The 120,016-nt window shown below is 36.8% G+C and overlaps 12 protein-coding genes, 2 long non-coding RNA genes and 1 pseudogene across 28 annotated transcripts; 6 read left to right on the top strand and 9 right to left on the bottom strand.

Moving 5' to 3' along the window:
• Nucleotides 1-2,734: 2,734 nt before the first annotated feature.
• Nucleotides 2,735-10,187, bottom strand: LOC137730193 (tonoplast dicarboxylate transporter-like; annotated as a pseudogene). Its single transcript, XR_015951909.1, has 5 exons — nt 9,855-10,187; nt 4,330-4,807; nt 3,835-3,878; nt 3,658-3,753; nt 2,735-3,548 (listed from the first exon to the last, which is right to left on the bottom strand). The product of XR_015951909.1 is annotated as a tonoplast dicarboxylate transporter-like (transcript).
• A 2,082-nt stretch (nt 10,188-12,269) lies between these two features.
• Nucleotides 12,270-19,442, bottom strand: LOC137730012 (putative LRR receptor-like serine/threonine-protein kinase At1g53440). 3 transcript variants are annotated; one of them, XM_088678498.1, is made up of 26 exons: nt 19,218-19,442; nt 18,931-19,072; nt 18,730-18,801; nt 18,447-18,518; nt 18,212-18,283; nt 18,030-18,101; nt 17,851-17,922; nt 17,631-17,702; nt 17,427-17,498; nt 17,257-17,331; nt 17,084-17,155; nt 16,724-16,801; nt 16,563-16,637; nt 15,794-15,859; nt 15,582-15,650; nt 15,405-15,464; nt 15,152-15,199; nt 15,021-15,073; nt 14,567-14,934; nt 14,279-14,477; nt 14,059-14,187; nt 13,778-13,908; nt 13,482-13,692; nt 13,130-13,361; nt 12,894-13,044; nt 12,270-12,776 (listed from the first exon to the last, which is right to left on the bottom strand). In XM_088678498.1, the coding sequence occupies exons 1-26, from the start codon at nt 19,348-19,350 to the stop codon at nt 12,489-12,491; spliced, it is 3,084 nt and encodes a 1,027-aa protein (XP_088534624.1). In that variant the 5' UTR covers nt 19,351-19,442; the 3' UTR covers nt 12,270-12,488. The 3 variants fall into 3 exon arrangements, with proteins under 3 accessions (XP_088534624.1, XP_088534625.1, XP_088534626.1); XM_088678499.1 differs by having other exon boundaries at nt 16,563-16,634; XM_088678500.1 differs by lacking the exons at nt 18,730-18,801; nt 18,931-19,072 and having other exon boundaries at nt 19,218-19,384.
• Nucleotides 19,443-35,862: 16,420 nt separating this feature from the next.
• LOC137730190 (disease resistance RPP13-like protein 4) lies at nt 35,863-43,400 on the top strand. 3 transcript variants are annotated; one of them, XM_068469249.2, is made up of 5 exons: nt 35,863-36,030; nt 36,221-36,273; nt 37,037-37,119; nt 40,276-42,071; nt 42,358-43,400. In XM_068469249.2, the coding sequence occupies exons 4-5, from the start codon at nt 40,280-40,282 to the stop codon at nt 43,167-43,169; spliced, it is 2,604 nt and encodes an 867-aa protein (XP_068325350.2). In that variant the 5' UTR covers nt 35,863-36,030; nt 36,221-36,273; nt 37,037-37,119; nt 40,276-40,279; the 3' UTR covers nt 43,170-43,400. The 3 variants fall into 3 exon arrangements, with proteins under 3 accessions (XP_068325350.2, XP_088533348.1, XP_068325351.2); XM_068469250.2 differs by having other exon boundaries at nt 35,894-36,030; nt 36,218-36,273; XM_088677222.1 differs by lacking the exon at nt 36,221-36,273 and having other exon boundaries at nt 35,892-36,030.
• Nucleotides 43,401-43,480: 80 nt separating this feature from the next.
• Nucleotides 43,481-47,952, bottom strand: LOC137730192 (tonoplast dicarboxylate transporter-like). Of its 3 annotated transcripts, none has more exons than XM_088677225.1 (6): nt 47,366-47,952; nt 45,133-45,610; nt 44,602-44,645; nt 44,425-44,520; nt 43,802-44,315; nt 43,481-43,684 (listed from the first exon to the last, which is right to left on the bottom strand). In XM_088677225.1, the coding sequence occupies exons 1-6, from the start codon at nt 47,786-47,788 to the stop codon at nt 43,647-43,649; spliced, it is 1,593 nt and encodes a 530-aa protein (XP_088533351.1). In that variant the 5' UTR covers nt 47,789-47,952; the 3' UTR covers nt 43,481-43,646. The 3 variants fall into 3 exon arrangements, with proteins under 3 accessions (XP_088533351.1, XP_088533350.1, XP_088533349.1); XM_088677224.1 differs by having other exon boundaries at nt 46,246-47,943; XM_088677223.1 differs by having other exon boundaries at nt 45,133-45,625; nt 47,366-47,941.
• A 2,437-nt stretch (nt 47,953-50,389) lies between these two features.
• On the bottom strand, nt 50,390-53,586 carry LOC148693947 (uncharacterized). The gene is made up of 3 exons (XR_015951914.1): nt 53,498-53,586; nt 51,161-52,416; nt 50,390-50,914 (listed from the first exon to the last, which is right to left on the bottom strand). It is a non-coding gene; the product is annotated as an uncharacterized LOC148693947 (long non-coding RNA).
• An 836-nt stretch (nt 53,587-54,422) lies between these two features.
• On the bottom strand, nt 54,423-60,338 carry LOC137730286 (tonoplast dicarboxylate transporter-like). Its single transcript, XM_068469345.2, has 6 exons — nt 59,802-60,338; nt 56,045-56,522; nt 55,544-55,587; nt 55,367-55,462; nt 54,744-55,257; nt 54,423-54,626 (listed from the first exon to the last, which is right to left on the bottom strand). Exons 1-6 carry the CDS (start codon nt 60,222-60,224, stop codon nt 54,589-54,591), a joined length of 1,593 nt encoding a protein of 530 aa, XP_068325446.2. The 5' UTR covers nt 60,225-60,338; the 3' UTR covers nt 54,423-54,588.
• Nucleotides 60,339-68,357: 8,019 nt separating this feature from the next.
• LOC137729658 (F-box protein CPR1) lies at nt 68,358-72,523 on the top strand. Of its 6 annotated transcripts, none has more exons than XM_068468658.2 (3): nt 68,358-69,781; nt 69,969-70,045; nt 71,882-72,523. In XM_068468658.2, exons 1-2 carry the CDS (start codon nt 68,592-68,594, stop codon nt 70,006-70,008), a joined length of 1,230 nt encoding a protein of 409 aa, XP_068324759.2. In that variant the 5' UTR covers nt 68,358-68,591; the 3' UTR covers nt 70,009-70,045; nt 71,882-72,523. The 6 variants fall into 6 exon arrangements, with proteins under 6 accessions (XP_068324759.2, XP_088534527.1, XP_068324757.2 ...); XM_088678401.1 differs by lacking the exon at nt 71,882-72,523 and adding an exon at nt 70,674-70,781 and having other exon boundaries at nt 68,369-69,781; XM_068468656.2 differs by lacking the exon at nt 71,882-72,523 and adding an exon at nt 70,187-70,612 and having other exon boundaries at nt 68,430-69,781.
• An 816-nt stretch (nt 72,524-73,339) lies between these two features.
• Nucleotides 73,340-78,762, top strand: LOC137729098 (E3 ubiquitin-protein ligase UPL5). Of its 2 annotated transcripts, none has more exons than XM_068467925.2 (3): nt 73,340-75,578; nt 76,319-76,911; nt 78,128-78,762. In XM_068467925.2, exons 1-3 carry the CDS (start codon nt 73,670-73,672, stop codon nt 78,389-78,391), a joined length of 2,766 nt encoding a protein of 921 aa, XP_068324026.2. In that variant the 5' UTR covers nt 73,340-73,669; the 3' UTR covers nt 78,392-78,762. The 2 variants fall into 2 exon arrangements, with proteins under 2 accessions (XP_068324026.2, XP_088533346.1); XM_088677220.1 differs by having other exon boundaries at nt 73,391-75,578; nt 76,328-76,911.
• Nucleotides 78,763-80,431: 1,669 nt separating this feature from the next.
• Nucleotides 80,432-81,724, bottom strand: LOC137728006 (uncharacterized). Its single transcript, XM_068466882.2, has 2 exons — nt 81,566-81,724; nt 80,432-81,208 (listed from the first exon to the last, which is right to left on the bottom strand). Exons 1-2 carry the CDS (start codon nt 81,578-81,580, stop codon nt 80,723-80,725), a joined length of 501 nt encoding a protein of 166 aa, XP_068322983.2. The 5' UTR covers nt 81,581-81,724; the 3' UTR covers nt 80,432-80,722.
• A 5,643-nt stretch (nt 81,725-87,367) lies between these two features.
• LOC137727955 (uncharacterized) lies at nt 87,368-99,052 on the bottom strand. Of its 2 annotated transcripts, XM_088678653.1 has the most exons (9): nt 96,992-97,010; nt 90,205-90,378; nt 89,985-90,078; nt 89,195-89,314; nt 89,047-89,095; nt 88,742-88,841; nt 88,567-88,628; nt 88,370-88,428; nt 87,368-87,778 (listed from the first exon to the last, which is right to left on the bottom strand). In XM_088678653.1, exons 2-9 carry the CDS (start codon nt 90,354-90,356, stop codon nt 87,674-87,676), a joined length of 741 nt encoding a protein of 246 aa, XP_088534779.1. In that variant the 5' UTR covers nt 90,357-90,378; nt 96,992-97,010; the 3' UTR covers nt 87,368-87,673. The 2 variants fall into 2 exon arrangements, with proteins under 2 accessions (XP_088534779.1, XP_088534780.1); XM_088678654.1 differs by lacking the exons at nt 90,205-90,378; nt 96,992-97,010 and adding an exon at nt 98,877-99,052.
• A 3,544-nt stretch (nt 99,053-102,596) lies between these two features.
• Nucleotides 102,597-103,519, top strand: LOC148693946 (cyclin-dependent protein kinase PHO85-like). Its single transcript, XM_088678137.1, has 2 exons — nt 102,597-103,326; nt 103,434-103,519. Exons 1-2 carry the CDS (start codon nt 102,597-102,599, stop codon nt 103,517-103,519), a joined length of 816 nt encoding a protein of 271 aa, XP_088534263.1.
• A 401-nt stretch (nt 103,520-103,920) lies between these two features.
• LOC148693945 (uncharacterized) lies at nt 103,921-105,450 on the top strand. Its single transcript, XR_015951967.1, has 2 exons — nt 103,921-104,080; nt 105,019-105,450. It is a non-coding gene; the product is annotated as an uncharacterized LOC148693945 (long non-coding RNA).
• A 1,083-nt stretch (nt 105,451-106,533) lies between these two features.
• On the bottom strand, nt 106,534-108,090 carry LOC137728641 (uncharacterized). Its single transcript, XM_068467371.2, has one exon. The coding sequence runs from the start codon at nt 108,088-108,090 to the stop codon at nt 106,534-106,536; it is 1,557 nt and encodes a 518-aa protein (XP_068323472.2).
• A 4,695-nt stretch (nt 108,091-112,785) lies between these two features.
• LOC137728640 (uncharacterized) lies at nt 112,786-114,408 on the top strand. Its single transcript, XM_068467370.2, has 5 exons — nt 112,786-113,204; nt 113,327-113,438; nt 113,564-113,645; nt 113,964-114,015; nt 114,101-114,408. The coding sequence occupies exons 1-5, from the start codon at nt 112,833-112,835 to the stop codon at nt 114,245-114,247; spliced, it is 765 nt and encodes a 254-aa protein (XP_068323471.2). The 5' UTR covers nt 112,786-112,832; the 3' UTR covers nt 114,248-114,408.
• Nucleotides 114,409-114,697: 289 nt separating this feature from the next.
• On the bottom strand, nt 114,698-117,843 carry LOC137729375 (uncharacterized). Its single transcript, XM_068468318.2, has 6 exons — nt 117,127-117,843; nt 116,203-116,317; nt 115,894-116,065; nt 115,602-115,813; nt 115,228-115,372; nt 114,698-115,082 (listed from the first exon to the last, which is right to left on the bottom strand). The coding sequence occupies exons 1-5, from the start codon at nt 117,669-117,671 to the stop codon at nt 115,247-115,249; spliced, it is 1,170 nt and encodes a 389-aa protein (XP_068324419.2). The 5' UTR covers nt 117,672-117,843; the 3' UTR covers nt 114,698-115,082; nt 115,228-115,246.
• Nucleotides 117,844-120,016: the final 2,173 nt, after the last annotated feature.

Genomic DNA, 120,016 nt, shown 5'->3' with positions numbered 1-120,016 from the left:
TTACCCATTTATTTTATATATGTAAAATTAACACAAATCATGTTCTCGATCCAATAATACTTAGCACCCAATAAATTAGCAAGGAATTCATCGGTCCTTCTCTCAATAACACTGCTACAGGAATGATGATTCTCATCATCAAGGAATTCGTCAAATTAATTTAAATTCCTTGCGGGTAACCGTGAAATTGACAGAAATACTTTAACAGAAATGTCTTCTAAACAATTTTTGTAACCCAATAATACTTAGCAAATATTATATTTACCTTCATTGGTAACAGTTAAAAATATCGTCCATAAACTATTATTTCAATTATTGTAATGGTATAAGGACTTAAATAATTAAAATACGGAAATATATGATGAATGTACCTATAACGGTGTTTAATTGTCAAAAAATATAAAATTATGACAATTTTTTTTTTCAAGTTGTTAAAAAACATGTGGACGGGTGAAAAATGAGTAATGGTAAAAAAAATAAAAAATAAAAAAGATAAACGGGTTAAAAAGGGTAAATGGGTAAATGGGTATTAAACGGTTATGGTTAAATAGGTATGCGATTATGGGTATGGTTAACCGTTTATAAACGGTTATGGGTATGGGTATAACCGTTTAGGCAATTACCCAACAGGTAAACGGTTATGCAGGTATGAGCATAAACGATTATGGGTAAATAACCGCGGTTACCCACCCGCCATAACCATTGCCCATCCCTAATTGTGGGTATTGTATGAATGAAAATTTTAAGTCAAAGAAATGCATTATTATTGTTGATGCATAAAATCAGGTTGATCATTGGATCAACTTAGATCCAACTGTAAAAGCAAATAAACATATAAGAACACAATAGTATATTGTGGTTCACCTCGAGATGGAGTTACGTCCACATTAATGTAGTATCCGGTTTTCAATATGCAAGATTAAGTTACATTATACAAGAAGACTTGTTATCTTAGAGAGCGCAAGACATTGATTCGAGAGACTCCTCTAAATGAGGGTGAGGGATACCTTTTATAGTTCTGGGATGTTCCTCTCCTTTTATGGTACTTAAATGAAACTCATAAATTTTTTCTGCATTATATAAAAGATAACGAATATAGTAGAAAGGAAACACATGCATGTTAAAAGCTTCGTAAGACTCCTAATCAAATTACAAATTCATCATAAAGAAGGTTATATTAAATTCAATAATTCATAGTATTTCTCAAAGTTTTGCTTTTGCTTCTTTTTATACATAGAACTGGATAAAAGACAACTTAAATGCCAGCGCAAAAATAGAAAGAGTCATGCCGTCCAAAATTGAATTCTTCTAAGATTCATTGCTTGATTTTGCATGCTCGGTCGATATGAACGTTCTGAAGTATCTTGTAATAAAGCCGGTTATATTTGTTTAATGATGACATAATATATTTACTTTATCGTGACAAGATAAATTATTTGATCACACAAAACTAAAACTAAGATGCGTTAAATAGTTTTTTTCTTCAATTAGTTCTATATGTCTAAATGATAATTTTTCATTTTTATTGTAAAACATGTGATTATGGACCTAAACAAATGAATTTTTTTATTTTTTCAATACAAGCTATTGAAAAAAAGGATTCAAACTTGATAATTTGGGTGAGAGAAAGTATAAACTCTTGTGAACTCTTAAGTTTAAAATGAGAAGATAAAAGAGAAAAATTTCGACTTTTGTTGCTATCTTATTAGATTAAGAATGTGATTGTGTAAATCTTAACATATCTAGGATATTTTTATGGGATTTTACGATATCTCTTAGACTAGATATTATCCTATTAGAGTTGTTATCCTATTAGGATAAAAAATTAACATTCCCCACTGTTATAAATAAAGGCACAATGGAGTAGAATAGAAAGCACCTCACAATTACACATCAATCTCTTCTCTCTCTATGCCGCACCCCCTCTCTCTCTCTAGCCTCCATAATTGTTCAGCAAATTATGCCTACAACACGTTATCAGCACGCTCTTGACTCTACGCTAAAGAGAGTTTGATATTCAATCAGGGGATTATTACGTTTTAATCATTCTTTGATGATTAATTTATTATTTTATTGAATTGATCTACATGCTATTAATTCAATTTAATTTTTCTGTGTTGAACGTGATACAACGCATTGGAGATGCAATTCCAGTTTTCCGAGATGAATCTTTTACAAATTCAAAGGGTTTTGTTGTTTTCTGCCAATCAGGTACGCTTAAAATAAAGTAAGATATTTGAAACGACCATGAAGCATGAAAACATTCTTCATGATGCATGAACCCCCTACATTTATATTTACCTTCCGATATATATACATGTTTCATGCATTACGCAATTTTTGTTATGTGGAATTTGTGAGGAAAATTATGCCTGCACTCCGCTACATGGAGATTAGCCATTGTTCAAAGTTCAAAAATCTTCCCCGCGAGGTTGAAGAGCAAGGAGTTTGGAGAAAGCAAAATTGATCATGAATAGTGATCAATAACAGCCCAGAAAATCACCATCTCCATGGAAGCCTCTGATCCTTGATTTATCTTGGTTACTCTAGCATTAAACTTTGTGTGCGATATATATTGTGGTGTGCTGTTAAAACTTAAATTTTCTTGGGATGTAATGTGAGTTTATTAGAGATGATGCAATGGTGTGATCTTGTATAATAAGCAAAAATATATATGCATTAGTTGTACATAATCACACATATTTATAAGGTTGATCATCACGGACATCATATATGAAATGCAAATTTAAAATCATGCTTTGAATTCATATAGGTATCTCACAATCACAGATAGACTCATAGTTGATTGGGATCATAAGACTATCGCTAACGAAACATGTTCTGCTTTTTGTTATGCCCTAAGATTTTGTGAGACATTGTAACATTATTGAACTTTCAATCCTAAATACATAAGCTCCTGCAATAACCAAAACTCAATAGTTACTTATGAACTACAACATCACGTAGAACTAGTGAAGATGAAAATTGATCAAAATTTAAGTGAGCTAAATAATGAAGAGAAAAGGAATGTTATCAAGAGTGGGCATCAAAAGGGACAACACAGCAATCCCAACAATCTTCAATGGCAAGCCACTCTTGATCATATCTTGGATCTCAATGTGGCCAGTGGCGAATCCTACGGTATTTGAAGGAGTTGCCGTAGGAAGCAAGAAAGCCAATTGTTCCCCAATGCCACCCGGAATCATCAGAAGGAGAGGATGCACATGCATACGTTTGGCAATTTGAATTAGGAGAGGAATAATAAGCGTGGTTGTTGCGTTGTTTGATATGATCAACTCAGTGATGGAACTACTTATGAGACACACAGCAGGTGCAATGGCAACATATGGGACTGCCTCCAAAAAATCTAGGGTTTCAGATAATATATTAGCAAGGCCACTGGATCAAACTCCGTCAGTTATGGCTAAACCAGCACCTAGTAACAATATGATATTCCAGGGTAGCTTCTTGCATTTTTCCCAGTCCATCAACTTCTCACCCTTTTGCTTTTTGCTTGGAATTTTGAACAAAAAAGTTGCAATCATAACCTACAAACATTTCAAGTCACACTTGAAAATTTGATCCAACGAAAGGTTTGTTTATAAGGCTATTTCGTGTTTAAAGTTAGAACACATAAGAAGAAATGTCAACACTCACACTGACAGTTCCATTTCCGGCATGCCCGTTGAAGAGGACTCCCCAGCCCGGAATATCCTCCGTTATGCTTCTTGTCATCCACAAAACAATCAGCATCTGCAGAAAATGCTAGTCATAATAACTGGAGGACACATCCATACTCAAAAACTATGCGAAAGTGAGTACTTGGGGACGCACCGAAAACAAAGCCAGTACCATCTTCTCAGCAAAAGCCATTGGACCTGTCGGTTGCCGCATCAACAATTGTAAGTTGATTTGGAAATACAATTACACAGAAGGTGTTCTCTAGTGCCTAAGATTGGATACTGAACATTGGGCCAAAAGCAAAAAAGAACATGACCAATACGGTGATACCATGTGTTAACTATTTTATTATGGCATTTGGGGTATCCACAACAATTGCTATAAAAAAGAGTGGTTCTTTCGAAATTGCTTTTGTAAGAAACACTTTTTCTCATCAACGTTTTAATATCAGTATTTTCATTATAAACAAGTTGATTTTTTATTAAAAGTCATACTCCCTCAAAGACACATTTGAACTTTTTTTGCCTAATTTATTTAGAAGCAGTTTTAGTCGTCAAAAAATTCACACACGACAATGCGTGATTGATAGGATACACCACAATTCAATGCTAATTGCATGTAAGTTGCTCTAAGTTTGAGAGATCCTACCTAGCAATTCGAGCTCCTCCTTCAAATGGGCTTTGTCTAAATAAACAGAGAGAGCCTGGCCTGAACTCCTTGAGCAATACAAGCAGCAAAGCAAACCCCACAAAGCCAAGAACATCAACAATGCCGAAGGGAAGGCGAAACAGAACCAGGTGCTGAAGGTGATCGGAGCTGCTTGCGGGAAATAGATCTTCCACATTCCAACCAATATGAGATTGACATCGGTCCCCGTCAGAGTGCTCATCCCTCCTATGGTTATGGAGTACAACACCCCCAGAATCACGGCTTTGCAAAAGTTGCTCACAACCAGGGACTAGTCGGGACCCGTCGAAAACCGCCGGAGAATGCCGGTGGCTACGGGCATCATCATCACCGCAGTTGCCACGTTGTGCATCCACATGCTAATGAATGTTGCGGTCCCACATATTCCCAGCAGCAGCAATGGCGGATTCAAGGGATCTCCATAGAACACCAGGGTTATCTGTGTTCGGGAAAAAAAAAGGTAAAAAAAGGGTTAACTCGTAATACTAAGTAAATCAACTTATCCAATTTGTAAATGTGTAACAATAAAAAATAAATGTCATTAAGCTTATTCCAATGTCTTATCTCTTCACCCACTTTGAAATAATACTTTTATTGACAAATTTGTCCTTGTATAAAATCACTTTACTTAAAAACGAATCAATCATATATTGCCACAACCCCCTTCACCTGCACAATTAGGATAAATTATTGAGTAATGCTAAAGAGACTAAATTAACAAACTAAATGATGTGTCACCAATATAAATGAGCACGTCTATCAACGTTTAGGTAATAAATCAATCATAAACTTACATGTCATTTAGTTTTCAAATTTTAGTCTATAAATTTAGTCTCCCTAGCATATTATTCTAAATTATTGGAAAATGATCCTCGCCGGATGCTTTTCTTGGGTATCCCATGATCGTGACCATTTATCGTATATCGTGCGGTCAATTTTCGTTAAGTACTATTTTATATTTAATTTTAAATTTTAAATTTTAAATTTCAAAATAATTTCTAACTGCATGATGTATGATGAATGATCATGATCACGGAATTTCCAAGAAAAAGATCCGGCAAGGATCATTTTCCTAAATTATTAAAGAGAGGCGGTAATACAGTATTACCACATACATAACCTCCACCCAAAATTTAACACATATACAATTATTATATAGCTGAACTTAAAGCTTATTTTAACATTAAAAAAATGAAATGTAAGAAAAAAGATAAAACTTGAAGAACCTCATAACCACCACCCTCCCCGATAAGGATAGGCAACGGTTATGGCGGGTGGGTAATCGCGGTTATTTACCCATAACTGTTAATGTTCATACCCGCATAACTGTTTACCCGTTGGGTAATTGCATAAACGGTTATACATATACCCATAACCGTTTATAAACGGTTAACCATACTCATAACCGTGTACCTTGTTGACCACAACTGTTTACCCGTTTTTGAACTTGTTTATCCTTTTTTTACCCATTTACCCATTTTTCACCCGTCTACATGTGTTTTTTTAACAACTTGAAAATTACAAAATAACAATTTGTCATAATTTTCGTTTTCTAACAATTAAACACCGTTATAAGTACATTTTAGCATGCATTTCCTTATTGTAATTATTTAAGCCATCATACAATTCCAATAATTGAAATAATAGTTTACGAACGATATTTTTCTGATACACCCAAACAAATCTCTAATTATAATCCATATGATTACAAAGTAAATTTTCTAAAAACAAGAAGTAGTTAGTATCTTGAATACTAAATGATTCAAAGCTCAAAAATATTCCGAAACTAAATATTTTCGAACACTAATGCTTTCATAAAAGGTTAATTAATTATGTGGCTTTGTGCTTAGGTGTAATGTGTCCTTTAATTTACGTGACTTTATGGAGCAACTGCATGGGAAATGTGCATGCTGCTCCAAAAACAATGTGTATATTGATATCAAAATGGGATCTGCTTGCACGATGTCGTCACGTCATGGGTACATAATCTTCTTGCTATGATTTTGTTATCAGTCAAACTTTATGATGTAATTTAAAAATATTGAATCGCATGAGTGTTCACACACAAAAGTATTCATCCTTTATTAAATTAAATGGAGGGAGAGATGAGCAGTGACGGGACGTTTGAGAGTTTGAGTTTCACGGAGAGATTGAAAATTTAGAATTTTTAATTTTTTTTTTTAATTTTACATATATTAAATTAAATGGATAAACGAATACCTATTATAACCACGGATAATTCCCATAATCGATGGATACCCGTTACAACTAGGGTAATATCCATAACTGTCCATTTAAATTTCATGATTAAACAGTTATACCCATAACCGTTTGTTTGTCTAAACGGTTACCCATAATCATAACCGTGAATTTTAAATAGGCGGGTAACCGCGGTTACCCAAATCCATGGATAATTTGCCCATCCCTACTCCCTGACCTCAGCCTCCACAACTTCACCCCTTTTTAATTTCCTACCTCATTGCTTCAACCCCAAACACTCATCCTTCCTCCTCCCCTCTCTTTCTCCTTTCCCTCTCTCTTATGCACTGGCTTTCTCACTGATCGTCTCACTCGCCATGGCTGAGACCTTCGCCAAACACGTCGAGGCTGTGCTCGAACGGAAAGCCCATCTTGTCCATTGACCTCCTCTGCGATTCTTCGACGACTCAATCAAATGGGAACTTGAGAACCATCTCCCGATTCCACAAATGCGTCGTTGAGGCCGACCGAGGATTTTGGGTGAGGAGGGGCGCTAGGTGTGTTTTGGGGAGGGGGCTGAGAATTTGGGTGTGTTGATAGTGACAGTTCTGGGAATTTTTTGGGAAAGGGGCTGCTATGATTTTTGGAGTTGGAGTTGTTGGGTATATTTGTTTAAAGCTAGGAAAATTGGAAGAAGAAATACATAGGGTTATTTTGGGAATAATTGTGGGTGGGAAAAGAGTTTATGTGTGTTTTGTTTTTTTATGCTGGTTGTAAATATAAGGTGGGCAGAGAAATAAGACACTGAGGTGGGCATAACATCATTCTACAAAATAAATACATTAATCAATATTTAAGTAGTAATTCAATAGAGATTTTTTCAGTATGCCGCAAACACCGCCCGTCAGATCAAGTGTAATAATACAATTTGTTGGAAATTTGAAAAAAGAAACTCTAATAAATTTTATTATGACATTTAGTATACCAACCTGTATTTCCGGCACATTGAAAAATTTATCTCAATCATCAATAACCATGCCTTATAGTTTCCAAAATTTAGTTTAAATAGATGGTCTATATAGCATTACCATAAATCATTCATGTACATGAAGTCTAAATTTCGATTCTCCTTCACTAATATCGCTTGAATCCAAAAAATAAATTATTTTGAAAATCCTAAGCATATAGTATGAGCTAGGATTCGGGCACAATACAGCTCACACCCTAGTAGGATTCGGAAACTAAAGCATCCAAATCTCAAGTTGTGACACGTATTAATATTATCAAAAATGCATTTATGTTTGCTTTGTTGGCAACAATATATTGTGTGAAGGATATTTCACATGAATGAGGTAATATGAGAAAACTGCAACGAAAAGAGGACTCACATTCAAGGCGAATCTTTTGGGTACGTTATAATGCTCAACGGCGAGAGCCAAAATAAAGCTTCCAAGAACAAGGGCAATAACATCGTTCATGTAATAGTGGGCAACATCATCTGCAGAGCCAAAATAAAGCTTATTGTGTATGGATTTTGTGAACAAGTAGGGATGGGCAAAATACTCATGGATTTAGGTAACCGCAGTTACCTGCTCATTTAAAGTTAACGGTTACGGTTATAGGTAACCGTTTAGACAAATAAACGATTATGGGTATAACCGTTTATCCATGAAATTTAAATTGACAGTTATAGGTATTACCCGTTATTATAACGGGTATCCACCGATTACGGGTATTATCCACGGTTATAATGGACATCTATTTACACATTCAATTTAATATATGTAAAATTTAAAAAAAAAATTAAAAACCCTAAATTTTCAATTTCTCCGCCAAACTCAGAATCTCAAACGCCCCATCCCAGCTCATCTTTCCCTCCATTTAATTTAATAAAGGATGAATACTTTTGCATGTGAACACTCATGCGATTCAATATTTTTAAATTACAGCATAAAGTTTGATCAATAACAAAATCACAGCAAGAAGATTATGTAACCATGACGTGACCACATCGTGCAAGCAGATCCCATTTTGATACCAGTATACATATTTCCCATTCAGTTGCTCCATAAAGTCACGTAAATTAAGGGACACATTACACCTAAGCACAAAGCCACATAATTAATTAACCTCTCCTGAAAGCATTAATGTTCGAAAGTGTCTATTTCGAAATATTTTGGAGATTTAAATCATCTAGTATTCAAGATAATGACTACTTTTTGCTTTTAGAAACTTTATTTTGTAATCATATGAATTATAATTAAAGACTTGCTTGGGTGTAGTGTAGCAGAAAAATATCGTTCGTAAACTATTATTTCATTTATTAGAATTGTACGAGAACTTAAATGATTAAAATAGAGAAATGCATACTAAAATGTACTTACAACGGTGTTTAATTGTTACAAAACAAAAATTATGACAAATTGTTCTTTTGTAATTTTCAAGTTGTTAAAAAAACCATGTAGATGGGTGAAAAAAGGGTAAATGAGTAAAAAAATGATAAATGGGTTCAAAAAAGGGTAAACGGGTAAATGATTATGGTTAAATTGGTACACGGTTATGGGTATGGTTAAGCGTTTAAAAACTGTTATAAGTATAGATATAACCGTTTATGTCGTTTAAAAACTGTTATAAGTATAGATATAACCGTTTATGCAATTACCCAACGAGTAACCGGTATGTGAGTATGAACATAAACGGTTATGATTATGGGAAAATAACCGCGGTTTAATACCTGCTATAACTTTGTCCATCCCTAGTCAGAGCTACGTAAAAACAAAAGGGAGCTGAAGTCCATTCTCTACGGCAAGTGAGTCTGAACGCGTTTCAGAAGCTTGTGCCCAAGTTCACCCATGAGTTTTTTAAAGAGAACACACTTCCACTTCTTATTACATGTCTTCCGAAATTGAATACTGACTCACATAATAGCATATATAACAACATTGCAGCAAATTGCCAATTAATCGAAATTTTGATACCCAAAACAATCACAACATGGATACTTTCAAACAGAAGAAATTCACAAACTAATTTTAACTATTTCAGAATTCACAATCGTCAATTTTTAATGAAATCCGAATGAATAAATTCCTTAACCTGGTTGCTAAAAAAAGAACTTTGATCATCAACCAATCCCAAATATACTTTGGTCATAAAAAAAACACAGGAAGAATCCCAAATTCCAAAGTTTTCACAGAATAAATATAGAAACAAGGGAGAACCGGATCAAAATTTCAATCAGATCGTATTGAATTGGATCGATTTTTGAAGGGATGGAAAATAGATACCTTTTCCTCGCGTTTGCTTTCGCGAGAATCGGGAGAGCGCTGGGCATAGACGAGTAAATCCCGGGTCTGACGAACGATGTCGGCGGGGGTTCGGGGCTTGGACTTGAATAATCCCTTCATCTTGTTGCTGTTGGGGCTTTGGCTGCGATGGGGTCGTTTATCCTGATGCTGCTGCGGCGGTGGCTGAGGAGAGAGCCTCGGCGCCGTCAGAAGGCTGGAGGAGGCTCTCCGCTGCTCTCCACCTTGGTTGGACGTACAGATTCCAATTGTTGTTTGACTGTCGTGGACTCCTAATTGTGTTCCCTAATTTACTCCAACCCAATTTAGCCTTCACCTTTTCACCCGATGAATCCATGAATTCTATTTATTACTGGAAATACATGGTTAAAATTATATAATAATTATTTTTTATACATAAAATAATTAAAATTATCTTATTTAATGAATTGTTGGTATTAAATATTTAATTTTATTTTTTTTCATTTAAAAAAAATCTTTTTTTTTATTTTTAACTTTCAATTTTATTTTTTTATTTTGTTTTCAGAAAATATCTTGGAAGTTGAGTAATCCTTATCCCGCTGACCGTTGATGGTTGCTCTCCGAAATCTGGATAAAATAGATTGGTGATAAATTTTTATGTACAAGTAGTTAAATTTTTTTATTCAAGATCCAGCCACTAATAGTATGACACTTGTTGTATGGGATTGTGGTTTCGGCATACTGAAAAATTTCTTGATTTGGAGCATGTGCACAAAAAAGGAGAAAAATATAATTTACCAAGGGTGCATTTTGCTCACGAAGTGGTGGTAATGCTCACCAGAGCCTACTTATTACCATTAAATGCATTTAAATTTTGAGATTTGTTTTTATTCACTATACAAATCTCGAAATTTAAACTTATACAATGCTGATGGATAGGATAGTGAGCAATATCATCATCACTTGAGAGTGGTGAACAAAAATATTCTCATTTATCAAAGGGCATATCAGCAATTAAGTGGGCCTTACTCATGCCAGTTAGAGTATTAACATATTTCTTAACAGATTTGATGGAAAATACAAAAGTGAAGCTAAAATCAAATTTCAAAGTACAAAGTTGCAAATTGTGAACTTAAGGAACGTTTCACATTCTCAGGTCCTCATAACTTCGTGTTGAAATCCACTCACTCATTTAACGATCAATATGTTTTAGTGAAGTCTAACCATTATCTCCTACCGTCAATGAATGATTGTACTTGCAATGTGTAAGTATGGTAGCTATTCTCCACTTTTAGGTTGCTAATATCATTTTGTGCTATAATAAGCATGCATATTATTATGGCTAACGATTTTATTTAAGTATCTTAAGTGGATCGTCTGGTGTAATTGAGAATATAAAGTTTTGGGAAGAAACTTGTAACTCATTGAAATTTAAAGTTTATTTATTTATGGCTTTTTAGCCAAAATCGTCACTGAGATTTGCATAACTCTCCTTAAGATTTGAAATCAATACAAGTGATCCTTGAGATGGTCCACCATCAATCATTCTTCTATGAATAGTTATGTTAAGTAAAGATTAAAATAACGAAAGTACCCTCAATTTAATAAACAATAGGTCAAAATGATTTGACAAAAGAGGGTATTTTGGTTATTTTATCCTTATTTAATGAAGATTTTTTCACGGAATGACCAAAATGATTGATGGTGGACAAATTCAGGGACCAATTCTATTGATTTCAAATCTCAATGACCAAAATGAGGAGTTATGTCATTGTCCATATTAACACATGGCGTCCAGTCATTCTTTTAATTTTTTTTAGTTTTTTAATTTTTAATCTTCATGTGGGCCCATATTAACACATGGCGTCCAATCATTATCCACGTGGTTGCCACATCACCACTTAACAGCTGATTTAACAGCAATCTTAACAGATGTATGAGATTGTCCCAAAATTATGATTTCAAGTATCACTATGGGATGAAAAAAACTTCATATACCAAATGTTGAAAACAAAAAAACAGTAGTAAACTGAGATTAACCCTATAATGAAATATAATGTATCCCTTCATGTTTCTGATACACTAAAGAATTTATCATAATTAACAAGGTATGAAGTGAATGAGTCATTCGCAAGGAAAAGGTGAATTATAATTGACTTAAAAAATGGGAAAATTTCAAACAAAAACCAAAACCTCAATGGTTACATGAATACCTTTTAAATAACGGAAACTCCGAGTTTTCTTTTTCACGAATAAGGACTCTGTGCAAATGAACACGTACAAGATTGTAATTATATTTTTGTTGCTTTCGATTTATAACAGAAGATTGTTTATTCTTGTACGAGTAGGGAATCTGTGCAAAAGATGAAATTTGTACATTATGCACAAAACTGACTAGTTAAAGATTTAAACGGGAGAAGAAAAATTAGTCAGAAGTTGTGAATGGAATAACGCTGCACATGTAACAAATTTCCAAGTTTTGATATGACATTCTGCTGGAAGAAAGGGTTCACAAAGTTCAAAAGGATGCGAAGTACAGAAACCGCGAAAAAGATTAAAGCACACCAGTAACAGTAGCAATTCAAGAACGTCTAATGCTATTCACATAAAACTTTTGAATAATCTAGAAATACTTTTCCGATGATCATGTACGCCTTAGGTTGAATAAGACGAAGTTGATGCTACTGAAGTCGACTTCCCCGAGGTGGTGGAACTAGCAACATTGACATCGCCAGTGGGCTTGGCAAGTGGACAAACCTCGTCAATGCTTATTTCGCCAACAAGAACACCCACAACTTGAGACATTGTAGGTCTGACACTAGTACCTAGGGCGGTGCACTCCAGTGCTAATTTCAAGATGATGGCGGCTTTTCTTTGATCATACTTTCGCAAACTCTTATCAACCAAGCTCTCCAAATCTCCGACTTTATTTGCTTTATAAGCCTGCGCATATGCAGGATCGATAGTTAGCATCAAGCTTGAAACGTAATCATACGTAAAAATGCATGATCAAATATAGAGAAGAAAGCACAAAAGCACAACCCGGTCATTCTTGCTTACCCTATTTACAAGAAATTCAAGTTCCTTCTTTGATGAGCTGGCTACGTTTCTTTCCCCACTGACAATTTCAAGTACGACCACCCCAAAGCTGAAAACATCTACTGTGTCTGGTAAATCTTCCCTTTGCAAATACTCTGGCGCCGTGTAGCCTCTGTAGGTAGTATAAGAAATTATCATGTAGTTTTACAAACTTAAATTTGCCTAGTAAAAAACCGGTGAATTACTAGTTTACTTACTTCTTTGTTTCTCTTGCGATGACCCTAACTTTTTCTTCTTCGGTATAAAGCTTTGCAAATCCGAAGTCTGATATCTTAGCCTCAAAATTCTTATTAAGAAGAATATTAGTGGATTTTATATTCGTATGAACAATCTTTACTCTGTCAAGGTCATGTAGATATTTCAAACCCTGTGCTATTCCCAAGCAAATGTTAAACCTTGTTTCCCAATCAAGCTTCACTCCGTTGGGGACTGCAGTTGCATACACTTCAATACGTTATATGTTGTATTCGTCTTCCATGATAGTTTTAAAAACAAAATACGTATCAAAACATCACATTACAAGTAAACAAGAAGTAGAAAACACGTTACCAAATAAGATGTCGGCAAGGGATTGCTTTTCCATATATTCGTAAACAAGAAATTGGAGGTCTTTTTCAATATGAACATCCAACAGTTGAAGGATATTGTTGTGTTGCAATGACTCTATGATGTGAATTTCCTTTTTCAATTCATCGATTTTTTCCTTGAAATGACGGGAATCTAGTCTCTTCACCGCCACTGTGTGACCTGGCAGTTCTGCCTTCATCCCCGAAGAGGTTATAGAATTAAAAATAAATAAATAAATAAATACAAAAATTATAGAATGCATAAGTACAGAAGTTCACCTTAAAAACTGTCCTAGAACCGCTGATTTTTTTTCTTTCACTGAAATTTTCAGTAGCATTTATTAATTCTTTGACGGTGACAAATTTATCTTGAAGCTTGCCATCTATTTCTTCACGACCTATTTTGATTTCTGTTCAGAAAAAAAAAATGCATCAGGAATATATATCCATCAGACAACTTTAATTTTTTTCCTTTTGGTGTATCAAAGGGGGCACATTCACGTACAGCAGTGCAGAGTGCAGTATATAATTGTAGCTTAGCATGCAACTTATAGACTTACTGGGCTCCTTTTTGATTGACAGCCAGCCCATCCTCCAAGCAAAAGCCAATAAGAGCAGCAGAGCAGCAATGACGGATGCAATCGTAATCAATGCAAGACGTATATATGTATCGGGACTAATTTCGAACTCTGTTTTTGGCGGGAAGAGAGTAATAATACATGAGTGTTAATTTGAACAAAATAAATTAAAAAGGAATCAATTCACGAAATAAAATATTACCAGGATTCACAGAAATAGCTGATATTAAAGGTCCATTAAAAGTAGGTGGGTCACTCTCTGTCCCCTTTCCAGACCAGTACAAGTGGATCTCTAACAGGCCACTATCATGTACAACCTCAGCTGAATGACTTACAGTTATTGGTTTTTCTCCACTTCCCTCCTTGTCTCTAATGTCGAAATCATTTAATGTCCTGTTTCTCTGCAACAAAATTTACTTAAAATGAGATGATACAATAAATAAAAGTAGAATGATGTATTGTTACCGTGACCAGTAAAAAGTACGGTTACCTGAATATATACATCAAATGAGCGTCTTTTTAGATTAGTATAGTCTGCATCATCGATGTATATAATTTCATGAAAATGAAGCGTAACATTATATCTACCTTTCCGTAGACAAAAAGCATAATATTTCAGAGATAGTGGAGACAAACGAGCTTTTTCATACAATGGTGCCTCAGTAATGGAAACTCCACGTGTTGTGCTCTTGATGTAATCACTAGCATTATCTTTTTTTACACCATAGTCTCCGGAAAGGCTGTAAGCCCAGTTTTTCTTTGGACTTGTGTAAAAGAGGGATGTGTCATTATCTTGATCATATATATTCCCACCAACAGTTGTCTCTTCACCCCCACAATTAATAAACAAGGAATGGTCTGCAAGAAAAATTAACGTGTATCATAATATATCCTGCAGCATTTAGTTTGCGTTCACGATGCCGATTTCAGAAGAATAAACTTACACTTTGGTTTGTTTCGAGGACAGTACGTGTTCTTCATTTCAAACGGATCCATCCTAAAAGTAGTTACCAATAAGTTATACAAGGTTCTGATGATTGAGTCTCTTACTAACACAAAGGGATAAAAAACATACATATATGGTAAAGAGGTTGAGGAGTTGCGGCAGCAGGCAAACAAGTTCCTGGAAAAAAAAAAAACAAGAAAAGAAAAAACAGTTAACGTCATGAAACAAAAAAATTCATAATTGATAATGTCTCAAACTTCAGCGATGTGCTACAATAATTGTGGTGAGGTTTAAATAAAAGCCCTTAATGCAATTATTAGTAGAAGTGGAACCATTCAATTTTTTCTACGGAAACATTCAAGAAGAAAGAACATATCCTCACAGTTGTAGGTTGCTTGGTACTGCAGAGTCTACTGCTGAAAAATTGTTAAACGAAAGATCCCTAAAAAATAACATAGCATGTATAAATCTCGTTTATTAATTTGTACATATGAGCAAAAAATTAAAGCTGTTACAAATGAAAGTTCTTCCAACTTCAATTCAGAATATGAAGACATACATCCTAGTTTGGAAGGCCCGAAATATCCAACGTGGGATTGTCCCGTTAAGCATATTTCCAGAAAAAGACCTGAACATAATTAAGCGCATATATATATATATATATATATATATATATATATATATATATATATTATATTAACGCATGTAATTAACAAGACTTAGATCTGTAGTTAATCTAAATTCTTCCAGTTAAGAATGTTATTCCTTTACATGTAAATCATATCTGATTTCATATAATGAGGGAGGCCACCGGTTAAATTATTGAAGCTCAAGTCTCTGCAAGACAAAACACAGAGGATTAAATTAACAGTTAAAGGAGTTTTGATCTACAATGATATTAAGAACATACTCAATTCTAGTTCCGTGTAATTGGCTATATATTATGAAATAAAAAAATACAATATAAAAAGATAAATCAGACGATGCTTAATTAATTATCCAATGACATGGTTGAGGGTTTGTTGAAGAGTGCTTCGAGAATAGCTAAAAGTACTTTATAATAATTAAATCCAATTATGACCACATTTGTCACAAAAAGTAATAAATGTTTTTGGGTTCTAAAAGTGTGTTTTGGAAAAATATGCTTTTTAGAAAAGAGGAAGATTCTCTATCCTTCTATTCTCATACATTTCCATCACCTCCTTTTATACATTATTTTTTGTCTTATTATCTTTATAAAAAAATCAATATAAAATGTTGACATGGCTTAATCATAACCGTTCAAATAGAAAGGTATGGAAAGATAGAGAAATTAAGAGGGTAGAGAATCCTCCTATTTTCAGAAAACGCCTGTAATTGATTTTGCAAAACACATCATTTTAAATTTTAATAATAAAAAAATTGAATCGTTTTAAATAAAAACATTTCTAGCATAAGCACTTATGATTATAAAATAAACCCTAAAACTGATTCAATTTTCTTCCAGCCAAATTAACAGGACAACTCCAAAAGCAAAATTACAAAAGTGAAGTGAAATTACAGGTAGCTTAGAGATGTCATTTCTTCACTAATGTATTTGGGGATTGTGCCGGTGATTGAGCAGTTCCTCAGTCTTCTGTAGAAAACCAACGTGAAGAATAAAAAGTGAAGCCTTTTGGGCACAAACCGGGCTAGAAGCAATTATTACAACAAACTGCTTACAGAGAAATGAAATTAGCACTGTTGGCGATCTTTTGTGGTAATTTGAAGCTAGGATTTGGTGCCACGTCGCTTATCCTCCTGTAGAGGAATAAATATATATACATTTTCAACCTCTAATGAATATATATATATATATATAATGTTAGAGAAATTAAATTTGTAGACAAAATTTTGTAAATAAAATAACTTGGAAACTCATGATTGAATATTACATCAACATTGATAAACGTGCTCATTTCTACTGGTAGCATATCATTTAGTTTGTAAATTTCATCTACAAATATAACCTCCCTAGCATTACCTACACACACATATATTATAGAACCAGCAAAGCGAAAGAAAGGGGAAGATGTCTTGTACAGAGACTGAAGGTTTGGCAAACTGAATATTTCTTCCCTCACCGGTCCTTCGAAATAGTTTCCCATGAGCGACCTGCATGCCGTGTAAAAAAATTGTCTTTTTAAGAAACCTTAATAGTAAGAGGGAGAGAATAATATTGCTACCTGCTGAGTGTAAAGCTGAAAATTACTTACAGGTGATAGATATTAGTCCAGTTGGCTATGGCTTCAACTGGAAAGGGACCAGAAATGTAATTCCCGACTATTGAACTGTACGCATTCACCAGTCACCATCATATCCTCTTAATTATTTAATTAATGTGTGGCAAACCTCAAATTAATCATTGATAGGAGTGAACACTTACAAGTCTTCCAGGCTTGTGAGCTGGCCATAACTTTTTGGAAATTTCTCACTCAAATAATTGCCACGCACAGCGCTGCAACAATGAAAGAGACACTCCTATGTTAATTACTTTTGCATATTAACTCGATTATTATTTCTATTTTATTTAGTTTTTAAGGGATGAGTTTCTTTTTTTTTTTTTGTTTTTTTTTTCATTTAAACTTACAATAATGTGAGTGATGTCAAGTTTCCGAGGCTTTCTGGAAGAGGACCAGAGAGCTGATTCTCAGACAGATCCCTATGGGAAAAAATGACAAAAGACTTCTTAGAATTAATGTTTTAGAAGATTCATTATGTATATATATTTATTTATTATCTAAACATGCATGCAAATAAAATCACAAGTCTATAAGTATAATTAAATGTGGTGTAAGCAAAGTACAAACATATATGAAAGACTCGAAAGATATCCAAAATCCTCAGGAATTGAGCCTGATAGCATATTAAACTGCATATCCCTGCAAAAGCCGGTGAAAGTAAACCATGCATGAAATGAATTAATCCATCAAAATTAAAATATGAGGTGGAGGAGATTAATAAAAGAATATATAATTTATGTACTCACATTTCAATAAGATTTGTCAATGAACCAAAATTTCGTGGTATACCTCCGCTAAGCAAGTTGTACTGCAGATATCTATATATATAGAGCGTGAAAATGACTTGATAAGAACTTTAACAAAAGAAATTAATGGAAATTAATCAAGATGACTCTCCACAATTAAATTGGCGACATCAAGCCCTTACAGTTTTTGAAGAGAAACCAAGTTCCCTAAGCTTGCTGGTATTAGACCACTGAGTTGATTGAACGATAAATCCCTTGACACAGAGAACCCCAATTTAGGATTCTAATTTTCACAAGTACACACTAAAGCATCTAGTTGATTGACTAACAATGAATTTTCAAGTAAAACTATCCATATATTCATAATCATGCAAATTCTAGTGCGTGCGTGTAACCATCTGGTATATATTTACTTACAGGTATTCGAGATCCATCAAATTCCCCAATGTATCAGGTATGCTGCCATGAAGTTTGTTGTTGGCTAGAGAGCTTTTGATATGATATTTAAAAAGAAGGCAAAAAAAAAAACAAAATTTAATTAGGTTGAACTTATAATTTCTTTACACACTTGCTTAGTGAATATTTTTGTGAACGTTAGTTCTTTTTACACCCCAAAGTTGTCACTGGAGTCTGCATTATAATATAAACAACTGAAGTTACATTAAAGATTGGTGGGCACAGAAAGAGTCAGATTACGTACAGGGACTTTAGATTGCTAAGATAACCCACAGTTTCATGAATAGTTCCAGTTAAACCAAGGTTGTTTATTTCACTGCCACACAAAATGAGTGCACAAAAAAAAAAAAAAAAAGGGTTAATACCATTCTATATATAATTTAAACAATATTTTGATTATTTATTTGACCTAATGCGTATTTGTGAAATATTGTTTCATACATACATTTTAGAGATGCGGCATAGATTCTCGTCACTGCAATTGCAATTGATTGTAAAAGCATAAAATGTTCCATCGCATGATTTGTTTGTAATGGTTGGTTGTTGTTTGAATTCTAAGTCCTTTATAATGGCTTGAAGAACAGACACTGCCAATATTTCGGTAAGTAATTAATAAATACAATGATCAGGCCTCTTAGCTGAAATTAATTAATTAAACATGTGTTTGAAGGCGATATAATTAGAAAGTTGGCTGATGATTAAAACAGATGCAGTGAAATTGGTAATGAATACCTTCATCTGGTGGCAGTGGAGCTACGTAGGCTCTACAGTAGAATTTGGATTGAGGCCAGCGTCCAAGTTGCCAAACTAGAATATTGTAAAAAACAAGCTTAGTAAGCTGCAGTCTTAGAGAAGGCCTACTCATTTCTCTTGCTAGGTCGTGACTCGTTGTAGAAGATAATTTGCTCCAGCAATGTCGATTGCCTATATATATTACGAAACCACCTGTGGAAATGAGACCCATGTATCGTATAAAGGTGGTCAACAACGCAATCGGTAATGTGGTCATCAATATAAAATATGTATTTGCGAACAATTTTATTACAAAAATGATATTCTTATCATATTTTTCATACTATAATTATATCATTTTTCTAATATAGATGAGATTCACATGTGTTGTGGACTCTATCCTTATTAAAAAAATGATAAAAATGTAATAAGTATAGTCATACTCATTTCACTATTTGATATCTCTTTAATAAAGAAGATACTCATTTCATTATTTTTAAAAGTATTTTTGCTTACCGCCGCTATCTTTGATGATGCTCCCCTCTCTCTTATAACTTACCATGTGTCCCACCAACTAATGGTTAAATTTAAGGATAAAGGTTGTCTGCCCTCCCACTTCCGATGTCCTTCCGTGCCCTTCTATTTGTGTGATCACGGTTAAGCCATGTTAACATTTTATATTACTATTCACTTTTGTTTTATTATTTCTATAAAAAAAATAATATAAAATATTAATATGGTTTAACCGTGACCACACAAAATAGGAAGGCACGAGAGGGCACGGAAGTGAGAGGACAGACAATCCTTGTCCTAAATTTAATATTAAAATACTTTTGAAAAGAGTTAAAAGTAAATAAATTACGCATAATAAAAATTTCCAACAGAACCAACCCAGAAACACCCCGTCCTCCTCTTCCTCTCTTTTCGACCCAACAGCCACCACCACCACCAACCCGAAAACGGCAACAAACACCCAGGCCCCGAGGCCACCACCCTCCATTCCTCCATCTTTTACTTCAAATCGTCCGGGCCATGGATGCCGAGTCCACCTCCGAACCCTCCATTCCTTAATTACGGTGATACTGATGTCATTTTTCTGGTGTTCCCAATTGGGTTTCTCGAATATTTCTTTTCTTTTGATGATATTAAGCATTCGAAGAAATGGGTTTATTTGTGATGATTTTATTCATGTTTTCGGTACTTGACTTATTTACTTATAATTTATAAATTACAGGGCTGGGTTTGTGATTGTCTGTGTTATATAATATGTATTTGGTCTGTTGGCTAATTAGTTATGTATGGAACGCGGTAATCGCACAATTTTTGGCACGGCATCGTTTCGTCTTCCCGGAGTCTCTCCGTACGGTCCACCCAATGTCTACTGTAGACGCGCTCCAATACCTCGAATCTGCTCTCCAATTCCTCATACTCGCCATTGCCTTCCACTCCAGCTTTGGGGGTTTTCATCTCATCTCGTATATGCTGCTTCCGGTCAGAGACAACTATATGTTGTCACCCTACAAAGGCCTGTTATCACTTTAGAATGGTGTTTACACCACCTGACCTTTTTGGTTACAGCTTGGTTCTGGGCATTCGCTTGCGTTTGTTTTCGTCTGAGGATCGGATTTGTGGCGTTCAGGATGGGTTTGGTTCTTCTTGATCTGCAGGTTGGGCTTCTTTTCACCAGCTTTGAAGCATGTTTTTGTATTGCTCTATAAGAGCTAAAATTTATAATATAATCTTAAAATTTTATTTATGAACACCATAAAATTATAAATAAAAAAATAGACATTAAATATATATTACTGGCATTAAATAGAGTCTAGGAATTAAAATCAATTTTTAATCTTAAATAAGACATTTTTCTAAACTTCATCTTATTTAAAAATTAAAATCTAGTTTTCTTAAAAAAAAGAAAGGAGACGAGAAAATTAGAAGTATTGAGTGTTAGGGGAAGAGAGAATTAAATTACAGTTAATGATAACGGAGAGTGAATCAAAATCATAAATAAAAAAGAGTTAATTGTGAATTAATTAAAACACAATCTCTTATTTCTCAAATTCTTTGATAGGTGGGTAAGTGAGATAATATTAATGGCATTGGTAGTGGACTATACTGGCCTGAAAGTTTATCACAGCTGTCAATTATGGATTAGTTAAGAATAGATGAGACCCTAAACCAAGAAGTGAAGGATTACATTTATGTAACCAACAACATCTTAATCATTTTTAAACATTTTGCCCTTATCCCTCTTGGACCAACTAAACCTTTATTCCTCTCATCATCATCTATTTGCCCTGTTGCAGTTCATCAATTATTTATAAATTTGTCCTGAATGTTTTAGTCTGAGCCAGCAAGCATGTATAACTATTGGGTCCTGTATTTCTGTAGGAGAAGTAATGAGAAAAATATCCCTGATTATTTGATCGGAAATCTTGTTTCATGCATTATCTGGCATTTTGCTTTGGCATCAATTTTCAAGAGTTAAGCTTTAAAGCTCCAAACAACCGACTTTGTTTAAAGTTGTCATCCTTTACACATGTCTATGAACGATTGGATTTTTTTTTAGTGGTGTACATGAAAATTTGATTGGAAATCTTATTTCATGCATTATCTGGCATTTTTCTTTTGGCATCAATGTTCGAGAGTTGAGCTTTCTTCAAAAGGCTCGACATATTGTCTAAAAGTTAAAGCTCCAAACAATTGGCTTTGTTTAAAGTTCTCGTCCTTTACACATGTCTATGAACAATTGGAATCTTTTTGAGTGGCGTACATGCAAATTTGATTGGAAATCTTAGTGGCGTATGTGCAAATTTGATTGGAAATTTTAGTGGCGTACATGAAAATTTGATTGGAAATCTTGTTTCATGCATTATCTGGCATTTTTCTTTTGGCATCAATGTTCGAGAGTTGAGCTTTCTTCAAAAGGCTCGACCTATTGTCTAAAAGTTAAAGCTCCAAACAATCGGCTTTGTTTAAAGTTGTCGTCCTTTACACATGTCTATGAACAATTGGAATTTTTTTGAGTGGTGTACATGCAAATTTGATTGGAATCTTGCTTGAAATAATTTGGTCATATCTATGAACAATTATCAGGACATATCTAGGAACAATTATTTGGTCATATCTATGAACAATTATTTTCCTATCTACCACTTTTTGATTCATTGCACAAGACTCGTGTTTCATGCATAATCTGTCATTTTGCTTTTGGCATCAAAGTTTTCCACAATATAGACTTTGTTTAAAGCTTAATCATATGAACGAAAACCATGATTACTAAAAGACAATAACAATAACAGAGTACTTAGTGCCAGCATTAAGGGGGAGTATCTTGTGCAATTGCACAGAGCCTCCACATCTAAAGGTCCCCATTAATCAACTATGAGATTTGATTATTTTGTTTCTTGTTTGCCGAGGGAGAGTAGAGAGATATGTAGAGAGATCAAGGCTTTAATATCATTTGTTGCAGAAAATTAAAGACTTGCTTTTATTTGTCTCTTACTATAACTGTTGTTTTGCAATTTGGATAAGTGTTTATAGTTTCTACTTTAATTTATGCATCATTTTGTTTTGTTTTTTGGTTTCTTTTATACCCTAATGATTTTGTTGATTTATCACATAATTTTAATTTTTTTTAGATTAGGATCTAGAAAGACACGTTTTTGTTGTTGATTATTCATCATTTTGTTTTGTTTCATGGTTTTTTTTTTTTACATGTTCACTAATGATTTTGTTGATTGATCACATGATATATTAAGGCTTTAATTTCATATGTTGCGGGAAATTAAACTATCCTTAATTTAGGTCTTACCATAATTGCTGTTTTGCAATTTGATTAGGTGTTTCTAGTTTCTACTTAATTTATTCATCATTATTTTTGGTTTCATGGTTTCTTTTTCATGTGTGCTAATGGTTTTGTGATCACATTTTTTTTTTTTTTTTTTGGGTATAAGGGTTGAGATTCAGGACACATTTTTTACACACATTTAGACATTTATTTTGTAGAGTCTACTTCGTAATGTATTTTAAAAATCTAAATCTTCTATATTTTAGTACATGATTCATTGATCATCATTGCAAAAAATTAGACAAATCCAAAACCATTAATACATTCATTTATAGGGAAGATAATGGCCAAATACAATTCTACAAAGAAACATTAAATTTAATTCAACGACATATGGTTTGGGATTGGGTGATTTTTGGTTGATATGATCTTAAGATGAACGGTTGTGATTGCTAAAATACATTATGGAATGAGGTCCTGCAAAAATGTGTGTCAAAATGTGTATCAAAAGTGCATGTCTCCAGATCCTAACCTTTCTTTTAATTATGATACTAATAGATGATAATTTTTTTACTATTTTAGTATACTTTAGTGAGATTATGTAAATAGGACTCATGCATAGTACCGGAATGAAAAGGCGTTTATAATTTTTGTACATGGCTTCTGAAATCTTATAGACGGAGATGAAGATCAGCAACAAATTTGAGTCCTGTCTACCACTTTTAGATTCATTGCACAAAACTCGTGTTTCATGCATAATCTGTCATTTTTCTTTCGGCATCAACAGTAAAGCTTTGCAAAATGCTCCACTTGCTGTCTAAAAAGTTAAGCTTTAATCATAAAGAAAAATGCCCCGAACGGTCAAAAAGCAACTTTTGAAGCAAATCTTCTATATATAAAGCAGGAGGTCAGTTTTGATGTCACTGACTTCCACAAAAATATTAGGATAAAATTTCTCCTTAACCAAAAAAATTCAAAAGTAGCTGAATATAATATATCAAATAATATATGGGTAATTTGTTGGTCATCATAAAATATAATATAAATAAAAGTTAGATGAGAGAAAAGAATAAAAAAATGGAAGGATGAGTGAAAGTTGATGGTACCCATGTGAAGGGGAAAGAAAAATATAAGAACAAATAAGAAAAATCATGAATATTGTGTTCAAAATATTTTAAGAGGCGTATAGTGTAGATGATAAATTAGTAAAGTTTTTTTTTTTTTAATTAGTACCTCATAATGCGCTAGTAATAATATGATTCAATCAGTTGTTTATTGAATATTATTTTCTTTACAAAAAGGTTTTTTGCACGCGGATAATAATGTGATTAAATTAATTGTCAAATGATTTTTTTTTAACAAACGATATTATCTACATTAGGGGAAGGGGTGGGCTTAGCCTCACAACGGGCTAGTAATAATGTGATTCAGTCAATTGTTTATTAAATATTATTTTCTCTATTCTTAATGTAAATTCTATAGAAACCGATTTTATTATGTAAATTTAGCTGCTTTAATTGGTTTATGAGGGGTTTCTTCTAGCATAATATAAAATTATTCATTTATTTCAAATATTTGACGTTTCTTTTGTTAATTTACGCATATAAATACATTTAAAACGTATAAGTCGCGCGTAGCACGCCGTGATTCAAAAAATATCTTCTACACACGTGTGAGCACGTGCATGAATTCTAGTGTATATATAAAGGCGGAGGCTAGTTTTGGTGTCACGGCTTCGACAAAAACATTAGGACAAAATTGCCCCTCAACCAAAAAAATCCAAAAGTAGCCCAATATAATATATCAAATAATGCAAGGGTAATTTGGTCATCATAAAATATAATATAAATATAAGTGGGAAGAGAGAAAAGAATAAAAAAAATGGAAGGATGAGTGAAAGTTGATGGTGCCCACATGAAGGGGAAAGAAAAATATAATTAAAAAAATAAGGAAAATCATGAATATTATGTTCAAAACATCTTAAGAGGAGCGCAATGCCGTTGATAAATTAGTAAAGTTTTTTTTATTATTTTATTATTTTTTTTAATAGTACCTCACAATGGGCTAGCAATAATGTGCTTTAATCAGTTGTTTATTAAATATTATTTTCTTTATAAAAAAGGTCTTTCGCACACGGATAAGAATGTGATTAAATTAATTGTCAAATGATTGTGTTTTTTTTTAACTTAAATTAATTGTCAAATGATTGTGTTTTTTTTTAACTTACAATATTATCTATACTAGGGGATGGACTTAGCCTCACAATAGGCTAACAATAATGTGATTCAATCAATTGTTTATTAAATATTATTTTCTTTATTCTTAATGTAAATTCTATAGAAACCGATTTTATTATGTGAATTCAGCTGCTTTAATTGGTTTTTGAGAGTTTCTTCTAGCATGATCTAAAATTATTCATTTACTTCAAATATTTAACTTCCTTTTTGTCAAAAAACGTATATAAATACATTTAAAATGTGTAAGTCGCACGTAACACGCCGTGATTCAAAAAATGTTTTCTGCACGCACGTGAGCGCTTGCATGAAGTCTAGTAATCCAGAAAACAGAGGATAAAGAAGAGTTTGGGTTTAGTTGATCTGTTGGTGTTTGCAATCATCTGTTGATGGTTGGAAATTAATCAATTGTTGGTGTACAAGTTTCCTGAAGAATTAAAGAGAAATTGTGAATAAGGAATATAGTTTTTCTATTTACACTCCTCGTCCCATTTAAGTTGACCCCATAAATATGTTCAGCCTCTAAATATCAATATCACCTTTCAATAAACAATTTAAAAACTGAAAAGAAAAAAAAAGTTTAAAAACACCCACCACGCATCCGCCACCACTTATCTTCTTCTCTTCTACCACCACATCCCAAACCAGTTTCGTGTTGTTTTCTCCTTCGCAATCCCAATATGCTAGACGCACTTATGGGTGCAGATATAAACCCTAAGTAATTGTCCTACTGCCACTCACCAATTTATTTTTGTGCCATTGAGCAATTTGATATTATGATTTGGAAAGTTTGGATTTGCTTAGAAAAGATAATGGATCTAATCAGTTTTAATTTATATGATATATAATTTATTTGTTTTTGTTTAAATCACAATTTCATTTTGGGAGGAACATTTTGTCTTCAGGTTTTCTAGGTACTGGGTAGTACAGAGAGAAGAGTGGTGATGGTGGAGTCTTGGAGAGGCAACGTAGGTAGACCAAAGATGGAGTAAACAAGGTGCTGCTGGTTTATGACTCAAAGTTGCAAAGGAGAGAAGATGACTGAAAAAAAGGGAAACATTTAATGAATTCGTCGTTATGATTAAACAAAGTTGGTTAAATATTTTTGGTTAAGAACACAGTTTGAGAGACTATTTTCATTAAGGCTTATTATACTAACACTTCACATATTGATGAATACACATTATATACTTAATATACTCAATATTTATTTTTCAATTAAAATTTATCTTATTACATCTCATATTTTTTCTTATAATACCCTCACATGACACTCTCAAAATAAACTTCACATTTTTTACGTGCACTTCACATTTTTGACATAAACTCAACACTCTTTACATCTTAAGTGCAAATACACAAAATCATCCAAAGCACTTTCAATGTGAAGTTGAAGACCAGTGTGATGCCGGAATTTCTCTTATTTCTCCCAACCACACATGAAGGACAACTCCACTTTGAACATGCGAGATTTAGTTCAACAAATCCTAAACGACGTATTGATGCGGGTGGAATAGGAGAGAGAGTCGGTCCACGTTATTTGCATGTGTTTCTGTTCATATATCAGTAAAGAGCTGGTTGCACTATTTGGACAGGTTTCTGTTGAGTTTACATGATTCAAGAAAGCAAAAAGGATTATAGGGAAAAAATTAAACTCAAGGATTATGCCTGGAATTATTTTATGGCGAATCATTCTATGCTATAAATAATCACATTCTTTTGCTTCTTCGAATCCTCGTCATCACATACTTAAGGGATAATAATTATCCGTTCAATCATTCATGTTTTAAATAATAACTAGAAACAAAGTTGGATATCATTCAAGCCTTAAAGTTGGATATCTGTCGGAAGCGGCAGCAATAGGCATAACGCAGTCTCCTACTTCATTTGAGAGATGTCATTCGTAACGCGATTATAGGCTTGCTCATGTTATTGAAATCACCTAAAACAATGAAATATATAAAGTTTTACTTCATGTGAAACTTCTGAAACGTGAATCCCAGATTTCATTCTTAAATTTTTTTTCTCCATTAACGTGTTTGTAGTTTTATTGGTTAGGGTTTTGTTTCACAATGAAGTGGGATAATGGTTTTAAGAGTTGAAGAAGATAAATAATTTTGTGATACACGTTAAAAGTGACTGGGGTGTATTCAAGATTGTGGGGATGCATTTGTTTCACCGGACTTTCTCGAACTGAACTAACTTTAGAGACTAAGCTAGACTGGCTTCGTTTAGACTAAGCAAGACAAAGATAGTGAAATGTATGGTATGGCGCCAGACGACATGAAAAAGTATTAATTTTTAGGGTAAATTATATAAAACTACCTCAATTATTGGGTCTTTAACAGTTTCATAACTCGTCTTTAAAAAGTTTCAATGTCATACCTTATCTTCGAATTTGTTGCAATGTCATATCTTCTGTCAGTTGTTTATCAATTATTTTGTTAAATGCTAACGTAGCTTGAGACGGGACCCATTTTCTATTAAAAATTTAATTAAATATTAAAAAAATTAAAATACAATTATTTAAATATTTTTATGAAAAGAAGGTGGGACCCACCCACTTTCTTCCCTCCTACTCGTCTCCCCCTCGCACCCTTCCTCCCTTCACTCCAGAACCACACCGCCGCGCGCCCTCTCTTCCTCCATCTCCTCCTCCCTCCCATGGCACTCCTCCTCCTCCTCTTCCTCCTCCTCCTGCTTTACTAACCTCCCCACACCTCTCCCCATTTCTCTCTCGGTCTCTCCCCCTTCTCTTCCAGTCTTCTCTGTTCTCTTCGAATCTCCACACTCAGAGTAAAGAATGGAAGAGCGAGAGGCCAATGCGGACGCGACTAGGTGCGGGTTTGAGGCCCACGCAAGAAAAACACAGACGGCCGAGACAGCGTTAGCGTTCCTCATTTTCCTTCTCTTGTGGCTATAAGGCGGTAGACGGCGTTGATGTTGACGAGCGATTTGTTCTGTTGACAACCCAGAACGGCGACTGCTCGGGAATGTCGGATGCGATTTGATTCTTCATGGGTTTGGAGGTGATGAAATTTTGGTTTTGGATTTGATTTTTGGGGGTGGGATAATGATATTTGATTTTGGATTGGGTTTGATTTTTTGTTTGAGGTCTGATGGGATTGGTGCCGTCGAATAGCTGATGAATGAGAAGGAGATATGAAGAAGGTGGGGGGCAGTGGGGGAGATCGAGAGAGAAAGGGGGAAATGTGTGAGGGAAGACAGGTGGGGGTGTGGGGGAAAACGGGTGAGAGGGAAGAAGGTGGGTGGGTCCCACCTTCTTTTTATAAAAATATTTAAATAATTGTATTAAATTTTTTTTTAATATTTAATTAATTTTTTAATAGAGGAATTGGTGATAAACTAATATCTATATATGTTTTATATCAAATTCGCTTGTCTTTTCTTAGTTAGTTCTTTATATTTTTGAGCTATTTACCTTGTTTTTGTGTTTTGTTGTATTTGTCAAGCAAAGAAAAGAAAAATAGCACAAGTGGGATTTTAAGTAACAAATTCGTCAAAACTGCCTGTGCAGATCAGCTGACTTTGGAAGCAAGTTGTGGACAGCTCAGATTGAATTAGAGAATGAGCCTTATACTCTTGGAAAGCTATGGATGTCTATTTTCTGGAGCATTTCGCGGATTGTTAATATCATTTTCTAGAAGAAGTTATGGCCGTTTTAACACTAAAAGGTTTCCAAGAGGCTGAGCAGTTTGTAACTGACAAGAAAGCATTGAAAGCAATAAATCCAATAACTCTAGCAGCCAAAATTGATGCAGCCAAGAATAAGCCAGCTGACACCTATTCAAATATCAGAGGAAATGGAAAATTAAATGGGAGTAATGGGCATAAAGGCTACCTAAAGAGTTACAATTGTTTTACCATTTCCTCTCACTTATTGTCATCACTAAATAGCTGTTAGTGGGGTGAGTTATGAAAAAAAAATTGGGGTAGCAAGCAAGAAGAAAAGGGAGAAAAAAAAAGAAAGAAAAAAAGAAGGCTGTGTTGGGGAAGGAATGAAAGGAATGAGGAAATCTTGACATTCTCTTCTTTCGGTTTTATCTTCTCAAACTCATGTCTTTCTTTTTGTTTTATTTAAGGATTATGTGTAACTAAATTTTTAGTAGTTAGGGGCTGTTTTGAAGCCCCGAATATAATTGCAAGTTTGTTATGACATTTCGTTTGAATTACTTTTATGAATGGATGAAAATTGGTTCACTACTTGTCTCATTGATGAATTCTTTATGTGTTTTCTACAGATGCATACTTAGTAAACATATCTAGGATTCTAATGCTATGAATATATGTGTGCCTGCCCTTGTCGAATGAGGACCTACATATGTTCTAGAGTAGTACTTGTTAATTGCGGTTAACATGTGAACCAATTTCTAGGATAAGTAAGAAAACACTAGTATTTATGATGTCTTGTGATGACTCAAACTCTTTTCGTTCTTAATGATTTCTACTTGTTAAATCTATGAAAACGCCATTCTAGGTTGCATGCTAGGGACTAAGTTAAGTTGAAAATGTCATTCTCTTAACATACTACATAAGAAAGAGTAATAGGTTGAGTTCTAACATTGAGCCAACTTGAGCATCTTCATCCGGAAATGAAAGGAATTTGAATGAAACATAACATGTTTGCATGATTATTTGGTGGTGGATAGCAATTCCCCTAACTCGTTTTTCTTAACTTGTGAACTACTTAAAATCTGTTTCTATTTTGTTTTTGTTCGATTTAATTTAAATAGCAAATCAACTCCAAAAATCCCAAAAATTTGTTTGAGTGTAGCTCTGTGTGTCTAGTATCTGCATATAAAATTTCGTAGATTTTAAATAAGTGTAAGTCGGTCTAATAATTATTTTTTGATGGCTGGTCAATAGGGACAATAGCCCAGTTTTTGTGACATTTTAAGTAGTTAGATAAAACAATCTTCTGCGGGAAAGACCCTTATTTTCATATGCTACAATTGATAAATCTTAGTGTTAATAAGGAAAATCAATAGGACATTTGTGTACTACTTTGTGGTGTGCTTTTAATCTTATCAATTGGCAGATAACTGACGGAAGGTATGACATTGCAAGAAATTCGAAGATATGGTATGACATTGAAACTTTTTAAAGACGATGTATGAAACTGTTAATGATTAATAATTGAGGTAGTTCTGTGTAATTTACCCTAATTTTTATATCTAATGTGTGGTGTGGCGCGCAAAATCTAATTTCTGAAATTGAACCGTTCAGGTCTATTACCTACAGAGATCGAGTTTGACAGGTTAAATTGCCATTTCTAGGAAGCATAAACCAATGTTCTTTTTCCTCTCCTTTCCGTGAAAGGGTTAAAATGGGAAACAAGAATCTAATGTCTAAGTTTTTTCAAAGTGGGCCCCATTTTGAAATTTTCATCTAAATGCTAGTGGAAATCCACGTGGCTAGTGAGTCTATGTAGACTCGGGCCGGGCCTAATTTTGAAGGGACCAGATCGGACCCAAGTTTAAAAGAAACGGGTCGGTTCGGGCTGGGTCTACGGGTCTTTTGATTATTTTATTTTATTTTATTTATTATTATTTTTTTTGTGATGATCGACTAAGCACTGAGGATGCTCGATGAGGTATTCGTGCTTCATGGAGAGGTCCATGACGTGCTTCAGGCGCTAGTTACGAACGTCCACAATCTCCCTTGACAAACGACTCAGAGCCTCATTGATGTCCAAATCGTAGTAAGGATTGTACATATTGTCGTATCGAAGTCCTAAATTTTCATTACCAATTTAGCATAGTTCAAATCTAATACAATCAAATCGGTCTATACATGCATAGATACATATAGAGAGAGAGATAGAAGTTACCAATTTGTGAAATAGGAGGTGTACCGTAATGGCGAAGGCATTGGGAAACGACCTTCAAACCAGTTTTTCCTTAGATCCACCAAATATTTCAGCAATGACGCCATTTTTCCTTTTCTCTCTTGCTTTCTATCTATTTCTCTCTCTAGGCTGAGTTTCTGAGGGCAGCGATATTGTGGTGGCTATGGCTATGTTGGATTAGTGGTGCTGTTGTGTTGGTCGCGACTCGCGACGATGATGATGGGCTGGGTGATTTCTGTGAGGTGAGGCTGGAGAAGACAATTGAGATTTAAGAGTTGGAGTTGAGGTTGAGCCGTCAAGGAAGGGATTGATTCTTAGACTCGGGATTTTTGATAATTTTGTGAGAATTGGGAGAAACGGGTCCAAACGGGGCCCCTGTTTCCTAAGGCTTTTGCACCTGCTCTGGCCCGCCTCGTTTTATCTTTACAAATTTTAGACCCGCCTCAAACTGCGTGGAACCGGCCCGCCCTACGGGCCTAGGGCCTGTTTGCCCACCCCTAATGCAGACTTGCTTTTGGGGCAAGTGAAGCACATAGAGAGGATTCTAATCGGATTCTCCTTATGAGGGTCTCGGGAATTCTCTAATCACATATATTCATCGTACATCGTGCGACCAATTTTTGTCAGGTGCTATTTATATTCAATTTTAAATAAAAAAATTTATAATGATTTCTGATCACACGATATACGATGAACAGATATGATTAGAAGATTTCTAGAATCCTCACAAAGAGGATCCGACGAGAATCCTCACAAAAAGGATCCGACGAGAATCCTCCTGGGTAATTGTGCTTCTCATTCGTAGGATTGCCCATAACATGTAATTAAAAAAAAATATATATATTTATAGCTTTGTGAAACTCTTTTTATTTAAAGAGGTATGATATCTACACATCTATTTTTACTTCTCAAACATTTTTCTAATTTTCGGCCATTGAATCGGATGAATTAAAATTAACAAAGAGTGTGTGAGAAGTAAAAAAAAAGTATGTGCATAATACACCCCTTATTAAAACTCTCTATTTTTATGTCCATTCCGCCAGTATGTTAAATTATGAGAATTAATTCAGGGGTGTGATATCCACACACCCCTTTTTACTTCTCACACTCCCTTATTAATTTATGTTCATTGATCTTCTTCAATTTATCAGATCCGACGACCAAAAACTTAAAAGGTGTGGAAGAAGTAAAAAGGGGTGTGTGGATATCACACCCCTTAATTAAAATCCCTAATTTATGCATCTTTTTTTTTTTGTTTCCTATTTTGAATGTTCTTGCCATGGGGCACCTGCAACACATCTAAACAAAATTGTTACGTAATCAAAACTCAAATAACCAATATAAAATACCTTGCCAAATCTATTTAGTATAAAGTTAACACGATACTCAAATTTATTTAGTAGGAGGTTAACTTCCCAAATTTATTTAGTAGAAAGTTAGAAGGGAATGAATAAAAAAAAACATATACTCTATCTACCTAATAGATAGGTAACTACACAAACAGAATACGTAGAATAAACCAATTTCTTTATATAAAAACATAGAATGTATCTACAACATAAAAAAACAAATTGACATTACTATTCTAAAAATCTCCGCCTAGCGCCGCCTAGGTGCTAGGTGGTTGGCTATCACTCCGGTTAATGCCTAGGCGTTTGAAAATTAAGAAAGGGTGTCTAGACCTAGTGAGACGCCCGCCTAGACACTCGCCTAGCCCGCCCAGACCTGCCTAGGTTGCAATTCATTTAGACAGAAAATATCTAACTTTTATTTTGCATTTTATTTTTTCAATAAATTGTAAGAGATTTGTTGAATACTTAAAGGAACACACATTATATACTTGTTCCCCATGTTTTCATTATGTTCTAATAACTCATAATATATATGTCATTTCATTTTGTAGTTTATGATGAAATCATATATATTTTAAGTATAAACAAACACTTATTTACACGAAATATAATAGATTTAATTAAATCCACCTAGTCCGCCTAGACCCCGCCAAGCTGTCTAGGAGTTAGGTTCCAACTCGCCGACCAATTAGCGCCTAGTGTCTTTTAGAACCACATATTGAAAAACACAAATTCCCAAACTCATCATACCTCCAATATAGGCAATGGAACTTCGAAAACACAAGCCTTATACAAACATGAATGTAACATCCCACATTGATCAGGGGAGTGGATCCTGTAAACCTTATATGTATATTCCCATCTCTACCTAGCACGATGCCTTTTGGGAGCTCATTAGCTTCGGGTTCCGTCGGAACTCCGAAGTTAAGCGAGTTCGAGCGAGAGCAATCCCAGGATGGGTGACCTACTAGGGAAGTTCTCGTGTGAGTTTGCAGAAACAAAACCGTGAGGGTATGGTAGGGGCCCAAAGCGGACAATATCGTGCTACGGTGGAGTCGAGCCTGAGATGTAGTGGAGGCCCGAGCTTGGATGTGACAATTTACTATCAGAGCCAATCCTTGCCCCGGAAATATGCCGACGAGGATGTCGGGCCCCTAAGGGGGGTGGATTGTAACATCCCACATCGTCCAGAGGAGTGGATCTTGTAAGCCTTATATGTATATTCTCATCTCTACCTAGCATAAGGCCTTTTGGGAGCTCACTAGCTTCAGGTTTTGTCGGAACTCTGAAGTTAAGCGAGTTCGCGCCAGAGCAATCCCAGGATGGGTGACCCACTGGGAAGTTCTCGTGTGAGTTCCCAGAAACAAAACCGTGAGGGCGTGGTAGGGGCCCAAAACAGACAATATTGTGCTACGGTGGAATCGAGTCCGGGATGTGGTGGGGGCCTGGGCGGGGATGTGACAATGAACCTTACAATTGCTTTCCTTATATTTACTGGCATTGTAGAATAAACATAAGAGTGTGATATCTACACATCCTTTTTTATTTCTTACACATCCTTATAATTTTTGGCCTTCGAATCGGATGAATAGAAGAAGATCAAAAGACAAAAATTAACAGAAGGTGTGGATAGTACACCCTTAAACATAAGAGGAAAAAGAAAAAAGAAAGTTGAAGAAGATTAATGGAGGTGGCAAGTGGAAAAATTCCAAATAACATGTAGTTCAAATATTAACAATGGGAATTTGTTTAAGCAACTTTTAATCCTTCTTGGAATCGGGGCTGAATTCTGTAAAGCTCTTTCTATAGTTCTTTTTTTTTGCATCTCCTACAGATGGCTTTGCTAAAGGTAACCTGGTCTTGTGATGGGGTTTTCCGAGATTCTGTAAGTTATTTTCTTGGTGGTTTCTCACTGAGCTTGGGGTATCGTACTTCTTTATATGCAGAGCTTCATGCTGTCATTCTTGCTGTGGAATTGGCTCATGAGCGGGGTTGGCAATATTTATGGCTTGAAAGTGACTCTTGTAGCGTGATATCTTGTTTTGCTTCTGGTTTTTTTTCTCCTCCTTTGTCACTCCAGACTCATTGGAAGAACGATATTTTTCGATTGCAGCACATGGTGTTCTGTTGATCTCATACATTTCGAGAAGGGAATGCAGTTGCTGATAAATTGGCCAATTTAGGCATTCTCTTGTCTTCACTTGTTTGACATGCCACTCCTCCTATAAAGATTCTTCCTTTTTTGCAATCAGATTTCTTGGGTATGTCGGTCTACAGGTTTATCTCCCATTCTTGATGTGTGGTTTTCTTTTTACCTATTTTTTGGATTTTCCTTTTTTGGTTTGCAATTTGTCTTACAAGTTCTTACTTTTTAGGTTTTATTTTAGAGAGTTTTGGTCTTATGTCCACCCTTTGCTTTTCTTGTATTTTCTATTTTCAAGAGGGTTAACGTCTGGTCCTTTTTTTTCTTGTATTTTATTTTTCAAGAGGAGTAATGTGTATGTCTCTTATCTTTTCTTGTATTATGTTTTTCTTGCTTTATGAGGGATAAGTTTTTTGTCCTTCCTGACTAGGTATAACTTTTTTTTAATCAATAAATTCCTCTCAAACTGCCGATGTTCCAATTTCAAATCATAACAATTAAAAACCAATAAATCTAAGTGTGGACATAAAATCATGTTTCTATTCACTTTTTAAAGTTAACGGCATATGGTGACTGAAAGATAATGATTTATTAAGTCTCCACTGAATAAAGAAGGTTACCCTACGGGTTTAAATAATAAATCGAATTGTCTAATAATTAAAGGGCAATAACAATAATAGAGTTTGTCCTAACTTAAAGTTCATGAAGATGGACTTCGTTTAATGTTGTCATCCATTACATGTTATATACACGTCATGGCTATCATCCGTCACCCACAAGAACCACGATTAACAGAAGTCGACAACAATAATAGAGTTTTGTGGACCGTCAAAAGATAAAAAGTTCATTTGTTCACTAATATTTCAAATATTTTAATCTTTAAATTATAAACTTTTGTATTTTCTAACTATTAAAATGTCTGTATTTTCTAAATAAAAATCTAACTTTTAAAATCTTAAAATATATGACTTAGTACTATGATCTAATAATATTTCTTTTTACTTGTAAGTGAAGAGTTTTACGTTCGATTCTCATCAAAAGCTAATTCAAATCATATTATTACTAACTCATTTGCAAGGTTAAACGTATTCCCTCTATCTTAGTATAAATAATATTGTTTGTTTTTTTTTTTAAATCAAAATATAAAACCGGACTATCTTAGAAAGTCCCAAAAGATAATCAGTGGCCCCTACTTGTGTGAGTATATCTCTCTCTCTCTATATATATATATATATATATTGTTGCAATGAGATATCAAACCCATATATATATATATATTGTTGCAATGAAATATCAAACCCATCAAACCCAAGAGTACAAGTTATAAGGTGTTTTTTCATGTAGTCTTGGTGCATCAGTCTCACTGATTACACAGTCAGATGCAGATGAAGCAGCTAGCTAGCTTTCACCAGGAAACAAAACAAGGTAGCATTCATCTTCTTCTCCATCTTTCCTGCTAATTATACTATAGATTACAGAGTAAAAGCCATCAATTAATAATTTCTGGTTTCATATACATACATACATACATACAAACATACATACATATATATATATATATATATATATATATATATTATCACAAATGGATTAATTCTTTGTATCTGATCAGCAGGATTTGAAGTCCTCCGATAGTCAAGTCCAACTCGATCGATTACGTTAATTTGAGTATGTGCTCCTGAATGATGATAGATTCATTATTGTGAAGTTCTTAGTTGATTCGGTCGTGCCCTCGATCTATATGTTTTGGACGTCAAGAAAGGATGATGTTTTATGCCAAAAAAATACTTTAAATGTTCTTAAAAACTTGATTTTTGTGAAACTAGATACACTAAAACCAGATCATATATGTGATGAATAGAGCAAAATATTAAGAAAACAAATTGAGCTTGTTATGAATAATATTTTATATTAAATAAAGGCACAAGATCTATATGATCTAGAAGTTTATTTCTCTGTCTGACTCTATTTCTTGAGGTTAAGTAAAGGGCACTATGAATTAATATGAATAAAGGCACAAGTTTAAGGGTAAAACACACATGTATCTCTTTCATGTTCCTTCTCACTTTATAATTTATTTCTCAACACATTTATCAGTAAGACATGCATGCTTTTGACGCTGCACTATATAGTGAGAAATAATTCATCGTAAAAAGACGATCACTACTTCCTCGCCTTAGACCATCTGCGAGAGGATTACCTCGATGAAAATCCTTTATGCGACTCATTTCTTGCTTTTATAGAGGAATTATCTTCTTGCTAAGAGGGTATTTTATTGTAGTATATGGAGTTCGATGAATCAAATAGTCTTTGAAGGATCATCTCCCTATATTTCTTTATGAAACTTTTATAGTGATGATTATCATTTATTCACAATTATGATTACCGTTGACTTTTTGTTAAAACTCCATTTATATGGCTCTCTTTGTAGATTCACCATTAGCAAGGGCAGCAGGTGCTCTGTACTCGACTGGGGAGGTCACTTCAAGTTCGAAGTTTGGCCACGTCAACCGGGTAATTCTAAACTCGAATTCATGTTTCAAAGCCTTGATTATATAAACAATCACTATGGAGCATGAACCCAATTTAATAATTTATAAAATTATATATCATATCGTGAATTTCTTGAATTATGTTGTTTGTGAGTTATGCGAAGTTACTGACCAAAAATCTGGAAATCAATTAAACATACAAAAGGAAAACTAATGAAAATAACTTGAAAACTTTGAGTTTTAATGATAAGGACAAAATAAAGGGTAAAGTGAATAGTATCAGAATTGACTTTTTAGTGTAAAAATGTAATTTTTCGTTAAAATAAACAGTACCATGAGTTTTTCGTTAAAATTTCCTTAAACAAACCCTAAACTCGAATTCTGCAAGAATTAAATCTCGAGTCATATTTGACAAAGCCCAAACTATCAGCCCAACGCTTGAGCTGAGCCAACTAGTGCTCGCGACTGAGCCGAACAGACAGCGAGGTCAAGACATTGTCCTTAACGAACGGACACGCGAGATTCCGGTTGAATATCGCCGGATTATGGAAATCCAGCGCTCATGATGTTTTTCCTGCGCCGTTAGCCGCATTCTCCCCATGCAACTAACATCATAGTCCCCTCCCTCCTCGACCGAAGTCGAGGATTGGGCAGTGATGGTACCCTCAAGCCACCTATTTTCTACATCTGAGTAAGTAACGACGTTGATGTTGAGCTGGTTGCTCCATCCCGCGTCACCAACCAACTACCGTTGGGCTTAGGGCATGTTTTCCAACCAAGAATCGAAGTAAGAAAGAATTAGAGTAAGCATGAAACGCATTACCTATAAATCGGAGTCAAGCATTTGTATTAGGAAAATTTGATTTGAACTCACTTCTTTCTACTGAGAATTTATGATTTATAGCGAAATTTTGACACCTAAATTCGTAAATGTCAGTTTTTATTAAAACTTTCAAATATAACAAAAATTCACATTCTGGAAATCTTATCTGTATATGATGCTCATTAAGTAATTTTCAGGAAATTTTCATGCTTCAATTTTGATCAATGTACCCCCGAAGTTAAAAAACCAAACACCATATGCAGATGAGATTTTTTATGTTCTTTCTTTCTTTCACCGAGGCTGGGATGGTGGTGGCGGCCGACCCCGCCCCCCTGTCATCCTAATGTTTTTGGAAAAACAGATTAATAAACCTTAGTTCCCCGTTGTCTTCTTCCACAAGGTCCTTGCTCCGTGAAACTCCTTTCTCATCCCCAATTCTTTTTTCTTTTCTTTTCTCCATCTTTTTCCCCGTCATCATTGCTCCCTGATACTCTTCTTCCCATCCCCCAGTTCTTTCGACTTCCCCATCTCTTTTCTCCATCTACTTCTCATCTCTCTCTCCAACAACATAGCCACCGTAATATATCCCACAGCCACCATAGCAGTAGATCCGGAGTGTGTATTCAATGCCAAATGTGCACCAAGCGAGTTCCAAATCCGATCTTCGCCAACGACAACCTATTCTTCACCAACTGCAGCTTCGAAACCCATCCTGAAAACATCATCCTGAACCCGTGCAGCTTGAGGCCCATCATCGCCGATTGACGAGATTGAGCTGGTGAACGTTCAAGGGAGTCGGTAGACTCGGCTGAAAGGTAGAAGGAACAGGAGTGGTGGGTAGAAAAGTTGGACTTCTTCTGGCGGAGGCTTATCCCAGAATACAAATACCCCCTCTATGGAAATATTGATAATCGCTTGAATGCTTCGAAAAAAAGTGCAATTCCGTTTCTTCGTATTTCACTACGGTTTTGTAAACATACCCTTACAATATGTTTAGATAGAGAAATAAACTTCAAGTTTTCATAGAAATCAGAATTTTGTAAATTAACATGCATGGATTCTCTCGCTTAGATTCATATATATATATAAATTTATAATGTCTAGATATAAACAAAATTTGTAATTCTTAAGTTTAAACTCCAAGTAAATATGTGTTATTTTTAGATTTCTATGAGTAATAGTTTAAAAATAATAAATTCCATATTTCAAATTTTTGTTGTTGTTTTAGGCTAAGTAAATAAGAAAACTCAAAAACATAAAAAAAAATAAAATTTCATCATTTTAAAATCATTTAGTAATATAAAATTTCTTCATCCAAATAAAGTGCTAGAGCAAACTAGCCAATAGCCATATTTGAGCTCTGCTCTCCAGTGAAGTCTCGGCTTTGGGCATCGCTGCCCAAATTCGTTTCAAACTTGGGTTCCTTATTGGGCTAGAAGCCCAACCTGTTTTCCAAGTTTTTCTCGGGCTATATTTTTTCCACCTTAGCCCAGCATGCATACTTCCGAGTCAACAATGGCAAAACTAAACTCAATGGGATATAAAATGAGAAGCTCCACTTAACTATTAAGAAGTTAGAAAACTAGCGAAGCCAACAATAGCGAGGAAGAAGCTGAATGAGCCATCACTCTAATCTTTATTCAAAGACATGTGCATGAAGCATTACAAACATAGTACCTTGCTAAAGAGGGTCCTATGGCTCTTTGACTTGCTCTTACAGATCATTCCAATCATGAAACGATAATCTACTTGCTTGAAGCAAGAAATAAGTGGAAACAAAGGAATGTAATTTTATTATTAAGCCATTTTTTATGTATATAAAATTTACGCTAGTTCCATGATTAATCTCGTGTTGCACTCTAAGGAACTGGGGCAACGCTCAGGACCTAGTAGTTGAGGGTGATGAGTAAATCCATATCCTATATTAGGTGTGATTGGCTAAACTAGTTGGGGGTCAAGACAAAGAGAGAAAACACATATCACAAACCTTTGATCCCTTCTCACTCTTTGCCATTCCCTCTCACTCACTCTATAATTTCTTTCACGATTGGGCATAACATTTTTTTTTTAATTACTATTATTAAGGAGAGGGAAGAGTTTGTCATCTTATTTATTTATTTTATTATTATAAGCAATGCTCTACACTGATTTACATTAAAGAGAGAATAATAGTTTGAACCCGAGATGCATTGTGTAAGAGAGAGACTCTAACCACCATGGCAATTCCACTTGCTATTTTTCAACTTATTCTATGCTAAAATGTTCTAATATGGATTTTATCTATTTTTAATTGTCTTAAATAATAGTATCATAACTATAATATAACTAAGAGCGAAATGTGTAAAAATGTAACAGATCGATGACGATGCTAGTTGAAGCTCTGGTTCAGGCCGTAACAGCACAAGTAGTCAGTGCTGCAGCGCACGAAGCTCAGTTCTGTTTTAATTTCAAAAGTGAGCTTGAGAAGATGAAGAAATGGCTCGGAAAAATGAGATGCTTAGTTGTCGACGCAGATAAGAAACTGAAACTGTCGTCTGATCAGGAAATGATCAAGAAAAATTTGAGTGAGCTAAGGGAAGTGATTTATGAAGCCGATAACGCATTGACGGATTGCCTGATTAGGGAGGAAGAAAAGAAGAAAAAGAGGTTCTTCTCATGCTTGTTGCCTCTGGATCCGGTTTTCCCGCATGAGATGGGCAGGAGGTTGACGAAGATTAATTCTGATATGAAGGACGTGCACGATGAGTTGGTCAAGTATTTGACTGCATCAGCTACTGCCGATAGTAGTTTGAGCGAACACATCAGCAGCAGCAGGCGATTTGTTGGTTCACTAAACCCACATAAGACATATGGATTGGATGGGGACATAGAAAAGTTGAAAGGGTGGATACTTTACGACGACGAGAAGGAACCAGCAATGAACTACATTGGCATTGTGGGGATGGGGGGCTTGGGCAAAACCACCCTTGCTCAACAACTCTTTAACGATTCTCAAATCTTGGATCACTTTGAAAAGACAATGTGGGTATGTGTTTCAGGAAATTTCTGCGAGCAGTGGATCCTGAAGAAGTTACTCAACAAAGTTAATGAAGAAACGTCTTCCTCGGAGAGTGATGAAATTTTGCGCAGACTCATCAATGTCCTTAACGGTAAATCCTATCTCATTGTCCTGGATGATGTGTGGCCTTACAGAAACAAATCAGATTGGTTGAAAGACCTGTGCTCCAAGCTACCAACATCAGTTGGTAAATCCAGCTGCATCATTATTACCACCAGGATTGAAGACGTTGCGCAAACAATGGTTCTTAGAAACACACAAATTCATTACCATAAACGTCTGAAGGACGAAGACGGCTGGGATTTATTCAGTGAATATGCATTTCGAAAAAGCAATGGAGAATGCCCTGGTGATGATTATAAAGATGTTTCACTGCGTATCCTGAAGAAATGTGGTGGCCTTCCTCTGGCAATAAAGACTTTAGGAAGCTTATTAGCTGCGAAGGTTGATTCTCTTTTAAAATGGACGGACATTTCGAAAAAATTCCATGCACTCACAACCGAAGGAGAAAATGTAGATGTCATCAACTCTCTGCAGTTAAGCTATGATGAACTTCCACATACCAGTCTCAAGCAATGCCTATTGTGCGTCTCCATTTATCCCGAAGACTTCGAGATAGATGCCGAACAGTTGATTCACTGGTGGGTTGGGGAGGGCCTCGTCCAGCAAAAGGATTCAAAAACAGCTATAGAATTGGGATATGAATATCTCGCAGAACTAGTGAACAGATGCCTGCTGGAAGTAGTGGATCGGCGATGGTATGATGGGAAAGTTTATAAGTGCAAGATACACGATATGGTGCGGGAGCTAATTATCAAGATTGCGGGAGAGGAGGCATTTTGCATCTTCAATGAGCAAGGAAAGCTAATGCAGAAACATGAGCAAAATGAGCAAAAGCCACGATGGTTCGGTATCAGCGAAGATATGGATGATGACCAGAAGGAATTAGAAGTTAATCCAAAGTTGAGGACTTTTTTTCTCATGTCAAGCCCACCTAATAACTTTGGCAAGAATCTTGGGTTACTGGAGTCCCTCAGGGTGTTGGACCTGTCTTACTCTAAAGTTGTCAAAGATAGCAGTACCACATCTCCAGGTAGAACGTACTCTAAATTCTTCATCATGCTTTCTAATTTCGATCTATTGAGTGCATGCGCTTGTATATGTAATGTTTGTGCATTAAAAAAAATGATTATCACACTCCTCTTTTCTTCCTTTATGCACACCTACTTTATTTATGACCTTTGGATATAATAAATCAAAGGAATAAAATAAACATGAGTGTGTATAAGAAGAAGAGACATGTAGAAATCATTTTCCACAAACAAAAACAAAAAACGAAACAAAACAAAATATTCCATCTCACATGTTTTATTTAACAGTGTTGTGTGCTGAGGATCTCTTCAACTATATCAGTTCTCTCAAACGCTTAGCATGTCTAAACTTGAGTGGAACTCAGATACGGGAAGTCCCATCTTCGATTCAGAAACTGCTTAACCTCCAGCTTTTGGTGTTGAACGGATGCAAAAAATTAGTCAAAATACACCCGTCCATCCAATGTTTGAAGAGGCTCATTGTCTTGGACGTTGGAGATTGTCCCCTTGATTGCCTACCCAAGGGTTTGGGGAGCCTCTGTCTTCTACAAGAACTCACCGGGTTCAAGGTGGTGAATCCGGCCAAAACACAACGTTGCGCCCTTCGTGAGCTCAGCAAACTAAAGAAGCTAAGAGTTCTTCGAATTGTCCTAAGTGCTGACACTGAAATCTCCCAAGATGAAATGGGCATCCTATCAAGTCTCAGCAATCTCAAAGTCCTTACCATTGATGCTGAAGACTGTAAAGAACGGGAAACTTTGGTAAAGTTAGACGGGCTTAAAATGCCTCCAAATCTCAGGGAGCTGTATGTAAGGAATTATCATTCCAACACAATGCCCAACTGGTTTCATCCGAATGTGCTTTCTGAATTGCAGTATCTCTGTGTTGAGAATTGTGACATTATGAAACTGACCAGTGATCAGTCCACTTGGAAACATGTTGAGGGTTTGTGTTTGAAGTTGCTGAACTATGAGGAAGATGGGGAGAACTTGATGAAAATTATGCCTGCACTCCGCTACATGGAGATTAGCCATTGTTCAAGGTTCAAAAATCTTCCCCGCGAGGTTGAAGAGCAAGGAGTTTGGAGAAAGCAAAATTGATCAGTGTATAGTGATCAAGAACAGCCCAGAAAATCACCATCTCCATGGAAGCCTCTGATCATTGATTTATCTTGGTTACTCTAGCCTTAAACTTTGTGTGCGATATATGTTGTGGTGTGCTGTTAAAACTTAAATTTGCTTGGGATGTAATGTTAGTTTATTAGAGATGATGTAATGGTGTGATCTTGTATAATAAGCAAAAATATATATGCATTAGTTGTACTTTATTTATTTGTTTGGTTTAAAGTTAATTTGATTTGATGTACATAATCACACATGTTTATAAGGTTGATCATCATGGACATCACATATGAAATGTAAATTTAAAATCATGCTTTGAATTCATATAGGTATCTCAGAATCACAAATAGACTCACAGATGAATGGAATCATAGGACTATCGCTAACAAAACATGTTCTGCTTTTTGTTATGCCTTGAGATTTTGTGAGATATCATAACATTATTGAACTTTCAAGTCATTGAACTGGTTCACTTGTCCTAAATACATAAACTCCTGCAATAGCCAAAACTCAATAGTTACTTATGAACTACAACATCAAGTAGAACTAATGAAGATGAAAATTGATCAAAATTTAAGTGAGCTAAATAATGAAGAGAAAAGGAATGTTACCAAGAGTGGGCATCAAAAGGGACAACACAACAATCCCAACAATCTTCAATGGCAAGCCAATCTTGATCATATCTTGGATCTCAATGTGGCCAGTGGCGAATCCTACGGTATTTGAAGGAGTTGCCGTAGGAAGCAAGAAAGCAAATTGTGTCCCAATGCCACCCGGAATCATCAGAAGGAGAGGATGGACATGCATACTTTTGGCAATTTGAATTAGGAGAGGAATAATAAGCGTGGCTGTCGCATTGTTTGATGTGATCAACTCAGTGATGGAACTACTTATGAGACACACAGCAGGAGCAATGGCAACATATGGGACTGCCTCCAAAAAATCTAGGGTTTCAGATAATAAATTAGCAAGGCCACTGGATCGAACTCCGTCAGCTATGGCTAAACCAGCACCTAGTAACAATATGATATTCCAGGGTAGCTTCTTGCATTTTTCCCAGTCCATCAACTTCTCACCTTTTTGTTTTTTGCTTGGAATTATGAACAAAAAAGTTGCAATCATAACCTACAAACATTTCAAGTCACACTTGAAAATTTGATCCAACGAAAGGTCTGTGTATACAGCTATTTCGTGTTTAAAGTTAGAACACATAAGAAGAAATGTCAATACTCACACTGACAGTTCCATCTCCGGCACGTCCGTTGAAGAGGACTCCCCAGCCCGGAATATCCTCCGTTATGCTTCTTGTCATCCACAAAACAATCAGCATCTGCAGAAAATGCTAGTCATAATAACTGAAGGACACATCCATACTAAAAAACTATGCGAAACTGAGTACTTGGGAACGCACCGAAAACAAAGCCAGTACCAACTTCTCAGCAAAAGCCATTGGACCTGCCGGTTGCCGCATCAACACTTGTAAGTTGATTTGGAAATATAATTACACAGAAGGTGTTCTCTAGTGCCTAAGATTGGATACCGAACACTGGGCCAAAAGCCAAAAAGAACAGTTTCTAAAAATAAAAAAAAACCAAAAAGAACATGACCAATACGGTGATACCATGTGTTACCTATTTTATTATGGCATTTGGGGTATTCACAACAATTGCCGTAAAAAAGAGTGGTTTTTTCGAAATTGCATTTGTAAGAAACATTTTTTGTCATCAACGCTTTAATATCAGTACTTTCATTAGAAACACGTTGATTTTTTTATTAAAAGTCCTACTCCCTCAAAAACACATTCAAACTTTTTTTGCCTAATTTAGTTAGAAGCAGTTTTTGTTGTCAAAAAATTCACACACAACAATGCATGATTGACTTAAGATACACCACAATTCGATGTTGATTGCATGGAAGTTGCTCTAAGTTTGAGGGCTCCTACCTAGCAATTCGAGCTCCTTCTTCAAATGGGCTTTGTCTAAATAAACAGAGAGAGCCTGGCCTGAATCCCTTGAGCAATACAAGCAGCAAAGCAAACCCCACAAAGCCAAGAACATCAACAATGCCGAAGGGAAGGCGAAACAGAACCAGGTGCTGAAGGTGATCGGAGCTGCTTGTCGGAAATAGCTCTTCCACATTCCAACCAATATGAGATTGACACCTGTCCCAGTCAGAGTGCTCATCCCTCCTATGGTTATGGAGTACAACACCCCCAGAATCACGGCTTTGCAAAAGTTGCTCACAACCACGGACTGGTCGGGACCCGTCGGAAACCGCCGAAGAATGCCGGTGGCTACGGGCATCATCATCACCGCAGTTGCCACGTTGTGCATCCACATGCTGATGAATGCTGCGGTCCCACATATTCCCAGCAGCAGCAATGGCGGATTCAAGGGATCTCCGCAGAACACCAGGGTTATCTGTGTTCTGGAATACTAGGTAAATCAACTTGACCAATTTGTAAATGTAAAAATAAATACGTTAATCAATATTTAAATAATAATTCAAACATCAAGAAATTTTTCAATGTGCCGTAAATACTGCCCGACTGATCAAGGGTAATAATACATTTTGTTGGAAACTGAAAAAAGAAAATCCAACCAATTTTATTATGACACTTGATGTACCGAGTTGTATTTTCGGCACATTAAAAAATTTCTCTCAATCATCAACAACCACATCATATAGTTTCCAAAATTTAGTTTAAATAGATGGTCTCTTTAGCATTACCATAAATTATTCTTGTACATGAAGTCCAAAGTTTGTTTCTCCTTCACTAGTATCGCTTGAATCCAAAAAAGAAATTATTTTGAAAACCCTAAGCGGATAGTATACGACAGGGTTCGAGCACAATGTGGTTGTCACCCTAGTAGGGTTCAGACACTAAGGCGCTCAATTCTCAAGTTGTGACACATATTAATGTTGTCGAAAATATATTTATGTTTTCTTTAAACGATGTATTTATGTTTGCTTTATTGATGCCAATAATATTATGTAAGCGATGTATCACATGAATGGGTTAATACGAGAAAACAACAATGAAAAGAGGACTCACATTCAAGGCCAATCTTTTGTGTATGTTATAATGCTCAACGGCGAGAGCCAAAATAAAGCTTCCAAGAACGAGGGCAATAACATCGTTCGTGTAAGAGTGGGCAACATCATCTGCAGAGGCAATTCCGAAGAGCGGGAAGAGGAAGAGAGGGGACATTGAGGTAACTGGCATCGGCACGGCCTCCGTGAGCCACCAAGCAAACACCCAGGCAAGCACGGCCAACATATTCCGGCTAGCGATGGCGCCATCTAAGTTGACACAGAGGCAAATAACGGTGCTCAAAAGAGGCCCCAGGAGGATGGACAAGTTCTTCGATGGTAGAATGGATTCCAGTGAAGAAGGGTAGCGGATTTGTGAGTTATGGTTTGGATTTGGATCATCAAGTGGGAGAAGTGGGATTTTGGGGTCATTGGAGGGAGGACTATCCATTTGATTCTTGTTGATTTTGGAATGAAATGTATGAGAATTCAAATTCACGTTTCCTTTCTAACGTAACATTTACCATGGATTAGTAAAGCGTTATTGACGCTCCTCTCTTGCATTTCCGTATTCTTGGACAAAAGTGCATTAATTTAGGAAGAAAAAATAGCTAAATATATTTTTTCAATATTTAAAATTTCGATAGGATATAGAAAAACTAATGAAAATGATTTGAAAACTTTGAGTTTTAACGATAAGGACAAAATAAAGGATAAAGTGAATGATACATGATTGACTTCTTAATGTAAAAATGTGATTTTTCGTTAAAATGAACAGTACTGGAAGCTTTTCATTAAAGTTCCCTATTATATATCTATGGGATTAGTCAGTGAACTAACTAGTAAATGACAGATTTCTCAAATCTAATCCAATGAATTTCCGGGCGAAGCAAATTTAAAATTATCGTATGTAATATAATATGGCTGCAATAGCTTTCTACCAAACAAGAAATGCAAAAATAACCGAGGGAAATTGTGAACGAATAGAGAAGTAAAATGTTTGCCATTTGGTCCCTTCCTTTGTTTTTCTCATGTATCTGTGCGCTTGTACTAAAATAACCATTAAGCATAATAATCACACCATAAATAACCATTAAGATGATCCATCTTAGCAGAGAAGCATGGTAGCTAGAGAAACTCACATTCAAGGCCAATCTTCTGTGGATGTTATAATGCTCAACAGCAAGAGCCAATATAAAGCTTCCAAGAAGAAGGGCAATAACATCGTCCATGTAAGATTGAGCAACATCATCAGCAGAGGATATTCCAAAGAAAGGGAAGAGAAAGAGTGGGGACATGGACGTAATTGGCATGGGCACGGCCTCCGTGATCCACCAAGAAAACACCCACACCAGCACTGCCAACATGTTCCGGCTGGCCACCGCGCCATCTAGCTTCACACAGAGGCATATGATGGTGCAAAGAAGAGGTCCGAGGAGGATGAAGAAGTTCTTGAGTGTTATAATGGATTTCAAGGATGAATGGAAGCTCTGCGACCGTTGGATTTGATCGTGGAGAGGGAGAAGCGGGGTTTTGGGGTCTTCGGATATTGGATGATGATCCATGTTATTGATGTTGGATTGGATTACGGAAATCACTTGGTTATATAATGCGAGGAAATGGTGCTTTTATATTCGGTTTTGTATACAAAGAAGTAAGGCTTTTCTATCTAGTTATGCATACAAGGAAGTAAGGTTAATTGGTTGGCCGGTGTAGTGTGTCCGTCTTTTTGTCTTTTTGTCTTTTTGTCTTTGAGTTTGAGGCTTTTTTATTTATTTATAGAGTAATGCCATTTAGACTTACAAATTGTTCATGTTACTGATAGACACTCTAATACAAATAAATTCTATAAATTAAAGTGTTTTAAAATATCGCTTATCAAAACATATACAATAGTAGACAAATTTGTCTTTCTTTTTATACATATAATGTCACACGTAGGTATTGTAGATCATATTCATGCGAGTTTTGAATAATATAACTTATGTGTAATAAGTTTTTGACTCATTCATCACTAACGTAGTAGTAAACAAGTTTGGCTTTCATTTTGGTATTGCTAATTAAATTGGACTTTGCTACTTATTGTCATTTATTCGCTAAGAGTTAGCAAAATTTATATCCAAGAACATGGCAAAGTGTGACATTTTCTAATAGATTACCTCTCATTCAAATTTAGTGCGGGCAAAGAGGCCACGAAACAGAGCCACGTATGCAGAAAAGGACCACAAATTGCCACAACCATTGAACTTGATAATAATGCAAGGTCCAGTCAGGCTATCATCTGAACGATTGTGCTATATTGTTTTCTTAAAGAAATTTTTAATTGTGACGGGAACAAAGGTAATACATTACGTGTTTTTATGTAAGTAGTAGAAAATTATATTTTTTAAGTTATTAACTTTTTGACACACATATCTCATTATTTATATAATGACACGTGATGTATCATCCTTTGTGACGGTCATACTAAAAAATCTCTCATTTTCTTGACCTTGAAATGATTTGTCAGTATACATGGCAGACCCAAATTCATTTTTTCACTGATGATTCAGCTTACAGGTAGTTTTGGAGCATTTTTTTAGGATAATGTTAATATGACTATCAATTTTGAATATTGAATTATTACTAATTAACGTACTTATTTTTCTATAAGTATAATCCGATCACGACATGTAAAAATAATACATATCAACCAATAGAAGTTGGACTCTAAACTTCAGTGTAATCTACTGCTCAAATAATAATCACAACTTAGAGGTCGATTTAGCTGGAGCAATCCTAAATCTAGGAATTTAAATGATATTATAATTTGCAGTAAGTTTAATATTTTTTGGTTTTAAAATCTCTACGTCGAGACAATCACAAAAAATAGAAATAAAAACCCATAACTGCCTTGTGGAACACACATTATAGCTATCCAACTTTGTGGTTTCTATCGATCGAGAGGACAAAATTGCCATTATAAGAGCAATAATGCCCAATCAAACACAATCACTAAGGTAGGGGTATAATTATATGTGTGGTCCTCCTCTTCTTTTGGCCTTTTTCCTTCTTTTCCTTTAGTTTTCTTAAAAATGGTTGGTGGCTAGTATTGTCATGGCCCCAAGTTTGGTTTTGCCAAATCTTGTTACATGTTCAAAGTCACATGATCAATTATTCTAGCTACCCTCAATTTCGAAAGATAACGTGTGGGATTGAAAATAAGACCATCAAAACTCATATCACTTAATGATACGTAATTTGTTGGTGAAAGTGACATAAAACACGTATTGGGCAAGGCATTGATGATTCTTCTCCAAGTATCTCACACAAGATCAGGAAATAATGTCAACATGTGTATAAGTAGGGCATCAATCCTTCATGTGAGGCCATGTACATTTGATTTTATTTTGGAATAACTGAAGAAAGTTGGAGTTACATCATAAAATTAATTGGCAATATGATGAATAGACCAACTTACTTATAAGCTCATATGCAAGGTCCCTCATCTCTTCAATATGGGATTCATTCTCAACACGCCCCCCTCATGTGTGGTAAATTTCAAACCTAACACATGAACAAACACAAACGGGATGACGTGAAACGCGTGTGGCCGTTGGGCTTCACACGTGGGATAACCTGCTCTAATATCATGAAAATGTAAGATTCTACCATAAAAGTCTATGCAAAGTCCCTCCTCCCATCAATGTGAAATTTATTTTCAACAATGACTACTTAATTCTTTCATTTCTCTTCTTTCAAGTTTCAGCCTCATTTTCATTTCCTCTAGCCATGATCTCCTCGCGTGAGTATATCTTTCGATTCATCTGTTCATTCACCGCGAGGGAAAGGTCGAGTAACACAAAAAGCTTGAAAATGAGAGTGACTAGGGAAGCTTCCTTCTCTGTTTTCTAGTATGCAGTCCCTAGTAGGTTCAGATGTTCATATTCTCATCAGTCGGACGAAGACTATTGTTGTCTGTTCTTTCGCACTTTGAGAGAGACAGTATTTGAGAAACATTTATATGCTGATCAATTATTCGTCTTTAGTTTTTGGTGGTAAGTCAACTGCATATATTTATGATCATGTGAAAGTGGTTTTATGGGTTTTGGATTGCCAGAGATAATGTGCTAGCAAATAAGAAAGTAAAATAGCACTCAAAAGGAAGTATTGGTTGCAGCTTCTCAGAAAAAAATTTGTTTGATAGTAAATGCACACCCCCGGAATAGTTCAGATGATATTTGTGTAAAAAAATTTATTTAGGTTAAAAAAGATGGGGCTTTACTTTTGTACGCCCAACACACGAATTTAATCAGGCCCGTTTCACTACAAATTTGGAGGCCCATTATTCGGTTCATAGCTAAAACTTTACAAAGTTTGACCCGTTGCGTTGAATTTGTGAATTTTTCGTCAATCTGAAAGTTATCATCATCAGCTCCTCCCTCGTTTTCTCATAGGTACCAAAGTAGTCGCCACCGAACCTTTGCCTTCCTTGAACTTACTTGCACCGTGCGAAGGCGAACAAGAGAGCCTAGCATGTCCCTTCCTGACATCCTCTTGTGATACCATCAGATCAACCATCGACTGGTTGGCATCGTTAGAGGATGTTAGGTCGATCGGCACATGCTAGGGTCTCTTGCTGGTCCCGTCACGATGCAAGTAAAGGAATGCATAGGTATTTTGAGGACGATTGCCGGCGAGTACATTGGTACCTATGAGGAAACGAGGGAGTAGCTAATGATGGATATCTTGGAGTCAAAGAAATGAAGAAATGGACGTCATAAAATGGAGCCAAGGAAATGTATTTGATGTATAGAAGATACTAGAAAGTACTACCCGCGCGTTGCTGTGGGATTAGAAAATGCATGAAATATCATGTTTAAAATATAAAAAAGTTTGTGATAATAGTAAATTGTTTCAATTTAGGTACAATGAACTGAAACTTATAACAATCGTACCCAATGTTGTGAGAATAAAGGTTTTGGCTAGAATAACACTGGTTATATATGTGTTCCCTTCTGCATTTGTTGTTCCTGCTAGAATAAGAACAAATTTACAAAATAATTTGCGTATTTTGGTAAGAGATTAACAAATCAGTTATAATTTATGAGAGTAAATGTAAGAATGGATAACACACTTTAAATAACTATAAGTTCTATAGAAAAGCTTTTCAATCCAACATCATCCAAAACTATGAAATAGAATATATACCATGAATTAAAAAAAAAAAAATTCACAGATTCAACTTTCATAGCATATAAAACACAACTTTCACAATATTCAAATAAAAATAAAATTGTTGGAAGGCTGAAAGGAAAAATCCAAAATTGTTTACCTTGAGCATAAAGGGCTTCGAAAGCTGCAGCCCCAAAAAATTAAGAGCAAAGTGCTTTGAAAGAAAAAACAAAAGCAAATCATACAACCAAACGACTAACGATATACTCGCAAAACCATTAATAGCATCTTTCGAACCATTCATTATGCTTATTCATGTCATTTTAGTATCAAATGTTTTAGGAATCTAAGCTCATCAAAGCATAACTTCAACAAAATACACATAGCAAATCGATACTTAATTTCGCATGATACAACTAAAAAAAGTATAAATACACCGAAGAAGCGACTTTTCATTCCCAATGGTCATTTTTATGTGTCTTGCTTGCCTTTAGCAACCCATCTACCCAATAACAAATAATCATTTGTGCCTTGAAGCTCAGAAATGCAAAATATTGATAGTCAAAAACTCAGTTAAAAAAGCAAGGAATCGATAACCTCTTAAGGAAAAACAACAAAGAAAGCCATTGGGTTACCATAGTCAAGCGCTCTCAATTGTCTTGAAATAGGGGTACCACCATAGACACATATCCAAACCAGACGCAACGGCTCATATTCTCTCAATGCATTGGTTTGACACAAAACACAGAGCCCTAAGATCTTGTAGTACGATTTGGATTTTTCCTGCGCATGCATATACTACAAAAGTAATATAGTTAATTGAAAAAAAGACTCTGGCTTATCACTTGCACCCATGTTTCCAATTGCTTCTTGTGTTTTATTAATTTTTCTTCTCTAATTAAAAATAAATCATACATACTCCAAAAACCAAAAAGAAATTGTTGCAAAGGGGAAATTGGAAAATCATACCACATCAAATGTTGCACGGAAGGTATCTGTAGAACCAAGCAGAAAATTATGTGAGCATAGAACCGTCTATCTGCAATTAGTCAGTACACAATCAAAATTTTAAAGAGGTCCTTTATGTTAACAATACAATCACCCATGCTAATTGAATATTCTGTAATGTCAGCTAACACGGCATACGTAGGAAGAGCCTAAATAAAGATAAATGATTTAAACCTTCGACTAAGAAAATGACATCGTACAACATAGGATTGTCTACATACTGCTCCCCCAGATAGACCGGCATGAAGATTTATCCACCATCACAGGCAATTCATACGAAATAAATACTTTATTACAAAATGAAAGTGATTTTAAATGCCAAAAAGCAGCCATAGAATTCAATTTCTTTCCACAAAAACTATATTGAATCAAGCAAATGAATAGACTTTAGTTTTGTTCGAGCAGAATTCAAAAATCTAAAACCTGATATTAGAAAAGCTTATTAACATCTCAACCAACAACCTTTAGCTCATATTCAAACATTGTGGATTCAGTTTCTACAATGAAACCCGCTACATGAGAGAAAATTTTGACTCATATGGGTGATATTACATCTAATTGAAGAAACTAAAACTAAAGTATAGCAAACTATACTTGTAATAAAGCCAGTTATATTTGTTTAATGATGACATGATATATTTACTTTATCGGGACAAGATAAACTATGTGATCACACAAAACTAAAACTAAGATGCGTTAAATAGTTTTTTTCTTCAATTAGTTCTATATGTCTAAATGATAATTTTTCATTTTTATTATAAAACATGTGATTATGGACCGAAACAAATGAATTTTTTTATTTTTTCAATACAAGCTATTGAAAGAAAGGATTCAAACTTGATAATTTGGGTGGGGGAAAGTATAAACTCTTGTGAACTCTTAAGTTTAAAATGAGAAGATAAAAGAGAAAAGATTTCGATTTTTGTTGCGGTCCTATTTGATTAGGAATGTAATTGTGTAAATCTTAACATATCTGTGATATCCTTATGGGATTCTACCATATCTTTTAGACTATATATTATCCTATTAGAGTTGTAATCATATTGTGATAAGAAATTAACCTTCCCTGCTGCTATAAATAAAGACACAATGGAGTAGAATAGAACACGCACCTCACAATTACACATTTATCTCTTCTTTCTCTATGCCGCACCCCCTCTCTCTCTGGCCTCCATAATTGTTCAGCAAATTATGTCTACAACACAACACGTTATCAACACAAGAGTTATGCCTACAACACTTATCAGCACAAGAGAGTTTGATCTTTAATTAGGGGAGTATTACATTTTAATTATTCTTTTATGATTAATTTATTATTTTATTGAATTGGTTTACATGCTATTAATTCAATTTAATTTTTATGTGTTGAACGTGATACAACGCATTGGAGATGCAATTCCGGTTTTCCGAGATGAATCTTTTACAAATTCAAAAGCTTTTGTTGTTTTCTATCAATTATAAACGCTTAAAATAAAGTAAAATATTTGAAATGATTGTGAAGCATGAAAACATTCCTCATGATGCATGAACCTCCTACATTTATATTTACCTTCCGATATACACACACACACACACATACGTTTCATGCATTACGCAATTTTTGCTATGTGGAATTTGTGAGGAAAATTATGCCCGCACTTCGCTACATGGAGATTAGCCATTGTTCAAAGTTCAAAAATCTTCCCCGCGAGGTTGAAGAGCAAGGAGTTTGGAGAAAGAAAAATTGATCATGAATAGTGATCAATAACAGCCCAGAAAATCACCATCTCCGTGGAAGCCTCTGATCATTGATTTATCTTGGTTACTCTAGCCTTAAACTTTGTGTGCGATATATATTGTGGTGTGCTGTTAAAACTTAAATTTTCTTGGGATGTAGTGTTAGTTTATTAGAGATGATGTAATGGTGTGATCTTGTATAATAAGCAAAAATATATATGCATTAGTTGTACTTTATTTATTTGTTTGGTTTAAAGTTAATTTGATTTGATGTACATAATCACACATATTTATAAGGTTGATCATCATGGACATCATATATGAAATGTAAATTTAAAATCGTGCTTCGAATTCATATAGGTATCTCACAATCACATATAGCCTCACAAATGAATGGGATCATAAGATTATCGCTAACGAAACATGTTCTGCTTTTTATTATGCCGTGAGATTTTGTGAGACATCGTAACAGTATTGAACTTTCAAGTCACTGAACTGGTTCACTTGTCCTAAATACATAAGCTCCTGCAATAGCCAAAACTCAATAGTTACTTATGAACTACAACATCACGTAGAACTAGTGAAGATGAAAACTGATCAAAATTTAAGTGAGCTAAATAATGAAGAGAAAAGGAATGATACCAAGAGTGGGCATCAAAAGGGACAACACAGCAATCCCAACAATCTTCAATGGCAAGCCAATCTTGATCATATCTTGGATCTCAATGTGGCCAGTGGCGAATCCTACGGTATTTGAAGGAGTTGCCGTAGGAAGCAAGAAAGCAAATTGTGCCCCAATGCCTCCCGGAATCATCAGAAGGAGAGGATGCACATGCATACGTTTGGCAATTTGAATTAGGAGAGGAATAATAAGCGTGGTTGTTGCATTGTTTGATATGATCAACTCAGTGATGGAACTACTTATGAGACACACAGCAGGTGCAATTGCAACATATGGGACTGCCTCCAAAAAAGCTAGGGTTTCGGATAATATATTAGCAAGGCCACTGGATCGAACTCCGTCAGTTATAGCTAAACCAGCACCTAGTAACAATATGATATTCCAGGGTAGCTTCTTGCATTTTTCCCAGTCCATCAACTTCTCACCTTTTTGTTTTTGGCTTGGAATTGTGAACAAAAAAGTTGCAATCATAACCTACAAACATTTCAAGTCACACTTGAAAATTTGATCCAACAAAAGGTCTGTTTATAAGGCTATTTCGTGTTTAAAGTTAGAACACATAAGAAGAAATATCAATACTCACACTGACAGTTCCATCTCCGGCATGCCCGTTGAAGAGGACTCCCCAACCCGGAATATCCTCCGTTATGCTTCTTGTCATCCACAAAACAATCAGCATCTGCATAAAATGCTAGTCATAATAACTGGAGGACACATCCATACTCAAAAACTATGCGAAACTGAGTACTTGGGGACGCACCGAAAACAAAGCCAGTACCATCTTCTCAGCAAAAGCCATTGGACCTGCCGGTTGCCGCATCAACAATTGTAAGTTGATTTGGAAATACAATTACACAGAAGGTGTTCTCTAGTGCCTAAGATTGGATACTGAACATTGGACCAAAAGCAAACAAGAACATGACCAATACGGTGATACCATGTGTTAACTATTTTATTATGGCATTTGGGGTATCCACAACAATTGCTATAAAAAAAAGAGTGGTTTTTTCGAAATTGCTTTTGTAAGAAACATTTTTTCTCATCAACGCTTTAATATCACTACTTTCATTATAAACAAGTTGATTTTTTTATTAAAAGTCCTACTCCCTCAAAGACACATTTGAAATTTTTTTGCCTAATTTATTTAGAAGCAGTTTTAGTCATCAAAAAATTCACACACAACAATGCGTGATTGATTTAGGATACACCACAATTTGATGCTGATTGCATGTAAGTTGCTCTAATGTTTGAGAGATCCTACCTAGCAATTTGAGCTCCTCCTTCAAATGGGATTTGTCTAAATAAACAGAGAGAGCCTGGCCTGAACTCCTTGAGCAATACAAGCAGCAAAGCAAACCCCACAAAGCCAAGAACATCAACAATGCCGAAGGGAAGGCGAAACCGAACCAGGTGCTGAAGGTGATCGGAGCTGCTTGTGGGAAATAGCTCTTCCACATTCCAACCAATATGAGATTGACATCGGTCCCCGTCAGAGTGCTCATCCCTCCTATGGTTATGGAGTATAACACCCCCAGAATCACCGCTTTGCAAAAGTTGCTCACGACCACGGACTGGTCGGGACCCGTCGGAAACCGCCGGAGAATGCCGGTGGCTACGGGCATCATCATCACGGCAGTTGCCGTGTTGTGCATCCACATGCTGATGAATGTTGCGGTCCCACATATTCCCAGCAGCATCAATGGCGGATTCAAGGGGTCTCCATAGAACACCAGGGTTATCTGTGTTCGGGGGGAAAAAAAAGGGTTAACTAGTAATACTAAGTAAATCAACTTATCCAATTTGTAAATATGTCACTAATAAAAAATAAGTGTTACTAAGCTTATCCAATGTCTTATCCTTTCACCCATTTTGAAATTGTACTTTTATTGACAAATTTGTCCTTGTATGGAATCACTTTACTTAAAAGACCAATCATTCATATCTTGCCCCAACCCCCTTCACCTCCACAATTAGGATAAATTATTGAGTAATGCAAGGAGATTAAATTAGCAAACTAAATTATATGTCACCAATAGAAATGAGCACGTCTATCAATACTTAAGTAATAAATCAATCATAAACTTACATGTCATTTAGTTTTCAAAATTTAATCTATAAATTTAGTCTCCTTAGCATTACTCTAAATTATTGGAAAATGATCCTCGTCGGATCATTTTCTTGGGGATCCCATGATCATGATCATTTATCGTACATCGTGTGGTCAATTTTTGTTAAGTACTATTTTATATTCATTTAAATTTTAAATTTTAAAATAATTTATGACCACACGATGTACAATGAATGATCACGATCACGGAATTTCTAGGATCTCCAAGGAAAAGTGTCACATCCCAGGCTCGACTCCACCGTAGCACGATATTATCCGCTTTGGGCCCCGACCATGCCCTTACGGTTTTGTTTTTGGGAACTCACATGAGAACTTCCCGATGGGTCACCCATCCTGGGAATACTCTCACGCGCTACTCGCTTAACTTCGGAGTTCCTACAGAACCCGAAGCCAGTGAGCTCCCAAAAAGCTTCGTGCTAGGTAAAGATGAGAATATACATATAAGGATCACTCCCCTAGGCGACGTGGGATGTCACAATCCACCCCCCTTAGGGGCCTGACGTCCTCGTAGGCACACCACGGCCAGGGTTAGGCTCTGATACCAAATTGTCACATCCCGGGCTCGGCCCCCACCACATTCCGGGCTCGACTTCACCGTAGAACGATATTGTCCGTTTTGGGCCTCGATCACGCCCTCACGATTTTTTTTTTGGGAACTCACACGAGAACTTCGAGATGGGTCACCCATCCTGGAAATGCTCTCGCGCACTACTCACTTAACTTCGGAGTTCCTACAGAACCCGAAGCCAATGAGCTCCCAAAAGGCCTCGTGCTAGGTAGAGATGAGAATATACATATAAGGATCACTCCCCTGGGCGATGTGGGATGTCACAAAAAGGATCTGAGTGGTAATACAGTATTACCACATACATAACTTCCACCCAAAATTTAACACATACACAATTATTATACAGCTGGACTTAAAGCTTATTTTAACATAAAAACGAAAAGTAAGGAAAAAAAAAACTTGAAGAACCTCATAACCACCACCCTCCCCAACCTCATCCTCCACAAAAAATCAAATGTAAGAAAAAAATTTTGCACAGGGCTATCTCTGAGATTTTGGGGGCCCTGTGCGAAATTTATAAAAGTGCCCCTCCTTAAGATAAGTCTTAAAAAATGTAAGACAATGTATTGAAGCTAGAAAACAATCACTTAAATCAAAACAAAGTTTATCACTCACTAATTGCAAAGTTTAAAAATGTCATTAATAATACGTAAAAGGAGTTACAAATATAATATTCACTAAATAATCAAAAGCAGTTCAATCTTAAACAACCAAAGAAGAAAATGAACTTAAAAAACTCTAACTTTAAAGTTTCACTTGAATATGTAACATTATTATATAATAATATTGAAAAAATATCGTCTTTTATGGTGTATTATTGACACTTTAAATATCTTATTGTACTTTAAATTTTTGTATTTAGAAAGAAAAAAAATTACTCTTATAAGGAGTGTAAGATGAGATTTTAACGTGCTAACAAAATCAATTTTTGAATATAGAACATTATTTCATAACAAAAGCAATTTTAAATATAGAATATTATTACATATAAATATTAGGTGACAAAAATTTTGGGGCCCTGTGCAACTGCACCTTTCGCACCTTCTCAACGCCCCCTCTGGATATTTGGAGTTGGAGTTATAGGGTATATTTGTTTAAAGCAAGGAAAATTGGAAGAAGCAATATATAGGGTTATTTTGGGAATAATGGTGGGTGGGAAAAGAGTTTATGTGTGTTTTGTTTTTTTATGATGAGTGTAAATATAAGGTGGGTAGAAAAATAAGACATTGAGGTGAGCATAATACTATTCTAGAAAATAAATACGTTAATCAATATTTAAGTAGTAATTCAATCATCGAGAGATTTTTTAGTATGCCGCAAACACCGCCCGTCAAATCAAGTATAATAATACAATTTGTTAGAAACTTGAAAAAAGAAACTCTAACAAATTTTATTATGACATTTAGCCGGGGGTATTCAATTAGGATTTTAAGAGAATTTAATTATTTTAATGAATCTAGGGGTATTCAATCAGGATTTTCAGTTATTCTCTAAAATTCAAGGTGTCTTCAATTAGAATTTTAAGATAGTTTATTAAAATCCTTAGAAATCCGAGTGTATTCAGTTAGGATTTTAAAGAAGTTTATAACATTCCAAGTGTATTCAATTAGAAATTGATTTTAAAGAATTTGAGAAAGTTGAGGAATTAGCGGGAATTGGAGAGATTTCGTAGTGTATTTTAAGCATCCACAAATATCACATCTCTTGTCACATCCCGGCCTGAGCGGGACCACTTCCCGGACCCGACTCCATCGTGCCAATCCTTAGGCGGGGTGTGTCATCTTCCCATGAGATTTTGAGGGAATTAAATCCAAATTTAATATGGAATCTCTACAAATCAATTAAACTCCATAAAAATCCATGAATTTATAAATCCATTAGTCTCTCAAATTCTCAATTGATACACCCCCTTAGTGTACCAAACCGAATTTCCGGCACATTGAAAAATTTATCTCAATCATCAACAACCACACGATATAGTTTTCAAAATTTAGTTTAAATAGATGATCTATTTAGCATTATCATAAATTATTCATGTACCTGAAGTTCAAATTTTGATTCTCCTTCACTAATATCGCTTGAATCCAAAAAATAAATTATTTTGAAAACCCTAAGCAGATAGTATGAGCTAGGATTCGGGCACAATGCAGCTCTCACCGTAGTAGGATTCGGAAACTCAAGCATCCAAATCTCAAGTTGTGACACGTATCAATATTATTGAAAATATATTTATGTTTGCTTTGTTGGTGACAATAATATTTTGTGAACATATATCACATGAATGAGGTAATATGAGAAAACTGCAACGAAAAGAGGACTCACATTCAAGGCGAATCTTTTGGGTATGTTATAATGCTCAACGGCGAGAGCCAAAATAAAGCTTCCAAGAACAAGGGCAATAACATCGTTCATGTAATAGTGGGCAACATCATCTGCAGAGGCAATTCCGAAGAGCGGGAAGAGGAAGAGAGGGGACAATGAGGTAACTGGCATCGGCACGGCCTCCGTGAGCCACCAAGCAAACACCCATACCAGCACCGCCAACATGTTCCGGCTGGCCACCGGGCCATCTAGCTTCACACAGAGGCATATGATGGTGCACAGAAGAGGTCCGAGGAGGATGAAGAAGTTCTCGAGTGTTAGAATGGATTTCAAGGATGAATGGAAGCTCTGCGACCGTTGGATTTGATCGTGGAGATGGAGAAGCGGGGTTTTGGGGTCTTCGGATATTGGATGATGATCCATGGTATTGATGTTGGATTGGATTACGGAAATCACTTGACTATATATTATAATGCGAGGAAATGGTGCTTTTATATTCGGTTTTGTATACAAAGAAGTAAGGCTTTTCTATCTAGTTAGGCGTACAGGTTAATTGGTTGGCCGGTATAGTGTGTCCGTCGTTATGTCTTTTGAGTTTGAGTCTTTTTATTTTTATAGAGTAATGCCATTTCTATTTACAAATTGTTCATGTTACTGATACATATTCTAATACAAATAAATTCTATAAATTAAAATGTTTTAAAATATCACATCTCAAAGCATATAAAATAATAGACAAATTTGTCTTTCTTTTTATATGTAATATCACACGTAGGTATTGCAGATCATTCGTGCGAGCTTTGAATAATATAACTTAGGTGTAAGAAGTTTTTGACTCATCACTAAAGCTGTAAACAAGTTTGGCTTTCATTTTGATATTGCTAATTAAATTGGATTTTGCTACTAATTGTCATATCTTCTATACATAAAGTGAGATGCATTGAACAGTGGGATTTGGTGTCACCGCCTTCGACAAAAGTAACTGAACCAAAATGCCCCTCAGCTAAAAAAATTCAAAATCAGCCCAAAATGATATATCAAATCATGCAAGGGTAATTTGGTAATTTGATTATCATAAATATAATATAAATATAAGTGGGAAGATAGAAAAGAATAAAAAGAATGAAAGGGTAGAGAGAAAATAATAAACAAATGACAAAATTGATTGTGCCCACGTGATGGGGAAAGAAAAATATAATAAAAAATAAGAAAAATTATGAATGTTGTGTTCAAAACGTCTTAAGAGGTGCGTAGCGTTGTTGATAAAAAAAAGAAAATAACGAAATAAAAAAAATATTGAAGCAATTCACGCATATAAATAACTTTAAAATGTATAAGTCACGCGTAGCGTGTCGTGATTCAAAAAAATATCTTTTGCACGCGGTTGTTTATTAAATATTATTTCTCAATTTTTAAACACTTAAGATGTGCATTGTGCCGGTTATAAAAAAAGTCTCTCGTACTCGCATAATAATGTGATTTAATTAATTGTCAAATGATCATTTTTTTAACAAACGATGTTATCTACACTAAGGGGAGGGAGTGACTTTAGCCTCACAATGGGCTAGCAATCAATTGTTTATTAAATATTATTTTTCCAATCTTAGTGTAAATTCAATAAAATGTAGATGGAAATTGAAATACCGCTTTTATTAATATGGATTCAGCTGTTTTGATTAGTTAAAACTTAAAAGACCGCTTTTGTTAAATGTATATATTATTCATTAATATTTTATTATTCATTTCCATCTACATTAATAAATATATTTAAAACATGTACATCGCGCGTAGCACGTCGTAATTCAAAAAATATCTTCTACACGCGCGTGATCGCTTGTATGGAGGCTAGTTATATATAAAGCCAATGGTGAGATGAACAGTGGCTTGGATCAAGCATGGGACAAAATTTTGTCGTCACCCCCTTTGACAGAAATAACTGGACCAAACTGCCCCTCAGCCAAAAAATTTCAAAACCTACCCAAAATAATATATCAAATCATGTAAGGGTAAGTTGGTAATTTGGTCATAATAAAATAAAAATAAATATAAATGGGAAGAGAGAAAAGAATAAAAAAATAAAATGAGAGAGAGAGGAAAGAATAAACAAATGACAAGTTGATGGTGTCTAAGTGATGGGGAAGAATAATATAATAAAAAATAAGAAAAATCATGAATGTTATGTTCAAAACATGTTAATAGGCATGTAGCGCTAGTGATAAAAAAAGAAAATAACAAAATAAAAAAATATTGAAGCAATTCATGCATATAAATACATTTAAAATGTCTAAGTCACGCGTAGCGTGCTATGATTCAAAAAATACCTTTTGAATGCGGTTGTATATTAAATATTATTTCTTAATTTTTAAACACTTAAGAGGTGTGTAGTATTAGTTATATATATAAAAAAAATAAAAAATAAATAAAAAAAGTCTCTCGCACATGCATAATAATATGATTCAATTGCTTGTCAAATGATTTTTTTTTTTTTAACAAACGATGTTATCTACACTAAGAGGAGAGAATGGGCTTTGTTTCACAATGGACTAACAATCAGTTGTTTATTAAATATTATTTTTTCTAATCTTATTGTAAATTCAATAATATGTAGATAGAAATTGAAATATCGTTTTTATTAATATAGATTCAGCTACTTTGATTAGTTAAAAGACCGCTTTTATTAAATGTATTTACTATTTATTTTTATCTACATTAATAAATACATTTAAAACATGTAAATCACGTGTAACATGTCGTGATTCAAAATATTTTTTGCACGTGTGTGAGCACGTGCATAAAGGCTAGTTGTCATTTATTCGCTTAAGAGTTAGCAAAATTTATATCCAAGAACATGGCAAAGTGTGATATTTTCTGACAAATGACCTCTCATTCAAATTTAGTGTGGTCATGCGCGTGCATGAACGCTAATTGTCATTTATTCACTTAAGAGTTAGCAAAATTTATATCCAAGAACATGGCAATGTGTGACATTTTCTAATAGGTGGTGACACACCCCGACCGAGATCAGGGCGTGCTGGCCGTCACGTGGAAGTGACGTAGCCACGTGCACAGTGCGGAAGCTAATAAAATAGTAATACAAATAGTGCGAATAAATAAAAACTAGCAACATAAGGTGATAGAAACAAGTGCTAGCATAGGTGGGACACAGATTCAGAGCAATAAGTCTACAACAGTCCAAAAGAAAAATAATGCGACAACAGTACACCCGAAGGTGACCTTACGCTGGTGGTCGTCTGTCAGAAATGCCGGGAAAGCCCTCTGGGAAACTACCGAACCTGCTAGACAACTAGAACCTGGAGGGGCGCAAAACAAAAGCGTGAATGGGCAAAAACAAAGCTTTTCGAAAACCATTTAGTAAAAACATTCTAACCCCTCGCCGTAAAACCTGTATACTTCCCAGAAAATAAACATATATACGTATATGTAGATATGCCAATCATGCTCAAGAATATGCCATGTCGAAACCTCAGAATAAAATGCAAGTGCTCAGGTATAATTCATAACAATAACATATAATCTGGCAGCCGGAGTCACCTAACGTGACCTGTACGGCTGCATATAGAGCTCAAATCTCAATCTCAATAACTAAACCTGCCCACGAGTCGGAACCACCTAAAGTGGTCTGTACGACAGGCCTGGGTGTAATACATATAAACGCTCTAGTGCTACGATCACGTGAAGGCTGGGCGAATAATCGCGGGTCACCTAGGAGTCGGAACCACCTAAAGTGGTATGTACGACATGACTGTGCACCTAACTTGGATCCAAGCTGAGCATGTGGTGCGGGAGGTGAACATCACGTGAAGGACTGTGCCCTACTCTGGGCGGGAGCACTAACACCGGGGGTGCAGGTTATGAGCTCTCTAAGCATCTCGTATCGCTACTGAATGTAAACATGAATAACACTTACCTGGCACTTACCTGTGCGTCCACAGCACCAAATATGCATGCATATATATAACCGATTGATAATGCAACTAACGATGCATAAACAATGATAATGTAATGCATGACATATAACTAATAAACATTTAAATCAATTTCTGGGAAAATATAGTATATATGTATATACGGAAAACCAAAAGCCCACTCACTGGTATGTGGAAGGGTCGTAGCCCCCCTGCCTCGAGTGACCACGCTCGTCCTCGGGATACGTATCACCTATATGCGAAACAACTACAAAAACGTTAATTTTAAAGCACATAACCTACCTTTCACAATAACTTCTCATACATTGCTCAAATGGGGCAAATGAATATACCAACGTGCTCTACTCAACCTCAGGATCACACCCAAATTTTTAGAAAAATTTTTCACTGCCGCACGAGCCGACCACGCGCAGGCACGTGCCTGGCACGCTGACGGCGTCAACTGACGCCGTATGGGAATATTCCGTTAGTTCTAACGGATTCCGTCAACGGCGTCAGGAATATTCCGTCAGACTTGATGGAATATTCCGTCACCTTCTCCGGCGAGCCTCCGGCGCCGTCGCCGGCGCCGGAAAACTGGAAAATTTTCAAACTTCGATATCTCCTTCGTTTTTCACCCAAATTTGACAAAATTGGTACTAAAATGAAGCTTAGAACTAGGGGAACACAATTATACCACTTTTAAGGGTTAAAAACTACGAAATCTCACCTGTCAAAACAACCCAACTCCGGCCAACTTCGAAACCAATGATCCCGACGTCCAAATCCTTCAAACGAACCACTCCGAGCCTCCTTGGGACCCCACCAAGCTTCCTACAAGCTTGAAATTTCCTAAAATGTGAGAAATCACGTGTGCATGAATAGTACCCCAAATCGGGCTTCGTGGAATCGACGTGAAAACAATAGTGTTCTTACCTGAAAATGGTACGGTTGGACTCCCACGAGCCTCACGAGCTTGAATATGGCCTTGGTTTCCTCGATCTGTGGGTGTTTGATGGGTTTTGGATGTATGTCCGTACGTATATGGTGAAAGGGAAGGGAAATGGGGCTCGGAAGGATCACAGGGAAAGGGACAGAAAGGTGTGGAGTATGGGAGTGTGTGTGTGGCTCCAAATATGCCAACCAAACTCAAAAACGACAAATGAACGTAAAGAAATCAAACTAGGGGCAATTTCGTCTTTTCACACGTGCGTTAAAATGTTTCTGGGACGGGCTGTCACAGGTGGCCTCTCATTCAAATTTAGTGCGAGCAAAGAGGCCACGAAACAGAGCCACGTGTGCAGAAAGGGACTACAAATTGCCACAACCATTGAACTTGATAATAATGCAAGGTCCAGCCAGGCTCTGAATGATCGTACTATAAACCATGTAGCATGAAATAAATCAACGGATTTCTTTCCATCAAGACTATAAGATCAAGCGATCCGGATCTTTGAAATTTTATCTAGCGGCCAATTTGTTTTAATTCTTTAAAAGTTATAATAATTTTTTACTATTAGATAAAATTTAAAAATCTAAATCACTTAATCCAATAATCTTGATGGAAGATATTCGGAGATAATCTCTTTCCGATGTCAATGTCAAAAAACAATGAAGAAACTGTGGAATGGTTCGGTGGAGGGATAGAGAAGCTTGTTCACAATTAGTTTGATTTTTATATCGTTTTCTTGACCTCGAAATGATGTGTATGTACACGTGGCAGACCCAAATACATTTTATCACTGAAGATTAAGCTTACAAGTGATATTGGATTATTTTTTAAGATAATGATAAAAAGATTATCAATTTAAATCGTATGAAGTGATCGTTGATAATTACATTATTATTATTATTATTATTATTATTATTATTATTATTATTATTAACGTGCTTATTTTTTTATTAGTATAATCCGATCACGACATGTAAAAATAATTCATATCAATCTCTAGCTGCCCTCAATTTCGAAATAAAACGTGTGGGACTGAAAATAAGACCTTCAAAAATCATCTCTTAGTGATATGTATTTTGTTAATGAAAGTGACGTAAAACACATATTGGGCAAGGCCTTGATGATTCTTCTCCAAGTATCTCACACGGGATCAGGAAATGTTAACGTGTGTACAAGTAGGGCATCACTCCATGTGAGGCATTGTACATTTGGTTTTATTTTGAAATAATTAAACAAAGTTAGAGTTCTACCGTAAAATTAATTAGCAATATAAGGAGTAGTCCAACTTAATTCTATGCAAAGTCCATTCTCTTATCAATATGAGATTCATTCTCAACACTCCTCCTCATGTGTGTCGAATTTTCAAACCTAATACGTGGACAACACAAACGGGATGACGTGAAGCACGTTTAACAATAACAACTTAATTCTTTCATTTCTCTCCTTCAAGTTTCAGTCTCACTTTCATTTCCTGTAGCCATGATCTCCACACGTAAGTATATCTTTCGATTCAGATGATCATGTTATCCTCAGTCGGACAAAGACTGCTGTTCGTTTCTTTCAGACTTTGAGAGAGACAGAGTTTGAGAAACATTTATATGCTGATCATATATAATATGATCATGTGAAAGTGGTTTTGTAGGTTTTGGATTGCCAGAGATCATGTGCGAGCAAATAAGAAAGTAAAATAGCACTAAAAGGGGAGTATTCGTGGCAACTTGTGAGAAAATTTTTTGTTTGATATTAAGGTACCGTTTAGTACGTGGGACGGGACGGAACAGAGTGGGACAAGGCGTTCCGTTCCACGTTTGGTGCGCCTAAAACGGGTGGAACGAGTTGTTCTACGGGACGAGTTTTGGGTGAATTTTCGTTCCACCTTACCCCCCTGAAATGACTCGTTCCACATCCGTGGAACACAAAATTATAACCTCTCCGTCTCCTTCTTCTTCCTCCTTGTTTCCATCCGAGGGCATCTTTCCTCCCGCTCCGTTCCGTTCTGTCTTGTCCCGTCCCGTCCCGTCCCGTCTGCATACCAAACGATACCTAAAGGCACGGGTAACCCTAAGCCGTAAATATAATGCGTAAACAGAGAACCCTAGCTCCTTCCTTCTCTTAAAGTTAAACAAAACTTAGAGCGAGAAATCAACATTAGGTACTATGTTAAAACTAAAACCAAGACACTAATAAGATTGATTAAAGAAGAATTAATAATCCAAGTACCTCGCAAGGGACGATTTCTTTGCAGGCATTGAAGTTGGTGCCTTCGTCCATGAATATTCTGCACCTATCGCATTTGATGTCGATGGAAAGCCTCAACTTAGAAATTGGAAAGGGTAGTGCTATTCTCATCCTATTTTTAGGTTTCACATTCCCTCTTAATTTTAAATAAAATAAAAAAAATCAATCGTCAAATATTAACAAGAATGTGAGAATAAAAATATATGTATGAATAACATTATGTATGGTAAATATCCGACGATTCTCATGTTGGTACGCAATCACAAAATTTTATATAAAAGATAATGAATATAGTAGAAAGGAAACACATACATGTTAAAAGCTTCGTAAGACTCGTAATCAAATTGAAAATTCATCATACACAAGGTTATATTAAATTCACTAATTCATAGTATTTCTCAAAGTTTTGCTTTTGTTTCTTTTTATACCTAGAACCAGATCAAAGACAACTCAAATGCCGGCACAAAAATAGAAAGAGTCATGCCACCTAAAATTGAATTCTTCTAAGATTTATTGCTTGATTTTGCATGCCTTGTCGTATTGTATAAGGTCTATCGAATGCTAGATGCAGATGCACAAATTAAATCGATATGAACATCATGAGGTATCTCGTAACAAAATCGGTTGTATTTGTTTAATGATGACATAATATATTTACTGTATCGTGACAAGATAAAGTATTTGATCACACAAACCTAAGACTAAGATGCGTTAAATAGTTTTTTTTTTTTTCCTTTTTCTTTTCAGTTAGTCTTATATGTCTAAATGATAATTTTTCATTTTTATTGCAAAACATTTGATTATGGACCTAAACAAATGAATTTTTCATTTTTTTATGCAAGCTATTGAAAAAACAGGATTCAAACTTGATATTTGGGTGAGAGAAAAGATACTCTTGTGAACTTTTGAACTTAAATGAGAAGATAAAAGAGAGATGATTTCGTCACTAATAAATGAAAAATCTTAGGTTTGATTTTTGCTAAAGACAAGTTTGAACAAATTTCTTTTTTATCGCTTATTCATTATGTGATTCCCCTTCGTGTAAATAATATCATTTGTCAAAAAAAAAAAAATATATTCGACGTCATTAAGTTAAGTCCCCCCCCCCACCCTCTCCAAAAAAAAAAAAAATATATATATATATATATATATATATATATATATATATATATAAGAGGTGGTAGATTTAAGGTAATTCTATAATAAGAAAATAAGAAAATCATAATAATTTAGTTCAAACTTCTCTTTGTTAATAAAATTTTTAATGTATTTGAAACGTAATTGATACGTTATATGTTATTATAAAAAATAAAAATAAAAAATCATCCGACTTGTACAATAGCAAATGATGTATGTGCCGTGTATCAATAAAAGATCTCTCTTCGACCACCATCGAAACTTTTAAAAATATTTTATTGAATTCGGTGGGAGAGAAAGAATAGGCTTCGAACGTGGTGCTCATTCGCGAGTTCCACGTTGACCTTTAAGCAGAAAAATCATCTTTTTCAGGACATCACGTGGCTCACGAGAAATCTTGTAAGGAACCTCGCGCTCTCATGACTCATCTCACATTTCTCCAAACCGCCACTTGAATTCCTTCCCCCAACTGCAAAGAACACTCTGAAAGAAAGTGAAAGTGAAAAAAACCCTAGACCCTGCAAGCAAATTCCAGAAATGAAGACTCCAAAATCCACCCTAGATACGACGCAGCTTCAAATCCAAGCATCCATGGCCATGGCCGAACTCCCGCCGGAGGTAATCGTCGACATACTCTCTCGTCTGCCCGTCGCCCGCCTCCTCCTCTTCCGGTCGATTGCAAAACCATGGCGGTCGCTCATCGACAGCTCATACTTCGTCCATCTCCACCTCACGCAATCGGCAGAGTCCAAATCGCATCTCAGTTTGATTCTCAGAAAGGAATCTGACCTCTACTGCATCAGTTTCGACTCCTTAAACGACGCCGTCGAGCTCAATCATCCACTCATGTGCTACAGCAATCGAATTCGCGTTTTGGGATCCTGCAACGGCCTTCTGTGCCTCTGTAACGTGGCGGAAGACATCGCTCTCTGGAACCCGTCGACGAAGAAGTACAGAATCTTGCCGTCTCTGCCATCGGATCGAAAGCGCGATTCGAACATGTGCTTATGTGGCGCGAGGGTATATGGTCTTGGATACGACGCTATTCAGGATGACTATAAATTGGTGAGGATTTCTCAGTTTATCGGATTGGATTACCTGTCGTTTCAGTCCGAGGTGAGGGTTTATAGCCTGAGAAGCAACGAGTGGAAGCGACTCGAAGACATGCCTTATGTACTCTGTTACACACGAAAAATGGGGATTCTTGTGAGCGGTTGTGTGCATTGGGTGGTGACTCGAAACCTCGAATTGGATCAATCAGCAACCGAATTGGTCATTGCATTTGACGTTGCGAATGAGACTTTTCGTGAGGTGCCTATGCCGCAGAACATGGACAGTAAGTGTCAGATTGATGTGGGATGCTTGGGAGGGTGTCTTTGCATTGTAGCTAAATATGAAGATAAGGATGTTGATGTGTGGACATTGAAGGATTATGGGGTTAAAGAGTCTTGGAGTAAATTGTTTACCGTTGCGCAGACTCGAAGAATCAAGAGCGTTAGGCCTTTGGTGTATTCAAAGAATGACCGCGAAGTTTTGTTCGAACAGGACCACGAATGTCTTGTTTGGTTTGACCTGAAAAGCCAGAGGGTTAAGCATGTCAAGGTTCGCGGCTTGCCAGATTTGTTTGAGGCTGTAGTTTGTATGGAAAGCCTTGTTTCGGTTCATCCTCGTAGACAAGACGATCGTAAGCAGCAGGAAGCAGCAGGGGACAAGAAGAATAAGAAGAGGTAAATGACATGCTTCTTCATATATAATTGCCCATTTGGTTGTATCTGCAAAAGTATCCATGTTGTGATTGTTTTGGGTATCAAAATTTCGATTAATTGATAATTTGCTGCAATATTGTTATATATGCTATTATGTGAGTCAGTATTCAGTGATTTGATTTGTTGAGTTGGTTCTTGTAATTGTCAGGGATGATTTTCTGGCCCAAGGCTTCAAATTGGTGCTGTAGGCAATCAGAACAAAAGACGAGGACATAGAGCAGAGAGGTAATTATCTGACTTATACTTGGTACTCTAGTTTAGATATAAAGTAGGAACCCTAGTTACTCGAGTAGGATCAACGCAGAATGCATGGATGTCTCATTCACCCACTTTTACTTTGGTCTTCGAAACAATTGTTTCTCTCAGGGCTGAATATGAAGTAGCCAGGTTGTGTACTTGAGCTGAGCACATCAGCGTGTGCCGAATGATTAGAGCATAGTTACCTTAGAATGCTTTCACTTCCATTATACGAACATACTCGAGTCAGGTTTGGTCTGATTGTTAACCATATCAGGTGCACATTTCTTCATCCACAGCTGCTAACCAAAAATAAGGATGTGCTTTCTCTATGATATCTTTTTCCATTTAAGAACTTGAACTTCTGGAAGATATTCTGAATTCGATAGCCACTCTACTGTCTGATACGGTCACTGCACTGTTGAATGTAATAGTCACTACGTTTTTCAAAGTAGTATTTTCTGTTTCTTCTAGTTCTGTATATATATTATATAAGAAATGACTATGTAAGAATTTTTAACCTTTGAAACCTACAGTTGTAGATTTTCATTTCAATTACTTGTATCACATTAGGATTTGACTTTTGTGTTTCACTTTGAAAACACGTACAGCACAGCTCACAAGTCATATCTTACTGGGTTCCTCAATGAAGGATCATGAGTGTTCTTTAGTGGATGGCCGATACGGTCACTATGCCGCATTGTTTGACAGCAATGCTAATCTCTAGATTATGACGGAAAGCACTTCTCATATACTCTGAAATTATTCACAGGCTCGGTTTCACATTTCGTCCCACCTTCGAAATAGTTTGGTGGAGGAAACGGCAACAGTCTAGATCTAGGGTGGGATTATCATTTGAGGTGGGCTTTGGTATTCTCCATAGAATTATAAGTAAGGTTCTAAAAAATGCTAGGCGCTAGTCGGGCGGCGGGCCAGCGCCTAGCGCCTAGGTGGCTAGGCGGCGGCTAGGCGGATTTAGGTAAATTTCTTGTATATCTTGTAAATAAATGCATATTGATACTTACAAAAAATTATACTTGTATGAAATCCATGGATAAGATAATAAAAGAATGATAAAATGCAAAAAGAGTATCCAACAAGTCCAAAATTTAAGAACACATTAAGCATATAAGTCATATAACCATAGTGAGAAGTATTGTAGGATGACACATGTACAACAAGTTCACAATTTAAAACAACATAAAATGGAAAATAGGAGGAAAATAAGGAAAATTAGTAATGTAAGATACTTATCTTTAGCATCCTGGAATTTAAGTTGATACACAACACACTTATTCTATAAAATTAACAAAATTTCAAGGTATAATTAGAACTTAGACTTTAAACAAATTTCAAAAAAAAAACCACCCAGCTGCCTAGCCCGCCTAGAGCCACCTTGATTTTTCCAGCTGTTTTGCACAAAATCGTCGCGGTTCCAAGGTGTCTAGGGCGTTTTTTAGAACACTGATTATAAGTGAAATTCTTGGGAAGTCATCCGTAGGGTGCTCTCACTATCAAGCGGGGGACCCCTGCAATTGGGGTGGGACTGTCATTTGGAGCTGGATCCACTTGATTGTTAGACATATCCTGCGGATGATGTAATCAGGCCGTTAGGCACACTCATTAAGATGTTCTACAGTATTAGATGATATTCATGATATTGTTTCTTCATACTTTGTATACCATATCTGTTTCTTGTGAGGGGCTGGTTAAAAAGCTTTTGTGTTGAAAATGCTCGTTGCTGAAATGGATTCAACTGATCAACGGCTCACAGTTCTTCACCGAAGTGCGCCACCAATGTTTCATTGTGGAACTTATCTGCAGGTGAAGAAGGTTTCGTTCACAACCTCACACTTTTGAGGTGCCAATCCGAGTTCTGTTTTTAGGGCTATGACCTTCACATTTGAATCACGGGGGAGTTTTTGATTGGAATGCTGCCGTCACCGGGACGTCATTCATTCCCACCCTTGAGATCTCATGAAATGGTATTCTTGGAGCAACATGTGGTCTATGTTTTACAGTGTTTTGTTAAGTGACTTTGATTGGAATCCTTGAGATGGTATTGTAAGAAACGCAAATTATATTATGTTCAAGGGTAGGTATTTAGCTGTTGGATATTGATCGTTGTATATTTGACCAACAATCTAACAGTCAAAAACCGCAGAGCATAGGTTACCCGAAGCATACTAGAAAATCTTTGTAAGAAAAAGCCTATGTTTATTCACTAGGAAGACTTGGTATAGAAAATGTGGTTGGGGAAAGAACGCGTGGAAATTAGAGGGCAGAAGTGCATTGAATGTACGCCGACTCGGCTAATAAGTGCTGAGTAGAAAAGGAAGCGGCGACTTTACACCGACATCATACCATCCAAATTCGTTTGTATTACTCTCAATTGTGATCGCAAGAAAAAGCAATTTGTTTCATCAGATATTTTTTTGGCCAGAATTTCATCAATACGTTTTAATACGCCTATTCACCATAGTTGCGGTACTATTTTCCTCAACTCTTAACATTTAAGCTGAGATCAAATGATTTAACAAACAATTTTAGTGAGAATTCTGATTCAGACTCCTCATCGATCGAATTTTTCTTTAGCCCAAGTCTTCGTCACTCAATTATAGACTAATAAGCACTCAAGAGGTTATAGCTTCAAGCCTGCAAGCTATGCACGCTCACTTGGCCATGGCCATGGCAAATCTAAAGTAAATTTTAACAAACAACTTAGTTCGAACTTAATACTTTTTTCAAACATTGGAAACAGAAGTATCACTTTTTTTTTTTTCTTTTTTTTTTATAGGACACCACCTTGCATATTTTCCACTTGTCCATGAGTCTATCATAAGTCAAAAACTGGTGACTGGCAAAATGACAAATTACCCAGTAATTAACTATTTCATTAAATTATTGGGTTGAAAAGTGTGGATCATAATCCTCTCCTGATCCTTGTATGGGGATCTTCATGACCAAGGAGTGTGGGCCGTTAAATGAAAATCCAACGGCTATAATTATTATAATTTTAAAGAGATCCTCCTGTTTGTAGCCATTAAATAAAAATTCAATGGTCTACACTTTTTGATCATGAGGATCCCCATACAAGCATCATGAGAGCATCCTGATCCGAAAAGTGTAAGCTAACAATATAAAACTAGTGGCATCAGAGCCGTTAATTATCAGTAACGCCCTTGGTACTAATCCTAGTAGAGACCAGAGAGTCGATAATAACAAGAGGGCATTTTTGTAATCCAAAGCAATTGAAACAAAAACATTAAATTAATCGAAAAATTATAAATAAATCCAATTATATAAATTAAAAATATATAATAGCGTAGGATTACAGTCTTTGTAGATGACGGCTGTGAATGTGAAGCCCAGACGTGAGAGAACGAGAGAGACAGACGACCCCTGCCCCCGATCGTTGGCTTCCCCCAACTTCGACCCTCGCCGGTAATTTTATTCTCCGTTTTAATTTAATTTAATTTATAGAATTTTGGTTTCCCGGGAGGACCGGCTGCGATTTCATGCACCCACGGCCACCGTGCGCGTGAATTTTCTCTCGAGAGGTAAAACCGTAAAGGGAAGGAACCGGCTGGCGGGGTGGGCCCCACCCTGTAAATGTCCATCACCGGGAGCCCCACCACCAGCAGCACCGTCGATTGCGCTGCCTACCAGCGCAGCGACACCACTGCCCTAACTGCCGTCCCCGCCGCGGTGGATCAGTTCCACCACCGATTGTCGTCCAAGCGCAAACTCGACGACTATGGCGGGCCCACCTTCTCCGACGAAGAGGACGACGCCCTTCTCTCTGACCTAGTCCACGTCAGGATGAGGAAGGACGAACCCAACGCCATCGATTCGTCGTCCAACGGCGTCGCCAACCTCCCTCACTCCTCCGCCAACAGCGACGCCCTCAATCCCCGTGTTCCCAATGCCCGATCGGCCTCTCACGGAGAGTCCGCTCACTCCGAGTCGACTCGGTCCCGTACCATGCTCCAATTCTTCATCAGAACCATGTCCGGTGGCAATAATCTGGTAATCCAGGCCTACGCTGACGACAAGGTGAAATCGCTACACCATCGCATACAGACGATCACTGGCATTCCGGTTTTTGAGCAAAGGCTTATATATAGAGGTAAACAGCTGCAGCCGGACCAGTCGCTCGCTGAGTGCGCAATCCAAAACGACGCCAGTTTGCAACTGGTCGGCCGCTTGCGGAGCACCGACCACCCTCAGGCCTGGCAACTCCTGGAGGACATAGTCTCCGCCGCATTTCGGATGTGCCGAGGTGAAGAACTTCACGAGCCGTCCAAATACATCAAGAGCAGGATGAGCCAGTACTTAACCATGGCTCAGAAGGAGATGACAGCAGGATATGGGGTTAGCCATATCCGGGTGTTCCTTCCGTCCTCTGCCCCCTTGGCGCTGCTGATGCTCTATGTTTCTCCCCTGCCAGCTAACAGAACAGTTGCTGAAAATTCAATCAAGTATTTCCTGAATTCGTACCCTACATTGTTGCCGAAACACTTGCATAATTACTGCGCGCCGATTGTGTTAGAGTTTTGTAAGTTTCTTAGGAGATTAGGGGAGGAGGACCCTCTGTACCTCCTGTGCCGAGGTTCACTTGGTTCCTTGTTAGAAAGTGATGGAAATTCGCAGGACTCGGAGCCAGTGGAGGGATTGATTGGTGGGTTGAAAGAGATTTCTCCATTTGTTAGGGAGCTGTCAAGTATTTTGTCTAGGGACTTGGTAGTGAGTATGGACCTTCCTGCGAGTGGCCGGCCGGTGTCGGATGATGTACGTGATTTTAGAGCGTTCTTGCTCCCTTTGCGCACTGCAGTTGCCAGTCAAGTGTGTTTCAAGAGTTCTAATCTTGCATCCTTGAAAGGGGGTACTTTTAGGCATCCACTATATGGAGAGGAGATTGAGCTTCTTCACGTTATATATGCTGATTTGCTGAAAAAAATGGATGAATGCCTTGGAAAAATGGAAGAGTCTTTGGCTGGGAAAGGAAAGGTGGAAGGTGATGTTGCTCATTCTGGATGGTCTCAGTATCTTGCTGTTTTAAAGGAACTGAGTGGAATTTCTATGCTTTATCAGAGCTGGGAAGAACAATTTAAGACGATTTTGAGGCTTAGAAGGGCTGCATTATGTGCTTTAGTTGTCAAGTATGCAATGCGAAGTGATGATCATCAGTGGCTTATTAAGCACAAAGATGTGCTAGATTTTGAGTCTCGGAGGCATTTGGCTATGATGATGTTCCCTGATGTTAAAGAAGACTATGAGGAGCTGCATGAGATGCTCATTGATAGGTCGCAAATATTGGCAGAATCGTTTGAGTACATAGGGCGTGCGGAACCTGAGTTACTTCATGGCGGTTTATTTATGGAATTCAAAAATGAGGAAGCTACAGGTCCAGGTGTACTGCGGGAGTGGTTCTTTTTGGTATGCCAGGCCATATTTAATCCGCAAAATGCACTTTTTGTTGCATGCCCAAACGACTGTAGAAGGTTCTATCCTAATCCAGGTGTGCTTCCTTCAGCCTTTAATGCATGGTGTTCTTGGACAACATTTACATTTTGTTTTTCATTTTGCGTGTCTTGATATATTAATTCCAGCCTGCGATGATAATTGGTTGACTAAATCCTATATAGCATTCATATATAGATAGGTGTTGAAATATGATTGGGTATTGACCAGAGATTTGAACTTTAAATTGCAGACAGACAGAACAGTGTTGGTTACTCGATAGATATGGTCAAGCACCAAATGTATAATGGAATATTTTAGTACATAATGATGCTCTATTCTTTTGTTGCTGTGTGTGATCACATGTGCATGCTTCACTTTGTTGGATCTCTCTAATTGATGCCGGCGAACATTAGATTTCCTTTACAGAATGTTCAGGTTTAGACTTTGACTAGTAGAAACATTGGACACCAGGGTAAGGTCAAATTCTTTAGTATATTGTGCCTAGATTTGTAGAAATGTTGAAATTACGAAACGACAAACAGAAAAGGATTGTCAGTGTATTAGTGTTGTTGTTGGTTGTTCTGTAGGCAGACAAAAGGAGGCCATAATTCTGCTAAAATTGTTAATCTCTAATCAATTGCATGAAGTTGTCACTTCTGTTAGCATTACTCACATTTCTGAAACATTTGTATCCTATCATATATCATGTAGCATTTTTCTTGCGTGAACTTTTTTTATATATGCTTGAAAGTTCCTACAAATTTTTAGTAAGTCACGGGTCTTTTATTTTTGCAGCATCTAAAGTTGATCCTCTGCACCTTGAGTATTTCACCTTTGCTGGCCGAGTGATTGCATTAGCTTTGATGCATAAAGTGCAGGTGGGCATAGTCTTTGATCGTGTGTTTTTCCAGCAACTGGCTGGAGATATATATTTATCTTTGGAAGACATAAGAGATGCAGATCCATTCTTGTATAATAGTTGCAAGAAGATACTAGAAATGGATGCCGAGTTTATTGATTCAGATGCTTTAGGGTTAACATTTGTTAGAGAAGTGGAGGAGTTAGGATTCCGTAAAACTGTGGAGCTTTGCCCTGCTGGGAAAAGCATTGTTGTGAACAGCAAGAACAGGGGGGAATACGTTAATCTTCTAATTCAGCATCGTTTTGTCACATCTATATCTGAACAGGTGTCCCACTTTGCGCAAGGTTTTGCTGATATACTTTGTGGCTCAAGGCTCCAGAGCATCTTTTTCCGAAGTTTAGAGCTAGAAGATCTTGATTGGATGCTTCACGGAAGTGAAAGTGCTATTAGTGTTGAAGACTGGAAGGCGCATACTGATTACAATGGCTATAAAGAGACCGATCCTCAAATACTCTGGTTCTGGAAGGTAAACTTGCTCGTTTCTGCTTTTATTAGCTCTTAATGTGCTTTGCTTGCCTTATATTTTGCTTCTTTCTCATGATGCAGGGCGGCAGTGATAAGCTGCTGTCCAGTGGGTAAAATAGGGCCAAATTGCACTAGGAGCAGATTCCAGTGATAACATAAAAAAGAGAGATAATGGCAATAAAATCAAAGATGGAGCAAAGATAACTAAGTTCTAGGGCAATAAACCCAAGAGAAACTCTTAAATCTGAATTCTGGAATTATAATTGATAAAAGTTTAGTAATAGCCTAGCCTAGCAACCCCTAATCCTTGTTCATTAAGCTATCCAAATCCAACTAGGACTTACCCAATTAATCCCTTTCGTATTAATACTGCTTAGTTTAGTACAATTATTATATTATTAGCATCAGATTTCAGATTCAGGATTCCACGGGATACCATACCGTTCTGGGTTTGGCTTTTTTAATTACTCCTGATCTGTGAAATATGAAATAGAGTAGAGTATTGAATCAACCAATAATTATTGAAAGTAGAAATTGGACTTGCGACTTGTTTCTTTTGGTCAAATATGTAATTATATTTTTGTTACATGTCTACTTTTCCTCAGCTGTCTAGTATTTTTCAATATAGCATATCAATTGACAAGCAACTTTATTCATAGAAAAGTCTTTGGTGAACTAGTTTGGCTTATCGCACACGGAAGCTATTGCATTACTTTTCAAATTAATGAAAGCACGCATTGTGATGGTTTTGAAATAATGGAGTGACAAATAAATTAGCGTTGCAATTGGGCTCACTAATTAGTTATTGAGCACTGGGTTTTTTTAGATATTAATAGTATCAGACACTCAAAATTTAATTTGTTTCAAATTTGATAAGGTTGAACAAAGTAAAACTGCAGATAGAACAGGGAGTGTAGTGTTGTATGCTCAGATGAAGTTGTAAGGTTTTCGTTAAATTTTCGAGTTAAGCGGTGTGTGGCCAGATTTGTATAAAGCTTTGTGGGAAGGTTCACAGTTTATGAGAAAGCACAACCCAAACCTACACACTCCACATCAGGGTTCAACATCTTTTTGCAGTTGTGATCGTTTTATATTATGATGTTAGTATAAACATGATCGAAAGACAAGGAAAGCAGCTAAAAGTTGCTTTGTATTGGTAGGCTATGAGCATAGAAGTACAATGTGGCTAAATTTTTTTTTCCTTGAAAATTATGCAGATTGTTGGGAAAATGTCTGCAGAGCAGAAAAAGGTTCTTCTCTTCTTTTGGACCTCGGTGAAGTATCTTCCAGTAGAGGGGTTCCGAGGTTTGGCTTCTCGGCTTTACATTTACAAGTCCTCAGAGGCTTGCAGTCGCCTGCCTTCGTCTCATACTTGCTTTTACCGGCTGTGTTTCCCGCCTTATCCATGGGAGGCAGAGATGAAAAGCCGCCTTGACATCATCACCCAAGAACATGTCGGCAGTAGCTTCGGCACATGGTAGTAATATATTAGTTGCATCTACATTTTGAGGTAAAATGGGGGGACTTGACTGCACATAAAAAAAAAAAAAAAAAGACTCGGAACTCAGATTGTACAGAGTATAGGATACTGTCGTCTTCGCTGTCGTCGTCTCTTGTCGTTTGACTAATGTTAGAAGAAGGTACTGTGGATGGTAGTGTTTTTGTTTGTTGAAGGTTTGCAGTGTCATTGCTATTTTGTCAAGTGTTTATATAGGGTGGTTATAGTATAAATAAATTTGGAAGCAAGAGTTTAGAAAATTTGTCTGCTTAACGGACGTTACTTTTCTTGACATGTTAAGTACAAACGGATCCTGCAATGATACATATGCAAATTCTATACAAATGATTTTCCCATCTTGTCCGGCCATCGCACATGCTATGACATATGTGCTTTTGGAGGATAATGTTCGAGATACTAAATACACGTTTTAAATTCGAAATGTACATGACCAGATGCATAATATACATATAGAAAGTAAGTACGAGATCATTCCCAAAAGGATTGTGCTAATCTAGATTCATATCTAGATTATGATTCTTAACAACTTAAACTAATTTATTCACAAAAGATATCAAATATGCACAGGATATAACGGATTAGATTGAAGACGGCATGAAAAGGGGAAACTTGATATAGGTCCAATTTTTTAAGCCAATAGTAGTAATAGTCCAATTTATTAAAATAAGTCCAATTCTTTAAATCTTATTATTTTATTATCAATAATTATCTCTTAAATGATAAGATTTATTATAAAAATCAAATTTCTTCCTAATTATCTCTTTGATTTTTTTTTTTTTTGTTCTTTCTTGTTCTTTATCCCTTTTTAAACCCCATTTATAGATTTTATCTTTTATTTTTATAATCAACCTATATCACAGGTTAATTATATTTATCTACCTATATGATAGATTCTTTTTTATAATCAAGTAAGATTCATATGTCTTGCTTGTAGATATATTATGTTTTTTTTTCTACCTTTTAGTTAAGTTTCATATCTTACTTATAGGTATGATATACATTCATATATTTGTTACTTGAGTTAGGGTAGAATGGTTTGCAGATAGATTTATGTCAATGTATTTTTTTATTTTTTTTATAAGATATTAATTATATTTTTTGGGGTTGAAAATTCATAATATTAGAAGATTTTAATTGATTTTTAATATTTTTAGAAAATATAAAATGAGCATCAAAAAAATAAATACATATAATTAGGTAATTGGAGTCACTCCTAAAAATCATTTATGTTTTTGGACCTGGATCTAAAAGCCCCTATAAACATATTTGGAATAAGATTTGAAGAAAATGCGGAGACGGATTAGGGTTTTAGAATCCACCACCAATTGCCTTTCTAGAGTAACGATATACACAATGCTATAAAACAGATTAAGATGCTCATGTTTGTCAACTTAAAGGCATTGTTTCTACTCGTTAGGTTATTGATTCCCCTCAGCAACAAATTAGACATGGTATATACTGTAACTCTTTTCATTCTCAAAGTATTTAGCATGATATCTACTAAGTTGCACTTCGAGTAAGCATAATACAATAGAAATTGTCAAAACATAGAAGCTATAGGTGAGCTAGCAAGTAAGCTTCCCGACTCCTAAAGGCAACTAATTTATAATCGTTCATACGATCAGGACTCATTCATTCATTGAAACGCAAAGCCTAGAATATGATATCTATTCTGGTCTTTCATGTTGATTAATCCCAAGAACTTCGCAAAAGTTCTTTTGTCACTTGGCATAAGCACTAGACTCGGTCATCTAAATTTACTTATGTAACAAACTAAATACAAGGCATGATTATCGTGATCAAACATAACAAACATATGTGAAGAGTAAAATAGAAAGAAAAATGAGCTCTCTTCGGTTGCCATTGACTTCTCAACTTTCTTCTTGTTTTCAACTCCATGCATTTTAATGCGATGCGAAGTCATTGATATCAACATCAGCTCAAGTCCACAGATCCGTCAAATTATTACAACAGAGGATGAATATTACAAAAAACAAAAATATTATTCAAAACTAAAGCAAATCATATATTTTCACACCATACTAATCACCAATGCATTACATTCTTCAGTATAATCTCAGATATATCAAACCATAAAGCAGGATGCTTACATTAAGTGGAGATCATAATCCAAATGCCAAACCCCATTAATTTAATTTTAAAGCCTTACCTCAATTACAACATAAACTAACAAACAAATAGAAATGTGGATGAAAAGATGACCAACTCGAACATGCAAACCTAGAAAAAGGACTCCTTAAACTTCTCTCTCATCTTGTCATATGTTCATCTTCTATTCTTCAGTCTTCTCGACTGGAACTTCTGTGGTAGCTTCCTCTGCTGCTGCTGCTTCAACTGTTTTCTCTTCCTCAACTGGAGCAGCTGCTGGTGCCTCAGTTTCAATGGTCTCTTCTTTGGTCTTCTCTTCCACGGCAACAGGCTCTGCTGTTACGACCTCTTTAGGCTCTTCTGCTTCTGTTGTCTCCGTTTCTACTGTTGGCTCCTCCACCTCAGCTGCCTCGGCCGCCTTTGGTTCTTCTGCCACCTCCTCCTTGGTCTCAACTTCAACCGGAACTGGAGCCTCAGCTTCGGGAGCAGCTGGTTTCTCGATTTCTGCTTCTACGGGTGGTGTTGTTTCCTTTGGCTCTTCGGTGGTTGTAGCCTCAGGCTCGGTTGAAGGTGGTGCTGCAGCCACGGGCTCTTCCACGATTGCCTCCTCAGTCTTGGTCACCTCGATTGTCTTTGGCTCATTCTCTTGCAACGCTGCTGCTGGTGCAACCTTGAGTACCAATTTTGTTGAAAATCAGTCATATTTTAATTGTAAAATTAAGAAGATAAACAAGTTTTAAGATGATCTAATATACATAATACTTCGTCTAAAGAACGGAGGTCATGCGCATAGAACTTTTGATATACACGATATCGCATATCTTACGTTTCTCAAACGGATCAATTAACTTCGAGCTTGTATTTGTATACAAATAAGCGAAGGGATTTCTTAGAGCAAATAAAAAATATATGAAAAACTAATTGCATGAAGGTGTGTGTGTGTGTGTATATAGAGCAAATAAAAAATATATGAAAACTAATTGCATGAACGTGTGTGTGTGTGTGTGTAGTCTGTAGTGTGCATTACCTCAACACTGGCCATTGCTAGAGCAAATGAAAACTGAACAAAACAATACTTGGAAAGATGGGAGGAATGAAGGGTGCTTAATCGCTAGTGAGTGAAAGAGATGATCAAATGTGAGAGCTATATATAGATGTGAGAGCACCTCACTCTAATAAAAAACTGAAATTGGAGAAAGAGAGAGTTTGGAGAGATTTTTCAATGTACCGGAAACAAAAGCCGTACACTAAGTGTCATAATATAAGTGATTAGATTCCCGAATTTCTCAAGAGTTTGAGCACTTGAAGAATCTTTTTCCAATTTGACACCTCATGTCACTGATACAAATTAAAAGGACATTAACTTGTCTAGTTGTAAATGTTTTTTGTTATTTTTATATATTCAGATAACACTTTTGCAAATTGCAATGAAAATAAATATTAGCTTTGTGGACAATGAATTGGAATGGCAAATGGTGGAGGCCATTTCTCATATATATCAGCATCATCATATCTTTTCTTTTGAGTGGGTTTTTCTGTGTTTTGTGCAGTAGGGCATGTAGGTGGCTAACCATCATGCACTCATGTTCTTGTGTTGTGCCTTCGTTTCTTTTTCTATTAATCTTTTGTGTTGGTAGGCCCTAACCTTTCACTAAATAAGCTTAGCCTAGTTTAGATAAACGTCTTTCTTTTCTTTTTTGGATGCAAAATTTAGGCAAAATATTTGATAACTCAATTTAGTTCACAGAATGCAAGTTAAACATGACAAACGTAAGTTAGATCAGTCATTATTTAAGCACTTCAATTGTCAACCTTATAAAGGTCTAGGGTCTCTTTGACTTGGTGTTTACACCGCCTGACTTTTTTTGTTTATGCTTGGATCAAGGCATTTAGATGCTTATTGTGTGTTTGTTTTTGGTTGAGGAATGGAACTATGGCAACTAGAATGGGCAAGGTTTCTCTTGATCTGCTGGTTTAGCTCCTTTTCACTTGCGTTGAGATGAAGATGAGCTTGAGTTTAGCTTTCTAGGGAGGTTTTTTTTTGGATTTTCTGTTTGCTAGTCGTCTCCACCAATTATGTGGCGGAGGAGGGGAGGGGGAATCTCCCTTAAGGGTTTTTAGGTTTTTTTGTGTGGTCACTTTGGTTTTTGTGTGGGTCTTAGCTTTTGAGCTAAGACGCATTCTATATAATTTTATGTTTTGAGTATAAATGAGAATTTTTACTCATGCATTGAATGTATAAGTAGTGTTCCGTTTGTACATATTTTATTTACGAGACGGTTATTATTTTCTCACCTTAATTTGCGGAGTTTTTGTATGTTGTCCTTTTGGAATTTGTTGTAAAAGTTCCCATTGAACCAAAAAAAAAAAAAAAAAAAGCTCCTCAACAACTATAAAAAGAATCTTTAGGTTGGCATAGTAATGGAAAACCCTTATAACTTTTAGGTATCTCTTTTTATTTTTAATCACCATCATAATTCAATTGTATTACTATAAATCATAAATCATGAATGACTGAAATGTCTCTGTGAATCTTCTCAATTAAGAAAAATAGACTGCCAAAACAAAATCAGGTCTCTTTCGAAAAAAAAAAAAAATTCAAAATAAGCATGGGGCCTTGGAATCTGAAGAAATTCAAAATAAGCATGCATGGGGCCATGGAATATGAAAATAATTCAATTCCTTTTTTATTTTTAAAATCAAAATCAAAGGATTATTTGTACAAACATGATGGCATTGTTGAATTCAAAAGCATTGGCGGACAGCTTTTACTGTTTATAGTCAAAAATTTTACCATTTTTAAGGTTTCAGTTCATCTTCTTAATCACCCTTCGATTGAACCGAAACCATAAAAAAACAACTCCATCGATACGATCAAATCCTTCAAATGGACGTCAGCCAAACAAAAGAAAACAACCAATGCCTGAGGGGTGGGACCCGACAGCACCACCCTGCGATCATCACCGTCCCATGCCCCATGTGGGATCCACATGTAAACAAATCAAATGCTGCCGTGGCTTGCTTTTCCTTTCCTTTCAGCCCATTGCTCTTGGCTTTCGCAACCGCCCTTTCTAAAGATGGGGGACTGCGTGGGCCCCGGCGGGCCATGTTCTTGATGCTTTCCAGGTCGGATGCTCGTGACAGGGGACCCCACTAGCTGCCCGTCTGATGCGCCCTGCTGGATTACGGAATCCCCGATTGAAAAATAAACTAAACATTATTCTAATAGTAATGATATTCATACCATGTTTTTGTACCATATTTTCATATCGCCTTAAGTAGCATTTGATATGGACAGCTACATCATTTGAATTAATCAAATTTTTAAATTTAGCTCATTATTTAATAAACTAATACTTAAGAAAAACTAGTTAATTAAATTATGATTGTAGTATACAATGGGTCTTTCTCCTTCCTTTCCTTGGGTTTTGCAAATTTTTTAAATAATGTGGTTATCCACATCAGGTGTCACCTAAGATGGTATAAAAATACGTTATGAATAACATTACTCTTATTCTAATGATTGAGGTTACATGATAAGTTGTCTACTCAATTGTTCTAAAGAAAAATTGTATCACTCCACTGTAATAGGCAAACGAAGTAGACAAATTTAATTCTATTATTTATTTTCATCATTATCATATTTTTTCACTTCCTTCACATAAAATACTTTATTATAAATAGAGACGTGAGGACTCGTTCGCCTATAATGTTAAAACTTAAAAGTAGGTAATATTGTCTATTTTGTAAGTGTAGGTAAAATTTGCCTACCCAATTAACTACATCATTGAAATACATATTCGTCTGCTATCTCATAAAAATGGATTTTAATTTTTAACATTCTATTTGCCTGCTCCATTGAAGATGCTATTACACTCGTAGTTCTTATTATACCCTCGAGGGCCTCGACTGTACACGTAATAATCTGCCCTCTTCGAATCATGCATGTGCCATGCACAGTAAGATAGTATAAGCAAAGGACGAATTCGACAATGAATTTGATCGAAAAATAAATTTACTATGCTATTGTGGATCTCCACAATGACAATAATTGTAATACGTACATGCGTGATTCTACAGATTAACTCGGATTTTGGACACAAGATGCCCTCGATTTGTGTGTCGTCGCTCACCAAATTCATTCCTACTCTACTCTTAAAATGCTTTAGTCATGTGATTTAGTTCAACGACATTCAATCCTTGATATTGTTGTTTTGATATTAATTTTTAATATATTTTTCTCGTGAGTTGGATTAGTTTAGCAACATTCAGTCTTAAATTTATTACTTTCTAATATGTATCCATCTCAAGATAAAGATTGTCCGATATAGGTTGAATTAGGATGATGGTGTCCAACCTCTTACTTCATTGCTTGGTTACTAACTTCTAATACATGTATTTAGGGTAGAGATTGTTTGATATAGATCGGATTATGCTCCTAGTATTAATCATTACGAAAAATATATATTATTTACGAGTAAGAGAATGAGCTCAGAAAATACAAATGCAAGTATTATCCTAATATCAATTATGCATCTGTGGTCAAATTTGTCCAACATTTGGTTGGACTCCGAAAGGATTCATCATCTTTTCTAAATTTCTAATTACATATCTGTACTGTAAAGTGTGATTGTGGAGGAAAAGCTAAATGTGGGGACGGTGGGGAGTGTCCCACCAATTGGATCCCGCGAGAATTAGCATTACGAGTGGACCAATCAATAAACATAGATGACTTACAACTTGCTTTAATCTATATATACTAGCATATGAACACACACAAAGTATGTGTGAAAATTTTTTATTTTTGTTTTTGAAATAGAAGGAGAGAGGAAGAGAGTGACAGAGAATGTGGAAGTGGGAAGTTTTAATTTTTTTTAAAAAAATTTTAAGTAGAGATATGCTAGGATTACACATAGGTGATGGTTTGAAAAAAAAAAAACAGCAAAATTTGGTTGTGTAAAATTACATTTATATCTCATATTTCTTATTCATGTTATTTTTTAATTAGAGAGTTAAACTGGTATTTTCATAAAATTTTAATTGACAATGAGTGTTTTATTAATTAGTAGAGATAAAACTCTAACTATCTCAAAGCTAATAATTTAGTGCTATGCAAAAGCTTTTTCAGCTTTCTTATGTAGTAATGCGTTTAACTTGAGATGCATTGTGACATGCCTATGCCAATAAATTGTTCTCCTCTAAATCATAAAGAAAACTTCGTATGGGAGTCTGATCAGTTAAATGTTCAAACTCTCCCACAAAAGGAGGAGCTTTGCTCTGTTTAAGTATCATCAGGTCCGATGCAAGCATAACTTTTAATAACGCTACTCTCGCCCTTTGCGAAAGTGGACAAGCTAATCAAATTGTGCTACTAAAGTTTTATCCTGTGACAATGTTACACATGTTCGGAATTACCGAATCATTTAGTACGTCAAAGCTTCCCAAAGAAGTGGGGCTTACGAGTCAAGAAATCCTCTCCAGATCCTTTCTACCAAATCCATCAAGTCAAGAAATCTGGACTCTTGAAATTTGATCCAACGACTAAAAACAAGGGTCCCCTTTAAAAGTTATAATAACTTTAACCGTTGGATCAAATTTCAAGAATCCGAATTTCTTGACTTAGTAAATTTGATGAAAGGGATCCGGAGAGGATCCCTTTTCCCCATCCCATGACTCCAAGTTGAGTCTAGGTGTGTACACGTAAGCCTGAGTTTGGCCATGCTGGAAATGGTAAAGTAGTGAATGATTCCCTTTTGCCCATACACGCTTCTCCAAATTTCTTTTTTTATTAGCTAGTAGATCATAACACAAGATTTTACATTTATATCTTGTGAAAGGCAAGTTTCAACATGGAAGGGCAAACCTTGAGTATGTACTTGATCTGTTCTGAATCATTGTGAAAATTGAAATGCGATGTGTTTTGCTTAAAATGTAAAAATGGAGGGAAATACCTATCAAATCATTTCGGATCATTGTAGCTAATTTTTACAAAAAAAAGAAAAACATAACACGATTATCAAATTTGTGATGAGCGATGTAGAGATACTGCTTGATTACATATAAAATTGTTGTCTACTGAAAGGTGGTGAGTTTTATACGTAACTACAAAGTTTTTAATTTGTCCATCTATCTCAATCACCAAAAACGTTACAATCACAAGGTTAATCAGAAACTATATAGCTTTTGCCACATATACTTTCACTTCCATCAGTTCTATGTATTGGAAAATTTGGGATTGCAACAGTTGGGCAGACATCTCTTTCTTCCTTTTAATTTTTTCCACACTTGTTTTGGTAGGCACTCTGCTCTTTTCTTTTAGGTAATGCTAAGGAGATTAAATTTGGAGAAATTTATAATTGTAACCGGATTACAGATTGGTACACCACGTGCTTTTATATAATTGGTGGGAAACTTTATTTTTTAAATTATTAACTTTTTAACACATATATTCCATCATTTGTATAGTGACACGTGGTGTACCACCCCATGTTCTTATCACATTGAAAAATCTCTCCAAAATTTGTAAACAAAATGAGTATTTTAGTTTTCAAAATTGTCTACAAATTTAGTCTCTTTAACATTATTTTTTTCTTCTTTTCCGTGCATATTTGTCGATTCAGCTGGTCTACCACAGAAAATGGCGGGCCTTCTTTGAGCGACAAGGATTTATTTGTCAATCAAAAACTTCCGAAGTTTCGGGCACTCGGGAAGGAAAGGAAAGGCTGCAGATTCAATAGAATCTTTAAAGTGCAGACCATACTCAACGCTAATCATGTTAATTAAAGTACAGCAAGCCACTTTTGTTTGGCAGCCACTTACTTGCACCATCTTTTTCAGGGAACTTTGAAAATAAATCATTTCAACAGTTAGTTTCAGACCAAAAAGAAAAGGAATTACGAGTTACAACCAGCAGTGGGTTCGATCTGCTAAAAAAACAGTGCCTTGTTTAATGATCCGAACTTAAATTTAAGCTGCTAAAGACTACGACGACTGCGTTTTTTGTAAGTTCTTATGTTTTTCTTGGGTCTCTCTAAAGTCTGACTGACTTTACTGCCTGGGTGGAAGAAACCCAGGAGGAGAGCATGTGAACAGAAACGATGCTTCCGTCGGGCAGCCAACTTCACGATTTCAGCTTTCATCTGGCAAGTTCTCTCAATACTGCTTCGGCGCGATGCTCAAATTTTGGTAAGGCCCAGTCATGCTGGACTATATCAAGACTGTCCTTCTCAGCTCCCAAGCTCTGATCAATCCAAAAAGGAAAAAGCAAAACCCCTTTTAGATTAGAACTCGTGATGCAGAATAAAAGAACTTTTTAGTTAATCATATTTCCAATTGTTTTCATCCAAAATAAGTAAATGCGAACATGATTCAGACGAACATCCAGAAGAGGAATGGTTGGAACTTCATTTGAATGCTTCTTAACAGATATATCAAACTACCACAGCACAAGTCTATTAAAAGCTACAGAAAAAAAAATAGCCATTCTATTACAAACTTTACCGTTCAAAGTGATGGGTGCTTCCCAAATAATTAAATGATTAGTTTAATGAAGGATAAGGCATCCATTGTCAAGTGAGTAAGTTGATTGGACAAGCATATAAGCCCCAACAAATTTGCCCCAAAAGGAAAAAGGCCCTGACCTTAACGTTCAGATGACTTGACAATAAATGTACTTAAAGAACAATGGCGATGCATGCACTCAGGGTCTAAAACAGATACTTTCGTGAAATTTAGTTGCGTATCTGAGTTTTTCATCCGTCAAATTGAACAGGCCAACAGTGCATAAATAGATTTGTCCAAAAAAAAACATAAAAATTACTTAAGTTCGTACCTTTGATGGATCAAATCCAAAGCCACTCATTTGCATCATTTTCTGAGTATCGTCCATGGCTGCATAACAAAAGTTAATAGTTTTCAACCTCATAGATCATATAAACTTGCAGTGCACATGTGTGAAAAGACAAAAAATATGCATTTCTGAGGAAGAAAAATTATCGTGAGGTAATAATCATATAAGGAGATACCAACCATTTTCTTCTCCCAGAATGAGACTAAACAAACCCCTTAATCCAAACAGATTAAGAAAGTACCTGAGAGAACAAATTTGAATAATTAGAGACAATCAGTTAAGAAAAAACACCCAATAGAAAGAAAAAAAAGATGAATTTTATACAACGGGATTGCTCAAAACATAAACATGTACCATGAGCGGCTACTGACGTAGCTAACATCAACAGTGCTCAAGTCAATCCCATTCTGAAGCATAGACCTGAACCTTTGAGTAAGAGGAAAGGGAATTTTGGCTGTGGAAAAGAAAATAAAGACACTCATAAACCTGACATCTTGAGCATATTATGAAGATTTATATTACTAAAAATGACTATTGTATATCTATTGAATGACAACCTATTATACAGGTCAATCATCAAGGACGTGAAAAAGAAGGATGACAAAAATTTATGCAAGCACAGGAACCGAAAAATCAGTTTGAGAGGCATTGAAACATACCTGCTACAAATCCAGAGAAGAAAAAGTTGACCCATGCAAAAGTAAGAGTCTGGCCAACACAAAGGTAATCATGAAAAATCAGTTACAATATCTGAGAAAATGAAGCCAAATTACAGTAAAAACTAAAAACTCAAGCAATCTGAAATACCTGGGGTATTATCATGGACAGATTTTTCTTCATCATATCCATGGCCATGTTGGGATCAGAGAACATTTGCGCTTGTGGATTCTGTGCCTGACCCTTAGGAACAATTAACAACCCATTTTCCTGCCATAGTGAAAAATGTTTGACATCAGTATCAACAGAATGACAACAAGAAATAGCAGACGACAACCTAGTTTCAGTGCATCTTCTAGACCTCCATACATGAATCAAAGTTTTGACGCTCCTAACCATAGAGAAAGCATTGAAAGTTTAGTAAATTCGAGAACACTGAAAATTAGTAAAATAGAGAGCATTGAAATTTTATACAAAAACGCTTCAAGAGCTCAATTGGAGAAAATACAATAAAAATCTTATCCAACCACATGTTATGCTCTAATTGGTCCGTAGTTGTGAGATTTCTTAAAGCTTCCCTTCTTCCATTACAAAGTCAGCTGGGTTTGTTTAAAGAATTGGGTTTGAAGTGTTTCTAAGTGTAATGCTATCAAAGGGTTTCTATGTGAAAAGCCTTGAAATTTCTCGTATTCATCGGCTCCTTACAATAAACCATGCTGTAAGTTTTCAACAACAAAATGAGACGAAGAATTCTCGCTACCCGTTACAACAAATTTCCAATCCAAATTACATGAGCCCAATGCTAAACTCTAACTCATCAACAACACCAACAAATAAAATTCCTTTCAGCTTACGATAACAAAAGCATTTCAATCTAGTGCTCTTAGAAAAAAAAAATTAAACGACTAATTAGCAAATACAACAAGAATTATTGGCAAACCTCGTTGTTGTAATACAATCGGCGAGCACGAAACGACTTTGGAGGTATGAAATTAGCAGCAGCACGTAAGTTCCGAGCCCTGATAATCAATTGCCTGAATTCACAACCAAAAGCAATTTCATAAAGTCAGACGCAGTAATAGATCACAAACACATACAAATATAGACATACAAACGCATGTAGTATAATAAGCATGTGTAATTAGGGTTAAGAGGGAGACCCTTCTTTGACAATTTTGGCATCGGGGACTTGGTTGGATCGCATGAGCTTGGAGACGAAGTATCGGAGGACGCCGATGAGAACCATGACCACCGAGAGAGGGATGAGAACCCAGTCTCTGATGGCTGTGTCAAGCACCAGATCTGCCGCCATTGTTGGAGCTTCGCGGGCAGTCGGGCAGTCAAAGAATGAGAGCTAAACGACAGTCTTTGGTTGCGCTTTGTGTATATCTCTCTCTGTTCTGCTCTGCCTCGCCTCGTTTATCAATTGGATTTTCACGACCCGGTGTTTGCCTTTCAGTCGGTCCAGGAATGCGAATGTGAAAAGACCAAATGCAGAGGGGATATCCGTGTCCTGCTCGAAAAGGTCAAGGGTGTTTCAGTACTTAAGGAGTTGGACTTCATGAACTCACTGACCCAATAATGACAGAGTAAAAGGCCCAAGCCAATCATTCTCAAACCCAAAATCGTACCAGCCCAAATATTTTTGTAAGACTCAACAATGAGAAGTATTATCGCCGTGGTTGAAAGGTGTTGAGCCATTGCATGACGACGTGGATTTGAACGCCGTCGGTGGCTAAAAAAAACAAGGCGAAGATATTATCTTATCGTTTGTGAATAAAAATAAATAAATAAATGTACCATACTTCAAATCACATTTATGAGCACCAAAAATACAAATTACGCTGGTATACCATTTTACGTGTTGTAGATACTAGATAATTCATTGAGGAACTTACCGAAAAAGATTAACTAGCTACTATGCAACACCTAAAAAAAAGTACAAGTAACGAAATATTACACCTTTGAAAGGTAACATTGTGCTACTGCTAGTGCTACACCATGAGGTAAACTAAATTCTTGCCTTCTGCAGACGTGATACTTGCAGTAGTCGGTTGTCCTTGAACCAAACTCCCGTAATTTCTTAGAGAAATCAAGGAGGGGGTATAACTCAAGATGCTGGTGCACACGCTCTTGGATGGGAATAATTCTGCTTTCGTCGTGGAACCGCTTCTTAGATCCAAAAAATATGTACTACGAGTGGCACCTCCGTGTTGATTGAAAAATATGCCGTGCGCCCATTGGTAGCATTTCAAAGGCCACGCTTGGTAGAAAGGAGTATCCCTCCCGTAAATTATTTTGGTTTCTACCTTGTACTCAAGACTCCACTCTTGATTCTTGTCATGGTAATTCTTCAACACCCATATCTCAAGATGATCCCGTGACGAAGCATCTACCAAGGCCATATATCCTCTCAAATTTACCAAGTGGAGGTAGAAAAGGTTGTTTTTGAAAGCACCTGTCGACTCCGTTGGTGGTGTATCCCCACGGCCAAGATACTTGTAGCTGTCTCCAAAGTATTTGGGAGGAGGAATTCTTTGGTGGAACTCCTCTTTGCTGAAGTCGAAGGAAACTATGCTTATAGCCCATTTTATTGGATCATCATCATCATCATAATCATAATAATCATCAGCATCATCGTAATTATTATTATCATCATCATAATACTCGCCATCATCATCACCATTATCACCATTAACGGGATACTCGTACTCGGACCATACCAGCCAATGCATGTCGCCGTATGCGTATAACTTCGTCGCACTTAAATTACAAGGAGGAGCTGAGTCTACCTCCCGCCACGAGTTTGTTCCCAATACATGAACTTGGGCCACCAGCTGGCTGCTGTAGTCTTTATTTCCAGAGACACGGACGATCTTGAGATGATTGGTAACATTATCCAATCCCATAGCTAACCAATCTAAGACGCTATCTTTGGGACATGACGCTGGAAGTTGAGCGTTGGTTGTTGTTGGGAGCACTAGGACTTCTCTCCTAAGAGGATTAACTAAGATGCATGGATCTTCAAATCTTATGGAATCAGATTCCCGATCCCCAAAAAACCTAAAACAAAGCAAGTTGCAGAATACAAATTCAAATTTTTCGTACCAACCATCTGGCCGCGGTGGTGGGGGACCAAACTCGGCCGGCGCGGTTGCATCATCTTCCTTGTGTGTGAAGGCATTCTTATTGTCGTCGTATTCCACTGATTGGAAGGCACAATATCCAACTGTGGTGATACTATGATCCATATGCATAAGTTTAGGTACTTGATTAACATCATCAAAATTAGTCTGGGTAGCTTGTACCGTAAGTAAACGTTGCGTGTGAAGGGTAACAAAAGATGGACAGTCGACTATGTTTAACACGGTCTTTGAGACGCATCGGATGCAAAACAGTGAGCTTACGGGTAGCCTTAAGAGGATGTCGATGAGAATTTCGGTGGGTAGGCTCGTTAACGAAGAACAACTAGTGCTGTTGTTGATGCAACAGTCCAGCAGCTTCCTCTTCTTTCTCTGCTGCTCGATCCCAGACAACATCTCCATGTATTTTCTCGATATCAAAAAGGCAGTAGTTATTTCTCTCTCTCTCTCTCTCTCTCTCTCTCTCTCTCTCTCTCTCTCTCTCTCTCTCTCTCTCTCTCTCAATTGTTTTCGTGACTTCAGTAGTTGAGGTTCTTGAGGCTAGGTCTTGTATATTTATAAGGCTTTGAACTTCTCCATTTGCCAGAAGGATTCTCTCTCTCAATTTCCAAGTTTCCCACTACAAAACGAATTCGTATTCCTATTGCAAAACGGGAAACCAAGACCTGTTAGGAAACTTACACTTACTAGGCATGTTTTCTTAACCGGAATCGGAAAGATACACTGCTACAAAAAAATCACATTGATTCGGTCCTGCATGCTGGATGCAAAAAAAAATGGACGAAAAGACAAAAGAGTCAAAAGGCGGATGGGAAAATAAGGAAGACTAAATTAGTTAAACACCAGAGTTCATAGTTATGATCGTTTTTCACCACTGTAATAAATTGCCATCAGCATTAGTACTAGTGGGTTTGAAAATTAAAAACTTGTTTATTAACTTTTTTTCGTTTTCAGTTTTTTAAAACATGAAATTGAAACTAAAAGCTGAAAGTTATTTTTTATGAACTTTCAATGTCTGACTTTCAATTTTCTGTTTTAGGTTTATAAAAAGAAAATATAAAGGTTCGCAATACACTTGCTATTGGCTGAGAGTAGGAAATAGAGAAAGTTTAGAAATGAAGTACGATGAGAAAGTAAATTTATTATTATTTATTTATTTATAACCAATAGAATAATTATTATATATATATATATATATATATTTTTTTTTTGGAAAACCTCGGCAGCACGAGGTAAATATATAGATAAGAAAAAAAAAGTTACACCTAGTCAATGGGGGACAAAAATCTTACCCCTCATAGAACAAGAAAAACGAAAGACAAAGAGGGGGGACATACATCTTACCCCTTTTGAGAAAGGAAAATACAGGAAAAAGAGGGGGGACATAGACCGTACTCTTCTTGAAAAGAAAATACAAGGAAAAGATTGGGTGGACGTATGCCCAAACCCCTCTATAAACCTTAAAAGGTAAGAACCTGCAAGATAAGCTGCAAAATGAAAAAGGAAATCCAAAAAGATTAGGTAAAAAAGGGAAATCACATATCAAGAAGGGGAGACAAACCTGTAGGCTGGCATGCCCAAGAAATCTGAGTGCAGAAAAGGAAGAATCTCTATAGGGGAGTGGAATGCCAAATAAGTGAAGATGAGAGAAGCCCTAAATTGGCTAATTTGTCAGCAACATCATTCCCTTCTCAAAATGTATGAGAGCAACGGAAAACCATGTTCTGCAATTGGAGAATACAATTGTTCCAGCGTGTCTGAAGCGACCAAGGGGGAGAGAAAGATGCAGAAGCAAAACAAGATATTACACTAGAAGAGTCACTTTCAAGCCATAAATTTTTCCAACCCCGCGCATGAGCCAATTCGACAACAAGCATGATATCATGGAGCTCCGCATAGAAAGAAGTACGATGGCCCAAGCTTAGGGAGAAACCACCAAGAAAATAACCCGCAGAATCTCGGAAAACCCCGCCACAAGCCGCAGGACCCGGATTACCTTTAGCAAGACCATCAGTATTCACTTTGACCCAAGAAAAAGGAAGGGGATGCCAAAGAACAGGGACAATAGAAGGAGCTTTACAAGACTTAGCTGAGATTCCAAGAGAGACTAAAAGTTGCCTATCCAAAATGCCTCGTATGTACCCAGGGTGAAAGGTCCAACTTGCCTAATCTAAGCCGAGATGGAACGGCAAAAACGTGAGAAGGAAAAGGGTTTGCTTTCAAACTTCACTTTATTACGCATCTTCCAAATAAACATTGCGAAGTTGTGGAGAAAACCGATTTGACACAAAGGCAAGCCATAAATCAGGGAGGGAGCCCGTAGGTGGAGTAATAGTGCCAAATTGGGTAGCTAGCCAACACCAAGCACGTTGTGCAAATTCACAACTAGAAAATAAATGGTCAATAGATTTAGAATCCTTGTAACATAGTTGGCATATTGGAACCAGCGGGATACCCCGTCGTTGAAGTTGATCTTCCATTGGGAGCTTGTTGAAAAGAATCTTTCAAACTAAAATAGAGTAGCGAGGTGGGATGAAAGGACACCAGATAGTGGAAGCCCAACTCTTAATAGGAAATCGATGACAAACAATTTCATAGCCATCGAAAACGAAAAGACTCCAGATGTAAAAGCTTCCCAAATTAAAACGTCCTTGTCCTCATCAATTGGAAGAGGCATTTCTAAAATCTCTTTAGCTAGGTCTGGAAAAGTAGAAGAAAAAATAGAAGGAATAACCCATTTTCCCATACGAATAATATTTGAGACCTAAGTACGAGATAGAGAATGAGCAATCTCAGTTGCACCAACAACGTCCTCAGTAGGCGTATCCAACCATTTATCAACCCAAAGGGAAGTAGTAGAACCATTTCGAATCACCCAACAACAATTCTGAAACAAGATATGAAGAATGGATTTAATACCAGGCCATATAGAAGATAGCTTGTAACTACAAGAATATAAATGACCATGCAGCTGGAAACGTTCTCGAAAATAAACACTCCAAGGAGAATCAGAAGTAATAATAACCCATCCAAGCTTTAAGAGAGCTGTAGTATTAAGAGAGCAAAGATCACGCAATCCCAAACCACCTTCATTCTTCGGTGCACATAACTGACGCCAAGAAACTGTAACAAACTTCTTGGAGGTCACGTCACCAGACCATATAAAATTGAAAGCACATCGCGAAAAAGACCTCAGCAAGGAAGAAGGCCACTTATAAACAAAAAAACTATGCAAGAGCATACTCTGAAAAACTGATTGAATGAGTTGAACTCTTCCTACCATATATAAAAGTTTCCCCTTCCAACCTGTTAACTTAGCTTTAGCTTTATCTGCCAAGGCTTGAAGATGACTCCTCTTAGGCTTGCCACAAAAGATTGGAACTCCTAAATAGACAAATGGTACTTTGCCTTCTTTGAATCCCAAGTAACTCTCAACCACAACTTTGCGATGCCTTGAAGTAGAGCTCAAGTAGAAAGTACTTTTTGCCTTATTGATAAATTGACCAGAGGCCCTACTATATTTATCGAAAAAACCTTGCAAATTACGAACTACCAAAATTTTGGGAATAATCTTGAAGAGAAAATTTGCCAAAGCAATAGGTCTAAATTGGGTAATGGAAATAGCGTCTTCCACCTTCGGTATCAGAACTAAGAAATTATTGTTGGCATTAGGGTATAACCAATTCGAGTGAAAGAATTGCTTCACAAATTGAATAACATCAAAGCCAACAATATCCCAACAATGGTGATAGAAAAAACCTGGAAAACCATCTGGCCCTGGCGCACTAGAAGCACTTAAAAAGAAAACTGCTTCCTTAATTTCCTCATCAATAGGTAATGCAGATAAAAGATCATTTTCAGAATCAGTGACCATTGGCCGAATGACCTCACAAACCTCATCAATACCTGAAGGAGTGAAAAAAGAGCCGAACAAGGTCTGATAGAAATTAACACAATGGTTCTCAATTGCCTGCGGATCAGTAAGAAGATTATTTCCATCAAGAATACAACTGATACGAGAGCTGGAGGATTTAATACGAGCATAGGCATGACAGAAAGAAGAATTTGTATCCCCTTCAGTCAACCACTTATAAATTTATCAAAATTATGAGGTGGAGAATTTTAATTTGGGTGTAGAGGGTGGTAATACTAACCCTTAGAAAATGGAGACCATGAGTCCTACTTGAGAACAGAAACCAATGTCTTGGCTGCCCATCTGCTGGGCATGCCTGCCAGTAGAGCAACTGAGCAAGGTGTGAAAATCTGGCCAGTTCTCCGAAGAAATTGTGCCCATAACCCTTCATCAAAATATGTAGCCGTTCTTGGTTGTCATGTGATGACAAGGATACCCTTCCCTTTTCGCAATGTGGAAAAAAGTTGCCAAACCTTTTCTCCATACATGAAGAAATGGACGGTTAGTTTTGCTTACGCGGAAGAACAGGTATTTCAGGTTTTGAGCTTCATCCGTAACTATTTGAATGGTGTTTTTCGAATCGTTTCATTGGGGTTTCGCTCAAATTTACGTTTTAAGCAAACAAAGCTGGCAGTGATCTAGGCGATACCATTACCAAGTAACCAAGGAACAAACTTTGCTTGTGGATGTGGGCAACATACTTAACTTCCTTTGCTGTATATAGCCATTTAGGTTAGGAATCTTGTCAAAAAAACATATTCATCTGCTGCATTATGTCTGTCTATATATCATATCTCATATGGTTTAGAACTTTCGATGTCTTACAATATTGATTCAATGTTCAAATGACTTTGGTTATTTGCCGCCATTGTTGGAGCTTCGCGGGTAGTCAAAGAATGAGAGCTAAACTACAGTCTTTGGTTGCGCTTTGGGTATATCTCTCTCTGTTCCTCGCCTCGTTATCGATTGGATTTTCACTACACGGTGTTTGTCTTTCAGTCGGTCCAGGAATGCGAAAGTGAAAAGACCAAAGGCGGAGGGGATGTCCGTGTACTGCTCGAAAAGGTCAAGGGTGTTTTAGTACTTAAATAGTTGGACTTCATGAACTCACTGACCCAATGAAGACAAGAGTAAAAGGCCCAAGCCAATCATTCTCAAACCCAAAATCGTACCAGCCCAAATATTTTTCTAGGACTCAACAATGCGAAGATATTATCACAGTGGTGGAAATGTGTTGAGTCTTTGCATGACGATGTGGGTTTGAACCCGTCGGTGGCTAAAAAAAAACAATGTGAAGATATTATCTTATTGTTTGTGAAGAAAAACAAATAAACAAATGTACCAAACTTCAAATCACATTTATGAGCACCGGAAATACAAATTACACTGGTATACCATTTTAAATGTTGTAGATACTAAATAATTCATTGAGGAACTTACAGAAAAAGATTAACTAAGATGCATGGTTCTTCAAATCTTATGGTATCAGATTCCGTATTCCCAAAAACCCTAAAACAAAGCAAGTTGCAGAATACAAATTCAAATTTGTCGTAGCAACCATCTGTCCGCGGCGGTGGGGGACCAAACTCGGCCGGCACAGTTGCATCATCTTCATTGTGTGTGAAGGCATTCTTATTGTCGTCGTGTTCCACTGATTGGAAGGCACAATATCCATCTGTGGTGATACTATGATCCATATGCATGAGTTTTGGTACTTGATCATGATTAACATCATCCAAATTGCTGGGTAGCTTGTACAGTAAGTAAACGTTGCGTGTGAAGGGTAACAAAAGATGGACAGTCGACTATGTTTAACACGGTCTTTGAGACACATCGGATGCAAAACAGTGAGCTTACGGGTAGCCTTAAGAGGATGTCGATGAGAATTTCGGTGGGTAGGCTCGTTAACAAAGAACAACTAGTGTTGTTGTTGATGCAACAGTCCTAGCAGCTTCCTCTTCTTTCTCTGCTGTTCGATCCCAGACAACTGATGAAATTGAGGTTCCACCATAAAACCAATTGGCAATATGGGGAGTAGCCCAAGACCATATAAGCACATAGCAAACCTTGTCCCTCACCAATGTGGGACAACTCTCAACACGCCCCCGCACGTGTGGCGGATTTTCAAGCCTACACGTGGACAACAACTGGGTGACGTGGAGCGCGTGTGGCCGTTTGGCTTCACACGAGGACAACCCGCTCTGATACCATGATGAAATTGAGGTTCCACCATAAAACCAATTGGCAATATGGGGAGTAGCCCAAGACCATATAAGCACATAGCAAACCTTGTCCCTCACCAATGTGGGACAACTCTCAACAACAACAACTCCATGTATTTTCTCGATATCAAAATGCAGTAGTTATTTCTCTCTCTCTATCAATTATTTTCGTGACTTCAGTAGTTGAGGTTCTTTAGGCTAGGTCTTGTATATTTGTAAGGCTTTGAACTTCTCCATTTGCCGGAAAGATTCTGTCTCTCAATTTCCAAGTTTTCCACTACAAAACGAAGTCATATTCCTATTGCAAAACGGGAAACCAAGACCTGTTAGGAAAACTACACTTACTAGGCATGTTTTCAAACCGGAATCGGAAGGATACACTGCTACAGAAAAATCACATTGATTCGGTCCTGGATGCAGGATGCAAAAAAAAAATGGACGAAAAGACAAAAGAGTCAAAGGCGGATGGGAAAATAAGCAATTTCATACAGTCAGACATACATACAAATGCATGTAGTATAATAAGCATGTGCAATTATGGTTAAGAGGGAGACCCTTCTTTGACAATTTTGGCATCGGGAACTTGGTTGGATCGCATGAGCTTGGAGACGAAGTATCGGAGGATGCCAACGAGAACCATGACCACCGAGAGAGGGATGAGAACCCAGTCTATGATGGCTGTGTCAAGCACCAGATCTGACGCCATTGTTGGAGCTTCGCGGGCATTCAGAGAATCTCTCTGTTCTGCTCTGTCTCTTTGTCGATTGGATTTTTACTACATGGCGTTTGTCTTTCAGTCAGTCCAGGGATGCGAAAGTGAAAAGACCAAAGGCGGAGGGGATATCAGTGCCCTGCTTGAAAAGGTCAAGGGTGTTTTAGTATTTAAAGGAGTTGGACTTCATGAACTCACTGCCCAAATGAAGACAGAGTAAAAGGTCACGCCAATCATTCTCAAACCCAAAATCGTACGAGCCCAAATATTTTTGTAAGACTCAACAATGCGAAGATATTATCTTATTGTTTGTGAAGAAAAACAAATAAACAAATTTACCAAACTTCAAATCACATTTATGAGCACCGAAAATACAAATTATGTTAGTATACTATTTTAGATGTTATAGATACTAGATAATTCATTGAGGAACTTGCAGAAAAAGATGAACTAGCTACTATGCAACACTAAAAAAAAGTACAATTAACAAAATATTACACCTAGAAAAAGGTTAAGGCATGTGAGTCATGTGACATTGTGACATGTCCGCCGAGTGGGCAATGAAGAGGTAGTTTTGATAAAACGACTGCATCAGTTGACCAATTATTGTGGGGATGGGTGGTTCGAAACTCTCCGTGGGTAATACAATCTTTGGTAATGTTTGTGAGTTCAAATTTGTAAACTAAAAATTTAATGATAGGTAGTGGTGATTATATTATTATTTAAATGTTGAATAACGTATTTTTTTTTATTTGTGACACATTATTTGCCTATTTAGTTTTCAAATTGGTTTAAAAAATTTAATCTTCCTAACATTATTCTAGAATCTTATGCATTATGAATACATGGATAATAATACGATCCACCACCAACTACTTTTCTTGGACAAATCAAACAAAATTTGTCCAATAGGGTATAAGAAATGCTAAGGAAAAAGGTGTTATCTAATCAATCAATAAGTACCATGTTAATAAATTTGTGTCGTATGTTCATGTGTCATGCCGCATTGGTGTGGTTTATCCTCATGCAACTGGTAGTTTTATTAGTAGCTTTGTGTGCAAAGTCTCCCATGAGGAGGAGCATGAAGCGACTGAATTCCTAGAGGCTGGTATCAATTTTTTTTTTTTTTTTTTTTAAACTCTGAAGTATTTGATGCGTTTTCATACTTGTCACACCCAAAACTCCGCCGAGATAATAGTTACTAGATTGGTCAAATTGGCATTATTTTGGTTTTGGGGTCATTTTATTTGAGAATCTTTATATAATGTATAGTGGTTACAATATCTGCTACAGTGGTTACTTTGAAGTATTGCATGGATTATGTTGTTCTTTGTTGTTTTGCGGCAGTGGCTGCACCGGTTTAATCAAATCTAGCAAAAGATGGGGATTTATGTAATCGGTTGGAAAACGCAAATTATGTACGCAGACATTTTTATCTTGTTTTTTTTTATTTTGTTATTTATAAGCTAAAAAGACGCGGCAACAGGTGGGTGGGGAGTGTGCATGCGTCCCATCAAATGGGACCCACCATGAGAGGAAATTATTTGTCCAGTCGTTCTGTTCTCCGATTTTGCGGACCAATATATCCCCACTGACTGAATTTTAAAAATGTAAAAATCATTTTGACAAAAAAATACCAATATAGGTTCAAAAATCGGATCAAACCGTCTATATTGGTTTCGGTTTCAATTTTTATGTTGATAGAATTGTTTAAAACTGAAACGAATTGTAAATATAAGTAATTAATTGGATTTTTAAAATTTTGTAAATTTCAACCGTTTGATCATGTTTCTTAATAAGTATGTTTCAGTCTTTCATTTATAAATTGACCAAAATGGTTTGGTAACCTAAATTTGTTAGTTATGTGTTTTATGTTTTGTGAATTGTTGATATGAATAATATTCAATAGCTTTGTAAAATTTCGGTGCCGTTAAATTTTTAAATCTTCTTCTATTGTAGTTCATCATTTTTTATGACTGGTTATGCATGTTCTTCGTTGTGTGATCCAATTACTATCTTTTACTATAAAAATCCTTTACCTTTTGTATGTGTTTTAAATATTTGTTGGCAAGATTTAAATGATTTATTATTCGAAACCATGAATCGGCATGAATCGAATTGAAACCGCTATGAATCATACGATTTTAGAAATAAATTTAAACGAAACTGCACCGAAACAAACCGTTAATATTTTTCAATTGCAATTCCAATTTGAAACCAAATTGTGCCCATCCTATCCCTCATTAGTTTCACTTCACTAACTCACATCACAAAAATCTAAAAACATAAATAGTCCAAATCTATTTCTTGTTCATTTGAACGATCCAGATTTCAGAGTCATTGAGCTCCAGATCTCTGTCCAAAAGAACTACTACAAATCAGTGATTCGTGATAAATAATCAAATTAATGAGCAAATTGCATGCATGTGTTTTGTGGTTTTGCGGCAGTGGCACCACAGTAATCAATCCTATTCCATCGCTGGAAAACTATTAACATTGAGATTGTTAATGCGAAAATAAACAAAACCTATTACGTTGGATAGAGATCTGGAAAAACGAAAAATATTTTATTATCAAGTAGATTTTGTTGTATTGTACGCAAAATTTATTGTTTTTTCTTTTCTTCTACCTTATGTCCGCTGCCCACTTGAATTGTCTCATCAATCCTCCTAAGTAGAAGCTTAGTTTCAAACCTTAGTTTAAACAAGAGAAGTACGTCATGCTAATGTGCATTAGATGATTCACATCTTACTGTTAAGAGTTGACGAGCACATTGAACTATTTATATGGTTGAGAGTCTTCACAATCCAGGTACAACGATGCAATTATCAGGGACGTACCTGCGTGTGGGACCCAACACCCTCGGTAGGCAGAAGAGTGTGGTGCATTGACCAAGAGAAAGGGAGCGGGGTTACGTTTTGTGGGTGCGAGTGCACATGGCGTACACTAGCTATAAACCCTCGCCCCACCCCTTTCTTTTGTCCTTCATTAGTAAGAATACGATCCGGCACATCAAGCTCAGATTTATTTTTGACACATTAAAAACTTTATCCTGATGGTCCGATCGGAAAATCTGAGTCTTATTTGGTAGAACTTCGAGGTGGGACCCACGAATTGAAGTCCATGACTCCTGCATCGCACGGCATCCACGTGTGTCTAGAATTGGCAACAAAACCAGCCGAAAAGGGTAGGAAAGGAGAACAAAAGTCGCACGAATCGGATTAGAATTTTCGAGAACGTCGCACTCTCGCAGAGTATAATAATAATAATAATACAAGAAACGAATAAAAAATCAGATCATCTGTGGACCGTAGTGGTATTAACCATAAGAGTGCCAAGTGGCAGAATTTCTGCTATGACATGTGTAATGATCCTAGAGTCTTAGTTGTTACGGTTAGTTGCAAATTTACTTGGCCATCAAGTATTGTTGGTTGCTGTATATAGCAAGTTAAGTCATTTTCCAATGTAATTAGAATTGCTATTGTTGTAATAACAAACATCCTTCTCTATCTTCTCTGTGACTTTTCGCTTTCTTTCTTTGCTGTTTGGTAAGAGTGGAAAGATGTTGGGATCTGGGAAAAGCGGAGGGGGGTTCCGATTCGGCCGAGGAAGCGGCGGACCATCGCGCTTACGAAGGCGCGAAGCTGGCGGACTGATGAGAGAAGGGCCGGGCCGAGTGATAAGAGAAGCACCCAGGGAGAAGTACCTCGTCGGAGCTGAGGTGTTCAGAGATAAGGAGAGCAGAGCCTACTCTGCCAAAAACAACGTTACCGGCGCCGCCGTCACGCTGAAGCGGTACAAACTCTGTAACACTGATGATAAACTGTCGGTTGAGAAAGAGGTCTCCATCTGCCGCCGAATCCCTCCGTATGAGCACATCCTCCATCTGAAGGAAGACGTACGCAAGAAAGACAGCTACGATGTCGTTTTTGAGTTGCATGACCCGGCGGCTGATTTGAGTCGCAAGATTCGACGCGGCAGCTTAAGGAGGGACACTGTGAGACACTTCAGCCGGCAGATTCTGCTGGGATTGGCTCACTGCCACCGGAACATGGTTATCCTCCGGTACCTAAACCCAACCAAGATCCTTCTTCTCGCCGGCGGTCGAATCAAGATCCGAAACTTCCAAGATGCTAGGTATTTGGGGGAGATAATGTTTGATACCGAAGAAGAAAGAAATTTGAGCCCTATTATCATCACTGTCCAAAAGGCCTACTTGGCACCGGAGCTGATGCTTGGTGCCAAGCACTACACTGACGCAGTTGATTCTTGGGCTTGCGGGTGCATAATAGGTGTCGAATATTTCGTGCAATTGACTCAATTGATTTCTGTAATTACTTTGATTACTAATTTCATGAAATTATAACGTATCTAAATTAATTTCTGTTGGTTTGTGCAGCCGAGATGTGCACGGGCAAGAGGTTGTTTCCTGACATCAGAGACAAACACGATGTCGATCGGTACTTGAGTGGGATTACCAGGTAAACTCGTTTATTTGTATTTTTGATTAATTATAATTTTATAAGTTTAAGAACATTAATGTTATGAACTGACCACTGTGATTACTTCAATCACAAGGAAGAATAGTTGTTTTTGTAAATTGTAAGTCATTGAGGACTAATATGTAATGGTTTAGAAGTGTGGGGCTTTATTGTAATGGGTTAAAAGTTGTGGGAACCTTTAAATTAGTTAGATTTGAAAACAATATTAGGATTCTTATGCTATATGGATGATTGGATGTGCAGAGTTTTGGGAAGCATCACCAAAGAGAAATGGCCAACAGCAAACCAATTACCCTTTTGGCCGGCCTGTCCACCTCAGCATCCAGAGGTCGATTTTACATGGATGTTCCCGTCCCTAGGCGTTCATGGCCGTGACCTGCTTCATGTATGTTTGTTAGGTTCCTATTTCTTAATTTATATGTTTGTTTGTTTTTATAATATTTTCGTTATAACATGTTTGCAGGGTTTACTAGCCCATGATCCTAGTAAGAGAATGAAGGTTAAAGATGCTTTGAACCATCCCTTCTTTGAAGAAAATTAGAATGTAAGTGATCAGGTCTGACTACAAGTAGTTTTTTGTACTCCTTAAGGTTTAAGAGTCACCAATCTTAGAAGATTTCAGATGCCATTGTTTATTGGTTAATTTCTTTCCTACCACTCTGTTTTGCAATGTTGCGTTAGTTAACTTGATGCACTGCTGCCTTACTTAATTTGATGCATTATTGCCTTACTTAATTTGATGCACTGTTGGCTGGACTGTTGCCTTACTTAATTTAATGCATTGTTGCCTGCACTGTTCCCTTAATTTGATGCACTGTTGCCTTACTTAATTTGATGAGCGAGCGTTAAACACTGGTATCCATGTAAATTTTACGATAGCATTATTTTTAGACCTTGAAATCCATGCATTGTTGTCGTTGATGTTGTCACTCAAGTGTATTTGTTGTCAAGTCATGTGTACGCTAAGGTCGGGCCTTTTTCCTTTTGGGACAAATACACATGCTCGTCCAATCAACTTACTCACTTGGCAATGGATGTTCATGTTTTATCTTTTAAACCAACATATTAGTTTATTCCTCTGAATGTTAAGCACCCCTCACTTGGGAAAGATTTAACATTTCTAACAGAATGGCTTGCTTTCTTTCTATCTTTTCTTTTGTGCTTTAATAGTTTGATATACCTGTGAAAAGACATTCATGTGAAATTCCAGTCGTTGCTCTTCTGGATATCCGTCAGTATCATATCCAGATTAAATTTTTGTATGGATCATAACGGTTGGAAAGATGTAAAATGTCCCCAACATATTTAGTGTCTAACTAAATGCATGCGAAGCTGACTCTATTGAAAGTACTGGAGCATTTACCATATTGTTTATATATATATGGCTTAACGTTTCGAGACAGCAAATCAAAACTAATTTTATTCTGCATCATGAATTCTGATCTAATGGGTTTTCCTTTTTTCCCCTTTTGAATTGATCAGAGTTTGGGCGCTGAGAAGGAGAGACTAGAAGAAAACTTGCCAGAATGAAATCCGTATTCACGCAGTTGGCTGCTCGACTGAAGCTTCATTGTTTGCTTCCGTGCTCCAGTCCTGTGTTTTCCCACTTCAGCAGTATTAAGGTCAGTTGGTGTTAGAGAGGCCTATGAAAAATATAGCAACTTTTGAAAACCATAATCGTTCTAGTATGTCGAAGAAATGTTAGTTTTGCATCGTTGGCGATGTATCTCCATCTCGGCGCTCGTAACCAAATTCAGCTTTATAGATTGTTCTTGTTCCATTGTGATCGACATGAAATGTTAGTTTTCGAACTTTACCATCACATTGTCCATGAAAAAGTATATGAATGGCTTATTGTTGTCGATCTTTGAGCGCTCTTATTGTTGGCTATATGAAATTGTTTGTTACTACTTACTGGTCGTGAAAAATACCTTATCTCCACTCGATCGATTTTTCATTAGTCTCCATCAGTTCCGTATATGGTGTTGGACCAGTTGATCTGAATTCTCAAGTCAGCGAACAAATCGAAGCTTTTTACTTTTGAATTTTCTACAACCCATAATGGGTATGTTAAAATTAGACGGGTTGCGGTCCACCACTAATAGTATCAAGAGTGTCCTCACTCAATCACCCTTGTAATCAGTACGTGCATGATTTTTATGCAAAATGCCTTGATGCAGTTAGAAGTGGAACTATTTGTTTTAAGTTGTGATTTGTTAGTCAACCTAATAATTTAGGCCTGTATCAAAAAGATATTATGTTAAAGTTATTGCTGCTTAATCACCAGTGCAATGAATACGTAGAGTTTTTAAACAAAAACTCTCGACGCAATAAAAGTGGAATCATACACTAATACTACATTTGTTTTTAAGATGCCTGCGTACTTGCTTCGCGATGGGATGGTATAACACCGCGCCACTCGTAACACGAGTTTGTCTTTCAGTGAGTCCGGGAATGCGAAAGTGAAAAGACCAAAGGCGGAGGGGAGGATATCCGTGTCCTGCTCGAAAAGGTCGTGTTTTAGTACTTAAAGGACTTGGACTTCATGAACTCACTGACCCAATAATGACAGAGTAAAAGGCCCAAGCCGATCATTCTCAAACCCAAAATCGTACCAGCCCAAATATTTTTGTAAGACTCAACAATGAGAAGTATTATCGCCGTGGTTGAAAGGTGTTGAGCCATTGCATGATGACATGGGTTTGAACCCCGTCGGTGGCTAAAAAAAACAAGGCGAAGATATTATCTTATCGTTTGTGAATAAAAATAAATAAATAAATGTACCATACTTCAAATCACATTTATGAGCACCGGAAATATAAATTACGCTGGTATACCATTTTACGTGTTGTAGATACTAGATAATTCATTGAGGAACTTACAGAAAAAGATTAACTAGCTACTATGCAACACCTAAGAAAAATACAATTAACAAAATATTAAACCTTTGATTTCTTCCTCGAGGCTGAGAAAGGTAACATTGTGCTACTGCTAGTGCTACATCATGAGGTAAACTAAATTCTTGCCTTCTGCAGACGTGATACTTGCAGTAGTCGGTTGTCCTTGAACCAAACTCCCGTAATTTCTTAGAGAAATCAAGGAGGGGGTATAACTCAAGATGCTGGTGCACACGCTCTTGGATGGGAATAATTCTGCTTTCGTCGTGGAACCGCTTCTTAGATCCAAAAAATATGTACTACGAGTGGGACCTCCGTGTTCATTGAAAAATATGCCGTGCGCCCATTGGTAGCAATTCAAAGGAACCCACGCTTGGTAGAAAGGAGTATCCCTCCCGTAAATTATTGTGGTTTCTACCTTGTACTCAAGACTCCACTCTTGATTCTTGTCATGGTAATTCTTCAACACCCATATCTCAAGATGATCCCGTGACGAAGCATCTACCAAGGCCATATATCCTCTCAAATTTACCAAGTGGAGGTAGAAAAGGTTGTTTTTGAAAGCACCTGTCAACTCCGCTGGTGGTGTATCCCCACGGCCAAGATACTTGTAGCTGTCTCCAAAGTATTTGGGAGGAGGAATTCTTTGGTGGAACTCCTCTTTGCTGAAGTCGAAGGAAACTATGCTTATAGCCCATTTTATTGGATCATCATCATCATCATCATAATCATAATAATCATCAGCATCATCGTAATTATTATTATCATCATCATAATACTCGCCATCATCATCACTATTATCACCATTAACGGGATACTCGTACTCGGACCATACCAGCCAATGCATGTCGCCGTATGCGTATAACTTCGTCGCACTTAAATTACAAGGAGGAACTGAGTCTACCTCCCGCCACGAGTTTGTTCCCAATACATGAACTTGGGCCACCAGCTGGCTGCTGTAGTCTTTATTTCCAGAGACACGGACGATCTTGAGATGATTGGTAACATTATCCAATCCCATAGCTAACCAATCTAAGACGCTATCTTTGGGACATGACGCTGGAAGTTGAGCGTTGGTTGTTGTTGGGAGCACTAGGACTTCTCTCCTAAGAGGATTAACTAAGATGCATGGTTCTTCAAATCTTATGGAATCAGATTCCCGATATCCAAAAAACCTAAAACAAAGCAAGGTGCAGAATACAAATTCAAATTTTTCGTACCAACCATCTGGCCGCGGTGGTGGGGGACCAAACTCGGCCGGCGCGGTTGCATCATCTTCCTTGTGTGTGAAGGCATTCTTATTGTCGTCGTATTCCACTGATTGGAAGGCACAATATCCAACTGTGGTGATACTATGATCCATATGCATAAGTTTAGGTACTTGATTAACATCATCAAAATTAGTCTGGGTAGCTTGTACCGTAAGTAAACGTTGCGTGTGAAGGGTAACAAAAGATGGACAGTCGACTATGTTTAACACGGTCTTTGAGACGCATCGGATGCAAAACAGTGAGCTTACGGGTAGCCTTAAGAGGATGTCGATGAGAATTTCGGTGGGTAGGCTCGTTAACGAAGAACAACTAGTGTTGTTGTTGATGCAACAGTCCAGCAGCTTCCTCTTCTTTCTCTGCTGCTCGATCCCAGACAACATCTCCATGTATTTTCTCGATATCAAAAAGGCAGTAGTTATTTCTCTCTCTCTCTCTATCAATTGTTTTCGTGACTTCAGTAGTTGAGGTTCTTGAGGCTAGGTCTTGTATATTTATAAGGCTTTGAACTTCTCCATTTGCCGGAAGGATTCTCTCTCTCAATTTCCAAGTTTCCCACTACAAAACGAAGTCGTATTCCTATTGCAAAACGGGAAACCAAGACCTGTTAGGAAACTTACACTTACTAGGCATGTTTTCTTAACCGGAATCGGAAAGATACACTGCTACAAAAAAATCACATTGATTCGGTCCTGAATGCTGGATGCAAAAAATGGACGAAAAGACAAAAGAGTCAAAAGGCGGATGGGAAAATAAGGAAGACTAAATTAGTTAAACACTAGAGTTCATAGTTATGATCGTTTTTCACCACTGTGATAAATTGCCATCAGCATTAGTACTAGTGGGTTTGAAAATTAAAAACTTGTTTATTAACTTTTTTTCGTTTTCAGTTTTTTAAAACATGAAATTGAAACTAAAAGCTGAAAGTTATTTTTTATGAACTTTCAATGTCTGACTTTCAATTTTCTGTTTTAGGTTTATAAAAAGAAAATATAAAGGTTCGCAATACACTTGCTACTGGGTGAGAGTAGGAAATAGAGAAAGTTTAGAAATGAAGTACGATGAGAAAGTAAATTTATTATTATTTATTTATTTATAACCAATAGAATAATTATTATATATATATATATATATTTTTTTTTTGGAAAACCTCGGCGGCACGAGGTAAATATATAGATAAGAAAAAAGAAGTTACACCTAATCAAGGGGGGACATAGACCGTACCCTTCTTGAAAAGAAAATACAAGGAAAAGATTGGGTGGACATATGCCCAAACCCCTCTATAAACCTTAAAAGGTAAGAACCTGCAAGACAAGCTACAAAACGAAAAAGGAAATCCAAAAAGATTAGGTAAAAAAGGGAAATCACATATCAAGAAGGGGAGACAAACCTGTAGGCTGGCATGCCCAAGAAATCTGAGTGCAGAAAAGGAAGAATCTCTATAGGGGAATGGAATGCCAAACAAGTGAAGATGAGATAAGCCCTAAATTGGCTAATTTGTCAGCAACATCATTCCCTTCTCAAAATGTATGAGAGCAACGGAAAACCATGTTCTGCAATTGGAGAATACAATTGTTCCAGCGTGTCTGGAGCGACCAAGGGGGAGGGAAAGATGCAGAAGCAAAACACGATATTACACTAGAAGAGTCACTTTCAAGCCATAAATTTTTCCAACCCCGCACATGAGCCAATTCGACAGCAAGCATGACATTATGGAGCTCCACATAGAAAGAAGTACGATGGCCCAAGCTTAGGGAGAAACCACCAAGAAAATAACCCACAGAATCTCGGAAAACCCCGCCACAAGCCGCAGGACCCGAATTACCTTTAGCAAGACCATCAATATTCACTTTGACCCAAGAAAAAGGAAGTGGATGCCAAAGAACAGGGACAATAGAAGGAGCTTTACAAGACTTAGCTGAGATTCCAAGAGAGACTAAAAGTTGCCTATCCAAAATGCCTCGTGTGTACCCAGGGTGAGAGCTCCAACTTGCCTAATCCAAGCCGAGATGGAACGGCAAAAACGTGAGAAGGAAAGGGGTTTGCTTTCAAACTTCACTTTATTACGCATCTTCCAAATAGTCATTAGTAACAAAAACCCTGAGGCTAACCAGACATTGCGAAGTTGTGGAGAAAAACGCTTTGACACAAAGGCAAGCCATAAATCAGAGAGGGAGCCCGTAAGTGGAATAATAGTGCCAAATTGGGTAGCTAGCCAACACCAAGCACGTTGTGCAAATTCACAACTAGAAAATAAATGGTTAATAGATTCAGAATCCTTGTAACATAGTTGGCATATTGGAACCAGCGGGATGCCCCATCGCTAAAGTTGATCTTCCGTTGGGAGCTTGTTGAAAAGAATGTTCCAAACTAAAATAGAGTAGCGAGGTGGGATGAAAGAACGCCAGATAGTGGAAGCCCAACTCTTAATAGGAAATCGATGACAACAATTTCATAGCCATCCTAAAACAAAAAGACTCCAGATGTAAAAGCTTCCCAAATTAAAACGTCCTTGTCCTCATCAATTGGAAGAGGCATTTCTAAAATCTCTTTACCTAGGTCTGGAAAAGTAGATGAAAAAATAGAAGGAATAACCCATTTTCCCATACGAATAATATTTGAGACCTTAGTACGAGATAGAGAAGGAGGAATCTCAGTTGCACCAACGACGTCCACAATAGGCGTATCCAACCATTTATCAACCCAAAGGGAAGTAGTAGAACCATTTCTAATCACCCAACAACAATTCTGAAACAAGATATGAAGAATGGATTTAATACCAGGCCATATAGAAGATCGCTTGTAACTACAAGAATATAAACGACCATGCAGCTGGAAACGTTCTCGAAACTAAACACTCCAAGGAGAATCAGAAGTAATAATAATCCATCCAAGCTTTAAGAGAGATGTAGTATTAAGAGAGCAAAGATCACGCAATCCCAAACCACCTTCATTCTTCGGTGCACATATCTGATGCCAAGAAACTGTAACAAACTTCTTGGAGGTCACGTCACCAGACCATATAAAATTGCGAGCACATCGTGAAAGAGACCTCAGCAAGGAAGAAGGCCACTTATAAACAGAAAAACTATGCAAGAGCATACTCTGAAAAACTGATTGAATGAGTTGAACTCTTCCTGCCATAGATAAAAGTTTCCCCTTCCAACCTGTTAACTTAGCTTCAGCTTTATCTGCCAAGGCTTGAAGATGACTCCTCTTAGGCTTGCCACAAAAGATTGGAACTCCTAAATAGACAAATGGTACTTTGCCTTCTTTGAATCCCAAGTAACTCTCAACCACAACTTTGTGATGCCTTGAAGTAGAGCCCAAGTAGAAAGTACTTTTTGCCTTATTGATAAATTGACCAGAGGCCCCACTATATCTATCAAAAAAACCTTGCAAATTACGCAGGGTGACACCATCACTTCTACAGAAAATGAATAAGTCATCTGCATAGAGAATATGAGAAGGAGAGATACAACCTCTTGGAGCAAAAATTGGCTTAGTAAGCCCATCAAGTTGAAGACGACTCAAACCCCTTGATAAAGCCTCCTCAGCTAGACAGAAAAGTAACGGAGAAAGAGGATCCCCTTGGCGCACTCCTCGAGAACAAGAGAAAAAACCATGCGGGGAACCATTGATTAAGATGGACAATTTAGCAGATCTTAAGATAATAGAAACCTAGTCCATAAAACAAGTGGAAAACCCAAAGTTAGTAAGCACCCGCAATAGAAATGACCAATCTAAAGTATCAAAAGCCTTAGCTATATCAACTTTAATTCCCATATTACCACCACGAGATTTTTTGTCAAGCACATTGAAACATTCTGAAAAAAGGCCAATACAATCTGTGATACGTCGCCCAGGTATAAAAGCAGCTTGTTGTGGAGAAATAATGCGTTGAACAACATGAGAAAGACGAACTGCCAAAATTTTGGGAATAATCTTGAAGAGAAAATTTGCCAAAGCAATAGGTCTAAATTGGGTAATGGAAATAGCGTCTTCCACCTTCGGTATCAGAACTAAGAAATTATTGTTGGCATTAGGGTATAACCAATTCGAGTGAAAGAATTGCTTCACAAATTGAATAACATCAAAGCCAACAATATCCCAACAATGGTGATAGAAAAAACCTGGAAAACCATCTGGCCCTGGCGCACTAGAAGCACTTAAAAAGAAAACTGCTTCCTTAATTTCCTCATCAATAGGTAATGCAGATAAAAGATCATTTTCAGAATCAGTGACCATTGGCCGAATGACCTCACAAACCTCATCAATACCTGAAGGAGTGAAAAAAGAGCCGAACAAGGTCTGATAGAAATTAACACAATGGTTCTCAATTGCCTGCGGATCAGTAAGAAGATTATTTCCATCAAGAATACAACTGATACGAGAGCTGGAGGATTTAATACGAGCATAGGCATGACAGAAAGAAGAATTTGTATCCCCTTCAGTCAACCACTTATAAATTTATCAAAATTATGAGGTGGAGAATTTTAATTTGGGTGTAGAGGGTGGTAATACTAACCCTTAGAAAATGGAGACCATGAGTCCTACTTGAGAACAGAAACCAATGTCTTGGCTGCCCATCTGCTGGGCATGCCTGCCAGTAGAGCAACTGAGCAAGGTGTGAAAATTTGGCCAGTTCTCCGAAGAAATTGTGCCCATACCCCATCATCAAAATATGTAGCCGTTCTTGGTTGTCATGTGATGACAAGGATGCCCTTCCCTTTTCGCAATGTGGAAAAAAGTTGCCAAACCTTTTCTCCATACATGAAGAAATGGACGGTTAGTTTTGCTTACGCGGAAGAACAGGTATTTCAGGTTTTGAGCTTCATCCGTAACTATTTGAATGGTGTTTTTCGAATCGTTTCATTGGGGTTTCGCTCAAATTTACGTTTTAAGCAAACAAAGCTGGCGGTGATCTAGGCGATACCATTACCAAGTAACCAAGGAACAAACTTTGCTTGTGGATGTGGGCAACATACTTAACTTCCTTTGCTGTATATAGCCATTTAGGTTAGGAATCTTGTCAAAAAACATATTCATCTGCTGCATTATGTCTGTCTATATATCATATCTCATATGGTTTAGAACTTTCGATGTCTTACAATATTGATTCAATGTTCAAATGACTTTGGTTATTTGCCCTACCGGGGCCATTGTTCACAAAAATTTGAAGAAAACAGCGTCTTCTTGTAATGTTTTTGGCAATTTTCATCCACCAAGTTGTGATCATCGACAACCTACTATTCAGGAGAGCATCTTTCCAAAATCAAAGAAGAGAGACTTCTTGTTAGTGCCAGTCAATTCTGCTAGAAACTCAGGAGGATTACCAGGGGATCATCAGGGAGCCGAGGATCCACGAGCTCTGGAAACAGTCCTCAAACTCTACACCGCTATCAAGAACAAAAACATTCGCGAGTTGTCTGAGATTATAGGAGATGAATGCCAATGTGTATGCAATTTATTCTCAGTCATCCAACCCCTCCGAGGAAAGAAGGTATACATTTTACATATACATATACATATATATATATATATACATGTATTATATATGACCTGCATATAGTATCATAAAACTATATAACGTATAGGCAAGTGCTACTTTGATTTCTGTTGCAGCAAGTGCTGGATTTTTTCTCATATCTAATCCGAAGCTTGGGAAGCAACATCGAATTTGTTGTAACGCCGACGTTGCACCATGGAATGAACGTCGGTGTTCAGTGGAGCTTAGGTATATGAACTGATACGCCTGCAATTATTTTTTCTGCAGATTAATTAAGATTGTGTAACTATTTATGGAAGGAACCCCGTTTCTCTTTCTTTTTTGCAATAAGGGATTTATAATTTGATATGCAGAGTGGAAAAAAACGCATGCGCCTCTGGGAAAGGGCTTTAGCTTCCATATATGCCAAATCTACAAAGGGAAGGTCATCATAAGGTGCTTGTTTGCTTCATATAAATTGCATACCCTCTTCTCTCACAGTTCCCCAAGAAAAATACATAGGAGACCACATTTTTTAACCTCATCCACGTACTATCTGATGTGGCAAGTGATGTGAATGTGGTAAAAAAATGTGATCTCCGTAGCATTATTCATTTTCCCAACATAAGTGCACAAGCGAAGCTCAAGTATTGTTGGGAAGCCACTTTGGATGTATCTCAAACCATTCATTCATGGTCGTGTTTGATTGACTTAAAATATTGATTGTGACATCATTAAACTACTCGTTCATAATTCCCGTTATCTTATTTACAGAAATGTGGAGATGTTTATGGAACCACTCCTCCATATTGAACCCCTCAGACTGGTAAGTTAGGTTCTAATGACTTCTTAATTTCACTAATTTTCTTTATGTTCATATTTTCTCTGTGCTTATTATATCACTTTTGCAGAAAATAATGGGAATTATGGCGGGTTTAATGGACAAGATGGGTTCCAATTCAATGTTCAAGGGTAAAGCAAACAGAATTCTGTGGGTTTTACTCTTTCTGGTCATCAAGGCTGCCTTTTTAATCATATTCAAACTTATCTTGGATTAAGCCATACCCACGAGAGAAACTAACCTACAACCGGGGTGTCGTTGCTCTTTTATCTCAAGTCAATCGCACTGTCGTACCTTTCATAGAATTGTTTTGAAATTGCAAAACTTCGGCGTCTTTTGATTTCACGTACCACTTTTAAGTAATTTCAGAATTTGCAATAGCAGAAATTGGTTGTACGTCCAAGTCTTTCTTCAAAAATGGGACGCACTGTACTGGCAGTGAAACTAAAATCTCAAACTTTTGCAGTTACACTTCAGTCCACCCCGTGGCAAGGACGGATTGATCCAAAACACGGGGTGGCCGGCCTTGGGCAGCCATTGACGGCTGACATTGCGCGTGATGAAACACAACATTTTCTTTCCGACTGATCAGTAGTTTCCAAGTATTATCCAATTTGAATTTTCTGAAATATATGTATCACCACGAAAGCCAGAATGCTAAAAAAAATCGAAGTTAAAATAAGAATTTACTGCGATGTAAGAAGATACACAAGTTGCAGTTAAAACTAACATTTACCGCCATCTATGAAATACAAAGGTCCTTCCACGCTGTACAGAGCATTTTATCATTCTGTCACAGTTTCAAGGTTAGGAGAAGACGATTAAAAACGAACTAACCTAGGCAATGGCGTAATCTAAGAAACTTGTTCCCATTAACCCACAGCACATAGCAATTCTAAATCCAAATAACCACGACAAGTAAGACGGCGTAGCACCTAACCACGTCAATGCACAAATGAGACGACGAAAAAGAAAAACAACGGATATAAAGAACTGTTCTTTCCTATGTTTTCTAGGATCAGAAGAGACCAGATGGCAAAGGTCCCGAGCACCTGCAAAAGAATAAAACAGACCATTACAGTGATTGTCGATAACACATCGAGTGAGAGGCAAGCAAACTAAGCTAAATAGTTTATATGCATAAAATTTTGTTAAGAAAGAAATGAGACGAATTAAACAAATGGAACTTATACTAACCAGTCAACACTACCAGAAATCATAATTGTTTGAATAAATGATACCGATCTAACATCTCGTGCAACCCCGCAGCAGAAATGCTTTCGCATCCAAGAAGCTCGTGGAGCTTTGCGTCACATAATATCACTGTAGAATTTAGAGGATCCTATGGAAATACAAGCAAGGCGCCATCATAAGTCTTATTTCCACATGCACATGATGTGAAAGGTCCAAACCAAGCAAGGTAGCAGTTAAGCAAGTAGAAAGGTAAGGAGAATTACATCACCTCACTAGCTAAAATCAATCCAGCTTGTGATTGATAATGGAATAACGGAGATAAATTCAACGTACCCAATAAAATAATCATCTACAGAATTCTGCACCTGGATACTTACCTCCAAACGGTTAACCTTTACATACTCCCAAACAAGTCTTGTTGCCTCAGATGGGAGCATCTCCCTTCCTCCAAAGCCCAAAAACTTAGCTAGTGCTTCAGATATTCCTACAGTAAGGGACCCCAGTTGCGGTTGTGGTTGTGGTTGAGGTTCAGTACTCTCAGTTGTAGACTTGGCCTCTAACTTCAATCGTTTAGCTTGACTTGACTCCTCTGTATATACACAGGAGAAAGATATAAATTAATCTAGCCTCATGGAACAATATCTGAAACAATACTCAGTGTTTACGTACTGTTAGGTCCAAGGGGTATAATATGTTTGGATAGCAGCTTATTCATCTTGAACATGTCAGTACAGTCTGTCTCGAATACCACACGTAAGGCATCATCACAAATAATCTTTCTCTTATTACTTGGATCTTGGAGGTTGTTTTTCCTTATGTATGCCCAGAGCTGCTTCACAATCTGAAATAAGCAAAAATAAAATCTTAAAACATACCCACAAACCTACATTAAGATCTACCGAGAAAAACCTGAGCCACATCATTGAACATAACAAGTTAGCATAAAAAGAGAATCCGGGTTTATTTGGGAGTAATAACCTCAGTCCTCGCCAAGGCCGGTTCACCAACAACAGCCTGAAGCTCAGGTGTGACACCACAGACTTTGTTAAGACCGCCTGGCCCTCCTCTTCTCTTGGTTCCAGAAGATGGAGCACTGCAGTAACATTACGGAACACAAGCAAGTCAGGTCATCCGTTGCAGCATGAAATAAACTGAACCATAATAGATTACTTGCAAGTATTAAACAACAAGATAATATTTGAGCTACGGTGAACGAAGGGATGATGCTGCTTTTCCAAATAGTTTATTCCCAAACCCTGTTAACAGGACGAAACTTCAACCCACAAAACCTCCAAATTTACGTAAAAATATTAACGGCCAACCAAACTGACAAGCGAACTCGTTTAATTAGCACGACCATTAAGCCAGCTCTTTCAATAATTGAGGATTGAGACTCTTACAGTCTTACTATATAATTAGAGTAAGAGTCTTCCTAATTGACCACCTGCTGGTTCCTATTTCATGTTTTATGCAACGAGACAAACAACAGCATTTTTGAGTCTGACTTTTATCCGAACGACAATTCGTCCGCGAAAAAGGTTAAAACTTTCCTATCACAATACTAAGGAGGGTTTGAAGGCCAATTTCCATATGTTTGTTCCCTAATTTATTATAAAAATTTACACAGTAGGCTCTATTTACCCAAAAGAGAAAACGATTAGTGAGAAATAGCAATTAAGATATGCAAATTAGCGAAATTTGGTAGAAGCAAACAGGAAAAAGCAGAATTTTCAAAAGTTTTAAACGGACACTTGACCAAATGTTGCTGATTGGAACCTCTGGAAACATGGGAACCAATTGAATTTCATAAACATGCAACCTTCGAAATGTACAGGAAAGAAAAGCGGGAGCCTTAAATCCACATATTTTTTAATTTCAAAATTTGAAACATGAAATCCGAACCTCTCTTTGGGCGTTTCCGGGGCGGCTGTGGGGGCATTTTGGGGGAAAGCCTCGGTCTTCACAGACGGAGGCGGAGGCGGAGGCGGAGGCTGAGGCGGAGGCTGAGGCTGTGACTGAGGCTGAGGGCGTAGTTGCTGAGTCTGAGGGCGTTGTTGCTGATGCGGCGGCGGCGGCGGCGGGGGGTGGAAGTTGTGGGGTTCGGGGGCGCGGTGGTGGGGGTGGAGAGCAAAATGGGGAGGGAATTGTTGGGGGAGGAATTGAGGATGGCGGTTGTGGGGGAGGTTGTGAGGGTGGTTGTGGTGGTGGGGGTTGAGGTTGTAATGTATGGCAAAATGGTCTTTGGGGGGTTGGGGTTGCGGCGGTTGGGCGAAGGGGCGGAGGAGGAAGTTGATCTGGTCGCGAATGAAGGCGGCCTTGTGGGAGAGGTCCAACCCTAGCTTGGCCTCGAGCTGCTGAACGACGGCGTTTACGGAGGCGACGTCGTTAGGGCCTGATTGACGGAGCACAGTCTCCACAGCTTCGGCTATCTCTTGGTCCGACACCATGGCGTTGGCGATGGCACCTACATATAGTAACTGAATAAACGGAAAATCAAACGCTCTTCACTCTCTCTCAGGCTGCTCTCTCTCTGTCTCTCTCTTCCTCTCTCTATCTCTCTCTACTCTCAACCTCTCTCTCTCTCTTTATAATTCTGCAATGACGAAAATATCCCTTTGTGTTTGTTTTGTTGGTAAAATGTCGGTAATATGCCCATCGTTCTAGCCACTTGAGATAGAAATTGCTGAAAAAGGAAAATGATTTTAGGCTATTTTTACCTTTGTGTACTTTATATTTATTTTTTCTCCAAATTTTTGTATAAATTCAAAAGGTCTTAAACAATTAACAGTGTGTAAATTCAGAAAATAAGTGCGAGAAGTCACTTCTTTTAAAATAAATACAAAAACTCATACTAGAAAAATGTTGTCGAAGTATTCAAAACCAATAATGCAGCTTGAATTACTTCTTTTAAAATAAATAAAAAAGAGTTTTTATTACAAATTATCTTTGAAATTGATCCACACTTTCAAAATGGGTTTTGAAGTTGAAAATTAATCAATGTAGCATCTGAAAATAGGTGTCACAAATCAATATGGTCATTCCGTCACAATTCTGTCAAAAATTATGTTATATGTTGATGTAGCATACAAATGAATCTCATTTTTATCAAAACGTTCTTGTAACGATATTCAAAATTAATCATACATTGTTACGCATTTAAACTTTCTCCGACAGCAGCCCAACAGTGTATAACACCAAAGTTGTTCTCCTCCTCTCTCTCTCCTGTTCTAATTTTTTAAAGACTAAAGTACCCTTCGTTATGGGTAAAAGATTGGGGGTAAACACGTCATCTGCGAAAGTTAAAGCTGATTTTCTTTTCTTTTTCCCTCTTTTTGTTTTCGCTTTATAAATTAAAGATAAAGAGATAGCGTGGTAGAAAATGAAACTCGTTTTGTCTACAGCTACATAAACCAAAGTTGACGATTGAATTACTGTAATACCCTCACCAAAAACGGTGGATCTCTCTCTCTCTGCATCGTGGATTGAGAGTGCAAATTAGATGAGGAAAATATGATTAGTGGTTTTGACTATGGACCGTTTGATAGGGATTGGTGGGGTTTGGTCAACCACTGTTGAACGATGTCGCTTGATCCGAAGGTCGAGAATGTACTTGCAGTTATCTATCAGCAGACAACCCATGCTTCTTTCTTTTACCTACCACCTACTTCATGTGGGACAGTGGGATCGCTTCGAATGTACAACAACAATTAAGTCTCATGGTACTTGAGTGTCTTGTTTGCCACACGGTGAATAAAGGAACTCGAGAAAATAGTGGTATTCTGAGTTTATCTCACGTTAAGACGGTCTCGAGTTAATAAGGTTTTTCACTTTATGAAAATCAAAGAAACAACTGTCGTACATAGCTTTTGTAAATAAATTGTCTTCATAACTCAAATCTGTGATTTTTCAATCTCAAAAAAGTAATAATTTTATTGCGTCAAAACTCACCCTCTTAAATTAAATCGTATGTTATTAGTTTTAGTTTTATAACATTATATGATTAATTTAAAATACAATTGTAAGATAAGAGTATCTTTCGTTGTATTAAATTAAAGTTGTTCTTGTTTACCCAAAAAAAAAAATTAAAGTTGTCTCTGCAATGTTGCAAATGAAAGCCACAGATTATGTGAAGTTGGTGAAGCCACATGGAAAATGGAACTTCACCCAAAACGTAAAGCATACGGGTTTTCATCGTATTTCGTATACAAGGAGAAGCAAGTGAAGTCTCGTATGCATGGGTCGATTTTGATGCATAGCATCAGTTGCTCTAAATAATTTTGGTGAAATATGTTGCTTTTCTAATGATCACCGTCAAATAGTTTTGAATTTGAATAATTTTTTTTTGTAGATATGATATTTAAAAAAATACTTAAATAATATATAGTTGGATTGTTAGAATACAATATAGAGTGAAACCTACAAAAGTATCGCTCAATTATTTGAGAAATCTTTCAACCAATAGTGATTGTAAATATATGTATTAGAAATTTGGACAATCGTTGTATGCCACTAAAACTCAATGAATTTTTTTATGGGACGTTAATAAGGCCATTGATGCCTTATAACTCATAATGTTAGGCAGTTAAAAAGCAACACGTGCAAAGAATGTCATTAATGCCTTATAACACATAATGTTAAGCGGTTAAAAAGTAGCATGTGCAAAGAATGAGAATAAGGGAGAATTAGTGTAGAGGGGATGAGAACGCTTCGTTGGATGTGTGGGCACACGAGAAAGGGTAGGATTTAGAACGAAGATATTTGAGGTAAAGTAGGAGTGACTGCAATTGAAGAT

Source organism: Pyrus communis, chromosome 10, assembly GCF_041283825.1.
Source record: "Pyrus communis isolate YQ-2024b chromosome 10, ASM4128382v1, whole genome shotgun sequence".
Lineage (NCBI taxonomy): Eukaryota > Viridiplantae > Streptophyta > Magnoliopsida > Rosales > Rosaceae > Pyrus > Pyrus communis.
Note: the sequence above shows the minus strand (reverse complement) of the source record. Positions and strands in the feature narration are given on the sequence as shown.

Coding starts and splice junctions, on each gene's coding strand:
- LOC137730012 (XM_088678498.1), bottom strand. CDS start 19,350: ATGAGTAGGCCTTCTCTAAGACTGCAGCTTACTAAGCTTGTTTTTTAC. Junction 13,362..13,481: donor CCTTGCCGACATCTTATTTG/GTAACGTGTTTT, acceptor ATGCAACTGCAG/TCCCCAACGGAGTGAAGCTT. Junction 13,045..13,129: donor ATCGCAAGAGAAACAAAGAA/GTAAGTAAACTA, acceptor TACTACCTACAG/AGGCTACACGGCGCCAGAGT.
- LOC137730190 (XM_068469249.2), top strand. CDS start 40,280: ATGACGATGCTAGTTGAAGCTCTGGTTCAGGCCGTAACAGCACAAGTA. Junction 42,072..42,357: donor TAGCAGTACCACATCTCCAG/GTAGAACGTACT, acceptor TTTATTTAACAG/TGTTGTGTGCTGAGGATCTC.
- LOC137730192 (XM_088677223.1), bottom strand. CDS start 47,788: ATGGATCATCATCCAATATCCGAAGACCCCAAAACCCCGCTTCTCCCT. Junction 44,521..44,601: donor TGGTACTGGCTTTGTTTTCG/GTGCGTTCCCAA, acceptor CATTTTCTGCAG/ATGCTGATTGTTTTGTGGAT. Junction 44,316..44,424: donor CCGGAGATGGAACTGTCAGT/GTGAGTATTGAC, acceptor AAATGTTTGTAG/GTTATGATTGCAACTTTTTT.
- LOC137730286 (XM_068469345.2), bottom strand. CDS start 60,224: ATGGATCATCATCCAATATCCGAAGACCCCAAAACCCCGCTTCTCCAT. Junction 55,588..56,044: donor GGAGGAGCTCAAATTGCTAG/GTAGGATCTCTC, acceptor GGCAACCGGCAG/GTCCAATGGCTTTTGCTGAG. Junction 54,627..54,743: donor CCTTTTGATGCCCACTCTTG/GTATCATTCCTT, acceptor TGGCTATTGCAG/GAGCTTATGTATTTAGGACA.
- LOC137729658 (XM_068468658.2), top strand. CDS start 68,592: ATGAAGACTCCAAAATCCACCCTAGATACGACGCAGCTTCAAATCCAA. Junction 69,782..69,968: donor GACAAGAAGAATAAGAAGAG/GTAAATGACATG, acceptor TGTAATTGTCAG/GGATGATTTTCTGGCCCAAG.
- LOC137729098 (XM_068467925.2), top strand. CDS start 73,670: ATGTCCATCACCGGGAGCCCCACCACCAGCAGCACCGTCGATTGCGCT. Junction 75,579..76,318: donor AAGGTTCTATCCTAATCCAG/GTGTGCTTCCTT, acceptor TTATTTTTGCAG/CATCTAAAGTTGATCCTCTG. Junction 76,912..78,127: donor AAATACTCTGGTTCTGGAAG/GTAAACTTGCTC, acceptor AAAATTATGCAG/ATTGTTGGGAAAATGTCTGC.
- LOC137727955 (XM_088678654.1), bottom strand. CDS start 99,028: ATGGCGTCAGATCTGGTGCTTGACACAGCCATCATAGACTGGGTTCTC. Junction 90,079..98,876: donor GCCAAAATTGTCAAAGAAGG/GTCTCCCTCTTA, acceptor TTGTGAATTCAG/GCAATTGATTATCAGGGCTC. Junction 88,629..88,741: donor TACGTCAGTAGCCGCTCATG/GTACATGTTTAT, acceptor TTGTTCTCTCAG/GTACTTTCTTAATCTGTTTG.
- LOC148693946 (XM_088678137.1), top strand. CDS start 102,597: ATGTTGGGATCTGGGAAAAGCGGAGGGGGGTTCCGATTCGGCCGAGGA. Junction 103,327..103,433: donor GGCTTGCGGGTGCATAATAG/GTGTCGAATATT, acceptor TGGTTTGTGCAG/CCGAGATGTGCACGGGCAAG.
- LOC137728641 (XM_068467371.2), bottom strand. CDS start 108,090: ATGGAGATGTTGTCTGGGATCGAGCAGCAGAGAAAGAAGAGGAAGCTG.
- LOC137728640 (XM_068467370.2), top strand. CDS start 112,833: ATGACTTTGGTTATTTGCCCTACCGGGGCCATTGTTCACAAAAATTTG. Junction 113,439..113,563: donor CGGTGTTCAGTGGAGCTTAG/GTATATGAACTG, acceptor TTTGATATGCAG/AGTGGAAAAAAACGCATGCG. Junction 113,646..113,963: donor AAAGGGAAGGTCATCATAAG/GTGCTTGTTTGC, acceptor TCTTATTTACAG/AAATGTGGAGATGTTTATGG.
- LOC137729375 (XM_068468318.2), bottom strand. CDS start 117,671: ATGGTGTCGGACCAAGAGATAGCCGAAGCTGTGGAGACTGTGCTCCGT. Junction 115,814..115,893: donor TATACCCCTTGGACCTAACA/GTACGTAAACAC, acceptor GTGTATATACAG/AGGAGTCAAGTCAAGCTAAA. Junction 115,373..115,601: donor TAAAGGTTAACCGTTTGGAG/GTAAGTATCCAG, acceptor GTATTTCCATAG/GATCCTCTAAATTCTACAGT.